Here is a 144,179-nt window from a genome sequence, read left to right on the forward strand (position 1 = left end):
TCTCACTTTCTATGATTTGAACCTCTCTTGGGAGTCCAGTTTTAGATTGTGATGCTTCAATTCAGGTTTACTGTATCCCTAGGACCTTCTTATTGACGATGAAACACAGAGTTTGCATCCGAATTTAATACAAAAGGCACAATGCCGACTTAAGTACAAGAGGACTGACACTCTCTCTATCTATGATTTGAACTTCTCCCGTGAGTCCAGTTTTAAATTCCGATGCTTCACTTCACGTTTACCATATCCTTTGGACATTCTTATTGACGATGAAACACAGAAATTGCATCGGAATTTAATACAAAAGGCACAATGCCGACTTAAGTAAAAGAGGACTGACACCTTCTCTTTCTTTGATTTGAACCCCTCCTGTGAGTCCAATTTTAGATTCCGATGCTTCACTTCAGGTTTACTGTATACCTTGCACCATCCTATTGACGATGAAATTCAGAAATTGCATCGGAATTTAATACAAAAGGCACAATGCCGACTTAAGTAAAAGAGGACTGACACTCTCACTTTCTATGATTTGAACCTCTCCTGCGAGTCCAGTTTTAGATCCCGATGCTTCACTTCAGGTTTACTGTATCCCTAGGACCTTCTTATTGACGATGAAACACGGTGTTTGCATCCGAATTTATTCCAAAGGCACCATGCCGAATTAAGTACAGGAGGACTGACACTCTCACATTCTGTCATTTGACCTCTCCTGTGAGTCCTGTTTTAGATTCCGATGCTTCACATCAGGTTTACTGTATACCGTGCACCTTCTTATTGACGATGAAACACAGAAAGTGCATCCGAAATTAATACAAAAGGCACCACGCCGACTTAAGTAAAAGAGGACTGTCACTCTCTATGAGATGAACCTCTCCTGTAAGTCCAGTTTTAGATTCCGATGCTTCACATCAGGTTTACTGCATACCTTGCACCATCTTATTGACGATGAAACACAGAAATTGCATCGGAATTTAAAACAAAAGGCACAATGCCGACTTAAGTAAAAGAGGACTGACACTTTCACTTTCTATGATTTGAACCTCTCCTGTGAGTCCAGTTTCAGATTCCGATGCTTCACTTCAGATTTACTGTATCCCTTGGACATTCTTATTGACGCTGAAACACAGAAATAGCATCCGAATTTAATACAAAAGACACCATGCCGGCTTATGTAAAAGAGGAATGACACTCTCTCTTTCTATGATTTGAACCTCTTCTGTGAGTACAGTTTTAGATTCCGATGCTTCACTTCTGGTTTACTGAATACCTTGCCCCTTCTTATTGACGATGAAACACAGAAATTGCATCGGAATTTAATACAAAAGGCACAATGCCGACCTAAGTAAAAGAGGACTGACACTATCAATTCCTATGATTTGAACCTCGTTTGTGAGTCCAGTTTTAGTCTCCGATGCTTCACTTCAGGTTTACTGTATCCCTTGGACGCTCTTATTGACGATGAAATACAGAAATTGCATCTGAATTTAATACAAAAGGCACAATGCCGACTTAAGTACAAGAGGACTGACACTCTCCCTTTCTATGATTTGAACCTCTCCTGTGAGTCCAGTTTTAGATTCCGATGCTTCACTTCAGGTTTACTGTATCCCTTGGACATTCTTATTGACGATGAAACACAGAAATTGCATCGGAATTTAATACAAAAGGCACAATGCCGACTTTAGTAAAAGAGGACTGACACTCTCACTTTCTATGATTTGAACCTCTCCTGTGAGTCCAGTTTTAGATTCCGATGCTTAACTTCACGTTTACTGTATCCCTTGGACGCTCTAATTGACGATGAAACACAGAAATTGCATCCGAATTTAATACAAAAGTCACCATGCCGACTTATGTAAAAGAGGACTGACACTCTCTCTTTCTAAGAGATGAACCTCTCCTGTGAGTCCAATTTTAGATTCCGATGCTTCACATCAGGTTTACTGTATACCTTGCACCATCTTATTGACGATGAAACACAGAAATTGCATCGGAATTTAATACAAAAGGCACAATGCCGACTTAAGTAAAAGAGGACTGACACTTTCACTTTCTATGATTTGAACCTCTCCTGTGAGTCCAGTTTTAGATTCCGATGCTTCACTTCAGATTTACTGTATCCCTTGGACATTCTTATTGACGATGAAACACAGAAATTGCATCCGAATTTAATACAAAAGACACCATGCCGGCTTAAGTAAAAGAGGACTGACACTCTCTCTTTCTATGATTTGAACCTCTTCTGTGAGTACAGTTTTAGATTCCGATGCTTCACTTCAGGTTTACAGTATACCTTGCACCTTCTTATTGACGATGAAACACAGAAATTGCATCCGAATTTAATACAAAAGGCACAATGCCGACCTAAGTAAAAGAGGACTGACACTATCACTTCCTATGATTTGAACCTCGCTTGTGAGTCCAGTTTTAGTTTCCGATGCTTCACTTCAGGTTTACTGTATACCTTGCACCATCTTATTGACGATGAAACACAGAAATTGCATCGGAATTTAATACAAAAGGCACAATGCCGACTTTAGTAAAAGAGGACTGACACTCTCTTTTTCTATGATTTGAACCTCTCCTGTGAGTCCAGTTTTAGATTTCGATGCTTAACTTCACGTTTACTGTATCCCTTGGACTTTCTTATTGACGATGAAGCACAGAAATTGCATCCGAATTTAATACAAAAGTCACCAAGCCGACTTAAGTAAAAGAGGACTGACACTCTCTCTTTCTAAGAGATGAACCTCTCCTGTGAGTCCAGTTTTAGATTCCGATGCTTCACATCAGGTTAACTGTATACCTTGCACCATCTTATTGACGATGAAACACAGAAATTGCATCGGAATTTAATACAAAAGGCACAATGCCGACTTAAGTAAAGGAGGACTGACACTTTCACTTTCTATGAATTGAACCTCTCCTATGAGTCCAGTTTTAGATTCCGATGCGTCACTTTAGGTTTACTGTATCCCTTGACATTCTTGTTGACGATGAAACACAGTAATTGCATCCGAATTTAATATAAAAGACACCATGCCGACTTAAGTAAAAGAGGACTGACACTCTCTCTTTCTTTGATTTGAACCTCTCCTGTGAGTCCAGCTTTAGATTCCAAAGCTTCACTTCAGGTTTACTGTATCCCTTGGACCTTCTTATTGACGATGAAACACAGAAATTGCATCGGAATTTAATACAAAAGTCACAATGCCGACTTAAATAAAAGAGGACTGACACTCTGTGTTTCTTTGATTTGAACCTCTCCTGTGAGTCCAATTTTAAATTCCGATGCTTCACTTCAGGTTTACTGTGTACCATGCACCACCTTATAGACGATGAAACACAGAAATTGCATCGGAATTTAATACAAAAGGCACAATGCCGACTTAAGTATAAGAGGACTGACCTTCACACTTTCTATGATTTGAACCTCTCCGTTGAGTCCAGTTTTAGATTCCGATGCTTCACTTCAGGTTTACTGTATCCCTAGGACCTTCTTATTGACGATGAAACACAGAGTTTGCATCCGATTCTAATACAAAAGGCACAATGACGACTTAAGTACAAGAGGGCTGACACTCTCACTTTCTGTTATTTGACCCCTCCTGTGAGTGCTCTTTTAGGTTCCGATGCTTCACATCAGGTGTACTGTATACCTAGGACCTTCTTATTGACGATGAAACACAGAGTTTGCATCCGAATTTAATACAAAAGGCACAATGCCGACTTAAGTACAAGAGGACTGACGCTCTAACTTTCTATGATTTGAACCTCTCCTGTGAGTCCAGGTTTAGATTCCAATGTTTCTCTTCAGGTTTACTGTATCCCTTAGACCTTCTTATTGATGATGAAACACAGAAATTGCATCGGAATTTAATACAAAAGGCACAATGCCGACTTAAGTAAATTAGGACTGACACTCTCTCTTTCTATGAGATGAACCTCTCCTGTGAGTCCAATTTTAGATTCCGATGCTTCACTTCAGGTTTACTGTATACCTTGCACCATCTTATTGACGATGAAACACAGAAATTGCATCGGAATTTAATACAAAAGGCACAATGCCGAGTTAAGTAAAAGAGGACTGACAATTTCACTTTCCATTATTTGAACCTCTCCTATGAGTCCAGTTTTAGGTTCCGATGCTTCAATTCAGGTTTACTGTAACCCTTGGTCATTCTTATTGACGATGAAACACAGAAATTGCATCCGGATTTAATATAAAAGACACCATGCCGACTTAAGTAAAAGAGGACTGACACTCTCTCTTTCTATGATTTGAACCTCTTCTGTGAGTCCAGTTTTAGATTCCGAAGCTTCACTTCAGGTTTACTGTATACCATCCACCTTCTTATTGACGATGAAACACAGAAATTGCATCGGATTTTAATACAAAATGCACAATGCCGACCTAAGTAAAAGAGGACTGACACTCTCACTTTCTATGATTTGAACCTCTCTTGTGAGTCAGTTTTAGATTGCGATGCTTCAATTCAGGTTTACTGTATCCCTAGGACTTTCTTATTGACGACGAAACACAGAAATTGCATCCGAATTTAATGCAAAAGTCACAATGCCGACTTAAGTAAAAGAGGACTGACACTCTCACTTTCTGTCATTTGACCTCTCCTGTGAGTCCTGTTTTGGATTCCGATGCTTCACATCAGGTTTACCGTTTACCTTGCACCCTCTTATTGACGATGAAACACTGAAATTGCATAGGAATTTAATACAAACCGCACAATGCTGACTTAAGTAAAAGAGGACTGACCCTCTCACTTTGTATGATTTGAACATCTCCTGTGAGTCCACTTTTAGATTCCGATGCTTAACTTCACGTTTACTGTATCTCTTTGACCTTCTTATTGACGATGAAACACAGAAATTGCATCCGAATTTAATACAAAAGGCACCACGCCGACTTAAGTAAAAGAGGACTTACACTCTCTCTTCTATGAGATGAACCTCTCCTGTGAGTCCAGTATTAGATTCCGATGCTTCACTTCAGGTTTACTGTATACCTTGCACCATCTTATTGACGATGAAACACAGAAATTGGATCGGAATTTAATACAAAAGGCAGAATGCCGACTTAAGTAAAAAAGGACTACACTTTCACTTTCTATGATTTGAACCTCTCCTGTGAGTCCAGTTTTAGTTTCCGATGCTTCACTTCAGGTTTACTGTACCCCTTGGACCTTCTTATTGACGATGAAATACAGAAATTGCATCCGAATTTAATACAAAAGGCACAATGCCGACTTAAGTAAAAGAGGACTGACACTCTCACTTTCTATGATTTGACACTCTCCTGTGAGTCCAGTTTTAGATTCCGATGCTTCACTTCAGGTTTACTGTATCCCTTGGACATTCTTATTGACGATGAAACACAGAAATTGCTTCCGAATTTAGTACAATAGACACCATGCCGACTTAAGTAAAAGAGGACTGACACTTTCTCTTTCTATGATTTGAACCTCTTCTGTGAGTCCAGTTTTAGATTCCGATGCTTCACTTCAGGTTTACTGTATACCTTGCACCTTCTTATTGACGATGAAACACAGAAATTGCATCGGAATTTAATACAAAAGGCACAATGCCGACTTAAGTAAAAGAGGACTGACACTATCACTTTCTATGTTTGAACCTCGCTTGTGAGTCCAGTTTTTGTTTCCGATGCTTCACTTCAGGTTTACTGTATCCCTTGGACCTTCTTATTGACGATGAAATACAGAAATTGCATCCGAATTTAATACAAAAGGCACAATGCCGACTTAAGTACAAGAGGACTGACACTCTCTCTTTCTATGATTTGAATCTCTCCTGTGAGTCCAGTTTTAGATTCCGATGCTTCACTTCAGGTTTACTGTATCCCTAGGACCTTCTTATTGACGATGAAACACAGAGTTTGCATCCGAATTTAATACAAAAGGCACAATGCCGACTTAAGTACAAGAGGACTGACAATCTAACTTTCTATGATTTGACCCTCTCCTGTGAGTCCAGGTTTAGATTCCAATGCTTCACTTCAGGTTTACTGTATCCCTTAGACCTTCTTATTGATGATGAAACACAGAAATTGCATCCGAATTTAATACAAAAGGCACAATGCCGACTTATGTGAAAGAGGAATGACACTCTCACTTTCTGTCATTTGACCTCTCCTATGAGTCCAGTTTTAGATTCCGATGCTTCACTTTAGGTTTACTGTATCCCTCGGACATTCTTATTGACGATGAAACACAGATATTGCATCCGAATTTAGTACAAAAGACACCATGCCGACTTAAGTATAAGAGGACTGACACTCTCACTTTCTATGATTTGAACCTCTCTTGTGACTCAGTTTTAGATTGCGATGCTTCACTTCAGGTTTACTGTATCCCTAGGACCTTCTTATTGACGATGAAACACAGAGTTTGCATCCGAATTTAATACAAAAGGCAGAATGCCAACTTAAGTACAAGAGGACTGACACTCTCTGTTTCTTTGATTTGAACCTCTCCTGTGAGTCCAATTTTAGATTCCGATGTTTCACTTCAGGTTTACTGTATACCTTGCACCACCTTATTGACGATGAAACACAGAAATTGCATCGGAATTTAATACAAAAGACACAATGCCGACTTAAATAAAAGAGGACTGACACTCTCACTTTCTATGATTTGAACCTCTCCTGTGAGTCCTGTTTTAGATTTCGATGCTTCACTTCAGGTTTACTGTATCCCTAGGACCTTCATATTGACTATGAAACACAGAGTTTGCATCCGAATTTAATACAAAAGGCTCAATGCCGACTTAAGTACAAGAGGACTGACACTCTAACTTTCTTTGATTTGAACCTCTCCTGGAGTCCAGTTTTAGATTCCGATGCTTCACTTCAGGTTTACTGTATCCCTTGGACCTTCTCATTGACGATGAAACACAGAAATTACATCCGAATTTAATACAAAAGTCACAATGAAGACTTAAGTAAAAGAGGACTGACACTCTCACTTTCTGTCATTTGACCTCTCCTGTGAGTCCTGTTTTAGATTCCGATGCTTCACATCAGGTTTACTCTCTACCTTGCACCCTCTTATTGACGATGAAACACTGAAATTGCATAGGAATTCAATACAAAACGCACATTGCTGACTTAAGTAAAAGAGGACTGACACTCTCACTTTCTATGACTTGAACCTCTCCTGTGAGTCCAGTTTTAGATTCCGATGCTTCACTTCAGGTTTACTGTATCCCTTGGACATTCTTATTGACGATGAAACACAGAAATTGCATCCGAATTTAGTACAAAAGACACCATGCCGACTTAAGTAAAAGAGGACTGACACTCTCTCTTTTTATGATTTGAACCTCTTCTGTGAGTCCAGTTTTAGATTCCGATGCTTCACTTCAGGTTTACTGTATACCTTGCACCTTCTTATTGCCGATGAAGCACAGAAATTGCATCCGAATTTAATACAAAAGGCACAATGCCGACTTATGTAAAAGAGGACTGACACTCTCACTTTCTGTCATTTGACCTCTCCTGTGAGTCCAGTTTTAGATTCCGATGCTTCACATCATGTTTACTGTATACCTTGCACCTTCTTATTGACGATGAAACAAAGATATTGCATCGGAATTTAATACAAAAGGCACAATGCCGACTTGAGTAAAAGAGGACTGACACTCTCACTTTCTATGATTTGACACTCTCCTGTGAGTCCAGTTTTAGATTCCGATGCTTAACTTCACGTTTACTGTATCCCTTGGCCCTTCTTATTGACAACGAAACACAGAAATTGCATCCGAATTTAATACAAAAGGCACAATGCCGACTTAAGTAAAATAGGACTGACACTCTCTCTTTCTATGTGATGAACCTCTCCTGTGAGTCCAGTTTTAGATTCCGATGCTTCACTTCAGGTTTACTGTATACCTTGCACCATCTTATTGACGATGAAACACAGAAATTACATCGGAATATAATACAAAAGGCACAATGCCGCCTTAAGTATAAGAGTACTGACACTTTCACTTTCTATGATTTGAACCTCACCTATGAGTCCAGTTTTAGATTCTGATGCTTCACTTCAGGTTTACTGTAACCCTTGGTCATTCTTATTGCCGATGAAACACAGAAATTGCATCCGAATTTAGTACAAAGACACCATGCCGACTTAAGTAAAAGAGGACTGACACTCTCACATTCTATGATTTGAACCTCTCTTGTGACTCAGTTTTAGATTGCGATGCTTCAATTCAGGTTTACTGTATCCCTAGGACCTTCTTATTGACGATGAAACACAGAGTTTGCATCCGAATTGAATACAAAAGGCAGAATGCCGACTTAAGTACAAGAGGACTGACACTCTCTGTTTCTTTGATTTGAACCTCTCCTGTGAGTCTTATTTTAGATTCCGATGTTTCACTTCAGGTTTACTGTATACCTTGCACAACCTTATTGACGATGAAACACAGAAATTGCATCGGAATTTAATACAAAAGACACAATGCCGACTTAAGTAAAAGAGGACTGACTCTCTCACTTTCTATGATTTGAACCTCTCCTGTGAGTCCAGTTTTAGATTTCGATGCTTCACTTCAGGATTACTGTATCCCTAGGACCTTCATATTGACTATGAAACACAGAGTTTGCATCCGAATTTAATACAAAAGGCACAATGCCGACTTAAGTACAAGAGGACTGACACTCTAACTTTCTATGATTTGAACCTCTCCTGGAGTCCAGTTTTAGATTCCGATGCTGCACTTCAGGTTTACTGTATCCCTTGGACCTTCTCATTGACGATGAAACACAGAAATTACATCCGAATTAAATACAAAAGTCACAATGCCGACTTAAGTAAAAGAGGACTGACACTCTCACTTTCTGTCATTTGACCTCTCCTGTGAGTCCTGTTTTAGATTCCGATGCTTCACATCAGGTGTACTGTTTACCTTGCACCTTCTTATTGACGATGAAACACTGAAATTGCATCGGAATTTAATACAAAACGCACAATGCTGACTTAAGTAAAAGAGGACCAACACTCTCACTTTCTATGATTTGAACCTCTCCTGTGAGTCCAGTTTTAGATTCTGCTGCTTCACTTCAGGTTTACTGTATCCCTTGGACATTCTTATTGACGATGAAACACAGAAATTGCATCCGAATTTAGTACAAAAGACACCTTCCGACTTAAGTAAAAGAGGACTGACACTCTCTCTTTTTATGATTTGAACCTCTTCTGTGAGTCCAGTTTTAGATTCCGATGCTTCACTTCAGGTTTACTGTATACCTTGCACCTTCTTATTGCCGATGAAGCACAGAAATTGCATCCGAATTTAATACAAAAGGCACAATGCCGACTTATGTAAAAGAGGACTGACACTCTCACTTTCTGTCTCCTGTGAGTCCAGTTTTAGATTCCGATGCTTCACATCATGTTTACTGTATACCTTGCACCTTCTTATTGACGATGAAACAAAGATATTGCATCGGAATTTAATACAAAAGGCACAATGCCGACTTGAGTAAAAGAGGACTGACACTCTCACTTTCTATGATTTGACACTCTCCTGTGAGTCCAGTTTTAGATTCCGATGCTTAACTTCACGTTTACTGTATCCCTTGGCCCTTCTTATTGACAACGAAACACAGAAATTGCATCCGAATTTAATACAAAAGGCACAATGCCGACTTAAGTAAAATAGGACTGACACTCTCTCTTTCTATGTGATGAACCTCTCCTGTGAGTCCAGTTTTAGATTCCGATGCTTCACTTCAGGTTTACTGTATACCTTGCACCATCTTATTGACGATGAAACACAGAAATTACATCGGAATATAATACAAAAGGCACAATGCCGCCTTAAGTATAAGAGTACTGACACTTTCACTTTCTATGATTTGAACCTCACCTATGAGTCCAGTTTTAGATTCTGATGCTTCACTTCAGGTTTACTGTAACCCTTGGTCATTCTTATTGCCGATGAAACACAGAAATTGCATCCGAATTTAGTACAAAGACACCATGCCGACTTAAGTAAAAGAGGACTGACACTCTCACATTCTATGATTTGAACCTCTCTTGTGACTCAGTTTTAGATTGCGATGCTTCAATTCAGGTTTACTGTATCCCTAGGACCTTCTTATTGACGATGAAACACAGAGTTTGCATCCGAATTGAATACAAAAGGCAGAATGCCGACTTAAGTACAAGAGGACTGACACTCTCTGTTTCTTTGATTTGAACCTCTCCTGTGAGTCTTATTTTAGATTCCGATGTTTCACTTCAGGTTTACTGTATACCTTGCACAACCTTATTGACGATGAAACACAGAAATTGCATCGGAATTTAATACAAAAGACACAATGCCGACTTAAGTAAAAGAGGACTGACTCTCTCACTTTCTATGATTTGAACCTCTCCTGTGAGTCCAGTTTTAGATTTCGATGCTTCACTTCAGGATTACTGTATCCCTAGGACCTTCATATTGACTATGAAACACAGAGTTTGCATCCGAATTTAATACAAAAGGCACAATGCCGACTTAAGTACAAGAGGACTGACACTCTAACTTTCTATGATTTGAACCTCTCCTGGAGTCCAGTTTTAGATTCCGATGCTGCACTTCAGGTTTACTGTATCCCTTGGACCTTCTCATTGACGATGAAACACAGAAATTACATCCGAATTAAATACAAAAGTCACAATGCCGACTTAAGTAAAAGAGGACTGACACTCTCACTTTCTGTCATTTGACCTCTCCTGTGAGTCCTGTTTTAGATTCCGATGCTTCACATCAGGTGTACTGTTTACCTTGCACCTTCTTATTGACGATGAAACACTGAAATTGCATCGGAATTTAATACAAAACGCACAATGCTGACTTAAGTAAAAGAGGACCAACACTCTCACTTTCTATGATTTGAACCTCTCCTGTGAGTCCAGTTTTAGATTCTGCTGCTTCACTTCAGGTTTACTGTATCCCTTGGACATTCTTATTGACGATGAAACACAGAAATTGCATCCGAATTTAGTACAAAAGACACCATGCCGACTTAAGTAAAAGAGGACTGACACTCTCTCTTTTTATGATTTGAACCTCTTCTGTGAGTCCAGTTTTAGATTCCGATGCTTTACTTCAGGTTTACTGTATACCTTGCACCTTCTTATTGACGATGAAGCACAGAAATTGCATCCGAATTTAATACAAAAGGCACAATGCCGACTTATGTAAAAGAGGACTGACACTCTCACTTTCTGTCATTTGACCTCTCCTGTGAGTCCAGTTTTAGATTCCGATGCTTCACATCATGTTTACTGTATACCTTGCACGTTCTTATTGACGATGAAACAAAGAAATTGCATCGGAATTTAATACAAAACGCACAATGCCGACTTAAGTAAAAGAGGACTGACACTCTCACTTTCTATGATTTGACACTATCCTGTGAGTCCAGTTTTAGATTCCGATGCTTAACTTCACGATTACTGTATCCCTTGGCCCTTCTTATTGACGATGAAACACAGAAATTGCATCCGAATTTAATACAAAAGGCACCATGCCGACTTAAGTAAAATAGGACTTTCTATGAGATGAACCTCTCCTGTGAGTCCAGTTTTAGATTCCGATGCTTCACTTCAGGTTTACTGTATACCTTGCACCATCTTATTGACGATGAAACACAGATATTGTATCGGAATATAATACAAAAGGCACAATGCCGACTTAAGTAAAAGAGGACTGACACTTTCACTTTCAATGATTTGAACCTCACCTATGAGTCCAGTTTTAGATTCCGATGCTTCACTTCAGGTTTACTGTAACCCTTGGTCATTCTTATTGCCGATGAAACACAGAAATTGCATCCGAATTTAGTACAAAAGACACCATGCCGACTTAAGTAAAAGAGGACTGACACTCTCACTTTCTATGATTTGAACCTCTCTTGTGACTCAGTTTTAGATTTCGATGGTTCACTTCAGGTTTACTGTATCCCAAGGACCTTCTTATTGACGATGAAACACAGAGTTTGCATCCAAATTTAATACAAAAGGCAGAATGCCGACTTAAGTACAAGAGGACTGACACTCTCTGTTTCTTTGATTTGAACCTCTCCTGTGAGTCCAATTTTAGATTCCGATGTTTCACTTCAGGTTTACTGTATACCTTGCACCACCTTATTGACGATGAAACACAGAAATTGCATCGGAATTTAATACAAAAGACACAATGCCGACTTAAGTAAAAGAGGACTGACACTCTCACTTTCTATGATTTGAACCTCTCCTGTGAGTCCAGTTTTAGATTTCGATGCTTCACTTCAAGTTTACTGTATCCCTAGGACCTTCATACTGACTATGAAACACAGAGTTTGCATCCGAATTTAATACAAAAGACACAATGCCGACTTAAGTACAAGAGGACTGACACTCTAACTTTCTATGATTTGAACCTCCCCTGGAGTCCAGTTTTAGATTCCGATGCTTCACTTCAGGTTTACTGTATCCCTTGGACCTTCTAATTGACGATGAAACACAGAAATTACATCCGAATTTAATACAAAAGTCACAATGCCGACTTAAGTAAAAGAGGACTGACACTCTCACTTTCAGTCATTTGACCTCTCCTGTGAGTCCTGTTTTAGATTCCGATGCTTCACATCAGGTTTACTGTGTACCTTGCACCCTCTTATTGATGATGATACACTGAAATTGCAAAGGAATTTAATACAAAACGCACAATGCTGACTTAAGTAAAAGAGGACTGACACTCTCATTTTCTATGATTTGAACCTCTCCTGAGAGTCCAGATTTAGATTCCGATGCTTAACTTCACGTTTACTGTATCCCTTGGACCTTCTTATTGACGATGAAACACAGAAATTGCATCCGAATTTAATACAAAAGGCACCACGCCGACTGAAGTAAAAGAGGACTGACACTCTCTCCTTCTATGAGATGAACCTCTCCTGTGAGTCCAGTTTTAGATTCCGATGCTTCACTTCAGTTTTACTGTATACCTTGCACCATCGTATTGACTATGAAACACAGAAATTGCATCGGAATTTAATACAAAACGCACAATGCCGACTTAAGTAAAAGAGGACTGACACTCTCTCTATCTATGATTTGAACATCTCCTGTGCGTCCAGTTTTAGATTCCGATGCTTCACTTCAGGTTTACTGTATCCCTATTACCTTCTTATTGACGATGAAACACAGAGTTTGCATCCAAATATGATACAAAAGGCACAATGCCGACTTAAGTACATGAGGACTGACACTCTAACTTTCTATGATATGAACCTCACCTGTGAATCCAGGTTTAGATTCCAAAGCTTCACTTCAGGTTTACTGTATCCCTTAGACCTTCCTATTGATGATGAAACACAGAAACTACATCCGAATTTAATACAAAAGGCACAATGCCGACTTAAGTAAAAGAGGACTGACACTCTCACTTTCTGTTATTTGACCTCTCCTGTGAGTCCAGTTTTAGATTCCGATGCTTAACATCATGTTTACTGTATACCTTGCACCTTCTTATTGACGATGAAACACTGAAATTGCATCCGAATTTAATACAAAAGACACCATGCCGACTTAAGTAATAGAGGACTGACACTCTCACTTTCTATGATTTGAACCTCTCTTGTGACTCAGTTTTAGATTGCGATGCTTCACTTCAGGTTTACTGTATCCCTAGGACCTTCTTATTGACGATGAGACACAGAGTCTGCATCCGAATTTAATACAAAAGGCAGAATGCCGACTTAAGTACAAGAGGACTGACACTCTCTGTTTCTTTGATTTGAACCTCTCCTGTGAGTCCAATTTTAGATTCCGATGTTTCACTTCAGGTTTACTGTATACCTTGCACCACCTTATTGACGATGAAACACAGAAATTGCATCGGAATTTAATACAAAAGACACAATGCCGACTTAAGTAAAAGAGGACTGACACTCTCACTTTCTATGATTTGAACCTCTCCTGTGAGTCCTCTTTTACATTCCGATGCTTCACATCAGGTGTACTGTTTACCTTGCACCTTCTTATTGACGAAGAAACACTGAAATTGCATCGGAATTTAATACAAAACGCACAATGCTGACTTAAGTAAAAGAGGACCGACACTCTCACTTTCAATGATTTGAACCTCTCCTGTGAGTCCAGTTTTAGATTCTGATGCTTCACTTCAGGTTTTCTGTATCCCTTGGACATTCTTATTGACGATGAAACACAGATATTGCATCCGAATTTAGTACAAAAGACACCATGCCGACTTAAGTAAAATAGGAATGACACTCTCTCTTTCTATGAGATGAACCTCTCCTGTGAGTCCAGTTTTAGATTCTGATGCTTCACTTCATGTTTACTGTATACCTTGCACCATCTTACTGACGATGAAACAGAAATTGCATCGGAATATAATACAAAAGGCACAATGCCGACTTAAGTATAAGAGGACTGACAGTTTCACTTTCTATGATATGAACCTCACCTATGAGTCCAGTTTTAGATTCCGATGCTTCACTTCAGGTTTACTGTAACCCTTGGTCATTCTTATTGACGATGAAACACAGAGTTTGCATCCGAATTTAATACAAAAGGCAGAATGCCGACTTAAGTACAAGAGGACTGACACTCTCTGTTTCTTTGATTTGAACCCCTCCTGTGAGTCCAGTTTTAGATTCTGATGCTTCACTTCAGGTTTACTGTATACCTTGCACCATCGTATTGACTATGAAACACAGAAATTGCATCGGAATTTAATACAAAACGCACAATGCCGACTTAAGTAAAAGAGGACTGACACTCTCTCTATCTACGATTTGAACCTCTCCTGTGCGTCCAGTTTTAGATTCCGATGCTTCACTTCAGGTTTACTGTATCCCTATTACCTTCTTATTGACGATGAAACACAGAGTTTGCATCCAAATATGATACAAAAGGCACAATGCCGACTTAAGTACATGAGGACTGACACACTAACTTTCTATGATTTGAACCTCTCCTGTGAATCCGGGTTTAGATTCCAATGCTTCACTTCAGGTTTACTGTATCCCTTAGACCTTCTTATTGATGATGAAACACAGAAATTACATCCGAATTTAATACAAAAGGCACAATGCCGACTTAAGTAAAAGAGGACTGACACTCTCACTTTCTGTCTTTTGACCTCTCCTATGAGTCCAGTTTTAGATTCCAATGCTTCACATCATGTTTACTGTATACCTTGCACCACCTTATTGACGATGAAACACAGAAATTGCATCGGAATTTCATACAAAAGGCACAATGCCGACTTAAAAAAAGAGGACTGACACTTTCACTTTCTATGATTTGAACCTCACCTATGAGTCCAGTTTTAGATTCCGATGCTTCAATTCAGGTTTACTGTAACCCTTGGTCATTCTTATTGCCGATGAAACACAGAAATTGCATCCGAATTTAGTACAAAAGACACCATGCCGACTTAAGTAAAAGAGGACTGACACTCTCACTTTCTATGATTTGAACCTCTCCTGTGAGTCCAGTTTTAGATTTCGATCCTTCACTTCAAGTTTACTGTATCCCTAGGACCTTCACACTGACTATGAAACACAGAGTTTGCATCCGAATTTAATACAAAAGGCACAATGCCGACTTAAGTACAAGAGGACTGACTTTCTAACTTTCTATGATTTGAACCTCCCCTGGAGTCCAGTTTTAGATTCCGATGCTTCACTTTAGGTTTACTGTATCCCTTGGACCTTCTAATTGACGATGAAACACAGAAATTACATCCGAATTTAATACAAAATTCACAATGCCGACTTAAGTAAAAGAGGACTGACACTCTCTCCTTCTATGAGATGAACCTCTCCTGTGAGTCCAGTTTTAGATTCCGATGCTTCACTTCAGTTTTTCTGTATACCTTGCACCATCGTATTGACTATGAAACACAGAAATTGCATCGGAATTTAATACAAAACGCACAATGCCGACTTAAGTAAAAGAGGACTGACACTCACACTTTCTATGATTTGAACCTCTCCGTTGAGTCCAGTTTTAGATTCCGATGCTTCACTTCAGGTTTACTGTATCCCTAGGACCTTCTTATTGACGATGAAACACAGAGTTTGCATCCGAATTTAATACAAAAGGCACAATGCCGACTTAAGTACAAGAGGACTGACGCTCTAACTTTCTATGATTTGAACCTCTCCTGTGAGTCCAGGTTTAGATTCCAATGTTTCTCTTCAGGTTTACTGTATCCCTTAGACCTTCTTATTGATGATGAAACACAGAAATTGCAACGGAATTTAATACAAAAGGCACAATGCCGACTTAAGTAAAATAGGACTGACACTCTCTCTTTCTATGAGATGAACCTCTCCTGTGAGTCCAATTTTAGATTCCGATGCTTCACTTCAGGTTTACTGTATACCTTGCACCATCTTATTGACGATGAAACACAGAAATTGCATCGGAATTTAATACAAAAGGCACAATGCCGACTTAAGTAAAAGAGGACTGACAATTTCACTTTCTATTATTTGAACCTCTCCTATGAGTCCAGTTTTAGGTTCCGATGCTTCAATTCAGGTTTACTGTAACCCTTGGTCATTCTTATTGACGATGAAACACAGAAATTGCATCCGGATTTAATATAAAAGACACCATGCCGACTTAAGTAAAAGAGGACTGACACTCTCTCTTTCTATGATTTGAACCTCTTCTGTGAGTCCAGTTTTAGATTCCGAAGCTTCACTTCAGGTTTACTGTATACCTTGCACCTTCTTATTGACGATGAAACACAGAAATTGCATCGGATTTTAATACAAAAGCACAATGCCGACCTAAGTAAAAGAGGACTGACACTCTCACTTTCTATGATTTGAACCTCTCTTGTGAGTCAGTTTTAGATTGCGATGCTTCAATTCAGGTTTACAGTATCCCTAGGACTTTCTTATTGACGACGAAACACAGAAATTGCATCCGAATTTAATGCAAAAGTCACAATGCCGACTTAAGTAAAAGAGGACTGACACTCTCACTTTCTGTCATTTGACCTCTCCTGTGAGTCCTGTTTTGGATTCCGATGCTTCACATCAGGTTTACTGTTTACCTTGCACCCTCTTATTGACGATGAAACACTGAAATTGCATAGGAATTTAATACAAACCGCACAATGCTGACTTAAGTAAAAGAAGACTGACCCTCTCACTTTGTATGATTTGATCATCTCCTGTGAGTCCACTTTTAGATTCCGATGCTTAACTTCACGTTTACTGTATCTCTTTGACCTTCTTATTGACGATGAAACACAGAAATTGCATCCGAATTTAATACAAAAGGCACCACGCCGACTTAAGTAAAAGAGGACTTACACTCTCTCTTCTATGAGATGAACCTCTCCTGTGAGTCCAGTATTAGATTCCGATGCTTCACTTCAGGTTTACTGTATACCTTGCACCATCTTATTGACGATGAAACACAGAAATTGCATCCGAATTTAATACAAAAGGCACAATGCCGACTTAATTAAAGAGGACTGACACTCTCACTTTCTATGATTTGAACCTCTCCTGTGAGTCCAGTTTTAGATTCCGATGCTTCACTTCAGGTTTACTGTATACCTTGGACATTCTTATTGACGATGAAACACAGAAATTGCTTCCGAATTTAGTACAATAGACACCATGCCGACTTAAGTAAAAGAGGACTGACACTTTCTCTTTCTATGATTTGAACCTCTTCTGTGAGTCCAGTTTTAGATTCCGATGCTTCACTTCAGGTTTACTGTATACCTTGCACCTTCTTATTGACGACGAAACACAGAAATTGCATCGGAATTTAATACAAAAGGCACAATGCCGACTTAAGTAAAAGAGGACTGACACTATCACTTTCTATGTTTGAACCTCGCTTGAGAGTCCAGTTTTTGTTTCCGATGCTTCACTTCAGGTTTACTGTATCCCTTGGACCTTCTTATTGACGATGAAATACAGAAATTGCATCCGAATTTAATACAAAAGGCACAATGCCGACTTAAGTACAAGAGGACTGACACTCTCTCTTTCTATGATTTGAACCTCTCCTGTGAGTCCAGTTTTAGATTCCGATGGTTCACTTCAGGTTTACTGTATCCCTAGGACCTTCTTATTGACGATGAAACACAGAGTTTGCATCCGAATTTAATACAAAAGGCACAATGCCGACTTAAGTACAAGAGGACTGACAATCTAACTTTCTATGATTTGAACCTCTCCTGTGAGTCCAGGTTTAGATTCCAATGCTTCACTTCAGGTTTACTGTATCCCTTAGACCTTCTTATTGATGATGAAACACTGAAATTGCATCGGAATTTAATACAAAAGGCACAATGCCGACTTATGTGAAAGAGGAATGACACTCTCACTTTCTGTCATTTGACCTCTCCTATGAGTCCAGTTTTAGATTCCGATGCTTCACTTTAGGTTTACTGTATCCCTCGGACATTCTTATTGACGATGAAACACAGATATTGCATCCGAATTTAGTACAAAAGACACCATGCCGACTTAAGTTTAAGAGGACTGACACTCTCACTTTCTATGATTTGAACCTCTCTTGTGACTCAGTTTTAGATTGCGATGCTTCACTTCAGGTTTACTGTATCCCTAGGACCTTCTTATTGACGATGAAACACAGAGCTTGCATCCGAATTTAATACAAAAGGCAGAATGCCAACTTAAGTACAAGAGGACTGACACTCTCTGTTTCTTTGATTTGAACCTCTCCTGTGAGTCCAATTTTAGATTCCGATGTTTCACTTCAGGTTTACTGTATACCTTGCACCACCTTATTGACGATGAAACACAGAAATTGCATCGGAACTTAATACAAAAGACACAATGCCGACTTAAATAAAAGAGGACTGACACTCTCACTTTCTATGATTTGAACCTCTCCTGTGGGTCCAGTTTTAGATTTCGATGCTTCACTTCAGGTTTACTGTATCCCTAGGACCTTCATATTGTCTATGAAACACAGAGTTTGCATCCGAATTTAATACAAAAGGCTCAATGCCGACTTAAGTACAAGAGGACTGACACTCTAACTTTCTTTGATTTGAACCTCTCCTGGAGTCCAGTTTTAGATTCCGATGCTTCACTTCAGGTTTACTGTATCCCTTGGACCTTCTCTTTGACGATGAAACACAGAAATTACATCCGAATTTAATACAAAAGTCACAATGAAGACTTAAGTAAAAGAGGACTGACACTCTCACTTTCTGTCATTTGACCTCTCCTGTGAGTCCTGTTTTAGATTCCGATGCTTCACATCAGGTTTACTCTCTACCTTGCACCCTCTTATTGACGATGAAACACTGAAATTGCATAGGAATTCAATACAAAACGCACAATGCTGACTTAAGTAAAAGAGGACTGACACTCTCACTTTCTATGACTTGAACCTCTCCTGTGAGTCCAGTTTTAGATTCCGATGCTTCACTTCAGGTTTACTGTATCCCTTGGACATTCTTATTGACGATGAAACACAGAAATTGCATCCGAATTTAGTACACAAGACACCATGCCGACTTAAGTAAAAGAGGACTGACACTCTCTCTTTTTATGATTTGAACCTCTTCTGTGAGTCCAGTTTTAGATTCCGATGCTTCACTTCAGGTTTACTGTATACCTTGCACCTTCTTATTGACGATGAAGCACAGAAACTGCATCCGAATTTAATACAAAAGGCACAATGCCGACTTATGTAAAAGAGGACTGACACTCTCACTTTCTGTCATTTGACCTCTCCTGTGAGTCCAGTTTTAGATTCCGATGCTTCACATCATGTTTACTGTATACCTTGCACCTTCTTATTGACGATGAAACAAAGATATTGCATCGGAATTTAATACAAAAGGCACAATGCCGACTTGAGTAAAAGAGGACTGACACTCTCACTTTCTATGATTTGACACTCTCCTGTGAGTCCAGTTTTAGATTCCGATGCTTAACTTCACGTTTACTGTATCCCTTGGCCCTTCTTATTGACAACGAAACACAGAAATTGCATCCGAATTTAATACAAAAGGCACCATGCCGACTTAAGTAAAATAGGACTGACACTCTCTCTTTCTATGAGATGAACCTCTCCTGTGAGTCCAGTTTTAGATTCCGATGCTTCACTTCAGGTTTACTGTATACCTTGCACCATCTTATTGACGATGAAACACAGAAATTGCATCGGAATATAATACAAAAGGCAGAATGCCGACTTAAGTACAAGAGGACTGACACTCTCTGTTTCTTTGATTTGAACCTCTCCTGTGAGTCTAATTTTAGATTCCGATGTTTCACTTCAGGTTTACTGTATACCTTGCACAACCGTATTGACGATGAAACACAGAAATTGCATCGGAATTTAATACAAAAGACACAATGCCGACTTAAGTAAAAGAGGACTGACTCTCTCACTTTCTATGATTTGAACCTCTCCTGTGAGTCCAGTTTTAGATTTCGATGCTTCACTTCAGGTTTACTGTATCCCTAGGACCTTCATATTGACTATGAAACACAGAGTTTGCATCCGAATTTAATACAAAAGGCACAATGCCGACTTAAGTACAAGAGGACTGACACTCTAACTTTCTATGATTTGAACCTCTCCTGGAGTCCAGTTTTAGATTCCGATGCTGCACTTCAGGTTTACTGTATCCCTTGGACCTTCTCATTGACGATGAAACACAGAAATTACATCCGAATTTAATACAAAAGTCACAATGCCGACTTAAGTAAAAGAGGACTGACACTCTCACTTTCTGTCATTTGACCTCTCCTGTGAGTCCTGTTTTAGATTCCGATGCTTCACATCAGGTATACTGTTTACCTTGCACCTTCTTATTGACGATGAAACACTGAAATTGCATCGGAATTTAATACAAAACGCACAATGCTGACTTAAGTAAAAGAGGACCAACACTCTCACTTTCTATGATTTGAACCTCTCCTGTGAGTCCAGTTTTAGATTCTGCTGCTTCACTTCAGGTTTACTGTATCCCTTGGACATTCTTATTGACGATGAAACACAGAAATTGCATCCGAATTTAGTACAAAAGACACCATGCCGACTTAAGTAAAAGAGGACTGACACTCTCTCTTTTTATGATTTGAACCTCTTCTGTGAGTCCAGTTTTAGATTCCGATGGTTCACTTCAGGTTTACTGTATACCTTGCACCTTCTTATTGACGATGAAGCACAGAAATTGCATCCGAATTTAATACAAAAGGCACAATGCCGACTTATGTAAAAGAGGACTGACACTCTCACTTTCTGTCATTTGACCTCTCCTGTGAGTCCAGTTTTAGATTCCGATGCTTCACATCATGTTTACTGTATACCTTGCACGTTCTTATTGACGATGAAACAAAGAAATTGCATCGGAATTTAATACAAAACGCACAATGCCGACTTAAGTAAAAGAGGACTGACACTCTCACTTTCTATGATTTGACACTATCCTGTGAGTCCAGTTTTAGATTCCGATGCTTAACTTCAGGTTTACTGTATACCTTGCACCTTCTTATTGACGATGAAGCACAGAAACTGCATCCGAATTTAATACAAAAGGCACAATGCCGACTTATGTAAAAGAGGACTGACACTCTCACTTTCTGTCATTTGACCTCTCCTGTGAGTCCAGTTTTAGATTCCGATGCTTCACATCATGTTTACTGTATACCTTGCACCTTCTTATTGACGATGAAACAAAGATATTGCATCGGAATTTAATACAAAAGGCACAATGCCGACTTGAGTAAAAGAGGACTGACACTCTCACTTTCTATGATTTGACACTCTCCTGTGAGTCCAGTTTTAGATTCCGATGCTTAACTTCACGTTTACTGTATCCCTTGGCCCTTCTTATTGACAACGAAACACAGAAATTGCATCCGAATTTAATACAAAAGGCACCATGCCGACTTAAGTAAAATAGGACTGACACTCTCTCTTTCTATGAGATGAACCTCTCCTGTGAGTCCAGTTTTAGATTCCGATGCTTCACTTCAGGTTTACTGTATACCTTGCACCATCTTATTGACGATGAAACACAGAAATTGCATCGGAATATAATACAAAAGGCAGAATGCCGACTTAAGTACAAGAGGACTGACACTCTCTGTTTCTTTGATTTGAACCTCTCCTGTGAGTCTAATTTTAGATTCCGATGTTTCACTTCAGGTTTACTGTATACCTTGCACAACCGTATTGACGATGAAACACAGAAATTGCATCGGAATTTAATACAAAAGACACAATGCCGACTTAAGTAAAAGAGGACTGACTCTCTCACTTTCTATGATTTGAACCTCTCCTGTGAGTCCAGTTTTAGATTTCGATGCTTCACTTCAGGTTTACTGTATCCCTAGGACCTTCATATTGACTATGAAACACAGAGTTTGCATCCGAATTTAATACAAAAGGCACAATGCCGACTTAAGTACAAGAGGACTGACACTCTAACTTTCTATGATTTGAACCTCTCCTGGAGTCCAGTTTTAGATTCCGATGCTGCACTTCAGGTTTACTGTATCCCTTGGACCTTCTCATTGACGATGAAACACAGAAATTACATCCGAATTTAATACAAAAGTCACAATGCCGACTTAAGTAAAAGAGGACTGACACTCTCACTTTCTGTCATTTGACCTCTCCTGTGAGTCCTGTTTTAGATTCCGATGCTTCACATCAGGTATACTGTTTACCTTGCACCTTCTTATTGACGATGAAACACTGAAATTGCATCGGAATTTAATACAAAACGCACAATGCTGACTTAAGTAAAAGAGGACCAACACTCTCACTTTCTATGATTTGAACCTCTCCTGTGAGTCCAGTTTTAGATTCTGCTGCTTCACTTCAGGTTTACTGTATCCCTTGGACATTCTTATTGACGATGAAACACAGAAATTGCATCCGAATTTAGTACAAAAGACACCATGCCGACTTAAGTAAAAGAGGACTGACACTCTCTCTTTTTATGATTTGAACCTCTTCTGTGAGTCCAGTTTTAGATTCCGATGGTTCACTTCAGGTTTACTGTATACCTTGCACCTTCTTATTGACGATGAAGCACAGAAATTGCATCCGAATTTAATACAAAAGGCACAATGCCGACTTATGTAAAAGAGGACTGACACTCTCACTTTCTGTCATTTGACCTCTCCTGTGAGTCCAGTTTTAGATTCCGATGCTTCACATCATGTTTACTGTATACCTTGCACGTTCTTATTGACGATGAAACAAAGAAATTGCATCGGAATTTAATACAAAACGCACAATGCCGACTTAAGTAAAAGAGGACTGACACTCTCACTTTCTATGATTTGACACTATCCTGTGAGTCCAGTTTTAGATTCCGATGCTTAACTTCACGTTTACTGTATCCCTTGGCCCTTCTTATTGACGATGAAACACAGAAATTGCATCCGAATTTAATACAAAAGGCACCATGCCGACTTAAGTAAAATAGGACTTTCTATGAGATGAACCTCTCCTGTGAGTCCAGTTTTAGATTCCGATGCTTCACTTCAGGTTTACTGTATACCTTGCACCATCTTATTGACGATGAAACACAGAAATTGCATCGGAATATAATACAAAAGGCACAATGCCGACTTAAGTAAAAGAGGACTGACACTTTCACTTTCAATGATTTGAACCTCACCTATGAGTCCAGTTTTAGATTCCGATGCTTCACTTCAGGTTTACTGTAACCCTTGGTCATTCTTATTGCCGATGAAACACAGAAATTGCATCCGAATTTAGTACAAAGGACACCATGCCGACTTAAGTAAAAGAGGACTGACACTCTCACTTTCTATGATTTGAACCTCTCTTGTGACTCAGTTTTAGATTTCGATGCTTCACTTCAGGTTTACTGTATCCCAAGGACCTTCTTATTGACGATGAAACACAGAGTTTGCATCCAAATTTAATACAAAAGGCAGAATGCCGACTTAAGTACAAGAGGACTGACACTCTCTGTTTCTTTGATTTGAACCTCTCCTGTGAGTCCAATTTTAGATTCCGATGTTTCACTTCAGGTTTACTGTATACCTTGCACCACCTTATTGACGATGAAACACAGAAATTGCATCGGAATTTAATACAAAAGACACAATGCCGACTTAAGTAAAAGAGGACTGACACTCTCACTTTCTATGATTTGAACCTCTCCTGTGAGTCCAGTTTTAGATTTCGATGCTTCACTTCAGGTTTACTGTATCCCTAGGACCTTCATACTGACTATGAAACACAGAGTTTGCATCCGAATTTAACACAAAAGGCACAATGCCGACTTAAGTACAAGAGGACTGACACTCTAACTTTCTATGATTTGAACCTCCCCTGGAGTCCAGTTTTAGATTCCGATGCTTCACTTCAGGTTTACTGTATCCCTTGGTCCTTCTAATTGACGATGAAACACAGAAATTACATCCGAATTTAATACAAAAGTCACAATGCTGACTTAAGTAAAAGAGGACTGACACTCTCACTTTCAGTCATTTGACCTCTCCTGTGAGTCCAGTTTTAGATTCCGATGCTTCACTTCAGGTTTACTGTATCCCTTGGACCTTCTTATTGACGATGAAACACAGAAATTGCATCCGAATTTAATACAAAAGGCACCACGCCGACTGAAGTAAAAGAGGACTGACACTCTCTCCTTCTATGAGATGAACCTCTCCTGTGAGTCCAGTTTTAGATTCCGATGCTTCACTTCAGTTTTACTGTATACCTTGCACCATCGTATTGACTATGAAACACAGAAATTGCATCGGAATTTAATACAAAACGCACAATGCCGACTTAAGTAAAAGAGGACTGACACTCTCTCTATCTATGATTTGAACCTCTCCTGTGCGTCCAGTTTTAGATTCCGATGCTTCACTTCAGGTTTACTGTATCCTTATTACCTTCTTATTGACGATGAAACACAGAGTTTGCATCCAAATATGATACAAAAGGCACAATGTCGACTTAAGTACATGAGGACTGACACTCTAATTTTCTATGATATGAACCTCTCCTGTGAATCCAGGTTTAGATTCCAAAGCTTCACTTCAGGTTTACTGTATCCCTTAGACCTTCCTATTGATGATGAAACACAGAAACTACATCCGAATTTAATACAAAAGGCACAATGCCGACTTAAGTAAAAGAGGACTGACACTCTCACTATCTGTTATTTGACCTCTCCTGTGAGTCCAGTTTTAGATTCCGATGCTTAACATCATGTTTACTGTATACCTTGCACCTTCTTATTGACGATGAAACACTGAAATTGCATCCGAATTTAATACAAAAGGCACCATGCCGACTTAAGTAAAATAGGACTGACACTCTCTCTTTCTATGAGATGAACCTCTCCTGTGAGTCCAGTTTTAGATTCCGATGCTTCACTTCAGGTTTACTGTATACCTTGCACCATCTTATTGACGATGAAACACAGAAATCGCATCGGAATATAGTACAAAAGGCACAATGCCGACTTAAGTAAAAGAGGACTGACACTTTCACTTTCTATGGTTTGAACCTCACCTATGAGTCCAGTTTTAGATTCCGATGCATCACTTCAGGTTTACTGTAACCCTTGGTCATTCTTATTGCCGATGAAACACAGAAATTGCATCCGAATTTAGTACAAAAGACACCATGCCGACTTAAGTAATAGAGGACTGACACTCTCACTTTCTATGATTTGAACCTCTCTTGTGACTCAGTTTTAGATTGCGATGCTTCACTTCAGGTTTACTGTATCCCTAGGACCTTCTTATTGACGATGAAATACAGAAATTGCATCCGAATTTAATACAAAAGGCACAATGCCGACTTAAGTCGAAGAGGACTGACACTCTAACTTTCTATGACTTGAACCTCTCCTGTGAGTCCAATTTGAGATTCCGATGTTTCACTTCAGGTTTACTGTATACCTTGCACCACCTTATTGACGATGAAACACAGAAATTGCATCGGAATTTAATACAAAAGACACCATGCCGACTTAAGTAAAATAGGAATGACACTCTCTCTTTCTATGAGATGAACCTCTCCTGTGAGTCCAGTTTTAGATTCTGATGCTTCACTTCATGTTTACTGTATACCTTGCACCATCTTACTGACGATGAAACAGAAATTGCATCGGAATATAATACAAAAGGCACAATGCCGACTTAAGTATAAGAGGACTGACAGTTTCACTTTCTATGATATGAACCTCACCTATGAGTCCAGTTTTAGATTCCGATGCTTCACTTCAGGTTTACTGTAACCCTTGGTCATTCTTATTGACGATGAAACACAGAGTTTGCATCCGAATTTAATACAAAAGGCAGAATGCCGACTTAAGTACAAGAGGACTGACACTCTCTGTTTCTTTGATTTGAACCCCTCCTGTGAGTCCAGTTTTAGATTCTGATGCTTCACTTCAGGTTTACTGTATACCTTGCACCATCGTATTGACTATGAAACACAGAAATTGCATCGGAATTTAATACAAAACGCACAATGCCGACTTAAGTAAAAGAGGACTGACACTCTCTCTATCTACGATTTGAACCTCTCCTGTGCGTCCAGTTTTAGATTCCGATGCTTCACTTCAGGTTTACTGTATCCCTATTACCTTCTTATTGACGATGAAACACAGAGTTTGCATCCAAATATGATACAAAAGGCACAATGCCGACTTAAGTACATGAGGACTGACACTCTAACTTTCTATGATTTGAACCTCTCCTGTGAATCCAGGTTTAGATTCCAATGCTTCACTTCAGGTTTACTGTATCCCTTAGACCTTCTTATTGATGATGAAACACAGAAATTACATCCGAATTTAATACAAAAGGCACAATGCCGACTTAAGTAAAAGAGGACTGACACTCTCACTTTCTGTCTTTTGACCTCTCCTATGAGTCCAGTTTTATATTCCGATGCTTCACATCATGTTTACTGTATACCTTGCACCACCTTATTGACGATGAAACACAGAAATTGCATCGGAATTTCATACAAAAGGCACAATGCCGACTTAAAAAAAGAGGACTGACACTTTCACTTTCTATGATTTGAACCTCACCTATGAGTCCAGTTTTAGATTCCGATGCTTCAATTCAAGTTTACTGTAACCCTTGGTCATTCTTATGGCCGATGAAACACAGAAATTGCATCCGAATTTAGTACAAAAGACACCATGCCGACTTAAGTAAAAGAGGACTGACACTCTAACTTTCTATGATTTGAACCTCCCCTGGAGTCCAGTTTTAGCTTCCGATGCTTCACTTCAGGTTTACTGTATCCCTTGGACCTTCTAATTGACGATGAAACACAGAAATTACATCCGAATTTAATACAAAATTCACAATGCCGACTTAAGTAAAGGAGGACAGACACTCTCACTTTCAGACATTTGACCTCTCCTGTGAGTCCTGTTTTAGATTCCGATGCTTCACATCAGGTTTACTGTTTACCTTGCACCCTCTTATTGACGATGAAACACTGAAATTGCAAAGGAATTTAATACAAAACGCACAATGCTGACTTAAGTAAAAGAGGACTGACACTCTCATTTTCTATGATTTGAACCTCTCCTGAGAGTCCAGATTTAGATTCCGATGCTTAACTTCACGTTTACTGTATCCCTTGGACCTTCTTATTGACGATGAAACACAGAAATTGCATCCGAATTTAATACAAAAGGCACCACGCCGACTTAAGTAAAAGAGGACTGAAACTCTCTCCTTCTATGAGATGAACCTCTCCTGTGAGTCCAGTTTTAGATTCCGATGCTTCACTTCAGTTTTTCTGTATACCTTGCACCATCGTATTGACTATGAAACACAGAAATTGCATCGGAATTAAATACAAAACGCACAATGCCGACTTAAGTAAAAGAGGACTGACACTCTCTCTATCTATGATTTGAACCTCTCCTGTGCGTCCAGTTTTAGATTCCGATGCTTCACTTCAGGTTTACTGTATCCCTATTACCTTCTTATTGACGATGAAACACAGAGTTTGCATCCAAATATGATACAAAAGGCACAATGCCGACTGAAGTACATGAGGACTGACACTCTAATTTTCTATGATTTGAACCTCTCCTGTAAATCCAGGTTTAGATTCCAATGCTTCACTTCAGGTTTACTGTATCCCTTAGACCTTCCTATTGATGATGAAACACAGAAACTACATCCGAATTTAATACAAAAGGCACAATGCCGAATTAAGTAAAAGAGGACTGACACTCTCACTTTCTGTCATTTGACCTCTCCTGTGAGTCCAGTTTTAGATTCCGATGCTTAACATCATGTTTACTATATACCTTGCACCTTCTTATTGACGATGAAACACAGAAATTGCATCCGAATTTAGTACAAAAGACACCATGCCGACTTAAGTAAAATAGGAATGACACTCTCTCTTTCTATGAGATGAACCTCTCCTGTGAGTCCAGTTTTAGATTCCGATGCTTCACTTCAGGTTTACTGTATACCTTGCACCATCTTATTGACGATGAAACAGAAATTGCATCGGAATATAATACAAAAGGCACAATGCCGACTTAAGTAAAAGAGGACTGACACTTTCACTTTCTATGATTTGAACCTCACTTATGAGTCCAGTTTTAGATTCCGATGCTTCACTTCACGTTTACTGTAACCCTTGGTCATTCTTATTGACGATGAAACACTGAAATTACATCCGAATTTAGTATAAAAGGCAGAATGCCGACTTAAGTACAAGAGGACTGACACGTTCTGTTTCTATGATTTGAACCTCTCCTGTGAGTCCAATTTTAGATTCCGAAGCTTCACTTCAGGTTTACTGTATACCTTGCACCACGTTATTGACGATGAAACACAGAAATTGCATCCGAATTTAATACAAAAGGCACCATGCCGACTTAAGTAAAATAGGACTGACAGTCTCCCTTTCTATGAGATGAACCTCTCCTGTGAGTCCAGTTTTAGATTCCGATGCTTCACTTCAGGTTTACTGTATACCTTGCACCATCTTATTGACGATGAAACACAGAAATTGCATCGGAATATAGTACAAAAGGCACAATGCCGACTTAAGTAAAAGAGGACTGACACTTTCACTTTCTATGATTTGAACGTCACCTATGAGTCCAGTTTTAGATTCCGATGCTTCACTTCACGTTTACTGTAACCCTTGGTCATTCTTATTGCCGATGAAACACAGAAATTGCATCCGAATTTAGTACAAAAGACACCATGCCGACTTAAGTAAAAGAGGATTGACACTCTCACTTTCTATGATTTGAACCTCTCTTGTGACTCAGTTTTAGATTGCGATGCTTCACTTCAGGTTTACTGTATCCCTAGGACCTTCTTATTGACGATGAGACACAGAGTTTGCATCCGAATTTAATACAAAAGGCAGAATGCCGACTTAAGTACAAGAGGACTGACACTCTCTGTTTCTTTGATTTGAACCTCTCCTGTGAGTCCAATTTTAGATTCCGATGTTTCACTTCAGGTTTACTGTATACCTTGCACCACCTAATTGACGATGAAACACAGAAATTGCATCGGAATTTAATACAAAAGACACAATGCCGACTTAAGTAAAAGAGGACTGACACTCTCACTTTCTATGATTTGAACCTCTCCTGTGAGTCCTCTTTTACATTCCGATGCTTCACATCAGGTGTACTGTTTACCTTGCACCTTCTTATTGACGAAGAAACACTGAAATTGCATCGGAATTTAATACAAAACGCACAATGCTGACTTAAGTAAAAGAGGACCGACACTCTCACTTTCAATGATTTGAACCTCTCCTGTGAGTCCAGTTTTAGATTCTGATGCTTCACTTCAGGTTTACTGTATCCCTTGGACATTCTTATTGACGATGAAACCCAGATATTGCATCCGAATTTAGTACAAAAGACACCATGCCGACTAAAGTAAAATAGGAATGACACTCTCTCTTTCTATGAGATGAACCTGTCCTGTGAGTCCAGTTTTAGGTTCCGATGCTTCACTTCATGTTTACTGTATACCTTGCACCATCTTACTGACGATGAAACAGAAATTGCATAGGAATATAATAGAAAAGGCACAATGCCGACTTAAGTATAAGAGGACTGACAGTTTCACTTTCTATGATATGAACCTCCCCTATGAGTCCAGTTTTAGATTCCGATGCTTCACTTCAGGTTTACTGTAACCCTTGGTCATTCTTATTGACGATGAAACACAGAGTTTGCATCCGAATTTAATACAAAAGGCAGAATGCCGACTTCAGTACAAGAGGACTGACACTCTCTGTTTCTTTGATTTCAACCTCTCCTGTGAGTCCAGTTTTAGATTCTGATGCGTCACTTTAGGTTTACTGTATACCTTGCACCATCGTATTGACTATGAAACACAGAAATTGCATCGGAATTTAATACAAAACGCACAATGCCGACGTAAGTAAAAGAGGACTGACACTCTCTCTATCTACGATTTGAACCTCTCCTGTGCGTCCAGTTTTAGATTCCGATGCTTCACTTCAGGTTTACTGTATCCCTATTACCTTCTTATTGACGATGAAACACAGAGTTTGCATCCAAATATGATACAAAAGGCACAATGCCGACTTAAGTATATGAGGACTGACCCTCTAACTTTCTATGATTTGAACATCTCCTGTGAATCCAGGTTTAGATTCCAATGCTTCACTTCAGGTTTACTGTATCCCTTAGACCTTCTTATTGATGATGAAACACAGAAATTACATCCGAATTTAATACAAAAGGCACAATGCCGACTTAAGTAAAAGAGGACTGACACTCTCACTTTCTGTCTTTTGACCTCTCCTATGAGTCCAGTTTTAGATTCCGATGCTTCACATCAGGTGTACTGTTTACCTTGCACCTTCTTATTGACGATGAAACACTGATATTGCATCGGAATTTAATACAAAACGCACAATGCTGACTTAAGTAAAAGAGGACCGACTCTCTCACTTTCTATGATTTGAACCTCTCCTGTGAGTCCAGTTTTAGATTCTGATGCTTCACTTCAGGTTTACTGTATCCCTTGGACATTCTTATTGACGATGAAACACAGAAATTGCATCCGAATTTAGTACAAAAGACACCATGCCGACTTAAGTAAAAGACGACTGACACTCTCTCTTTTTATGATTGGAACCTCTTCTGTGAGTCCAGTTTTAGATTCCGATGCTTCACTTCAGGTTTACTGTATACCTTGCACCTTCTTATTGACGATGAAGCACAGAAATTGCATCCGAATTTAATACAAAAGGCACAATGCCGACTTATGTAAAAGAGGACTGACACTCTCACTTTCTGTCATTTGACTACTCCTGTGAGTCCAGTTTTAGATTCCGATGCTTCACATCATGTTTACTGTATGCCTTGCACCTTCTTATTGACGATGAAACAAAGAAATTGCATCGGACATTAATACAAAGGAACAATGCCGACTTAAGTAAAAGAGGACTGACACTCTTAGTTTCTATGATTTGACACTCTCCTGTGAGTCCAGTTTTAGATTCCGATGCTTAACTTCACGTTTACTGTATCCCTTGGCCCTTCTTATTGACGATGAAACACAGAAATTGCATCCGAATTGAATACAAAAGGCACCATGCCGACTTAAGTAAAATTGGACTGACACTCTCTCTTTCAATGAGATGAACCTCTCCTGTGAGTCCAGTTTTAGATTCCGATGCTTCACTTCAGGTTTACTGTATACCTTGCACCATCTTATTGACGATGAAACACAGAAATTGCATCGGAATATAATACAAAAGGCACAATGCCGACTTAAGTAAAAGAGGACTGACACTTTCACTTTCTATGATTTGAACCTCACCTATGAGTCCAGTTTTAGATTCCGATGCTTCACTTCAGGTTTACTGTAACCCTTGGTCATTCTTATTGACGATGAAACACAGAAATTGCATCCGAATTTAATACAAAAGTCACAATGCCGACTTAAGTAAAAGAGGACTGACACTCTCACTTTCTGTCATTTGACCTCTCCTGTGAGTCCTGTTTTAGATTCCGAAGCTTCACATCAGGTTTACTGTTTACCTTGCACCCTCTTATTGACGATGAAACACTGAAATTGCTTAGGAATTATATACAAAACGCACAATGCTGACTTAAGCAAAAGGGGACTGACACTCTCACTTTCTATGATTTGAACCTCTCCTGTGAGTCCAGTTTTAGATTCCGTTGCTTAACTTCACGTTTACTGTATCACTTGGACCTTCTTATTGACGATGAAACACAGAAATTGCATCCGAATTTAATACAAAAGGCACCACGCCGACTTAAGTAAAAGAGGACTGACACTCTCTCCTTCTATGAGATGAACCTCTCCTGTGAGTCCAGTTTTAGATTCCGATGCTTCACTTCAGGTTTACTGTATACCTTGCACCATCTTATTGACGACGAAACACAGAAATTGCATCGGAATTTAATACTAAAGGCACAATGCCGACTTAAGTAAAAGAGGACAGACACTTTCACTTTCTATGATTTGAACCTCTCCTGTGAGTCCATTTTTAGATTCCGATGCTTCACTTCAGGTTTACTGTATCCCTTGGACCTTCTTATTGACGATGAAATACACAAATTGCATCCGAATTTAAAACAAAAGGCACAATGCCGACTTAAGTCGAAGAGGACTGACACTCTAACTTTCTATGACTTGAACCTCTCCTGTGAGTCCAGTTTTAGATTCCGATGCTTCACTTCAGATTTACTGTATCCCTTGGACCTTCTTATTGACGATGAAACACAGAAATTGCGTCCATATTTTAGACAAAAGACACAATGCTGACTTAAGTAAAAGAGGACTGACACTCTCACTTTCTGTGATTTGTACCTCTCCTGTGAGTCCAGTTTTAGATTCCGATGCTTTAATTCAGGTTTACTGTATAAATTGCACCTTCTTGTTGGCGATGAAACACAGAAATTGCATCGGAATATAATACAAAAGGCACAATGCCGACTTAATTATAAGAGGACAGACACTCTAACTTTCTATCATTTGAACCTCTCCTGTGAGTCCAATTTTAGATTCTGATGCTTCACTTCAGGTTTACTGTATCCATTGGACCTTCTTATTGACGATGAAATACAGAAATTGCATCCGAATTTAATACAAAAGGCACAATGCTGACTTAAGTAAAAGAGGACTGACACTCTCACTTTCTATGATTTGATCCTCTCCTGTGTGTCCAGTTTTAGATTCCGATGCATCACTTCAGGTTTACTGTATCCCTAGGACCTTCTTATTGACGATGAAACACAGAGTTTGCATCCGAATTTAATACAAAAGGCACAATGCCGACTTAAGTACAAGAGGACTGACACTCTAACTGTCTATCATTTGAACCTCTCCTGTGAGTCCAGGTTTAGATTCCAATGCTTCACCTCATGTTTACTGTATCCCTTAGACCTTCTTATTGATGATGAAACACAGAAATTGCATCCGAATTTAATACAAAAGCACAATGCCGAGTTATGTAAAAGAGGACTGACACTCTCACTTTCTGTCATTTGACCCTCCTGTGAGTCCAGTTTTAGATTGCGATGCTTCACATCATGTTTACTGTATACCTTGCACCTTCTTATTGACGATGAAACAAAGAAATTGCATCGGAATTTAATACAAAAGGCACCATGCCGACTTAAGTAAAATAGGACTGACACTCTCTCTTTCTATGAGATGAACCTCTCCTGTGAGTCCAGTTTTAGATTCCGATGCTTCACTTCAGGTTTACTGTATACCTTGCACCATCTTATTGACGATGAAACACAGAAATTGCATCGGAATTTAATACAAAAGGCACAATGCCGACTTAAGTAAAAGAGGACTGACACTTTCACTCTCTATGATTTGAACCTCACCTACGAGTCCAGTTTTAGATTCCGATGCTTCACTTCAGGTTTACTGTAACCCTTGGTCATTCTTATTGACGATGAAACACAGAAATTGCATCCAGATTTAATATAAAAGACACCCTGCCGAATTAAGTAAAAGTGGACTGATATTCTCTCTTTCTATGATTTGAACCTCTTGTGTGAGTCCAGTTTTAGATTCCGAAGCTTCACTTCAGGTTTACTGTATACCTTGCACCTTCTTATTGACGATGAAACACAGAAATTGCATCGGATTTTAATACAAAATGCACAATGCCGACCTAAGTAAAAGAGGACTGACACTCTCACTTTCTATGATTTGAACCTCTCTTGTGAGTCAGTTTTAGATTGCGATGCTTCACTTAAGGTTTACTGTATCCCTATGACCTTCTTTTTGACGATGAAACACAGAGTTTGCATCCGAATTTAATATAAAAGGCAGAATGCCGACTTAAGTACAAGAGGACTGACACTCTCTGTTTCTTTGAATTGAACCTCTCCTGTGAGTCCAATTTTAGATTCCGATGCTTCACTTCAAATTTACTGTATACCTTGCACCACCTTATTGACGATGAAACACAGAAATTGCATCGGAATTTAATACAAATGGCACAATGCCGACTTAAGTAAAAGAGGACTGACACTCTCAATTTCTATGATTTGAACCTCTCCTGTGAGTCCAGTTTAGGATTCGGATGTTTAACTTCAGGTTTACTGTATCCCTAGGACCTTCATATTGACTATGAAACACAGAGTTTGCATCCGAATTTAATACAAAAGGCACAATGCCGACTTAAGTACAAGAGGACTGACACTCTAACTTTCTTTGATTTCAACCTCTCCTTTGAGTCCAGTTTTAGATTCCGATGCTTCACATCATGTTTACTGTATAACTTTCACCATCTTATTGACGATGAAACACAGAAATTGCATCGGAATTTAATACAAAAGGCATAATGGCGACTTAAGTGAAAGAGGTCTGACACTCACATTTTCTGTCATTTGACTTCTCCTGTGAGTCCTCTTTTAGATTCCGATGCTTCACATCAGGTGTACTGGTTACCTTGCACCTTCTTATTGACGATGAAACACTGAAATTGCATCGGAATTTAATACAAAACGCACAATGCTGACTTAAGTAAAAGAGGACCGACACTCTCACTTTCTATGATTTGAACCTCTCCTGTGAGTCCAGTTTTAGATTCTGATGCTTCACTTCAGGTTTACTGTATCCCTTGGACATTCTTATTGACGATGAAACACAGAAATTGCATCCGAATTTAGTACAAAAGACACCATGCCGACTTAAGTAAAAGAGGACTGACACTCTCTCTTTTTATGATTTGAACCTCTTCTGTGGGTCCAGTTTTAGATTCCGATGCTTCACTTCAGGTTTACTGTATACCTTGCACCTTCTTATTGACGATGAAGCACAGAAATTGCATCCGAATTTAATACAAAACGCACAATGCCGACTTATGTAAAACAGGACTGACACTCTCACATTCTGTCATTTGACCTCTCCTGTGAGTCCAGTTTTAGATTCCGATGCTTCACATCATGTTTACTGTATACCTTGCACCTTCTTATTGACGATGAAAGAAAGAAATTGCATCGGAATTTAGTACAAAGGCACAATGCCGACTTAAGTAAAAGAGGACTGACACTCTCACTTTCTATGATTTGACACTCTCCTGTGAGTCCAGTTTTAGTATCCGATGCTTAACTTCACGTTTACTGTATCCCTTGGCCCTTCTTATTGACGATGAAACACAGAAATTGCATCCGAATTTAATACAAAAGGCACCATGCCGACTTAAGTAAAATAGGACTGACACTCTCTCTTTCAATGAGATGAACCTCTCCTGTGAGTCCAGTTTTAGATTCCGATGCTTCACTTCAGGTTTACTGTATACCTTGCACCATCTTATTGACGATGAAACACAGAAATTGCATCGGAATATAATACAAAAGGCACAATGCCGACTTAAGTAAAAGAGGACTGACACTTTCACTTTCTATGATTTGAACCTCACCTATGAGTCCAGTTTTAGATTCCGATGCTTCACTTCAGGTTTACTGTAACCCTTGGTCATTCTTATTGACGATGAAACACAGAAATTGCATCCGAATTTAATATAAAAGGCAGAATGCCGACTTAAGTACAAGAGGACTGACACTCTGTGTTTCTTTGATTTGAACCTCTCCTGTGAGTCCAATTTTAGATTCCGATGCTTCACTTCAGGTTTACTGTATACCTTGCACCACCTTATTGACGATGAAACACAGAAATTGCATCGGAATTTAATACAAACGGCACAATGCCGACTTAAGTAAAAGAGGACTGACACTCTCACTTTCTATGATTTGAACCTCTCCTGTGAGTCCAGTTTTAGATTCCGATGTTTCACTTCAGGTTTACTGCAACCCTAGGACCTTCATATTGACTATGAAACACAGAGTTTGCATCCGAATTTAATACAAAAGGCACAATGCCGACTTAAGTACAAGAGGACTGACACTCTAACTTTCTATGATTTCAACCTCTCCTGTTAGTCCAGTTTTAGATTCCGATGCTTCACTTCAGGTTTACTGTATCCCTTAGACCTTCTCATTGACGATGAAACACAGAAATTGCATCCGAATTTAATACAAAAGTCACAAAGCCGACTTAAGTAAAAGAGGACTGACACTCTCACTTTCTGTCATTTGACCTCTCCTGTGAGTCCTGTTTTAGATTCCGATGCTTCACATCAGGTTTACTGTTTACCTTGCACCCTCTTATTGACGATGAAACACTGAAATTGCTTAGGAATTTAATACAAAACGCACAATGCTGACTTAAGTAAAAGAGGACTGACACTCTCACTTTCTATGATTTGAACCTCTCCTGTGAGTCCAGTTTTAGATTCCGATGCTTCACTTCAGGTTTACTGTATCCCTTGGACCTTCTTATTGATGATGAAATACAGAAATTGCATCCGAATTTAATACAAAAGTGACAATGCCGACTTAAGTCGAAGAGGACTGACACTCTAACTTTCTATGACTTGAACCTCTCCTGTGAGTCCAGTTTTAGGATCCGATGCTTCACTTCAGATTTACTGTATCCCTTGGACCTTCTTATTGACGATGAAACACAGAAATTGCGTCCATATTTTAGACAAAAGACACAATGCTGACTTAAGTAAAAGAGGACTGACACTCTCACTTTCTGTGATTTGTACCTCTCCTGTGAGTCCAGTTTTAGATTCCGATGCTTTACTTCAGGTTTACTGTATAAATTGCACCTTCTTGTTGGCGATGAAACACAGAAATTGCATCGGAATTTAATACAAAAGGCACAATGCCGACTTAATTACAAGAGGACTGACACTCTCACTTTCTATTATTTGAACCTCTCCTGTGAGTCCAATTTTAGATTCCGATGCTTCACTTCAGGTTTACTGTATCCATTGGACCTTCTTATTGACGATGAAATACAGAAATTGCATCCGAATTTAATACAAAAGGCACAATGCTGACTTAAGTAAAGGAGGACTGACACTCTCACTTTCTATGATTTGATCCTCTCCTGAGAGTCCAGTTTTAGATTCCGATGCATCACTTCAGGTTTACTGTATCCCTTGGACATTCTTATTGACGATGAAACACAGAAATTGCATCCGAATTTAGTACAAAAGACACCATGCCGACTTAAGTAAAAGAGGACTGACACTCTCTCCTTTTATGATTTGAACCTCTTCTGTGAGTCCAGTTTTAGATTCCGATGCTTCACTTCAGGTTTACTGTATCCCTAGGTCCTTCTTATTGACGATGAAACACAGAGTTTGCATCCGACTTTAATACAAAAAGCAAAATGCCGACTTAAGTACAAGAGGACTGACACTCTAACTTTCTATGATTTGAACCTCTCCTATGAGTCCAGGTTTAGATTCCAATGCTTCACCTCAGGTTTACTGTATCCCTTAGACCTTCTTATTGATGATGAAACACAGAAATTGCATCCGAATTCAATACAAAAGGCACAATGCCGACTTATGTAAAAGAGGACTGACACTCTCACTTTCTGTCATTTGACCCTCCTGTGAGTCCAGTTTTAGATTGCGATGCTTCACTTCATGTTTACTGTATACCTTGCACCTTCTTATTGACGATGAAACAAAGAAATTGCATCGGAATTTAATACAAAAGGCACAATGCCGACTTAAGTAAAAGAGGACTGACACTCTCACTTTCTATGATTAGATACTCTCCTGTGATTCCAGTTTTAGATTCCGATGCTTAACTTCACGGTTACTGTATCCCTTGGCCCTTCTTATTGACGATGAAACACAGAAATTGCATCCGAATTTAATACAAAAGGCACCATGCCGACTTAAGGAAAATAGGACTGACACTCTCGCTTTCTATGAGATGAACAACTCCTGTGAGTACAGTTTTAGATTCCGATGCTTCACTTCAGGTTTACTGTATACCTTGCACCATCTTATTGACGATGAAACACAGAAATTGCATCGGAATTTAATACAAAAGGCACAATGCCGACTTAAGTAAAAGAGGACTGACACTTTCACTTTCTATGATTTGAACCTCACCTATGAGTCCGGTTTTAGATTCCGATGCTTCACTTCAGGTTTACTGTAACCCTTGGTCATTCTTATTGACGATGAAACACAGAAATTGCATCCGGATTTAATATAAAAGACACCATGCCGACTTAAGTAAAAGAGGACTGACACTCTCTCTTTCTATGATTTGAACCTCTTGTGTGAGTCCAGTCTTAGATTCCGAAGCTTCACTTCAGGTTTACTGTATACCTTGCACCTTCTTATTGACGATGAAACACAGAAATTGCATCGGATTTTAATACAAAATGCACAATGCCGACCTAAGTAAAAGAGGACTGACACTCTCACTTTCTATGATTTGAACCTCTCTTGTGAGTCAGTTTGAGATTGCGATGCTTCACTTCAGGTTTACTGTATCCCTATGACCTTCTTATTGACGATGAAACACAGAGTTTGCATCCGAATTTAATATAGAAGGCAGAATGCCGACTTAAGTACAAGAGGACTGACACTCTCTGTTTCTTTGATTTGAACCTCTCCTGTGAGTCCAATTTTAGATTCCGGTGCTTCACTTCAGGTTTACTGTATACCTTGCACCACCTTATTGACGATGAAACTCAGAAATTGCATCGGAATTTAATACAAACGGCACAATGCCGACTTAAGTAAAAGAGGACTGACACTCTCACTTGCTATGATTTGAACCTCTCCTGTGTGTCCAGTTTAGGATTCCGATGTTTCACTTCAGGTTTACTGTATCCCTAGGACCTTCATATTGTCTATGAAACACAGAGTTTGCATCTGAATTTAATACAAAAGGCACAATGCCGATTTAAGTACAAGAGGACTGACACTCTCACTTTCTGTCATTTGACCTCTCCTGTGAGTCCTGTTTTAGATTCCGATGCTTCACATCAGGTTTACTGTTTACCTTGCACCCTCTTATTGACGATGAAACACTGAAATTATATAGGAATTTAATACAAAACGCACAATGCTGACTTAAGTAAAAGAGGACTGACACTCTCACTTTCTATGATTTGAACCTCTCCTGTGAGTCCAGTTTTAGATTCCGATGCTTAACTTCACGTTTACTGTATCCCTTGGACCTTCTTATTGACGATGAAACACAGAAATTGCATCCGAATTTAATACAAAAGGCACCACGCCGACTTAAGTAAAAGAGGACTGACACTCTCTCCTTCTATGAGATGAACCTCTCCTGTGAGTCCAGTTTTAGATTCGGATGCTTCACTTCAGATTTACTGTATACCTTGCACCTTCTTATACGACGATGAAACACAGAAATTGCATCAGAATTTTATACAAAAGGCACAATTCCGACTTATGTAAAAGACAACTGACACTCTCACTTTCTGTCATTTGACCTCTCCTGTGAGTCCAGTTTTAGATTCCGATGCTTCACATCATGTTTACTGTATACCTTGCACCTTCTTATTGACGATGAAACAAAGAAATTGCATCGGAATTTAATACAAAGGCACAATGCCGACTTAAGTAAAAGAGGACTGACACTCTCACTTTCTATGATTTGACACTCTCCTGTGAGTCCAGTTTTAGATTCCGATGCTTAACTTCACGTTTACTGTATCCCTTGGCCCTTCTTGTTGACGATGAAACACAGAAATTGCATCAGAATTTAATACAAAAGGCACAATGCTGACCTAAGTAAAATAGGACTAACACTATCACTTTCTATGATTTGAACCTTTCTTGTGAGTCCAGGTTTAGTTTCCGATGCTTCACTTCAGGTTTACTGTATCCCTTGGACCTTCTTATTGACGATGAAATACAGAAATTGCATCAAAATGTAATACAAAAGGCACAGTGCCGACTTAAGTCGAAGAGGACTGACACACGAACTTTCTATGACTTGAACCTCTCCTGTGAGTCCAGTTATAGATTCCGATGCTTCACTTCAGATTTACTGTATCCCTTAGACCTTCTTATTGACGATGAAACACAGAAATTGCGTCCATATTCTATACAAAAGACACAATGCTGACTTAAGTAAAAGAGGACTGACACTCTCACTTTCTGTGATTTGAACCTCTCCTGTGAGTCCAGTTTTAGATTCCGATGCTTTACTTCAGGTTTACTGTATAAATTGCACCTTCTTTTTGACGATGAAACACAGAAATTGCATCGGAATTTAATACAAAAGGCACAATGCCGACTTAATTACAAGAGGACTGACACTCTCACTTTCTATTATTTGAACCTCTCCTGTGAGTCCAATATTAGATTCCGATGCTTCACTTCAGGTTTACTGTATCCCTATGACCTTCTTATTGACGATGAAACACAGAGTTTGCATCCGAATTTAATATAAAAGGCAGAATGCCGACTTAAGTACAAGAGGACTGACACTCTCTGTTTCTTTGATTTTAACCTCTCCTGTGAGTCCAATTTTAGATTCCGATGCTTCACTTCAGGTTTACTGTATACCTTGCACCACCTTATTGACGATGAAACACAGAAATTGCATCGGTATTTAATACAAACGGCACAATGCCGACTTAAGTAAAAGAGGACTGACACTCTCACTTTCTATGATTTGAACCTCTCCTGTGAGTCCAGTTTTAGATTCCGATGCTTCACTTCAGGTTTACTGTATCCCTAGGACCTTCATATTGACGATGAAACATAGAAATTACATCCGAATTTAATACAAAAGGCACCACGCCGACTTAAGTAAAAGATGACTGAAACTCTCTCCTTCTATGAGATGAACCTCTTCTGTGAGTCCAGTTTTAGATTCCGATGCATCACTTCAGGATTACTGTATACCTTGCACCATCTTATTGACGATGAAACACAGAAATTGCATCGGAATTTAATACAAAAGGCACAATACCGACTTAAGTAAAAGAGGACTGATACTTTCACTTTCTATGATATGAACCCCTCCTGTGAGTCCAGTTTTAGATTCCGATGCTTCACTTCAGTTTTACTGTATCCCTTGGACATTCTTATTGACGATGAAACACAGAAATTGCATCAGAATTTAATACAATTGCACAATGCCGACCTAAGTAAAAGAGGACTGACACTATCACTTTCTATGATTTGAAACTCTCTCTTGTGAGTCCAGTTTTAGTTTCCGATGCTTCACTTCAGGTTTACTGTATCTCTTGGAACTTCTTATTGACGATGAAATACAGAAATTGCATCCGAATTTAATACAAAAGGCACAATGCCGACTTAAGTCGAAGAGGACTGACACTCTCACTTTCTATGACTTGAACCTCTCCTGTGAGTCCAGTTTTAGATTCTGATGCTTCACTTCAGATTTACTGTATCCCTTGGACCTTCTTATTGTCGATGAAACACAGAAATTGCGTCCATATTTTATACAAAAGGCTCAATGCTGACTTAAGTAAAAGAGGACTGACACTCTCACTTTCTGTGATTTGAACCTCTCCTGTGAGTCCAGTTTTAGATTCCGATGCTTCACTTCAGGGTCACTGTATAAATTGCACCTTCTTGTTGACGATCAAACACAGAAATTGCATCGGAATTTAATACAAAAGGCACAATGCCGACCTAAGTAAAAGAGGACTGACACTATCACTTTCTATTATTTGAACCTCGCTTGTGAGTCCAGTTTTAGTTTCCGATGCTTCACTGCAGGTTTACTGTATCCCTTGGACCTTCATATTGACGATGAAATACAGAAATTGCATCCGTATTTAATACAAAAGGCACAATGCGGACCTAAGTACAAGAGGACTGACACTCTCTCTCTCTATGATTTGAACCTCTCCTGTGAGTCCAGTTTTAGATTCCGATGCTTCACTTCAGGTTTACTGTATCCCTTGGACCATCTCATTGACGATGAAACATAGAAATTGCATCCGAATTTAATACAAAACAGTCACAATGCCGACTTAAGTAAAGGAGGAAGGACTATCTCACTTTCTGTCATTTGACCTCTCCTGTGAATCCTGTTTTATATTCCGATGCTTCACATCAGGTTTACTGTTTACCTTGCACCCTCTTATTGACGATGAAACACTGAAATTGCATAGGAATTTTAATACAAAACGCACAATGCTGACTTAAGTAAAAGAGGACTGACACTCTCACTTTCTATGATTTGAACCTCTCCTGTGAGTCCAGTTTTACATTCCGATGCTTAACTTCACGTTTACTGTATCTCTTGGACTTTCTTATTGACGATGAAACACAGAAATTGCATCCGAATTTAATACAAAAGGCACCTTGCCGACTTAAGTAAGATAGGACTGACACTCTCTCTTTCTATGAGATGAACCTCACCCGTGAGTCCAGTTTTAGATTCCGATGCTTCACTTCAGGTTTACTGTATACCTTGCACCATCTTATTGACGATGAAACACAGAAATTGCATCGGAATTTAATACAAAAGGCACAATGCCGACTCAAGTAAAAGAGGACTGACACTTTCACTTTCTATGATTTGAACCTCTCCTATGAGTCCAGTTTTAGATTCCGATGCTTCACTTCAGGTTTACTGTAACCCTTGGTCATTCTTATTGACGATGAAACACAGAAATTGCATCCGGATTTAATATAAAAGACACCATGCCGACTTAAGCAAAAGAGGACTGACGCTCTCTCTTTCTATGATTTGAACATCTTGTGTGAGTCCAGTTTTAGATCCGAAGCTTCACTTCAGGTTTACTGTATACCTTGCACCTTCTTATTGACGATGAAACACAGAAATTGCATCGGATTTTAATACAAAATGCACAATGCCGACCTAAGTAAAAGAGGACTGACACTCTCACTTTCTATGATTTGAACCTCTCTTGTGAGTCAGTTTTAGATAGCGATGGTTCACTTCAGGTTTACTGTATCCCTATGACCTTCTTATTGACGATGAAACACAGAGTTTGCATCCGAATTTAATATAAAAGGCAGAATGCCGACTTAAGTACAAGAGGACTGACACTCTCTGTTTCTTTGATTTGAACCTCTCCTGTGAGTCCAGTTTTAGATTCCGATGCTTCACTTCAGGTTTACTGTATCCCTAGGACCTTCATATTGACTAAGAAACACAGAGTTTGCATCCGGATTTAATACAAAAGGCACAATGCCGCCTTAAGTACAAGAGGACTGACACTCTAACTTTCTATGATTTCAACCTCTCCTGTGAGCCCAGTTTTAGATTCCGATGCTTCACTTCAGGTTTACTGTATCCCTTGGACCTTCACATTGACGATGAAACACAGAAATTGCATCCGAATTTAATAAAAAAGTCACAATGCCGACTTAAGTAAAAGAGGACTGACACTCTCACTTTCTGTCGTTTGACCTCTCCTGTGAGTCCTGTTTTAGATTCCGATGCTTCACATCAGGTTTACTGTTTACCTTGCACCCTCTTATTGACGATGAAACACTGAAATTGCATAGGAATTTAATACAAAACGCACAATGCTGACTTAAGTAAAAGAGGACTGACACTTTCACTTTCTATGATTTGAACCTCTCCTGTGAGTCCAGTTTTAGATTCCGATGCTTAACTTCACGTTTACTGTATCCCTTGGACCTTCTTATTGACGATGAAACACAGTAATTGCATCCGAATTTAATACAAATGACACCATGCCGACTTCAGTAAAAGAGGACTGACACTCTCTCTTTCTATGATTTGAACCTCTTCTGTGAGTCCAGTTTTAGATTCCGATGCTTCACTTCATGTTTACTGTATACCTTGCACCTTCTTATTGACGATGAAACACAGAAATTCCATCAGAATTTAATACAATTGGCACAATGCCGACCTAAGTAAAAGCGGACTGACACTCTAACTTTCTATGACTTGAACCTTTCCTGTGAGTCCAGTTTTAGATTCCGATGCTTCACTTCAGATTTACTGTTTCCCTTGGACCTTCTTATTGACGATGAAACACAGAAATTGCGTCCATATTTTATACAAAAGACACAATGCTGACTTAAGTAAAAGAGGACTGACACTCTCACTTTCTGTGATTTGAACCCCTCCTGTGAGTCCAGTTTTAGATTCCCATGCTTTACTCAGGTTTACTGTATAAATTGCACCTTCTTGTTGACGATGAAACACAGAAATTGCATCGGAATTTAATACAAAAGGCACAATGCGGACCTAAGTACAAGAGGACTGACACTCTCTCTTTCTATGATTTGAACCTCTCCTGTGAGTCCAGTTTTAGATTCCGATGCTTCACTTCAGGTTTACTGTATCCCTTGGACCTTGATATTGACTATGAAACACAGAGTTTGCATCCGAATTTAATACAAAAGGCACAATGCCGACTTAAGTACAAGAGGACTGACACTCTAACTTTCTATGATTTCAACCTCTCCTGTGAGTCCAGATTTAGATTCCGATGCTTCACTTCAGGTTTACTGTATCCCTTGGACCATCTCATTGACGATGAAACATAGAATTTGCATCCGAATTTAATACAAAACAGTCACAATGCCGACTTAAGTAAAGGAGGAAGGACTATCTCACTTTCTGTCATTTGACCTCTCCTGTGAATCCTGTTTTATATTCCGATGCTTCACATCAGGTTTACTGTTTACCTTGCACCCTCTTATTGACGATGAAACACTGAAATTGCATAGGAATTTTAATACAAAACGCACAATGCTGACTTAAGTAAAAGAGGACTGACACACTCACTTTCTATGATTTGAACCTCTCCTGTGAGTCCAGTTTTACATTCCGATGCTTAACTTCACGTTTACTGTATCTCTTGGACTTTCTTATTGACGATGAAACACAGAAATTGCATCCGAATTTAATACAAAAGGCACCTTGCCGACTTAACTAAGATAGGACTGACACTCTCTCTTTCTATGAGATGAACCTCTCCTGTGAGTCCAGTTATAGATTCCGATGCTTCACTTCAGGTTTACTGTATACCTTGCACCATCTTATTGACGATGAAACACAGAAATTGCATCGGAATTTAATACAAAAGGCACAATGCCGACTCAAGTAAAAGAGGACTGACACTTTCACTTTCTATGATTTGAACCTCTCCTATGAGTCCAGTTTTAGATTCCGATGCTTCACTCCAGGTTTACTGTAACCCTTGGTCATTCTTATTGACGATGAAACACAGAAATTGCATCCGGATTTAATATAAAAGACACCATGCCGACTTAAGTAAAAGAGGACTGACGCTCTCTCTTTCTATGATTTGAACCTCTTGTGTGAGTCCAGTTTTAGATTCCGAAGCTTCACTTCAGGTTTACTGTATACCTTGCACCTTCTTATTGACGATGAAACACAGAAATTGCATCGGATTTTAATACAAAATGCACAATGCCGACCTAAGTAAAAGAGGACTGACACTCTCACTTTCTATGATTTGAACCTCTCTTGTGAGTCAGTTTTAGATTGCGATGGTTCACTTCAGGTTTACTGTATCCCTATGACCTTCTTATTGACGATGAAACACAGAGTTTGCATCCGAATTTAATATAAAAGGCAGAATGCCGACTTAAGTACAAGAGGACTGACACTCTCTGTTTCTTTGATTTGAACCTCTCCTGTGAGTCCAGTTTAAGATTCCGATGCTTCACTTCAGGTTTACTGTATCCCTAGGACCTTCATATTGACTAAGAAACACAGAGTTTGCATCCGAATTTAATACGAAAGGCACAATGCCGACTTAAGTACAAGAGGACTGACACTCTAACTTTCTATGATTTCAACCTCTCCTTTGAGTCCAGTTTTAGATTCCGATGCTTCACTTCAGGTTTACTGTATCCCTTGGACCTTCTCATTGACGATGAAACACAGAAATTGCATCCGAATTTAATACAAAAGTCACAATGCCGACTTAAGTAAAAGAGGACTGACACTCTCACTTTCTGTCGTTTGACCTCTCCTGTGAGTCCTGTTTTAGATTCCGATGCTTCACATCAGGTTTACTGTTAACCTTGCACCCTCTTATTGACGATGAAACACTGAAATTGCATAGGAATTTAATACAAAACGCACAATGCTGACTTAAGTAAAAGAGGACTGACACTCTCACTTTCTATGATTTGAACCTCTCCTGTGAGTCCAGTTTAAGATTCCGATGCTTAACTTCACGTTTACTGTATCCCTTGGACCTTCTTATTGACGATGAAACACAGTAATTGCATCCGAATTTAATACAAATGACACCATGCCAACTGCAGTAAAAGAGGACTGACACTCTCTCTTTCTATGATTTGAACCTCTTCTGTGAGTCCAGTTTTAGATTCCGATGCTTCACTTCATGTTTACTGTATACCTTGCACCTTCTTATTGACGATGAAACACAGAAATTCCATCAGAATTTAATACAAATGGCACAATGCCCACCTAAGTAAAAGAGGACTGACACTATCACTTTCTATGATTTGAACCTCTCTTGTGAGTCCAGTTTTAGTTTCCGATGCTTCACTTCAGGTTTACTGTATCCCTTGGACCTTCTTATTTACGATGAAATACAGAAATTGCATCCGAATTTAATACAAAAGGCACAATGCCGACTTAAGTCGTAGAGGACTGACACTCTAACTTTCTATGACTTGAACCTCTCCTGTGAGTCCAGTTTTAGATTCCGATGCTTCACTTCAGATTTACTGTTTCCCTTGGACCTTCTTATTGACGATGAAACACAGAAATTGCGTCCATATTTTATACAAAAGACACAATGCTGACTTAAGTAAAAGAGGACTGACACTCTCACTTTCTGTGATTTGAACCTCTCCTGTGAGTCCAGTTTTAGATTCCCATGCTTTACTCAGGTTTACTGTATAAATTGCACCTTCTTGTTGACGATGAAACACAGAAATTGCATCGGAATTTAATACAAAAGGCACAATGCCGACCTAATTAAAAGAGGACTGACACTATCACTTTCTATTATTTGAACCTCGCTTGTGAGTCCAGTTTTAGTTTCCGATGCTTCACTGCAGGTTTACTGTATCCCTTGGACCATAATATTGACGATGAAATACAGAAATTGCATCCGAATTTAATACAAAAAGCACAATGCGGACTTAAGTACAAGAGGACTGACACTCTCTCTTTCTATGATTTGAACCTCTCCTGTGAGTCCAGTATTAGATTCCGATGCTTCACTTCAGGTTTACTGTATCCCTAGGACCTTCTTATTGACGATGAAACACAGAGTTTACAACCGAATTTAATACAAAAGGCACAATGCCGACTTAAGTACAAGAGGACTGACACTCTAACTTTCAATTATTTGAACCTCTCCTGTGAGTTCAGGTTTAGATTCCAATGCTTCACTTCAGGTTTACTGTATTCCTTAGACCTTCTTATTGATGATGAAACACAGAAATTGCATCCGAATTTAATACGAAAGGCACAATGCCGACTTATGTAAAAGAGGACTGACACTCTCACTCTCTATGATTTGACACTCTCCTGTGAGTCCTGTTTTAGATTCCGATGCTTAACTTCGTGTTTACTGTATCCCTAGGCCCTTCTTATTGACGATGAAACACAGAAATTGCATCCGAATTTAATACAAAAGGCACCATGCCGACTTAAGTAAAATAGGACTGACACTCTCTCTTTCTATGAGATGATCCTCTCCTGTGAGTCCAGTTTTAGATTCCGATGCTTCACTTCAGATTTACTGTATACCTTGCACAACCTTATTGACGATGAAACACAGAAATTGCATCGGAATTTAATACAAACGGCACAATGCCGACTTAAGTAAAAGAGGACTGACACTCTCACTGTCTATGATTTGAACCTCTCCTGTGAGTCCAGTTTTAGATTCCGATGCTTCACTTCAGGTTTACTGTATCCCTAGGACCTTCATATTGACTATGAAACACAGAGTTTGCATCAAAATTTAATACAAAAGGCACAATGCCGACTTAAGTACAAGAGGACTGACACTCTAACTTTCTATGATTTGAACCTCTCCTGTGAGTCCAGTTTTAGATTCCGATGCTTCACTTCAGGTTTACTGTATCCCTTGGACCTTCTCATTGACGATGAAACTCAGAAATTGCATCCGAATTTAATACAAAAGTCACAATGCCGACTTAAGTACAAGAGGACTGACACTCTCACTTTCTATGATTTGACACTCTCCTGTGAGTCCAGTTTTGGATACCGATGTTTAACTTCACGAAAACTGTATCACTTGGCCCTTCTTATTGACGATGAAACACAGAAATTGCATCCGAATTTAATACAAAAGGCACCATGCTGACTTAAGTAAAATAGGACTCACCCTCTCTCTTTCTATGAGATGATCCTCTCCTGTGAGTCCAGTTTTAGATTCCGATGCTTCACTTCAGGTTTACTGTATACCTTGCACCATCTTATCGACAATGAAACACAGAAATTGCATCGGAATTTAATACAAAAGGCACAATGCCGACTTAAGTAAAAGAGGACTGACACTTTCACTTTCTATGATTTGAACCTCTCCTATGAGTCCAGTTTTAGATTCGGATACTTCACTTCAGGTTTAGTGTAACCCTTGGTCATCCTTATTGACGATGAAACACAGAAATTGCATCTGCATTTAATATAAAAGACACCATGCGACTTAAGTAAAAGAGGACTGACACTCTCTCTTTCTATGATTTGAACCTCTTGTGTGAGTCCAGTTTTAGATTCCGAAGCTTCACTTCAGGTTTACTGTATACCTTGCACCTTCTTATTGACGATGAAACACAGAAATTGCATCGGATTTTAATACAAAATGCACAATGCCGACCTAAGTAAAAGAGGACTGACACTCTCACTTTCTATGATTTGAACCTCTCTTGTGAGTCAGTTTAAGATTGCGATGCTTCACTTCAGGTTCACTGTATCCCTATGACCTTCTTATTGACGATGAAACACAGAGTTTGCATCCGAATTTAATATAAAAGGCAGAATGCCGACTTAAGTACAAGAGGACTGACACTTTCTGTTTCTTTGATTTGAACCTCTCCTGTGAGTCCAATTTTAGATTCCGATGCTTCACTTCAGGTTTACTGTATACCTTGCACAACCTTATTGACGATGAAACACAGAAATTGCATCGGAATTTAATACAAACGGCACAATGCCGACTTAAGTAAAAGAGGACTGACACTCTCACTTTCTATGATTTGAACCTCTCCTGCGAGTCCAGTTTTAGATTCCGATGCTTCACTTGAGGTTTACTGTATCCCTAGGACCTTCATATTGACTATGAAACACAGAGTTTGCATCCGAATTTAATACAAAAGGCACAATGTCGACTTAAGTACAAGAGGGCTGACACTCTAACTTTCTATGATTTGAACCTCTCCTGTGAGTCCAGTTTTAGATTCCGATGCTTCACTTCAGGTTTACTGTATCCCTTGGACCTTCTCATTGACGATGAAACACAGAAATTGCATCCGAATTTAATAGAAAAGGCACAATGCCGACTTAAGTAAAAGAGGAATGACACTCTCACATTCTGTCATTTGACCTCTCCTGTGAGTCCTCTTTTAGATTTCGATGCTTCACATCAGGTTTACTGTTACCTTGCACCCTCTTATTGACGATGAAACACTGAAATTGCATAGGAATTTTAATACAAAACGCACAATGCTGACTTAAGTAAAAGAGGACTGACACTCTCACTTTCTATGATTTGAACCTCTCCTGTGAGTCCAGTTTTACATCCCGATGCTTAACTTCACGTTTACTGTATCTCTTGGACTTTCTTATTGACGATGAAACACAGAAATTGCATCCGAATTTAATACAAAAGGCACCTTGCCGACTTAAGTAAGATAGGACTGACACTCTCTCCTTCTATGAGATGAACCTCTCCTGTGAGTCCAGTTTTAGATTCCGATGCTTCACTTCAGGTTTACTGTATACCTTGCACCATCTTATTGACGATGAAACACAGAAATTGCATCGGAATTTAATACAAAAGGCACAATTCCGACTCAAGTAAAAGAGGACTGACACTTTCACTTTCTATGATTTGAACCTCTCCTATGAGTCCAGTTTTAGATTCCGATGCTTCACTTCAGGTTTACTGTAACCCTTGGTCATTCTTATTGACGATGAAACACAGAAATTGCATCCGGATTTAATATAAAAGACACCATGCCGACTTAAGTAAAAGAGGACTGACGCTCTCTCTTTCTATGATTTGAACCTCTTGTGTGAGTCCAGTTTTAGATTCCGAAGCTTCACTTCAGGTTTACTGTATACCTTGCACCTTCTTATTGACGATGAAACACAGAAATTGCATCGGATTTTAATACAAAATGCACAATGCCGACCTAAGTAAAAGAGGACTGACACTCTCACTTTCTGTGATTTGAACCTCTCTTGTGAGTCAGTTTTAGATTGCGATGGTTCACTTCAGGTTTACTGTATCCCTATGACCTTCTTATTGACGATGAAACACAGAGTTTGCATCCGAATTTAATATAAAAGGCAGAATGCCGACTTAAGTACAAGAGGACTGACACTCTCTGTTTCTTTGATTTGAACCTCTCCTGTGAGTCCAGTTTTAGATTCCGATGCTTCACTTCAGGTTTACTGTATCCCTAGGACCTTCATATTGACTAAGAAACACAGAGTTTGCATCCGAATTTAATACAAAAGGCACAATGCCGACTTAAGTACAAGAGGACTGACACTCTAACTTTCTATGATTTCAACCTCTCCTGTGAGTCCAGTTTTAGATTCCGATGCTTCACTTCAGGTTTACTGTATCCCTTGGACCTTCTCATTGAAGATGAAACACAGAAATTGCATCCGAATTTAATACAAAAGTCACAATGCTGACTTAAGTAAAAGAGGACTGACACTCTCACTTTCTGTCGTTTGACCTCTCCTGTGAGTCCTGTTTTAGATTCCGATGCTTCACATCAGGTTTACTGTTTACCTTGCACCCTCTTATTGACGATGAAACACTGAAATTGCATAGGAATTTAATACAAAACGCACAATGCTGACTTAAGTAAAAGAGGACTGACACTCTCACTTTCTATGATTTGAACCTCTCCTGTGAGTCCAGTTTTAGATTCCGATGCTTAACTTCACGTTTACTGTATCCCTTGGACCTTCTTATTGACGATGAAACACAGTAATTGCATCCGAATTTAATACAAATGACACCATGCCGACTTCAGTAAAAGAGGACTGACACTCTCTCTTTCTATGATTTGAACCTCTTCTGTGAGTCCAGTTTTAGATTCCGATGCTTCACTTCATGTTTACTGTATACCTTGCACCTTCTTATTGACGATGAAACACAGAAATTCCATCAGAATTTAATACAAATGGCACAATGCCGACCTAAGTAAAAGAGGACTGACACTATCACTTTCTATGATTTGAACCTCTCTTGTGAGTCCAGTTTTAGTTTCTGATGCTTCACTTCAGGTTTACTGTATCCCTTGGACCTTCTTATTTACGATGAAATACAGAAATTGCATCCGAAATTAATACAAAAGGCACAATGCCGACTTAAGTCGTAGAGGACTGACACTCTAACTTTCTATGACTTGAACCTCTCCTGTGAGTCCAGTTTTAGATTCCGATGCTTCACTTCAGATTTACTGTTTCCCTTGGACCTTCTTATTGACGATGAAACACAGAAATTGCGTCCATATTTTATACAAAAGACACAATGCTGACTTAAGTAAAAGAGGACTGACACTCTCACTTTCTGTGATTTGAACCTCTCCTGTGAGTCCAGTTTTAGATTCCCATGCTTTACTCAGGTTTACTGTATAAATTGCACCTTCTTGTTGACGATGAAACACAGAAATTGCATCGGAATTTAATACAAAAGGCACAATGCCGACCTAAGTAAAAGAGGACTGACACTATCACTTTCTATTATTTGAACCTCGCTTGTGAGTCCAGTTTTAGTTTCTGATGCTTCACTGCAGGTTTACTGTATCCCTTGGACCATCATATTGACGATGAAATACAGAAATTGCATCCGAATTTAATACAAAAGGCACAATGCGGACTTAAGTACAAGAGGACTGACACTCTCTCTTTCTATGATTTGAACCTCTCCTGTGAGTCCAGTATTAGATTCCGATGCTTCACTTCAGGTTTACTGTATCCCTAGGACCTTCTTATTGACGATGAAACACAGAGTTTACAACCGAATTTAATACAAAAGGCACAATGCCGACTTAAGTACAGGAGGACTGACACTCTAACTTTCAATTATTTGAACCTCTCCTGTGAGTTCAGGTTTAGATTCCAATGCTTCACTTCAGGTTTACTGTATCCCTTAGACCTTCTTATTGATGATGAAACACAGAAATTGCATCCGAATTTAATACAAAAGGCACAATGCCGACTTATGTAAAAGAGGACTGACACTCTCACTCTCTATGATTTGACACTCTCCTGTGAGTCCTGTTTTAGATTCCGATGCTTAACTTCGTGTTTACTGTATCCCTAGGCCCTTCTTATTGACGATGAAACACAGAAATTGCATCCGAATTTAATACAAAAGGCACCATGCCGACTTAAGTAAAATAGGACTGACACTCTCTCTTTCTATGAGATGATCCTCTCCTGTGAGTCCAGTTTTAGATTCCGATGCTTCACTTCAGGTTTACTGTATACCTTGCACAACCTTATTGACGATGAAACACAGAAATTGCATCGGAATTTAATACAAACGGCACAATGCCGACTTAAGTAAAAGAGGACTGACACTCTCACTTTCTACGATTTGAACCTCTCCTGTGAGTCCAGTTTTAGATTCCGATGCTTCACTTCAGGTTTACTGTATCCCTAGGACCTTCATATTGACTATGAAACACAGAGTTTGCATCCGAATTTAATACAAAAGGCACAATGCCGACTTAAGTACAAGAGGACTGACACTCTAACTTTCTATGATTTGAACCCCTCATGTGAGTCCAGTTTTAGATTCCGATGCTTCACTTCAGGTTTATTGTATCCCTTGGACCTTCTCATTGACGATGAAACACAGAAATTGCATCCGAATTTAATACAAAAGTCACAATGCCGACTTAAGTACAAGAGGACTGACACTCTCACTTTCTATGATTTGACACTCTCCTGTGAGTCCAGTTTTGGATACCGATGCTTAACTTCACGTTTACTGTATCACTTAGCCCTTCTTATTGACGATGAAACACAGAAATTGCATCCGAATTTAATACAAAAGGCACCATGCTGACTTAAGTAAAATAGGACTCACACTCTCTCTTTCTATGAGATGATCCTCTCCTGTGAGTCCAGTTTTAGATTCCGATGCTTCACTTCAGGTTTACTGTATACCTTGCACCATCTTATTGACAATGAAACACAGAAATTGCATCGGAATTTAATACAAAAGGCACAATGCCGACTTAAGTAAAAGAGGACTGACACTTTCACTTTCTATGATTTGAACCTCTCCTATGAGTCCAGTTTTAGATTCGGATACTTCACTTCAGGTTTAGTGTAACCCTTGGTCATTCTTATTGACGATGAAACACAGAAATTGCATCTGCATTTAATATAAAAGACACCATGCCGACTTAAGTAAAAGAGGACTGACACTCTCTCTTTCTATGATTTGAACCACTTGTGTGAGTCCAGTTTTAGATTCCGAAGCTTCACTTCAGGTTTACTGTATACCTTGCACCTTCTTATTGACGATGAAACACAGAAATTGCATCGGATTTTAACACAAAATGCACAATGCCGACCTAAGTAAAAGAGGACTGACACTCTCACTTTCTATGATTTGAACCTCTCTTGTGAGTCAGTTTAAGATTGCGATGCTTCACTTCAGGTTCACTGTATCCCTATGACCTTCTTATTGACGATGAAACACAGAGTTTGCATCCGAATTTAATATAAAAGGCAGAATGCCGACTTAAGTACAAGAGGACTGACACTTTCTGTTTCTTTGATTTGAACCTCTCCTGTGAGTCCAATTTTAGATTCCGATGCTTCACTTCAGGTTTACTGTATACCTTGCACAACCTTATTGACGATGAAACACAGAAATTGCATCGGAATTTAATACAAACGGCACAATGCCGACTTAAGTAAAAGAGGACTGACACTCTCACTTTCTATGATTTGAACCTCTCCTGCGAGTCCAGTTTTAGATTCCGATGCTTCACTTGAGGTTTACTGTATCCCTAGGACCTTCATATTGACTATGAAACACAGAGTTTGCATCCGAATTTAATACAAAAGGCACAATGTCGACTTAAGTACAAGAGGGCTGACACTCTAACTTTCTATGAGTTGAACCTCTCCTGTGAGTCCAGTTTTAGATTCCGATGCTTCACTTCAGGTTTACTGTATCCCTTGGACCTTCTCATTGACGATGAAACACAGAAATTGCATCCGAATTTAATAGAAAAGTCACAATGCCGACTTAAGTAAAAATGGAATGACACTCTCACTTTCTGTCATTTGACCTCTCCTGTGAGTCCTGTTTTAGATTTCGATGCTTCACATCAGGTTTACTGTTACCTTGCACCCTCTTATTGACGATGAAACACTGAAATTGCATAGGAATTTAATACAAAACGCACAATGCTGACTTAAGTAAAAGAGGACTGACACTCTCACTTTCTATGATTTGAACCTCTCCTGTGAGTCCAGTTTTAGATTCCGATGCTTAACTTCACGTTTACGGTAATCCTTGGACCTTCTTATTGACGATGAAACACAGAAATTGCATCCGAATTTAATACAAAAGGCACCACGCCGACTTAAGTAAAAGAGGGCTGACACTCTCTCCTTCTATGAGATGAACCTCTCCTGTGAGTCCAGTTTTAGATTCCGATGCTTCACTTCAGGTTTACTGTATACCTAGCACCATCTTATTGACGATGAAACACAGAAATTGCATCGGAATTTAATACAAAAGGCACAATGCCGACTTAAGTAAAAGAGGACTGACACTTTCACATTCTATGATTTGAATCACTCCTGTGAGTCCAGTTTTAGATTCTGATGCTTCACTTCAGGTTTACTGTATCCCTTGGACATTCTTATTGACGATGCAACACAGAAATTGCATCCGAATTTAATACAAATGACACCATGCCGACGTCAGTAAAAGAGGACAGACACTCTCTCGTTCTATGATTTGAACCTCTTCTGTGAGTCCAGTTTTAGATTCTGATGCTTCACTTCAGGTTTACTGTATACCTTGCACCTTCTTATTGACGATGAAACATAGAAATTGCATCAGAATTTAATACAAAAGGCACAATTCCGACCTAAGTAAAAGAGGACTGACACTATCACTTTCTATGATTTGAACCTCTCTTGTGAGTCCAGTTTTAGTTTCCGATGCTTCACTTCAGGTTTACTGTATCCCTTGGACCTTCTTATTGACGATGAAATACAGAAATTGCATCCGAATTTAATACAAAAGGCACAATGCCGACTTAACTCGAAGAGGACTGACACTCTAACTTTCTATGACTTGAACCTCTCCTGTGAGTCCAGATTTAGATTCCGATGCTTCACTTCAGATTTACTGTATCCCTTGGACCTTCTTATTGACGATGAAACACAGAAATTGCGTCCATATTTTATACAAAAGACACAATGCTGACTTAAGTAAAAGAGGACTGACACTCTCACTTTCTGTGATTTGAACCTCTCCTGTGATTCCAGTTTTAGATTCCGATGCTTTACTTTAGGTTCACTGTATAAATTACACCTTCTTGTTGACGATGAAACACAGAAATTGCATCGGAATTTAATACAAAAGGCACAATGCCCACTTAATTACAAGAGGACTGACACTCACACTTTCTATTATTTGAACCTCTCCTGTGAGTCCAATTTTAGATTCCGATGCTTCACTTCAGGTTTACTGTATCCATTGGACCTTCTTATTGACGATGAATACAGAAATTGCATCCCAATTTAATACAAAAGGCAGAATGCTGACTTAAGTACAAGAGGACTGACACTCTCTCTTTCTATGATTTGAACCTCTCCTGTGAGTCCAGTTTCAGATTCCGATGCTGCACTTCAGGTTTACTGTATCCCTTGGTCCTTCTAATTGACAATGAAACACAGAAATTGCATCGCAATTTAATACAAAAGGCACAATGCCGACTTAAGTAAAAGAGGACTGACACTCTCACTTTCTATGATTTGATCCTCTCCTGTGAGTCCAGTTTTAGATTCCGATGCTTCACTTCAGGTTTACTGTATTCCTTGGACCTTCTTATTGACGATAAAACACAGAAATTGCATCCGAATTTAATACAAAAGGCACGATGCCGACTTAAGTAAAAGAGGACTGACACTCTCACTTTCTATGATTTGAACTTCTCCTGTGAGTCCAGTTTTATATTCCGATGCGTCACTTCATGTTTACCGTATACCTTGCACCTTCTTATTGACGATGAAACACAGAAATTGCATCGGAATTTAATACAAAAGGCACAATGCCGACTTTAGTAAAAGAGGACTGACACTCTCACTTTCTATGATTTGAACCTCTCCTGTGAGTCCAAATTTGGATTCCGATTCTTCACTTCAGGTTTACTGTATACCTTGCACCATCTTATGGACGATGAAACACAGAAATTGCATCGGAATTTAATACAAAAGGCACAATGCCGACTTAAGTTAAAGAGGACTGACACTTTCACTTTCTATGATTTGAACCTCGCTTGTGAGTCCAGTTTTCGTTTCCGATGCTTCACTTCAGGTTTACTGTATCCCTTGGACCTTCTTATTGACGATGAAATACAGAAATTGCATCCGAATTTCATACAAAAGGCACAATGCCGACTTAAGTACAAGAGGACTGACACTCTCTCTTTCTATGATTTGAACCTCTCCTGTGAGTCCAGTCTTAGATTCCGATGCTTCACTTCAGGTTTACTGTATCCCTTGGACATTCTTATTGACGATGAAACACAGAAGCTGCATCGGAATTTAATACAAAAGGCACAATGCCGACTTAAGTAAAAGAGTAGTGACACTCTCTCTTTCTATGATTTGAACCTCTCCTGTGACTCCAATTTTAGATTCCGATGCTTCACTTCAGGTTTACTGTATACCTTGAAACATCTTATTGGCGATGAAACACAGAAATTGCATCGGAATTTAATACAAAAGGCACAATGCCGACTTAAGTAAAAGAGAACTGACACTCTCACTATCTATGATTTGAACCTCTCCTGTGAGTCCAGTTTTAGATTCCGATGCATCACTTCAGGTTTACTGTATCCATTGGACCTTCTTATTGACGATGAATACAGAAATTGCATCCCAATTTAATACAAAAGGCAGAATGCTGACTTAAGTACAAGAGGACTGACACTCTCTCTTTCTATGATTTGAACCTCTCCTGTGAGTCCAGTTTCAGATTCCGATGCTGCACTTCAGGTTTACTGTATCCCTTGGTCCTTCTTATTGACAATGAAACACAGAAATTGCATCGCAATTTAATACAAAAGGCACAATGCCGACTTAAGTAAAAGAGGACTGACACTCTCACTTTCTATGATTTGATCCTCTCCTGTGAGTCCAGTTTTAGATTCCGATGCTTCACTTCAGGTTTACTGTATTCCTTGGACCTTCTTATTGACGATAAAACACAGAAATTGCATCCGAATTTAATACAAATGGCACGATGCCGACTTAAGTAAAAGAGGACTTACACTCTCACTTTCTATGATTTGAACTTCTCCTGTGAGTCCAGTTTTATATTCCGATGCGTCACTTCATGTTTACCGTATACCTTGCACCTTCTTATTGACGATGAAACACAGAAATTGCATCGGAATTTAATACAAAAGGCACAATGCCAACTTAAGTAAAAGAGGACTGACACTCTCACTTTCTATGATTTGAACCTCTCCTGTGAGTCCAAATTTGGATTCCGATTCTTCACTTCAGGTTTACTGTGTACCTTGCACCATCTTATGGACGATGAAACACAGAAATTGCATCGGAATTTAATACAAAAGGCACAATGCCGACTTAAGTTAAAGAGGACTGACACTTTCACTTTCTATGATTTGAACCTCGCTTGTGAGTCCAGTTTTCGTTTCCGATGCTTCACTTCAGGTTTACTGTATCCCTTGGACCTTCTTATTGACGATGAAATACAGAAATTGCATCCGAATTTCATACAAAAGGCACAATGCCGACTTAAGTACAAGAGGACTGACACTCTCTCTTTCTATGATTTGAACCTCTCCTGTGAGTCCAGTCTTAGATTCCGATGCTTCACTTCAGGTTTACTGTATCCCTTGGACATTCTTATTGACGATGAAACACAGAAGCTGCATCGGAATTTAATACAAAAGGCACAATGCCGACTTAAGTAAAAGAGTACTGACACTCTCTCTTTCTATGATTTGAACCTCTCCTGTGACTCCAATTTTAGATTCCGATGCTTCACTTCAGGTTTACTGTATACCTTGAAACATCTTATTGGCGATGAAACACAGAAATTGCATCGGAATTTAATACAAAAGGCACAATGCCGACTTAAGTAAAAGAGAACTGACACTCTCACTATCTATGATTTGAACCTCTCCTGTGAGTCCAGTTTTAGATTCCGATGCATCACTTCAGGTTTACTGTATCCCTTGGACCTTCTTATTGACGATGACATACAGAAATTGCATCCGAATTTAATACAAAAGGCACAATGCCGACTTAAATCGAAGAGGACTGACACTCTAACTTTCTATGACTTGAACCTCTCCTGTGAGTCCAGATTTAGATTCCGATGCTTCACTTCAGATTTACTGTATCCCTTGGACCCTCTTATTGACGATGAAACACAGAAATTGCGTCCATATTTTATACAAAAGACACAATGCTGACTTCAGTAAAAGAGGACTGAGACTCTCACTTTCAGTGATTTGAACCTCTCCTGTGAGTCCAGTTTTAGATTCCGATGCTTTACTTTAGGTTTACTGTATAAATTACACCTTCTTGTTGACGATGAAACACAGATATTGCATCGAAATTTAATACAAAAGGAACAATGCCGACATAATTACAAGAGGACTGACACTCTCACTTTCTATTATTTGAACCTCTCCTGTGAGTCCAATTTTAGATTCCGATGCATCACTTCAGGTATACTGTATCCATGGGACCTTCTTATTGACGATGAAATACAGAAATTGCATCCGAATTTAATACAAAAGGCAGAATGCTGACTTAAGTACAAGAGGACTGACACTCTCTCTTTCTATGATTTGAACCTCTCCTGTGAGTCCAGTTTCAGATTCCGATGCTGCACTTCAGGTTTACTGTATCCCTTGGTCCTTCTTATTGACAATGAAACACAGAAATTGCATCGCAATTTAATACAAAAGGCACAATGCCGACTTAAGTAAAAGAGGACTGACATTCTCACTTTCTATGATTTGATCCTCTCCTGTGAGTCCAGTTTTAGATTCCGATGCTTCACTTCAGGTTTACCGTATACCTTGCACCTTCTTATTGACGATGAAACACAGAAATTGCATCGGAATTTAATACAAAAGGCACAATGCCGACTTAAGTAAAAGAGGACTGACACTTTCACTTTCTATGATTTGAACCTCTCCTGTGAGTCCAAATTTGGATTCCGATGCTTCACTTCAGGTTTACTGTATACCTTGCACCATCTTACTGACGATGAAACACAGAAATTGCATCGGAATTTAATACAAAAGGCACAATTCCGACTTAAGTTAAAGAGTACTGACACTCTCTCTTTCTATGATTTGAACCTCTCCTGTGACTCCAATTTTAGATTCCGATGCTTCACTTCAGGTTTACTGTATACCTTGAAACATCTTATTGGCGATGAAACACAGAAATTGCATCGGAATTTAATACAAAAGGCACAATGCCGACTTAAGTAAAAGAGAACTGACACTCTCACTATCTATGATTTGAACCTCTCCTGTGAGTCCAGTTTTAGATTCCGATGCATCACTTCAGGTTTACTGTATCCCTAGGACCTTCTAATTGACGATGAAACACAGAGTTTGCATCCGAATTTAATACGAAAGGCACAATGCCGACTTAATTACAAGAGGACTGACACTCTAACTTTCTATGATTTAAACCTCTCCTGTAAGTCCAGTTTTAGATTCCAATGCTTCACTACAGGTTTACTGTATCCCTTGGACCTTCTTATTGACGATGAAACACAGAAATTGCATCCGAATTTAATACAAAAGGCACAATGCCGACTTAAGTAAACGAGGTCTGACACTCTCACTTCCTGTCATTTGACCTCTCCTGTGAGTCCAGTTTTAGATTCCGATGCTTCACATCATTTTTACTGTATACCTTGCACCTTCTTAATGACGATGAAACACAGAAATTGCATCGGAATTTAATACGAAAGCCACAATGCCAACTTACGTAAAGGAGGACTGACACTCTCACTTTCTATGATTTGAACCTCTCCTGTGAGTCCAGTTTTAGATTCCGAAGCTTAACTTCACGTTTACTGTATCCTTTGGACCTTCTTATTGACGATGAAACACAGAAATTGTATCCGAATTTAATACAAAAGGCACCATGCCGACTTAAGTAAAAGAGGACTGACACTCTCTCTTTCTTTGAGATGAACCTCTCCTGTGAGTTCTGTTTTAGATTCCGATGCTTCACTTTAGGTTTACTGTATACCTTGCACCTTCTTAATGACGATAAAACACATAAAATGCATCAGAATTTAATACAAAAGGCACAATGCCGACCTAAGTAAAAGAGGACTGACACTATCACTTTCTATGATTTGAACGTCTCTTGTGAGTCCAGTTTTAGTTTCCGATGCTTCACTTCAGATTTACTGTATCCCTTGGACCTTCTTATTGACGATGAAATACAGAAATTGCATCCGAATTTAATACAAAAGGCACAATGCCGACTTAAGTACAAGAGGACTGACACTCTCTCTTTCTATGATTTGAACCTCTCCTGTGAGTCCAGTTTTAGATTCCGATGCTTCACTTCAGGTTTACTGTATCCCTAGGACCTTCTTATTGACGATTAAACACAGAGTTTGCATCCGAAATTAATACAAAATGCACAATGCCGACTTAAGTAGAAGAGGACTGACACTCTAACTTTCTATCATTTGAACCTCTCCTGTGACTCCAGTTTTAGATTCCGATGCTTCACTTCAGGTTTACTGTATCCCTTGGATTTTGTTATTGACGATGGAACACAGAAATTGCGTCCATATTTTATACAAATGACGCAATGCCGACTTAAGTACAAGAGGACTGACACTCTATCTTTCTATGATTTGAACCTCTCCTGTGAGTCCAGTTTTAGATTCCGATGCTTCACTTCAGGTTTACTGAATCCCTTGGACCTTCTTATTGACGATGAAATACAGAAATTGCATCCGAATTTAATACAAAAGGCACAATGCCGACTTAAGTACAAGAGGACTGACACTCTCTCTTTCTATGATTTGAACCTCTCCTGTGAGTCCAGTTTTAGATTCCGATGCTTCACTTCAGGTTTACTTTATCCCTTGGACAGTCTTATTGACGATGAAACACAGAAGCTGCATCGGTATTTAATACAAAAGGCACATTGCCGACTTAAGTAAAAGGGTACTGACACTCTCCCTTTCTATGATTTGAACCTCTCCTGTGAGTCCAGCTTTAGATTCCGATGATTCACTTCAGGTTTACTGTATCCCTTGGACATTCTTATTGACGATGAAACACAGAAGCTGCATCGGAATTTAATACAAAAGGCACAATGCCGACTTAAGTAAAAGAGTACTGACACTCTCTCTTTCTATGATTTGAACCTCTCCTGTGACTCCAATTTTAGATTCCGATGCTTCACTTCAGGTTTACTGTATACCTTGAACCATCTTATTGACGATGAAACACAGAAATTGCATCGGAATTTAATACAAAAGGCACAATGCCGACTTAAGTAAAAGAGAACTGACACTCTCACTATCTATGATTTGAACCTCTCCTGTGAGTCCAGTTTTAGATTCCGATGCTTCACATCATGTTTAATGTATACCTTGCACCTTCTTAATGACGATGAAACACAGAAATTGCATCGGAATTTAATACAAAAGGCACAATGCCAACTTAAGTAAAAGACGACTGACACTCTCTCTTTCTATGATTTGAACCTCTCCTGTGAGTCCAGTTTTAGATTCCGATGCTTAACTTCACGTTTACTGTATCCCTTGGACCTTCCTATTGACGATGAATCACAGAAATTGCATCCGAATTTAATACAAAAGGCACCATGCCGACTTATGTAAAAGAGGACTGACACTCTCTCTTTCTATGAGATGAACCTCTCCTGTGAGTTCAGTTTTAGATTCCGATGCTACACTTTAGGTTTACTGTATACCTTGCACCATCTTATTGACGACGAAACACAAAAATTGCATCGGAATTTAATACAAAAGGCACAATGCAGACTTAAGTAAAAGAGGACTGACACTTTCACTTTCTATGATTTGAACCTCTCCTGTGAGTCCAGTTTTAGATTCCGATGCTTCACTTCAGGTTTACTGTATCCCTTCGACATTCTTATTGACGATGATACACAGAAATTTCATCCGAAATTAATACAAATGACACGATGCCGACTTAAGTGAAAGAGGACTGACACTCTCTCTTTCTATGATTTGGACCTCTTCTGTGAGTCCAACATTAGATTCCGATGCTTCACTTCAGGTTTACTGTATACCTTGCACCTTCTTATTGACGATGAAACACAGAAATAGCATCAGAATTTAATACAAAAGGCACAATGCCGACCTAAGTAAAAGAGGACTGACACTATCACTTTCTATGATTTGAACGTCTCTTGTGAGTCCAGTTTTAGTTTCCGATGCTTCACTTCAGGTTTACTGTATCCCTTGGACCTTCTTATTGACGATGAAATACAGAAAATGCATCCGAATTTAATACAAAAGGCACAATGCCGACTTAAGTACTAGAGGACTGACACTCTCTCTTTCTATGATTTGACACTCTCCTGTGAGCCCAGTTTTAAATTCCGATGCTTCACTTCAGGTTTACTGTATCCCTTGGACCATCTTATTGACGATGAAACAAAAAAATTGCATCGGAATTTAATACAATAAGCACAATGCCTACTTAAGTAAAAGAGGACTGACACTCTCTCTTTCTATGATTTGAACCTCTCCTGTGAGTTCAGTTTTAGATTCCGATGTTTCACTTCCGGTTTACTGTATACCTTGCACCATCTTATTGACGATGAAACACAGAAATTGCATCGGAGTTTAATACAAAAGGCACAATGCCAACTTAAGTAAAACAGGACTGACAATCTAACTTTCTATGATTTGAACCTCTTCTGTGAGTCCAGTTTTAAATTCCGATGCTTCACTTCAGGTTTACTGTATCCCTACGACCTTCTTATTGACGATTAAACACAGAGTTTGCATCCGAATTTAATACAAAAGGCAAGATGCCGACTTAAGTAGAAGAGGACTGACACTCTAACTTTCTATGATTCGAACCTCTCCTTCGAGTCTAGTTTTAGATTCCGATGCTTCACTTCAGGGTTACTGTATCCCTTGGACTTTCTTATTGACCATGAAACACAGAAATTGCGTCCATATTTTATACAAATGACACAATGCCGACTTAAGTAAAAGAGGACTGACACTCTCACTTTCTGTGACTTGAACGTCTCCTGTGAGTCCAGTTTTAGATTCCAATGCTTCACTTCAGGTTTACTGTATAAATTGCACCTTCTTATTGACGATGAAACACAGAAATTGCAACGGAATTTAATACAAAAGGCACAATGCCGACTTAATTACAAGAGGACTGACACTATCAGATTCTATGATTTGAACGTCTCTTGTGAGTCCAGTTTTAGTTTCCGATGCTTCACTTCAGGTTTACTGTATCCCTTGGACCTTCTTATTGACGATGAAATACAGAAATTGCATCCGAATTTAATACAAAAGGCACAATGCCGACATAAGTACAAGAGGACTGACACTCTCTCTTTCTATGATTTGAACCTCTCCTGTGAGTCCAGTTTTAGATTCCGATTCTTCACTTCAGGTTTACTGTATCCCTTGGACCTTCTTATTGACGATTATACACAGAGTTTGCATCCGAATTTAATACAAAAGGCACAATGCCGACTTAAGTAAAAGAGTACTGACACTCTCTGTTTCTATGATTTGAACCTCTCCTGTGAGTCCTATTTTAGATTCCGATGCTTCACTTCAGGTTTACTGTATCCCTAGGACCTTCTTATTGACGATTAAACACAGAGTTTGCATCCGAATTTAATACAAAAAGCACAATGCCGACTTAAGTACTAGAGGACTGACACTCTCTCTTTCTATGATTTGACTCTCTCCTGTGACTCCAATTTTAGATTCCGATGCTTCACTTCAGGTTTACTGTATACCTTGAACCATCTTATTGACGATGATACACAGAAATTGCATCGGAATTTAATACAAAAGGCACAATGCCAACTTAAGTAAAAGAGGACTGACACTCTCACTTTCTATGATTTGAACCTCTCCTGTGAGTCCAGTTTTAGATTCCGATGCTTAACTTCACGTTTACTGTATCCCTTGGACCTTCTTATTGACGATGAAACACAGAAATTGCATCCGAATTTAATACAAAAGGCACCATGCCGACTTAAGTAAAAGAGGACTGACACTCTCTCTTTCTATGAGATGAACCTCTCCTGTGAGTTCAGTTTTAGATTCCGATGCTACACTTTAGGTTTACTGTATACCTTGCACCATCTTATTGACGATGAAACACATAAATTGCATCGGAATTTAATACAAAAGGCACAATGCCGACTTAAGTAAAAGAGGACTGACACTTTCACTTTCTATGATTTGAACCTCTCCTGTGAGTCCAGTTTTAGATTCCGATGCTTCACTTCAGGTTTACTGTATCCCTTGGACATTCCTATTGACGATGATAAACAGAAATATTATCCGAATTTAATACAAATGACACGATGCCGACTTAAGTGAGAGAGGACTGACACTCTCTCTTTCTATGATTTGAACCTCTTCTGTGGGTCCAACATTACATTCCGTTGCTTCACTTCAGGTTTACTGTATACCTTGCACCTTCTTATTGACGATGAAACACAGAAATTGCATCAGAATTTAATACAAAAGGCACAATGCCGACCGAAGTAAAAGAGGACTGACACTATCACTTTCTATGATTTGAACGTCTCTTGTGAGTCCAGTTTTAGTTTCTGATGCTTCACTTAAGGTTTACTGTATCCCTTGGACCTTCTTATTGACGATGAAATACAGAAATTGCATCCGAATTTAATACAAAAGGCACAATGCCGACTTAAGTACTAGAGGACTGACACTCTCTCTTTCTATGATTTGACACTCTCCTGTGAGTACAGTTTTAGATTCCGATGCTTCACTTCAGGTTTACTGTATCCCTTGGACCATCTTATTGACGATGAAACAAAAAAATTTCATCGGAATTTAATACAATAAGCACAATGCCGACTTAAGTAAAAGAGGACTGACACTCTCTTTTTCTATAATTTGAACCTCTCCTGTGAGTTCAGTTTTAGATTCCGATGCTTCACTTCCGGTTTACTGTATACCTTGCACCATCTTATTGACGATGAAACACAGAAATGGCATCGGAATTTAATACAAAAGGCACAATGCCGACTTAAGTAAAAGAGGACTGACACTATCACTTTCTATGATTTGAACCTCTCCTGTGAGTCCAGTTTTAGATTCCGATGCTTCACTTCAGGTTTACTGTATCCCTTGCACTTTCTTATTGACGATGTAACACAGAAATTGCGTCCATATTTTATACAAATGACGCAATGCCGACTTAAGTAAAAGAGGACTGACACTCTCACTTCCTGTGACTTGAACCTCTCCTGTGAGTCCAGTTTTAGATTCCAATGCTTCACTTCAGGTTTACTGTATAAATTGCACCTTCTTATTGACGATGAAACACAGAAATTGCATCGGAATTTAATACAAAAGGCACAATGCCGACTTAATTACAAGAGGACTGACACTATCACTTTCTATGATTTGAGCGTCTCTTGTGAGTCCAGTTTTAGTTTCCGAAGCTTCACTTCAGGTTTACTGTATCCCTTGGACCTTCTTATTGACGATGAAATACAGAAATTGCATCCGAATTTAATACAAAAGGCACAATGCCGACTTAAGTACAAGAGGACTGACACTCTCTCTTTCTATGATTTGAACCTCTCCTGTGAGTCCAGTTTTAGATTCCGATGCTTCACTTCAGGTTTACTGTATCCCTTGGACATTCATATTGACGATGAAACACAGAAGCTGCATCGGAATTTAATACAAAAGGCACAATGCCGACTTAAGTAAAAGAGTACTGACACTCTCTCTTTCAATGATTTGAACCTCTCCTGTGAGTCCAGTTTTAGATTCCGATGCTTCACTTCAGGTTTACTGTATCCCTTGGACATTCTTATTGACGATGAAACACAGAAGCTGCATCGGAATTTAATACAAAAGGCACAATGCCGACTTAAGTAAAAGAGTACTGACACTCTCTCTTTCTATGATTTGAACCTCTCCTGTGACTCCAATTTTAGATTCATATGCTTCACTTCAGGTTTACTGTATACCTTGAACCATCTTATTGACGATGAAACACAGAAATTGCATCTGAATTTAATACAAAAGCCACAATGCCGATTTAAGTAAAAGTGAACTGACACTCTCACTATCTATGATTTGAACCTCTCCTGTGAGTCCAGTTTTAGATTCCGATGCATCACTTCAGGTTTACTGTATCCCTAGGACCTTCGTATTGACGATGAAACACAGAGTTTGCATCCGAAATTAATACAAAAGGCACAATGCCGACTTAAGTACAAGAGGACTGACACTCTAACTTTCTATGATTTGAACGTGTCTTGTGAGTCCAGTTTTAGTTTCCGATGCTTCACTTCAGGTTTACTGTATCCCTTGGACCTTCTTATTGACGATGAAATACAGAAATTGCATCCGAATTTAATACAAAAGGCACAATGCTGACTTAAGTACTAGAGGACTGACACTCTCTCTTTCTATGATTTGACACTCTCCTGTGAGTCCAGTTTTAGATTCCGATGCTTCACTTCAGGTTTACTGTATCCCTTGGACCATCTTATTGACGATGAAACAAAAAAATTGCATCGGAATTTAATACAATAAGCACAATGCCGACTTAAGTAAAAGAGGACTGACACTCTCTCTTTCTATGATTTGAACCTCTCGTGTGAGTTCAGTTTTAGATTCCGACGCTTCACTTCCGGTTTACTGTATACCTTGCACCATCTTATTGACGATGAAACACAGAAATTGCATCGGAATTTAATACAAAAGGCACAATGCCGACTTAAGTAAAAGAGGACTGACAATCTAACTTTCTATGATTTGAACCTCTTCTGTGAGTCCAGTTTTAAATTCCGATGCTTCACTTCAGGTTTACTGTATCCCTAGGACCTTCTTATTGACGATTAAACACAGAGTTTGCATCCGAATTTAATACAAAAGGCACAATGCAGACTTAAGTAGAAGAAGACTGACACTCTAACTTTCTATGATTTGAAACTCTCCTGTGAGCCCAATTTTAGATTCCGATGCTTCACTTCAGGTTTACTGTATCCCTTGGACTTTCTTATTGACGATGAAACACAGAAATTGCGATCATATTTTATACAAATGACACAATGCCGACTTAAGTAAAAGAGGACTGACACTCTCACTTTCTGTGACTTGAACCTCTCCTGTGAGTCCAGTTTTAGATTCCAATGCTTCACTTCAGGTTTACTGTATAAATTGCACCTTCTTATTGACGATGAAACACAGAAATTTCATCGGAATTTAATACAAAATGCACAATGCCGACTTAATTACAAGAGGAATGACACTATCACTTTCTATGATTTGAACGTCTCTTGTGAGTCCAGTTTTAGTTTCCGATGCTTCACTTCAGGTTTACTGTATCCCTTGGACCTTCTTATTGACGATGAAATACAGAAATTGCATCCGAATTTAATACAAAAGGCACAATGCCGACATAAGTACAAGAGGACTGACACTCTCTCTTTCTATGATTTGAACCTCTCCTGTGAGTCCAGTTTTAGATTCCGATGCTTCACTTCAGGTTAACTGTATCCCTTGGACCTTCTTATTGACGATGAAACACAGAGTTTGCATCCGAATTTAATACAAAAGGCACAATGCCGACTTTAGTAAAAGGGTACTGACACTCTCTCTTTCTATGATTTGAAACTCTCCTGTGAGCCCAATTTTAGATTCCGATGCTTCACTTCAGGTTTACCGTATACCTTGAACAAACTTATTGACGATGAAACACAGAAATTGCATCGGAATTTAATACAAAATGCACAATGCCGACTGAAGTAAAAGAGAACTGACACTCTCACTATCTATGATTTGAACCTCTCCTGTGAGTCCAGTTTTAGATTCCGATGCTTCACTTCAGGTTTACTGTATCCCTAGGACCTTCTTATTGACGATTAAACACAGAGTTTGCATCCGAATTTAATACAAAAGGCACAGTGCCGACTTAAGTAGAAGAGGACTGACACTCTCACTATCTGTGACTTGAACCTCTCCTGTGAGTCCAGTTTTAGATTCCAATGCTTCACTTCAGGTTTACTGTATAAATTGCACCTTCTTATTGACGATGAAACACAGAAATTGCATCGGAATTTAATACAAAAGGCACAATGCCGACTTAATTACAAGAGGACTGACACTATCACTTTCTATGATTTGAACGTCTCTTGTGAGTCCAGTTTTAGTTTCCGATGCTTCACTTCAGGTTTACTGTATCCCTTGGACCTTGTTATTGACGATGAAATACAGAAATTGCATCCGAATTTAACACAAAAGGCACAATGCCGACTTAAGTACAAGAGGACTGACACTCTCTCTTTCTATGATTTGAACCTCTCCTGTGACTCCAGTTTTAGATTCCGATGCTTCACTTCAGGTTTACTGTATCCCTTGGACAGTCTTATTGACGATGAAACACAGAAGCTGCATCGGAATTTAATACAAAAGGCACAATGCCGACTTAAGTAAAAGAGTACTGACACTCTCCCTTTCTATGATTTGAACCTCTCCTGTGAGTCCAGTTTTAGATTCCGATGCTTCACTTCAGGTTTACTGTATCCCTTGGACATTCTTATTGACGATGAAACACAGAAGCTGCATCGGAATTTAATAAAAAAGGCACAATGCCGACTTAAGTAAAAGAGTACTGACACTCTCTCTTTCTATGATTTGAACCTCTCCTGTGACTCCAATTTTAGATTCCGATGCCTCACTTCAGGTTTACTGTGTACCTTGAACCATCTTATTGACGATGAAACACAGAAATTGCATCGGAATTTAATACAAAACGCACAATGCCGACTTAAGTAAAAGAGAACTGACACTCTCACTATCTATGATTTGAACCTCTCCTGTGAGTCCAGTTTTAGATTCCGATGCTTCACATCATGTTTAATGTATACCTTGCACCTTCTTAATGACGATGAAACACAGAAATTGCATCGGAATTTAATACAAAAGGCACAATGCCAACTTAAGTAAAAGAGGACTGACACTCTCTCTTTCTATGATTTGCACCTCTCCTGTGAGTCCAGTTTTAGATTCCGTTGCTTAACTTCACGTTAACTGTATCCCTTGGACCTTCTTATTGACGATGAAACAAAGAAATTGCATCCGAATTTAATACAAAAGGCACAATGCAGACTTAAGTAAAAGAGGACAGACACTTTCACTTTCTATGATTTGAACCTCTCCTGTGAGTCCAACATTAGATTCCGATGCTTCACTTCAGGTTTACCGTATACCTTGAACAAACTTATTGACGATGAAACACAGAAATTGCATCGGAATTTAATACAAAATGCACAATGCCGACTTAAGTAAAAGAGAACTGACACTCTCACTATCTATGATTTGAACCTCTCCTGTGAGTCCAGTTTTAGATTCCGATGCTTCACTTCAGGTTTACTGTATCCCTAGGACCTTCTTATTGACGATTAAACACAGAGTTTGCATCCGAATTTAATACAAAAGGCACAGTGCCGACTTAAGTAGAAGAGGACTGACACTCTCACTTTCTGTGACTTGAACCTCTCCTGTGAGTCCAGTTTTAGATTCCAATGCTTCACTTCAGGTTTACTGTATAAATTGCACCTTCTTATTGACGATGAAACACAGAAATTGCATCGGAATTTAATACAAAAGGCACAATGCCGACTTAATTACAAGAGGACTGACACTATCACTTTCTATGATTTGAACGTCTCTTGTGAGTCCAGTTTTAGTTTCCGATGCTTCACTTCAGGTTTACTGTATCCCTTGGACCTTCTTATTGACGATGAAATACAGAAATTGCATCCGAATTTAATACAAAAGGCACAATGCCGACTTAAGTACAAGAGGACTGACACTCTCTCTTTCTATGATTTGAACCTCTCCTGTGACTCCAGTTTTAGATTCCGATGCTTCACTTCAGGTTTACTGTATCCCTTGGACAGTCTTATTGACGATGAAACACAGAAGCTGCATCGGAATTTAATACAAAAGGCACAATGCCGACTTAAGTAAAAGAGTACTGACACTCTCCCTTTCTATGATTTGAACCTCTCCTGTGAGTCCAGTTTTAGATTCCGATGCTTCACTTCAGGTTTACTGTATCCCTTGGACATTCTTATTGACGATGAAACACAGAAGCTGCATCGGAATTAAATACAAAAGGCACAATGCCGACTTAAGTAAAAGAGTACTGACACTCTCTCTTTCTATGATTTGAACCTCTCCTGTGACTCCAATTTTAGATTCCGATGCCTCACTTCAGGTTTACTGTATACCTTGAACCATCTTATTGACGATGAAACACAGAAATTGCATCGGAATTTAATACAAAAGGCACAATGCCGACTTAAGTAAAAGAGGACTGACACTCTCTCTTTCTATGAGATGAACCTCTCCTGTGAGTTCAGTTTTAGATTCCGATGCTACACATTAGGTTTACTGTATACCTTGCACCATCTTATTGACGACGAAACACAGAAATTGCATCGGAATTTAATACAAAAGGCACAATGCAGACTTAAGTAAAAGAGGACAGACACTTTCACTTTCTATGATTTGAACCTCTCCTGTGAGTCCAGTTTTAGATTCCGATGCTTCACTTCAAGTTTACTGTATCCCTTCGACATTCTTATTGACGATGATACACAGAAATTTCATCCGAATTCAATACAAATGACACGATGCCGACTTAAGTGAAAGAGGACTGACACTCTCTCTTGCTATGATTTGGACCTCTTCTGTGAGTCCAACATTAGATTCCGATGCTTCACTTCAGGTTTACTGTATCCCTTGGACAGTCTTATTGACGATGAAACACAGAAGCTGCATCGGTATTTAATACAAAAGGCACATTGCCGACTTAAGTAAAAGAGTACTGACACTCTCCCTTTCTATGATTTGAACCTCTCCTGTGAGTCCAGCTTTAGATTCCGATGCTTCACTTCAGGTTTACTGTATCCCTTGGACATTCTTATTGACGATGAAACACAGAAGCTGCATCGGAATTTAATACAAAAGGCACAATGCCGACTTAAGTAAAAGAGTACTGACATTCTCTCTTTCTATGATTTGAACCTCTCCTGTGACTCCAATTTTAGATTCCGATGCTTCACTTCAGGTTTACTGTATACCTTGAACCATCTTATTGACGATGAAACACAGAAATTGCATCGGAATTTAATACAAAAGGCACAATGCCGACTTAAGTAAAAGAGAACTGACACTCTCACTATCTATGATTTGAACCTCTCCTGTGAGTCCAGTTTTAGATTCCGATGCTTCACATCATGTTTAATGTATACCTTGCACCTTCTTAATGACGATGAAACACAGAAATTGCATCGGAATTTAATACAAAAGGCACAATGCCAACTTAAGTAAAAGACGACTGACACTCTCTCTTTCTATGATTTGAACCTCTCCTGTGAGTCCAGTTTTAGATTCCGATGCTTAACTTCACGTTTACTGTATCCCTTGGACCTTCCTATTGACGATGAATCACAGAAATTGCATCCGAATTTAATACAAAAGGCACCATGCCGACTTATGTAAAAGAGGACTGACACTCTCTCTTTCTATGAGATGAACCTCTCCTGTGAGTTCAGTTTTAGATTCCGATGCTACACTTTAGGTTTACTGTATACCTTGCACCATCTTATTGACGACGAAACACAAAAATTGCATCGGAATTTAATACAAAAGGCACAATGCAGACTTAAGTAAAAGAGGACTGACACTTTCACTTTCTATGATTTGAACCTCTCCTGTGAGTCCAGTTTTAGATTCCGATGCTTCACTTCAGGTTTACTGTATCCCTTGGACATTCTTATTGACGATGAAACACAGAAGCTGCATCGGAATTTAATACAAAAGGCACAATGCCGACTTAAGTAAAAGAGTACTGACACTCTCTCTTTCTATGATTTGAACCTCTCCTGTGACTCCAATTTTAGATTCCGATGCCTCACTTCAGGTTTACTGTATACCTTGAACCATCTTATTGACGATGAAACACAGAAATTGCATCGGAATTTAATACAAAAGGCACAATGCCGACTTAAGTAAAAGAGAACTGACACTCTCACTATCTATGATTTGAACCTCTCCTGTGAGTCCAGTTTTAGATTCCGATGCTTCACATCATGTTTAATGAATACCTTGCACCTTCTTAATGACGATGAAACACAGAAATTGCATCGGAATTTAATACAAAAGGCACAATGCCAACTTAAGTAAAAGAGGACTGACACTCTCTCTTTCTATGATTTGAACCTCTCCTGTGAGTCCAGTTCTAGATTCCGTTGCTTAACTTCACGTTAACTGTATCCCTTGGACCTTCTTATTGACGATGAAACACAGAAATTGCATCCGAATTTAATACAAAAGGCACAATGCAGACTTAAGTAAAAGAGGACAGACACTTTCACTTTCTATGATTTGAACCTCTCCTGTGAGTCCAACATTAGATTCCGATGCTTCACTTCAGGTTTACCGTATACCTTGAACAAACTTATTGACGATGAAACACAGAAATTGCATCGGAATTTAATACAAAATGCACAATGCCGACTTAAGTAAAAGAGAACTGACACTCTCACTATCTATGATTTGAACCTCTCCTGTGAGTCCAGTTTTAGATTCCGATGCTTCACTTCAGGTTTACTGTATCCCTAGGACCTTCTTATTGACGATTAAACACAGAGTTTGCATCCGAATTTAATACAAAAGGCACAGTGCCGACTTAAGTAGAAGAGGACTGACACTCTCACTTTCTGTGACTTGAACCTCTCCTGTGAGTCCAGTTTTAGATTCCAATGCTTCACTTCAGGTTTACTGTATAAATTGCACCTTCTTATTGACGATGAAACACAGAAATTGCATCGGAATTTAATACAAAAGGCACAATGCCGACTTAATTACAAGAGGACTGACACTATCACTTTCTATGATTTGAACGTCTCTTGTGAGTCCAGTTTTAGTTTCCGATGCTTCACTTCAGGTTTACTGTATCCCTTGGACCTTCTTATTGACGATGAAATACAGAAATTGCATCCGAATTTAATACAAAAGGCACAATGCCGACTTAAGTACAAGAGGACTGACACTCTCTCTTTCTATGATTTGAACCTCTCCTGTGACTCCAGTTTTAGATTCCGATGCTTCACTTCAGGTTTACTGTATCCCTTGGACAGTCTTATTGACGATGAAACACAGAAGCTGCATCGGAATTTAATACAAAAGGCACAATGCCGACTTAAGTAAAAGAGTACTGACACTCTCCCTTTCTATGATTTGAACCTCTCCTGTGAGTCCAGTTTTAGATTCCGATGCTTCACATCAGGTTTACTGTATCCCTTGGACATTCTTATTGACGATGAAACACAGAAGCTGCATCGGAATTTAATACAAAAGGCACAATGCCGACTTAAGTAAAAAAGTACTGACACTCTCTCTTTCTATGATTTGAACCTCTCCTGTGACTCCAATTTTAGATTCCGATGCCTCACTTCAGGTTTACTGTATACCTTGAACCATCTTATTGACGATGAAACACAGAAATTGCATCGGAATTTAATACAAAAGGCACAATGCCGACTTAAGTAAAAGAGGACTGACACTCTCTCTTTCTATGAGATGAACCTCTCCTGTGAGTTCAGTTTTAGATTCCGATGCTACACATTAGGTTTACTGTATACCTTGCACCATCTTATTGACGACGAAACACAGAAATTGCATCGGAATTTAATACAAAAGGCACAATGCAGACTTAAGTAAAAGAGGACAGACACTTTCACTTTCTATGATTTGAACCTCTCCTGTGAGTCCAGTTTTAGATTCCGATGCTTCACTTCAAGTTTACTGTATCCCTTCGACATTCTTATTGACGATGATACACAGAAATTTCATCCGAATTTAATACAAATGACACGATGCCGACATAAGTAGAAGAGGACTGACACTCTAACTTTCTATGATTTGAACCTCTTCTGTGAGTCCAGTTTTAAATTCCGATGCTTCACTTCAGGTTTACTGTATCCCTAGGACCTTCTTATTGACGATTAAACACAGAGTTTGCATCCGAATTTAATACAAAAGGCACAATGCCGACATAAGTAGAAGAGGACTGACACTCTAACTTTCTATGATTTGAACTTCTCCTGTGAGTCTAGTTTTAGATTCCGATGCTTCACTTCAGGTTTACTGTATCCCTTGGACTTTCTTATTGACGATGAAACACAGAAATTGCGTCCATATTTTATACAAATGACACAATGCCGACTTTAGTAAAAGAGGACTGACACTCTCACTTTCTGTGACTTGAACCTCTCCTGTGGGTCCAGTTTTAGCTTCCAATGCTTCACTTCAGGTTTACTGTATAAATTGCACCTTCTTATTGACGATGAAACACAGAAATTGCATCGGAATTTAATACAAAAGGCACAATGCCGACTTAATTACAAGAGGACTGACACTATCACTTTCTATGTTTTGAACGTCTCTTGTGAGTCCAGTTTTAGTTTCCGATGCTTCACTTCAGGTTTACTGTATCCCTTGGACCTTCTTATTGACGATGAAATACAGAAATTGCATCCGAATTTAATACAAAAGGCACAATGCCGACATAAGTACAAGAGGACTGACACTCTCTCTTTCTATGATTTGAACCTCTCCTGTGAGTCCAGTTTTAGATTCCGATGCTTCACTTCAGGTTTACTGTATACCTTGCACCTTCTTAATGACGATGAAACACAGAAATTGCATCGGAATTTAATACAAAAGGCACAATGCCAACTTAAGTAAAAGAGGACTGACACTCTCACTTTCTATGATTTGAACTTCTCCTGTGAGTCCTGTTTTAGATTCCGATGCTTAACTTCACGTTTACTGTATCCCTTGGACCTTCTTATTGACGATGAAACACAGAAATTGCATCCGAATTTAATACAAAAGGCACCATGCCGACTTAAGTAAAAGAGGACTGACACTCTCTCTTTCTATGAGATGAACCTCTCCTGTGAGTTCAGATTTAGATTCCGATGCTACACTTTAGGTTTACTGTATACCTTGCACCATCTTATTGACGATGAAACACAGAAATTGCATCGGAATTTAATACAAAAGGCACAATGCCGACTTAAGTAAAAGAGAACTGACACTCTCACTTCCTGTGACTTGAACCTCTCCTGTGAGTCCAGTTTTAGATTCCAATGCTTCACTTCAGGTTTACTGTATAAATTGCACCATCTTATTGACGATGAAACACAGAGATTGCATCGGAATTTAATACAAAAGGCACAATGCCGACTTAATTACAAGAGGACTGACACTATCACTTTCTATGATTTGAACGTCTCTTGTGAGTCCAGTTTTAGATTCCGATGCTTCACTTCAGGTTTACTGTATCCCTTGGACATTCATAATGAGGATGAAACACAGAAGCTGCATCGGAATTTAATACAAAAGGCACAATGCCGACTTAAGTAAAAGAGTACTGACACTCTCTCTTTCTATGATTTGAACCTCTCCTGTTAGTCCAGTTTTAGATTCCGATGCTTCACTTCAGGTTTACTGTATCCCTTGGACATTCTTATTGACGATGAAACACAGAAGCTGCATCGGAATTTAATACAAAAGGCACAATGCCGACTTAAGTAAAAGAGTACTGACACTCTCTCTTTCTATGATTTGAACCTCTCCTGTGACTCCAATTTTAGATTCCGATGCTTCACTTCAGGTTTACTGTATACCTTGAACCATCTTATTGACGATGAAACACAGAAATTGCATCTGAATTTAATACAAAAGGCACAATGCCGATTTAAGTAAAAGAGAACTGACACTCTCACTATCTATGATTTGAACCTCTCCTGTGAGTCCAGTTTTAGATTCCGATGCATCACTTCAGGTTTACTGTATCCCTAGGACTTTCTTATTGACGATGAAACACAGAGTTTGCATCCGAATTTAATACAAAAGGCACAATGCCGACTTAAGTACAAGAGGACTGACACTCTAACTTTCTATGATTTGAACGTCTCTTGTGAGTCCAGTTTTAGTTTCCGATGCTTCACTTCAGGTTTACTGTATCCCTTGGACCTTCTTATTGACGATGAAATACAGAAATTGCATCCGAATTGAATACAAAAGGCACAATGCTGACTTAAGTACTAGAGGACTGACACTCTCTCTTTCTATGATTTGACACTCTCCTCTGAGTCCAGTTTTGGATTCCGATGCTTCACTTCAGGTTTACTGTATACCTTGCATCTTCTTATTGACGATGAAACACAGAAATTGCATCGGAATTAAATTCAAAAGGCACAATGCCGACTTAAGTAAAAGAGGACTGACAATCTAACTTTCTATGATTTGAACCTCTTCTGTGAGTCCAGTTTTAAATTCCGATGCTTCACTTCAGGTTTACTGTATCCCTAGGACCTTCTTATTGACGATTAAACACAGAGTTTGCATCCGAATTTAATACAAAAGGCACAATGCAGACTTAAGTAGAAGAGGACTGACACTCTAACTTTCTATGATTTGAACCTCTCCTGTGAGTCTAGTTTTAGATTCCGATGCTTCACTTCAGGTTTACTGTATCCCTTGGACTTTCTAATTGACGATGAAACACAGAAATTGCGTCCATATTTTATACAAATGACACAATGCCGACTTAAGTAAAAGAGGACTGACACTCTCACTTTCTGTGACTTGAACCTCTCCTGTGAGTCCAGTTTTAGATTCCAATGCTTCACTTCAGGTTTACTGTATAAATTGCACCTTCTTATTGACGATGGAACACAGAAATTGCATCGGAATTTAATACAAAAGGCACAATGCCGACTTAAGTAAAAGAGGACTGACACTCTCTCTTTCTATGAGATGAACCTCTCCTGTGAGTTCAGTTTTAGATTCCGATGCTACACATTAGGTTTACTGTATACCTTGCACCATCTTATTGACGACGAAACACAGAAATTGCATCGGAATTTAATACAAAAGGCACAATGCAGACTTAAGTAAAAGAGGACAGACACTTTCACTTTCTATGATTTGAACCTCTCCTGTGAGTCCAGTTTTAGATTCCGATGCTTCACTTCAAGTTTACTGTATCCCTTCGACATTCTTATTGACGATGATACACAGAAATTTCATCCGAATGTAATACAAATGACACGATGCCGACATAAGTAGAAGAGGACTGACACTCTAACTTTCTATGATTTGAACTTCTCCTGTGAGTCTAGTTTTAGATTCCGATGCTTCACTTCAGGTTTACTGTATCCCTTGGACTTTCTTATTGACGATGAAACACAGAAATTGCGTCCATATTTTATACAAATGACACAATGCCGACTTTAGTAAAAGAGGACTGACACTCTCACTTTCTGTGACTTGAACCTCTCCTGTGGGTCCAGTTTTAGATTCCAATGCTTCACTTCAGGTTTACTGTATAAATTGCACCTTCTTATTGACGATGAAACACGGAAATTGCATCGGAATTTAATACAAAAGGCACAATGCCGACTTAATTACAAGAGGACTGACACTATCACTTTCTATGATTTGAACGTCTCTTGTGAGTCCAGTTTTAGTTTCCGATGCTTCACTTCAGGTTTACTGTATCCCTTGGACCTTCTTATTGACGATGAAATACAGAAATTGCATCCGAATTTAATACAAAAGGCACAATGCCGACATAAGTACAAGAGGACTGACACTCTCTCTTTCTATGATTTGAACCTCTCCTGTGAGTCCAGTTTTAGATTCCGATGCTTCACTTCAGGTTTACTGTATACCTTGCACCTTCTTAATGACGATGAAACACAGAAATTGCATCGGAATTTAATACAAAAGGCACAATGCCAACTTAAGTAAAAGAGGACTGACACTCTCACTTTCTATGATTTGAACTTCTCCTGTGAGTCCTGTTTTAGATTCCGATGCTTAACTTCACGTTTACTGTATCCCTTGGACCTTCTTATTGACGATGAAACACAGAAATTGCATCCGAATTTAATACAAAAGGCACCATGCCGACTTAAGTAAAAGAGGACTGACACTCTCTCTTTCTATGAGATGAACCTCTCCTGTGAGTTCAGATTTAGATTCCGATGCTACACTTTAGGTTTACTGTATACCTTGCACCATCTTATTGACGATGAAACACAGAAATTGCATCGGAATTTAATACAAAAGGCACAATGCCGACTTAAGTAAAAGAGAACTGACACTCTCACTTCCTGTGACTTGAACCTCTCCTGTGAGTCCAGTTTTAGATTCCAATGCTTCACTTCAGGTTTACTGTATAAATTGCACCATCTTATTGACGATGAAACACAGAGATTGCATCGGAATTTAATACAAAAGGCACAATGCCGACTTAATTACAAGAGGACTGACACTATCACTTTCTATGATTTGAACGTCTCTTGTGAGTCCAGTTTTAGATTCCGATGCTTCACTTCAGGTTTACTGTATCCCTTGGACATTCATAATGAGGATGAAACACAGAAGCTGCATCGGAATTTAATACAAAAGGCACAATGCCGACTTAAGTAAAAGAGTACTGACACTCTCTCTTTCTATGATTTGAACCTCTCCTGTTAGTCCAGTTTTAGATTCCGATGCTTCACTTCAGGTTTACTGTATCCCTTGGACATTCTTATTGACGATGAAACACAGAAGCTGCATCGGAATCTAATACAAAAGGCACAATGCCGACTTAAGTAAAAGAGTACTGACACTCTCTCTTTCTATGATTTGAACCTCTCCTGTGACTCCAATTTTAGATTCCGATGCTTCACTTCAGGTTTACTGTATACCTTGAACCATCTTATTGACGATGAAACACAGAAATTGCATCTGAATTTAATACAAGAGGCACAATGCCGATTTAAGTAAAAGAGAACTGACACTCTCACTATCTATGATTTGAACCTCTCCTGTGAGTCCAGTTTTAGATTCCGATGCATCACTTCAGGTTTACTGTATCCCTAGGACTTTCTTATTGACGATGAAACACAGAGTTTGCATCCGAATTTAATACAAAAGGCACAATGCCGACTTAAGTACAAGAGGACTGACACTCTAACTTTCTATGATTTGAACGTCTCTTGTGAGTCCAGTTTTAGTTTCCGATGCTTCACTTCAGGTTTACTGTATCCCTTGGACCTTCTTATTGACGATGAAATACAGAAATTGCATCCGAATTGAATACAAAAGGCACAATGCTGACTTAAGTACTAGAGGACTGACACTCTCTCTTTCTATGATTTGACACTCTCCTCTGAGTCCAGTTTTGGATTCCGATGCTTCACTTCAGGTTTACTGTATACCTTGCATCTTCTTATTGACGATGAAACACAGAAATTGCATCGGAATTAAATTCAAAAGGCACAATGCCGACTTAAGTAAAAGAGGACTGACAATCTAACTTTCTATGATTTGAACCTCTTCTGTGAGTCCAGTTTTAAATTCCGATGCTTCACTTCAGGTTTACTGTATCCCTAGGACCTTCTTATTGACGATTAAACACAGAGTTTGCATCCGAATTTAATACAAAAGGCACAATGCAGACTTAAGTAGAAGAGGACTGACACTCTAACTTTCTATGATTTGAACCTCTCCTGTGAGTCTAGTTTTAGATTCCGATGCTTCACTTCAGGTTTACTGTATCCCTTGGACTTTCTAATTGACGATGAAACACAGAAATTGCGTCCATATTTTATACAAATGACACAATGCCGACTTAAGTAAAAGAGGACTGACACTCTCACTTTCTGTGACTTGAACCTCTCCTGTGACTCCAATTTTAGATTCCGATGCTTCACTTCAGGTTTACTGTATACCTTGAACCATCTTATTGACGATGAAACACAGAAATTGCATCTGAATTTAATACAAGAGGCACAATGCCGATTTAAGTAAAAGAGAACTGACACTCTCACTATCTATGATTTGAACCTCTCCTGTGAGTCCAGTTTTAGATTCCGATGCATCACTTCAGGTTTACTGTATCCCTAGGACTTTCTTATTGACGATGAAACACAGAGTTTGCATCCGAATTTAATACAAAAGGCACAATGCCGACTTAAGTACAAGAGGACTGACACTCTAACTTTCTATGATTTGAACGTCTCTTGTGAGTCCAGTTTTAGTTTCCGATGCTTCACTTCAGGTTTACTGTATCCCTTGGACCTTCTTATTGACGATGAAATACAGAAATTGCATCCGAATTGAATACAAAAGGCACAATGCTGACTTAAGTACTAGAGGACTGACACTCTCTCTTTCTATGATTTGACACTCTCCTCTGAGTCCAGTTTTGGATTCCGATGCTTCACTTCAGGTTTACTGTATACCTTGCATCTTCTTATTGACGATGAAACACAGAAATTGCATCGGAATTAAATTCAAAAGGCACAATGCCGACTTAAGTAAAAGAGGACTGACAATCTAACTTTCTATGATTTGAACCTCTTCTGTGAGTCCAGTTTTAAATTCCGATGCTTCACTTCAGGTTTACTGTATCCCTAGGACCTTCTTATTGACGATTAAACACAGAGTTTGCATCCGAATTTAATACAAAAGGCACAATGCAGACTTAAGTAGAAGAGGACTGACACTCTAACTTTCTATGATTTGAACCTCTCCTGTGAGTCTAGTTTTAGATTCCGATGCTTCACTTCAGGTTTACTGTATCCCTTGGACTTTCTAATTGACGATGAAACACAGAAATTGCGTCCATATTTTATACAAATGACACAATGCCGACTTAAGTAAAAGAGGACTGACACTCTCACTTTCTGTGACTTGAACCTCTCCTGTGAGTCCAGTTTTAGATTCCGATGCTTCACTTCAGGTTTACTGTATCCCAAGGACCTTCTTATTGACGATGAAACACAGAGTTTGCATCCGAATTTAATACAAAAGGCACAATGCCGACTTAAGTAGAAGAGGACTGACACTCTAACTTTCTATGATTTGAACCTCTCCTGTGAGTCCAGTATTAGATTCCGATGCTTCACTTCAGGTTTACTGTATCCCTTGGACCATCTTATTGACAATGAAACAAAGAAATTGCATCGGAATTTAATACAATAAGCACAATGCCGACTTAACTAAAAGAGGACTGACACTCTCTCTTTCTATGATTTGAACCTCTAGTGTGAGTTCAGTTTTAGATTCCGATGCTTCACTTCCGGTTTACTGTATACCTTGCACCATCTTATTGACGATGAAACACAGAAATTGCATCGGAATTTAATACAAAATGCACAATGCCGACTTAAGTAAAAGAGGACTGACACTCTAACTTTCTATCATTTGAAAATCTTCTGTGAGTCCAGTTTTAGATTCCGATGCTTCACTTCAGGTTTACTGCATCCCTAGGACCTTCTAATTGATGATTAAACACAGAGTTTGCATCCGAATTTAATACAAAAGGCACAATGCCGACTTAAGTAGAAGAAAACTGACACTCTAACTTTCTATGATTTGAACCTCTCCTGTGAGTCCAGTTTTAGATTCCGATGCTTCACGTCAGGTTTACTGTATCCGTTGGACTTTCTTATTGACAATGAAACACAGAAATTGCTTTCATATTTTATACAAATGACACAATGCCGACTTAAGTAAAAGAGGACTGACACTCTCACTTTCTGTGACTTGAAGCTCTCCTGTGAGTCCAGTTTTAGATTCCAATGCTTCACTTCAGGTTTACTGTATAAATTGCACCTTCTTATTGACGATGAAACACAGAAATTGTGTCGGAATTTAATACAAAAGGCACAATGCCGACTTAAATAAAAGAGTACTGACACTCTCTCTTTCTATGATTTGAACCTCTCCTGTGAGTCCAGTTTTAGATTCCGATGCTTCCCTTCAGGTTTACTTTATCCCTTGGACATTCTTATTGACGATGAAACACAGAAGCTGCATCGGAATTTAATACAAAAGGCACAATGCCGACTTAAGTAAAAGAGTACTGACACTCTCTCTTTCTATGATTTGAACCTCTCCTGTGACTCCAATTTTACATTCCGATGCTTCACTTCAGGTTTACTGTATACCTTGAACCATCTTATTGACGATGAAACACAGAAATTGCATCGGAATTTAATACAAAAGGCACAATGCCGACTTAAGTAAAAGAGAACTGACACTCTCACTATCTATGATTTGAACCTCTCCTGTGAGTCCAGTTTTAGATTCCGATGCATCACTTCAGGTTTACTGTATCCCTAGGACCTTCTTATTGACGATGAAACACAGATTTAGCATCCGAATTTAATACAAAAGGCACAATGCCGACTTAAGTACAAGAGGACTGACACTCTAACTTTCTATGATTTGAACCTCTCCTGTGAGTCCAGTTTTAGATTCCAATGCTTCCCTTGGACCTTCTTATTGACGATGAAACACAGAAATTGCATCCGAATTTAATACAAAAGGCACAATGCCGACTTAAGTAAAGGAGGACTGACACTCTCACTTTCTGCCATTTGACCTCTCCTCTGAGACCAGTTTTACATTCCGATGCTTCACATCATGTTTACTGTATACCTTGCACCTTCTTAATGACGATGAAACACAGAAATTGCATCGGAATTTAATACAAATGGCACAATGCCAACTTAAGTAAAAGAGGACTGACACTCTCACTTTCTATGATTTGAACCACTCCTGTGAGTCCAGTTTTAGATTTCGATGCTTAACTTCACGTGTACTGTATCCCTTGGACCTTCTTATTGACGATGAAACACAGAAATTGCATCCGAATTTAATACAAAAGGCACCATGCCGACTTAAGTAAAAGAGGACTGACACTCTCTCTTTCTATGAGATGAACCTCTCCTGTGAGTTCAGTGTTAGATTCCGATGCTTCACTTTAGGTTTACTGTATACCTTGCACCATCTTATTGACGATGAAACAAAGAAATTGCATCGGAATTTAATAAAAAAGGCACAATGCCGACTTAAGTAAAAGAGGACTGACACTTTCACTTTCTATGATTTGAACCTCTCCTGTGAGTCCAGTTTCAGATTCAGTTGCTTCACTTCTGGTGTACTGTATCCCTTGGACATTCTTATTGGCGATGATACACAGAAATTTCATCCGAATTTAATACAAATGACACGATGCCGACTTAAGTGAAACAGGACTGACACTCTCTCTTTCTATGATTTGAACCTCTCCTGTGAGTCCAGTTTTAGATTCTGATGCTTCACTTCAGGTTTACTGTATCCCTTGGACATTCTTATTGACGATGAAACACAGAAATTGCATCCGAATTTAGTACAAAAGACACCATGCCGACTTAAGTAAAAGAGGACTGACACTCTCTCTTTTTATGATTTGAACCTTTTCTGTGAGTCCAGTTTTAGATTCCGATGCTTCACTTCAGGTTTACTGTATACCTTGCACCTTCTTATTGACGATGAAGCACAGAAATTGCATCCGAATTTAATACAAAAGGCACAATGCCGACTTATGTAAAAGAGGACTGACACTCTCACTTTCTGTCATTTGACCTCTCCTGTGAGTCCAGTTTTAGATTCCGATGCTTCACATCATGTTTACTGTATACCTTGCACCTTCTTATTGACGATGAAACAAAGAAATTGCATCGGAATTTAATACAAAAGGCACAATGCCGACTTAAGTAAAAGAGGACTGACACTCTCACTTTCTATGATTTGACACTATCCTGTGAGTCCAGTTTTACATTCCGATGCTTAACTTCACGTTTACTGTATCCCTTGGCCCTTATTATTGACGATGAAACACAGAAATTGCATCCGAATTTAATACAAAAGGCACCATACCGACTTAAGTAAAATAGGACTGACACTCTCACTTTCTATGAGATGAACCTCTCCTGTGAGTCCAGTTTTAGATTCCGATGCTTCACTTCAGGTTTACTGTATACCTTGCACCATCTTATTGACGATGAAACAGAAATTGCCTCGGAATATAATACAAAAGGCACAATGCCGACTTAAGTAAAAGAGGACTGACACTTTCACTTTCTATGATTTGAACCTCACCTATGAGTCCAGTTTTAGATTCCGATGCTTCACTTCAGGTTTACTGTAACCTTTGGTCATTCTTATTGACGATGAAACACAGAAATTGCATCCGAATTTATTATAAAAGGCAGAATGCCGACTTAAGTACAAGAGGACTGACACTCTCTGTTTCTTTGATTTGAACCTCTCCTGTGAGTCCAAATTTAGATTCCGATGCTTCACTTCAGGTTTACTGTATACCTTGCACCACCTTATTGACTATGAAACACAGAAATTGCATCCGAATTTAATACAAAAGGCACCATGCCGACTTAAGTAAAATAGGACTGACACTCTCTCTTTCTATGAGATGAACCTCTCCTGTGAGTCCAGTTTTAGATTCCGATGCTTCACTTCAGGTTTACTGTATACCTTGCACCATCTTATTGACGATGAAACACAGAAATTGCATCGGAATATAATACAAAAGGCACAATGCCGACTTAAGTAAAAGAGGACTGACACTTTCACTTTCTATGATTTGAACCTCACCTATGAGTCCAGTTTTAGATTCCAATGCTTCACTTCAGGTTTATTGTAACCCTTGGTCATTCTTATTGCCGATGAAACACAGAAATTGCATCCGAATCTAGTACAAAAGACACCATGCCGACTTAAGTAAAAGAGGACTGACACTCTCACTTTCTATGATTTGAACCTCTCTTGTGACTCAGTTTTAGATTGCGATGCTTCACTTCAGGTTTACTGTATCCCAAGGACCTTCTTATTGACGATGAAACACAGAGTTTGCATCCGAATTTAATACAAAAGGCAGAATGCCGACTTAAGTACAAGAGGACTGACACTCTCTGTTTCTTTGATTTGAACCTCTCCTGTGAGTCCAATTTAAATTCCGATGCTTCACTTGAGGTTTACTGTATACCTTGCACCACCTTATTGACGATGAAACACAGAAATTGCATCGGAATTTAATACAAAAGACACAATGCCGACTTAAGTAAAAGAGGATTGACACTCTCACTTTCTATGATTTGAACCTCTCCTGTGAGTCCAGTTTTAGATTTCGATGCTTCACTTCAGGTTTACTGTATCCCTAGGACCTTCATACTGACTATGAAACACAGAGTTTGTATCCGAATTTAATACAAAAGGCACAATGCCGACTTAAGTACAAGAGGACTGACACTCTAACTTTCTATGATTTGAACCTCCCCTGGAGTCCAGTTTTAGATTCCGATGCTTCACATCAGGTTTACTGTATCCCTTGGACCTTCTAATTGACGATGAAACTCAGAAATTACATCCGAATTTAATACAAAAGTCACAATGCCGACTTAAGTAAAAGAGGACTGACACTCTCACTTTCTGTCATTTGACCTCTCCTGTGAGTCCTGTTTTAGATTCTGATGCTTCACATCAGGATTACTGTTTACCTTGCACCCTCTTATTGACGATGAAACACTGAAATTGCAAAGGAATTTAATACAAAACGCACAATGCTGACTTAAGTAAAAGAGGACTGACACTCTCATTTTCTATGATTTGAACCTCTCCTGAGAGTCCAGATTTAGATTCCGATGCTTAACTTCACGTTTACTGTATCCCTTGGACCTTCTTATTGACGATGAAACACAGAAATTGCATCCGAATTTAATACAAAAAGCACCACGCCGACTTAAGTAAAAGAGGACTGACACTCTCTCCTTCTATGAGATGAACCTCTCCTGTCAGTCCAGTTTTAGATTCCGATGCTTCACTTATGTTTTACTGTATATCTTGCACCATCGTATTGACTATGAAACACAGAAATTGCAACGGAATTTAATACAAAACGCACAATGCCGTCTTAAGTAAAAGAGGAATGACACTCTCTCTATCTATGATTTGAACCTCTCCTGTGCGTCCAGTTTTAGATTCCGATGCTTCACTTCAGGTTTACTGTATCCCTATTACCTTCTTATTGACGATGAAACACAGAGTTTGCATCCAAATATGATACAAAAGGCACAATGCCGACTTAAGTACATTAGGACTGACACTCTAACTTTCTATGATTTGAACCTCTCCTGTGAATCCGGGTTTAGATTCCAATGCTTCACTTCAGGTTTACTGTATCCCTTAGACCTTCCTATTGATGATGAAACACAGAAACTACATCCGAAATTAATACAAAAGGCACAATGCCGACTTAAGTAAAAGAGGACTGACACTCTCACTTTCTGTCATTTGACCTCTTCTGTGAGTCCAGTTTTAGATTCCGATGCTTAACATCATGTTTACTGTATACCTTGCACCTTCATATTGACGATGAAACACAGAAATAGCATCCGAATTTAGTACAAAAGCCACCATGCCGACTTAAGTAAAATAGGAATGACACTCTCTCTTTCTATGAGATGAACCTCTCCTGTGAGTCCAGTTTTAGATTTCGATGCTTCACTTCAGGTTTACTGTATACCTTGCACCATCTTATTGACGATGAAACACAGAAATTGCATCGGAATATAATACAAAAGGCACAATGCCGACTTAAGTAAAAGAGGACTGACACTTTCACTTTCTATGATTTGAACCTCACCTATGAGTCCAGTTTTAGATTCCGATGCTTCACTTCAGGTTTATTGTAACCCTTGGTCATTCTTATTGCCGATGAAACACAGAAATTGCATCCGAATCTAGTACAAAAGACACCATGCCGACTTAAGTAAAAGAGGACTGACACTCTCACTTTCTATGATTTGAACCTCTCTTGTGACTCAGTTTTAGATTGCGATGCTTCACTTCAGGTTTACTGTATCCCAAGGACCTTCTTATTGACGATGAAACACAGAGTTTGCATCCGAATTTAATACAAAAGGCAGAATGCCGACTTAAGTACAAGAGGACTGACACTCTCTGTTTCTTTGATTTGAACCTCTCCTGTGAGTCCAATTTAAATTCCGATGCTTCACTTGAGGTTTACTGTATACCTTGCACCACCTTATTGACGATGAAACACAGAAATTGCATCGGAATTTAATACAAAAGACACAATGCCGACTTAAGTAAAAGAGGATTGACACTCTCACTTTCTATGATTTGAACCTCTCCTGTGAGTCCAGTTTTAGATTTCGATGCTTCACTTCAGGTTTACTGTATCCCTAGGACCTTCATACTGACTATGAAACACAGAGTTTGTATCCGAATTTAATACAAAAGGCACAATGCCGACTTAAGTACAAGAGGACTGACACTCTAACTTTCTATGATTTGAACCTCCCCTGGAGTCCAGTTTTAGATTCCGATGCTTCACATCAGGTTTACTGTATCCCTTGGACCTTCTAATTGACGATGAAACACAGAAATTACATCCGAATTTAATACAAAAGTCACCATGCAGACTTAAGTAAAAGAGGACTGACACTCTCACTTTCTGTCATTTGACCTCTCCTGTGAGTCCTGTTTTAGATTCTGATGCTTCACATCAGGATTACTGTTTACCTTGCACCCTCTTATTGACGATGAAACACTGAAATTGCAAAGGAATTTAATACAAAACGCACAATGCTGACTTAAGTAAAAGAGGACTGACACTCTCATTTTCTATGATTTGAACCTCTCCTGAGAGTCCAGATTTAGATTCCGATGCTTAACTTCACGTTTACTGTATCCCTTGGACCTTCTTATTGACGATGAAACACAGAAATTGCATCCGAATTTAATACAAAAAGCACCACGCCGACTTAAGTAAAAGAGGACTGACACTCTCTCCTTCTATGAGATGAACCTCTCCTGTCAGTCCAGTTTTAGATTCCGATGCTTCACTTCAGTTTTACTGTATATCTTGCACCATCGTATTGACTATGAAACACAGAAATTGCAACGGAATTTAATACAAAACGCACAATGCCGACTTAAGTAAAAGAGGAATGACACTCTCTCTATCTATGATTTGAACCTCTCCTGTGCGTCCAGTTTTAGATTCCGATGCTTCACTTCAGGTTTACTGTATCCCTATTACCTTCTTATTGACGATGAAACACAGAGTTTGCATCCAAATATGATACAAAAGGCACAATGCCGACTTAAGTACATTAGGACTGACACTCTAACTTTCTATGATTTGAACCTCTCCTGTGAATCCGGGTTTAGATTCCAATGCTTCACTTCAGGTTTACTGTATCCCTTAGACCTTCCTATTGATGATGAAACACAGAAACTACATCCGAAATTAATACAAAAGGCACAATGCCGACTTAAGTAAAAGAGGACTGACACTCTCACTTTCTGTCATTTGACCTCTCCTGTGAGTCCAGTTTTAGATTCCGATGCTTAACATCATGTTTACTGTATACCTTGCACCTTCATATTGACGATGAAACACAGAAATAGCATCCGAATTTAGTACAAAAGACACCATGCCGACTTAAGTAAAATAGGAATGACACTCTCTCTTTCTATGAGATGAACCTCTCCTGTGAGTCCAGTTTTAGATTTCGATGCTTCACTTCAGGTTTACTGTATCCCTAGGACCTTCATACTGACTATGAAACACAGAGTTTGTATCCGAATTTAATATAAAAGGCAGAATGCCAACTTAAGTACAAGAGGACTGACACTCTCTGTTTCTATGATTTGAACCTCTCCTGTGAGTCCAATTTTAGATTCCGAAGCTTCACTTCAGGTTTACTGTATACCTTGCACCACCTTATTGACGATGAAACACAGAAATTGCATCCGAATTTAATACAAAAGGCACCATGCCGACTTAAGTAAAATAGGACTGACACTCTCTCTTTCTATGAGATGAACCTCTCCTGTGAGTCCAGTTTTAGATTCCCATGCTTCACTTCAGGTTTACTTTATACCTTGCACCATCTTATTGACGATGAAACACAGAAATTGCATCGGAATATAGTACAAAAGGCACAATGCCTACTTAAGTAAAAGAGGACTGACACTTTCACTTTCTATGATTTGAACCTCACCTATGAGTCCAGTTTTAGATTCCGATGCTTCACTTTTGGTTTACTGTAACCCTTGGTCATTCTTATTGCCGATGAAACACAGAAATTGCATCCGAATTTAGTACAAAAGACACCATGCCGACTAAAGTAAAAGAGGACTGACACTCTCACTTTCTATGATTTGAACCTCTCTTGTGACTCAGTTTTAGATTGCGATGCTTCACTTCAGGTTTACTGTATCCCTAGGACCTTCTTTTTGACGATGAGACACGGAGGTTGCATCCGAATTTAATACAAAAGGCAGAATGCCGACTTAAGTACAAGAGGACTGACACTCTCTGTTTCTTTGATTTGAACCTCTCCTGTGAGTCCAATTTTAGATTCCGATGTTTCACTTCAGGTTTACTGTATACCTTGCACCACCTTATTGACGATGAAACACAGAAATTGCATCGGAATTTAATACAAAAGACACAATGCCGACTTAAGTAAAAGAGGACTGACACTCTCACTTTCTATGATTTGAACCTCTCCTGTGAGTCCTCTTTTAGATTCCGATGCTTCACATCAGGTGTACTGTTTACCTTGCACCTTCTTATTGACGATGAAACACTTAAATTGCATCGGAATTTAATACAAAACGCACAATGCTGACTTAAGTTATAGAGGACCGACACTCTCACTTTCAATGATTTGAACCTCTCCTGTGAGTCCAGTTTTAGATTCTGATGCTTCACTTCAGGTTTACTGTATCCCTTGGACATTCTTATTGACGATGAAACACAGATATTGCATCCGAATTTAGTACAAAAGACACCATGCCGACTTAAGTAAAATAGGAATGACACTCTCTCTTTCTATGAGATGAACCTCTCCTGTGAGTCCAGTTTTAGATTCCGATGCTTCACTTCATGTTTACTGTATACCTTGCACCATCTTATTGACGATGAAACAGTAATTGCATCGGAATATAATACAAAAGGCACAATGCCGACTTAAGTATAAGAGGACTGACACTTTCACTTTCTATGATTTGAACCTCACCTATGGGTCCAGTTTTAGATTCCGATGCTTCACTTCAGGTTTACTGTAACCCTTGGTCATTCTTATTGACGATGAAACACAGAGTTTGCATCCGAATTTAATACAAAAGGCAGAATGCCGACTTAAGTACAAGAGGACTGACACTCTCTGTTTCTTTGATTTGAACCTCTCCTGTGAGTCCAGTTTTAGATTCTGATGCTTCACTTCAGGTTTACTGTATACCTTGCACCATCGTATTGACTATGAAACACAGAAATTGCATCGGAATTTAATACAAAATGCACAATGCCGACTTAAGTAAAAGAGGACTGACACTCTCTCTATCTATGATTTGAACCTCTCCTGTGCGTCCAGTTTTAGATTCCGATGCTTCACTTCAGGTTTACTGTATCCCTATTACCTTCTTATTGACGATGAAACACAGAGTTTGCATCCAAATATGATACAAAAGGCACAATGCCGACTTAAGTAAATGAGGACTGACACTCTAACTTTCTATGATTTGAACCTCTCCTGTAAATCCAGGTTTAGATTCCAATGCTTCACTTCAGGTTTACTGTATCCCTTAGACCTTCTTATTGATGATGAAACTCAGAAATTACATCCGAATTTAATACAAAAGGCACAATGCCGACTTAAGTAAAAGAGGACTGACACTCTCACTTTCTGTCATTTGACCTCTCCTGTGAGTCCAGTTTTAGATTCCGATGCTTCACATCATGTTTACTGTATACCTTGCACCTTCTTATTGACGATGAAACACAGAAATTGCATCGGAATTTAATGCAAAAGGCGTAATGCCGACTTAAGTGAAAGAGGTCTGACACTCTCACTTTCTGTCATTTGACCTCTCCTGTGAGTCCTCTTTTAGATTCCGATGCTTCACATCAGGTGTACTGTTTACCTTGCACCTTCTTATTGACGATGAAACACTGATATTGCATCGGAATTTAATACAAAACGCACAATGCTGACTTAAGTAAAAGAGGACCGACACTCTCACTTTCTATGATTTGAACCTCTCCTGTGAGTCCAGTTTTAGATTCTGATGCTTCACTTCAGGTTTACTGTATCCCTTGGACATTCTTATTGACGATGAAACACAGAAATTGCATCCGAATTTAGTACAAAAGACACTATGCCGACTTAAGTAAAAGAGGACTGACACTCTCTCTTTTTGTGATTGGAACCTCTTCTGTGAGTCCAGTTTTAGTTTCCGATGCTTCACTTCAGGTTTACTGTATACCTTGCACCTTCTTATTGACGATGAAGCACAGAAATTGCATCCGAATTTAATACAAAAGGCACAATGCCGACTTATGTAAAAGAGGACTGACACTCTCACTTTCTGTCATTTGACTACTCCTGTGAGTCCAGTTTTAGATTCCGATGCTTCACATCATGTTTACTGTATGCCTTGCACCTTCTTATTGACGATGAAACAAAGAAATTGCATCGGACTTTAATACAAAGGCACAATGCCGACTTAAGTAAAAGGGGACTGACACTCTCACTTTCTATGATTTGACACTCTCCTGTGAGTCCAGTTTTAGATTCCGATGCTTAACTTCACGTTTACTGTATCCCTTGGCCCTTCTTAATGACGATGAAACACAGAAATTGCATCCGAATTGAATACAAAAGGCACCATGCCGGCTTAAGTAAAATAGGACTGACACTCTCTCTTTCAATGAGATGAACCCCTCCTGTGAGTCCAGTTTTAGATTCCGATGCTTCACTTCAGGTTTACTGTATACCTTGCACCATCTTATTGACGATGAAACACAGAAATTGCATCGGAATATAATACAAAAGGCACAATGCCGACTTAAGTAAAAGAGGACTGACACTTTCACTTTCTATGAATTGAACCTCACCTATGAGTCCAGTTTTAGATTCCGATGCTTCACTTCAGGTTTACTGTAACCCTTGGTCATTCTTATTGACGATGAAACACAGAAATTGCATCCGAATTTAATATAAAAGGCAGAATGCCGACTTAAGTACAAGAGAACTGATACTCTCTGTTTCTTTGATTTGAACCTCTCCTGTGAGTCCAATTTTAGATTCCGATGCTTCACTTCAGGTTTACTGTATACCTTGCACCACCTTATTGACGATGAAACACAGAAATTGCATCGGAATTTAATACAAACGGCACAATGCCGACTTAAGTAAAAGAGGACTGACACTCTCACTTTCTATGATTTGAACCTCTCCTGTGAGTCCAGTTGTAGATTCCGATGTTTCACTTCAGGTTTACTGCATCCCTAGGAACTTCATATTGACTATGAAACACAGAGTTTGCATCCGAATTTAATACAAAAGGCACAATGCCGACTTAAGTACAAGAGGACTGACACTCTAACTTTCTATGATTTCAACCTCTCCTGTGAGTCCAGTTTTAGATTCCGATGCTTCACTTCAGGTTTACTGTATCCCTTAACCTTCTCATTGACGATGAAACACAGAAATTGCATCCGAATTTAATACAAAAGTCACAATGCCGACTTAAGTAAAAGAGGACTGACACTCTCACTTTCTGTCATTTCACCTCTCCTGTGAGTCCTGTTTTAGATTCCGATGCTTCACATCAGGTTTACTGTTTACCTTGCAACCTCTTATTGACGATGAAACACTGAAATTGCTTAGGAATTTAATACAAAACGCACAATGCTGACTTAAGTAAAAGAGGACTGTCACTCTCACTTTCTATGATTTGATCCTCTCCTGTGAGTCCAGTTTTAGATTCCGATGCTTAACTTCACGTTAACTGTATCACTTGGACCTTCTTATTGACGATGAAACACAGAAATTGCATCCGAATTTAATACAAAAGGCACCACGCCGACTTAAGTAAAAGAGGACTGACACTCTCTCCTTCTATGAGATGAACCTCTCCTGTGAGTCCAGTTTTAGATTCCGATGCTTCACTTCAGGTTTACTGTATACCTTGCACCATCTTATTGACGACGAAACACAGAAATTGCATCGGAATTTAATACTAAAGGCACAATGCCGACTTAAGTAAAAGAGGACAGACACTTTCACTTTCTATGATTTGAACCTCTCTTGTGAGTACAGTTTTAGATTCCGATGCTTCACTTCAGGTTTACTGTATCCCTTGGACCTTCTTATTGACGATGAAATACAGAAATTGCATCCGAATTTAATACAAAAGGCACAATGCCGACTTAAGTCGAAGAGGACTGACACTCTAACATTCTATGACTTGAACCCCTCCTGTGAGTCTAGTTTTAGATTCCGATGCTTCACTTCAGTTTTACTGTATCCCTTGGACCTTCTTATTGACGATGAAACACAGAAATTGCGTCCATATTTTATACAAAAGACACTATGCTGACTTAAGTAAAAGAGGACTGACACTCTCACTTTCTGTGATTTGTACCTCTCCTGTGAGTCCAGTTTTAGATTCCGATGCTTTACTTCAGGTTTACTGTATAAATTGCACCTTCTTGTTGGCGATGAAACACAGAAATTGCATCGGAATTTAATACAAAAGGCACAATGCCGACTTAATTACAAGAGGACTGACACTCTCACTTTCTATTATTTGAACCTCTCCTGTGAGTCCAATTTTAGATTCCGATGCTTGACTTCAGGTTTACTGTATCCATTGGACCTTCTTATTGACGATGAAAAACAGAAATTGCATCCGAATTTAATACAAAAGGCACAATGCTGACTTAAGTAAAAGAGGACTGACACTCTCACTTTCTATGATTTGATCCTCTCCTGTGTGTCCAGTTTTAGATTCCGATGCATCACTTCAGGTTTACTGTATCCCTTGGACATTCTTATTGACGATGAAACACAGAAATTGCATCCGAATTTAGTACAAAAGACACCATGCCGACTTAAGTAAAAGAGAACTGACACTCTCTCTTTTTATGATTTGAACCTCTTCTGTGAGTCCAGTTTTAGATTCCGATGCTTCACTTCAGGTTTACTGTATCCCTAGGACCTTCTTATTGATGATGAAACACAGAAATTGCATCCGAATTTAATACAAAAGCACAATGCCGACTTATGTAAAAGAGGACTGACACTCTCACTTTCTGTCATTTGACCCTCCTGTGAGTCCAGTTTTAGATTGCGATGCTTCACATCATGTTTACTGTATACCTTGCACCTTCTTATTGACGATGAAACAAAGAAAATGCATCGGAATTTAATACAAAAGGCACAATGCCGACTTAAGTAAAAGAGGACTGACACTCTCACTTTCTATGATTTGACACTCTCCTGTGAGTCTAGTTTTAGATTCCGATGCTTAACTTCATGTTTATTGTATCCCTTGGCCCTTCTTATTGACGATGAAACACAGAAATTGCATCCGAATTTAATACAAAAGGCACCATGCCGACTTAAGTAAAATAGGACTGACACTCTCTCTTTCTATGAGATGAACCTCTCCTGTGAGTCCAGTTTTAGATTGCGGTGCTTCACTTCAGGTGTACTGTTTACCTTGCACCTTCTTATTGACGATGAAACACTGAAATTGCATCGGAATTTAATACAAAACGCACAATGCTGACTTAAGTAAAAGAGGACCGACACTCTCACTTTCTATGATTTGAACCTCTCCTGTGAGTCCAGTTTTAGATTCTGATGCTTCACTTCAGGTTTACTGTATCCCTTGGATTTTCTTATTGACGATGAAACACAGAAATTGCATCCGAATTTAGTACAAAAGACACCATGCCGACTTAAGTAAAAGAGGACTGACACTCTCTCTTTTTATGATTTGAACCTCTTCTGTGAGTCCATTTTTAGATTCCGATGCTTCACTTCAGGTTTACTGTATACCTTGCACCTTCTTATTGACGATGAAGCACAGAAATTGCATCCGAATTTAATACAAAAGGCACAATGCCGACTTATGTAAAATAGGACTGACACTCTCACTTTCTGTCATTGGACCTCTCCTGTGAGTCCAGTTTTAGATTCCGATGCTTCACATCATGTTTACTGTATACCTTGCACCTTCTTATTGACGATGAAACAAAGAAATTGCATTGGAATTTAATACAAAGGCACAATGCCGACTTAAGTAAAAGAGGACTGACACTCTCACTTTCTGTCATTTGACCTCTCCTGTGAGTCCTGTTTTAGATTCCGATGCTTCACATCAGGTTTACTGTTTACCTTGCACCCTCTTATTGACGATGAAACACTGAAATTGCTTAGGAATTTAATACAAAACGCACAATGCTGACTTAAGTAAAAGAGGACTGACACTCTCACTTTCTATGATTTGAACCTCTCCTGTGAGTCCAGTTTTAGATTCCGGTGCTTAACTTCACGTTTACTGTATCACTTGGACCTTCCTATTGACGATGAAACACAGAAATTGCATCCGAATTTAATACAAAAGGCACCACGCCGACTTAAGTAAAAGAGGACTGACACTCTCTCCTTCTATGAGATGAACCTCTCCTGTGAGTCCAGTTTTAAATTCCGATGCTTCACTTCAGGTTTACTGTATACCTTGCACCATCTTATTGGCGACGAAACACAGAAATTGCATCGGAATTTAATACTAAAGGCACAATGCCGACTTAAGTAAAAGAGGACAGACATTTTCACTTTCTATGATTTGAACCTCTCCTGTGAGTCCAGTTTTAGATTCCGATGCTTCACTTCAGGTTTACTGTATCCCTTGGACCTTCTTATAGACGATGAAATACAGAAATTGCATCCGAATTTAATACAAAAGGCACAATGCCGACTTAAGTCGAAGAGGACTGACACTCTAACTTTCTATGACTTGAACCTCTCCTGTGGGGGACCAGTTTTAGATTCCGATGCTTCACTTCAGATTTACTGTATCCCTTGGACCTTCTTATTGACGATGAAACACAGAAATTGCGTCCATATTTTAGACAAAAGACACAATCCTGACTTAAGTAACAGAGGACTGACACTATCACTTTCTGTGATTTGTACCCCTCCTGTGAGTCCAGTTTTAGATTCCGATGCTTTACTTCAGGTTTACTGTATAAATTGCACCTTCTTGTTGGCGATGAAACACAGAAATTGCATCGGAATTTAATACAAAAGGCACAATGCCGACTTAATTACAAAAAGACTGACACTCTCACTTTCTATGATTTGAACCTCTCCTGTGAGTCCAGTTTTAGATTCTGATGCTTCACTTCAGGTTTACTGTATCCCTTGGATTTTCTTATTGACGATGAAACACAGAAATTGCATCCGAATTTAGTACAAAAGACACCATGCCGACTTAAGTAAAAGAGGACTGACACTCTCTCTTTTTATGATTTTTACCTCTTCTGTGAGTCCAGTTTTAGATTCCGATGCTTCACTTCAGGTTTACTGTATCCCTAGGACCTTCTTATTGACGACGAAACACAGAGTTTGCATCCCAATTTAATACAAAAAGCACAATGCCGACTTAAGTACAAGAGGACTGACACTCTAACTTTCTATGATTTGAACCTCTCCTATGAGTCCAGGTTTAGATTCCAATGCTTCACCTCTGGTTTACTGTATCCCTTAGACCTTCTTATTGATGATGAAACACAGAAATTGCATCCGAATTCAATACAAAAGGCACAATGCCGACTTATGTAAAAGAGGACTGACACTCTCACTTTCTGTCATTTGACCCTCCTGTGAGTCCAGTTTTAGATTGCGATGCTTCACTTCATGTTTACTGTATACCTTGCACCTTCTTATTGACGATGAAACAAAGAAATTGCATCGGAATTTAATACAAAAGGCACAATGCCGACTTAAGTAAAAGAGGACTGACACTCTCACTTTCTATGATTTGACACTCTCCTGTGATTCCAGTTTTAGATTCCGATGCTTAACTTCACGTTTACTGTATCCCTTGGCCCTTCTTATTGACGATGAAACACAGAAATTGCATCCGAATTTAATACAAAAGGCACCATGCCGACTTAAGTAAAATAGGACTGACACTCTCGCTTTCTATGAGATGAACAACTCCTGTGAGTCCAGTTTCAGATTCCGATGCTTCACTTCAGGTTTACTGTATACCTTGCACCATCTTATTGACGATGAAACACAGAGATTGCATCGGAATTAAATACAAAAGGCACAATGCCGACTTAAGTAAAAAAGGACTGACACTTTCACTTTCTATGATTTGAACCTTTACTATGAGTCCAGTTTTAGATTCCGTTGCTTCACTTCAGGTTTACTGTAACCCTTGGTCATTCTTATTGACGATGAAACACAGAAATTGCATCCGGATTTAATATAAAAGACACCATGCCGACTAAGAAAAAGAGGACTGACACTCTCTCTTTCTATGATTTGAACCTCTTGTGTGAGTCCAGTTTTAGATTCCGAAGCTTCACTTCAGGTTTACTGTATATCTTGCACCTTCTTATTGACGATGAAACACAGAAATTGCATCGGATTTTAATACAAAATGCACAATGCCGACCTAAGTAAAAGAGGACTGACACTCTCACTTTCTATGATTTGAACCTCTCTTGTGAGTCAGTTTTAGATTGCGATGCTTCACTTCAGGTTTACTGTATCCCTATGACCTTCTTATTGACGATGAAACACAGAGTTTGCATCCGAATTTAATATAAAAGTCAGAATGCCGACTTAAGTACAAGAGGACTGACACTCTCTGTTTCTTTGATTTGAACCTCTCCTGTCAGTCCAATTTTAGATTCCGGTGCTTCACTTCAGGTTTACTGTTTACCTTGCACCACCTTATTGACGATGAAACACAGAAATTGCATCGGAATTTAATACAAACGGCACAATGCCGACTTAAGTAAAAGAGGACTGACACTCTCACTTTCTATGATTTGAACCTCTCCTGTGAGTCCAGTTTAGGATTCCGATGTTTCACTTCAGGTTTACTGTATCCCTAGGACCTTCATATTGACTATGAAACACAGAGTTTGCATCTGAATTTAATACAAAAGGCACAATGCCGACTTAAGTACAAGAGGACTGACACTCTAACTTTCTTTGATTTCAACCTCTCCTTTGAGTCCAGTTTTAGATTCCGATGCTTCACTTAAGGTTTACTGTATCCCTTGGACCTTCTCATTGTCGATGAAACACAGAAATTGCATCCGAATATAATACAAAAGTCACAATGCCGACTTAAGTAAAAGAGGACTGGCACTCTCACTTCCTGTCATTTGACCTCTCCTGTGAGTCCTGTTTTAGATTCCGATGCTTCACATCAGGTTTACTGTTTACCTTGCACCCTCTTATTGACGATAAAACACTGAAATTATATAGGAATTTAATACAAAACGCACAATGCTGACTTAAGTAAAAGAGGACTGACACTCGCATTTTCTATGATTTGAACCTCTCCCGTGAGTCCAGTTTTAGATTCCGATGCTTCACTTCAGATTTACTGTATCCCTTGGACCTTCTTATTGACGATGAAACACAGGAATTGCGTCCATATTTTATACAAAAGACACAATGCTGACTTAAGTAAAAGAGGACTGACACTCTCACTTTCTGTGATTTGAACCTCTCCTGTGAGTCCAGTTTTAGATTCCGATGCTTTACTTCAGGTTTACTGTATAAATTGCACCTTCTTTTTGACGATGAAACACAGAAATTGCATCGGAATTTAATACAAAAGGCACAATGCCGACTTAATTACAAGAGGACTGACACTCTCACTTTCTATTATTTGAACCTCTCCTGTGAGTCCAATTTTAGATTCCGATGTTTCACTTCAGGTTTACTGTATCCATTGGACCTTCTTAGTGACGATGAAATACAGAAATTGCATCCGAATTAAATACAAAAGGCACAATGCGGGCTTAAGTACAAGAGGACTGACACACTCTCTTTCTATGATTTGAACATCTCCTGTGAGTCCAGTTTTAGATTCCGATGCTTCACTTCAGGTTTACTGTATCCCTAGGACCTTCTTATTGACGATGAAACACAGAGTTTGCATCCGAATTTAATACAAAAGGCACAATGCCGACTTAAGTACAAGAGAACTGACACTCTAACTTCTATGATTTGAACCTCTCCTGTGAGTCCAGGTTTAGATTCCAATGCTTCACTTCAGGTTCACTGTATCCCTTAGACCCTCTTATTGATCATGAAACACAGAAATTGCATCCGAATTTAATACAAAAGGCACAATGCCGACTTATGTAAAAGACAATTGACACTCTCACTTTCTGTCATTTGACCCCTCCTGTGAGTCCAGTTATAGATTCCGATGCTTCACATCGTGTTTACTGTATACCTTGCACCTTCTTATTGACGATGAAGCAAAGAAATTGCATCGGAATTTAATACAAAGGCACAATGCCGACTTAAGTTAAAGAGGACTGACACTCTCACTTTCTATGATTTGACACTCTCCTGTGAGTCCAGTTTTAGATTCCGATGCTTAACTTCACGTTTACTGTATCCCTTGGCAATTCTTATTGACGATGAAACACAGAAATTGCATCAGAATTTAATACAAAAGGCACAATGCCGACCTAAGTAAAAGAGGACTAACACTATCACTTTCTATGATTTGAACCTCTCTTGTGAGTCCAGTTTTAGTTTCCGATGCTTCACTTCAGGTTTACTGTATCCCTTGGACCTTCTTATTGACGATGAAATACAGAAATTGCATCAAAATGTAATACAAAAGGCACAATGCCGACTTAAGTACAAGAGGACTGACACTCTAACTTTCTATGATTTCAACCACTCCTCTGAGTCCAGTTTTAGATTCCGATGCTTCACTTCTGGTTTACTGTATCCCTAGGACCTTCTCATTGACGATGAAACACAGAAATTGCATCCGAATTTAATACAAAAGTCACAATGCCGACTTAAGTAAAAGAGGACTGACACTCTCACTTTCTGTCATTTGACCTCTCCTGTGAGTCCTGTTTTAGATTCCGATGCTTCACATCAGGTTTACTGTTTACCTTGCACCCTCTTATTGACGATGAAACACTGAAATTGCATAGGAATTTAGTACAAAACGCACAATGCTGATATAAGTAAAAGAGGACTGACACTCTCACTTTCTATGATTTGATCCTCTCCTGTGAGTCCAGTTTTAGATGCCGATGCTTAACTTCACGTTTACTGTATCCCTTGGACCTTCTTATTGACGATGAAACACAGAAATTACATCCGAATTTAATACAAAAGGCACCACGCCGACTTAAGTAAAAGAGGACTGACACTCTCTCCTTCTATGAGATGAACCTCTCCTGTGAGTCCAGTTTTAGATTCCGATGCTTCACTTCAGGATTACTGTATACCTTGCACCATCTTATTGACGATGAAACACAGAAATTGCATCGGAATTTAATACAAAAGGCACAATACCGACTTAAGTAAAAGAGGACTGATACTTTCACTTTCTATGATTTGAACCTCTCCTGTGAGTCCAGTTTTAGATTCCGATGCTTCACTTCAGGTTTACTGTATCCCTTGGACATTCTTATTGACGATGAAACACAGAAATTGCATCCGAATTTAATACAAATGACACCATGCCGAATTCAGTAAAAGTGGACTGACACTCTCCCTTTCTATGATTTGAACCTATTCTGTGAGTCCAATTTTAGATTCCAATAGTTCCCTTCAGGTTTACTGTATACCTTGCACCTCGTTATTGACGATGAAACACAGAAATAGCATCAGAATTTAATACAAATGCACAATGCCGACCTAAGTAAAAGAGGACTGACACTATCACTTTCTATGATTTGAACCTCTCTTGTGAGTCCAGTTTTAGTTTCCGATGCTTCACTTCAGGTTTACTGTATCCCTTGGAACTTCTTATTGACGATGAAATACAGAAATTGCATCCGAATTTAATACAAAAGGCACAATGCCGACTTAAGTCGAAGAGGACTGACACTCTCACTTTCTATGACATGAACCTCTCCTGTGAGTCCAGTTTTAGATTCTGATGCTTCACTTCAGATTTACTGTATCCCTTGGACATTCTTATTGACGATGAAACACAGAAATTGCGTCCATATTTTTTACTGAAGGCACAATGCTGACTTAAGTAAAAGAGGACTGACACTCTCACTTTCTGTGATTTGAACCTCTCCTAAGAGTCCAGTTTTAGATTCCGATGCTTCACTTCAGGTTTACTGTATAAATTGCACCTTCTTGTTGACGATCAATTACAGAAATTGCATCGGAATTTAATACAAAAGGCACAATGCCGACCTAAGTGAAAGAGGACTGACACTATCACTTTCTATTATTTGAACCTCGCTTGTGAGTCCAGTTTTAGTTTCCGATGCTTCACTGCAGGTTTACTGTATCCCTTGGGCCTTCATATTGACGATGAAGTACAGAAATTGTATCCGTATTTAATACAAAAGGCACAATGCGGACCTAAGTACAAGACGACTGACACTCTCTCTTTCTATGATTTGAACCTCTCCTGTGAGTCCAGTTTTAGATTCCGATGCTTCACTTCAGGTTTACTGTATCCCTAGGACCTTCTTATTGACGATGAAACACAGAGTTTGCATCCGAATTTAATACAAAAGGCACAATGCCGACTTAAGTACAAGAGGACTGACACTCTAACTTTCTATGATTTGATCCTCTCCTGTGAGTCCAGGTTTAGATTCCAATGCTTCACTTCAGGTTTACTGTATCCCTTAGACCTTCTTATTGATGATGAAACACAGAAATTGCATCCGAATTTAATACAAAAGGCACAATGCCGACTTATGTAAAAGAGGACTGACATTCTTACTTTCTGTCATTTGACCTCTCCTGTGAGTCCAGTTTTAGATTCCGATGCTTCTCATCATGTTTACTGTAGACCTTGCACCTTCTTAATGACGATGAAACAAAGAAATTGCATCGGAATTAATTACAAAAGGCACAATGCCGACTTAAGTAAAAGAGGACTGACACTCTCACTTTCTATGATTTTACACTCTCCTGTGAGTCCAGTTTTAGATTCCGATGCTTAACTTCACGTTTACTGTATCCATTGACCCTTCATATTGACGATTAAACACAGAAATTGCATCTGAATTTAATACAAAAGGCACCATGCCGACTTAAGTAAAACAGGACAGACACTCTCTCTTTCTATGAGATGATCCTCTCCTGTGAGTCCAGTTTTAGATTCCGATGCTTCACTTCAGGTTTACTGTATACCTTGCACCATCTTATTGACGATGAAACACAGAAATTGCATCGGAATTTAATACAAAAGGCACAATGCCGACTTAAGTAAAAGAGGACTGACACTTTCACTTTCTATGATTTGAACCTCTCCTATGAGTCCAGTTTTAGATTCCGATGATTCTCTTCAGGTTTACTGTAACCCTTGGTCATTCTTATTGTTGATGAAACACAGAAATTGCATCCGGATTTAATATAAAAGACACCATGCGAGTTAAGTAAAAGAGGACTGACACTCTCTCTTTCTATGATTTGAACCTCTTGTGTGAGTCCAGTTTTAGATTCCGAAGCTTCACTTCAGGTTTACTGTATACCTTGCACCTTCTTATTGACGATGAAACACAGAAATTATATCGGATTTTAATACAAAATGCACAATGCCGACCTTAGTAAAAGAGGACTGACACTCTCACTTTCTATGATTTGAACCTCTCTTGTGAGTCAGTTTTAGATTGCGATGCTTCACTTCAGGTTTACTGTATCCCTATGACCTTCTTATTGAAGATGAAACACAGAGATTGCATCCGAATTTAATATAAAAGGCAGAATGCCGACTTAAGTACAAGAGGACTGACACTCTCTGTTTCTTTGATTTGAACCTCTCCTGTGAGTCCAATTTTAGATTCCGATGCTTCACTTCAGGTCTACTGTATACCTTGCACCACCTTGTTGACGATGAAACACAGAAATTGCATCGGAATTTAATACAAACGGCACAATGCCGACTTAAGTAAAAGAGGACTGACACTCTGACTTTCTATGACTTGAACCTCTCCTGTGAGTCCAGTTTTAGATTCCGATGCTTAACTTCACGTTTACTGTATCTCTTGGACCTTCTTATTGACGATGAAACACAGAAATTGCATCCGAATTTAATACAAAAGGCACCAGGCCAACTTAAGTAAAAGAGGACTGACACTCTCTCCTTCTATGAGATGAACCTCTCCTGTGGGTCCAGTTTTAGATTCCGATGCTTCACTTCAGGTTTACTGTATACCTAGCACCATCTTATTGACGATGAAACACAGAAATTGCATCGGAATTTAATACAAAAGGCACAATGCCGACTTAAGTAAAAGAGGACTGACACTTTCACTTTCTATGATTTGAACCTCTCCTGTGAGTCCAGTTTTAGATTCCGATGCTTCACTTCAGGTTTACTGTATCCCTTGGACATTCTTATTGACGATGAAACACAGAAATTGCATCCGAATTTAATACAAATGACACCATGCCGACTTCAGTAAAAGAGGACTGACACTCTCTCTTTCTATGATTTGAACCTCTTCTGTGAGTCCAGTTTTAGATTCCGATGCTTCAATTCAGGTTTACTGTATACCTTGCACCTTCTTATTGACGATGAAACACAGAAATTGCATCAGAATTTAATACAAAAGGCACAATGCCGACCTAAGTAAAAGAGGACTGACACTATCACTTTCTATGATTTAAACCTCTCTTGTGAGTCCAGTTTTAGTTTCCGATGCTTCACTTCAGGTTTACTGTATCCCTTGGACCTTCTTATTGACGATGAAATACAGAAATTGCATCCGAATTTAATACAAAAGGCACAATGCCGACTTAAGTCGAAGAGGACTGACACTCTAACTTTCTATGACTTGAACCTCTCCTGTGAGTCCAGTTTTAGATTCCGATGCTTCACTTCAGATTTACTGTATCCCTTGGACCTTCTTATTGACGATGAAACACAGAAATTGCGTCCATAATTTATACAAAGGACACAATGCTGACTTAAGTAAAAGAGGACTGACACTCTCACTTTCTGTGATTAGAACCTCTCCTGTGAGTCCAGTTTTAGATTCCGATGCTTTACTTCAGGTTTACTGTATAAATTGCACCTTCTTTTTGACGATGAAACACAGAAATTGCATCGGAATTTAATACAAAAGGCACAATGCCGACTTAATTACAAGAGGACTGACAATCTCACTTTCTATTATTTGAACCTCTCCTGTGAGTCCAATTTTAGATTCCGATGTTTCACTTCAGGTTTACTGTATCCATTGGACCTTCTTAGTGACGATGAAATACAGAAATTGCATCCGAATTTAATACAAAAGGCACAATGCGAACTTAAGTACAAGAGAACTGACACTCTAACTTTCTATGATTTGAACCTCTCCTGTGAGTCCAGGTTTAGATTCCAATGCTTCACTTCAGGTTTACTGTATCCCTTAGACCTTCTTATTGATCATGAAACACAGAAATTGCATCCGAATTTAATACAAAAGGCACAATGCCGACTTATGTAAAAGACAACTGACACTCTCACTTTCTGTCATTTGACCTCTCCTGTGAGTCCAGTTATAGATTCCGATGCTTCACATCATTTTTACTGTATACCTTGCACCTTCTTACTGATGATGAAACAAAGAAATTGCATCGGAATTTAATACAAAGGCACAATGCCGACTTAAGTAAAAGAGGACTGACACTCTCACATTCTATGATTTGACACTCTCCTGTGAGTCCAGTTTTAGATTCCGATGCTTAACTTCAGGTTTACTGTATACCTAGCACCATCTTATTGACGATGAAACACAGAAATTGCATCGGAATTTAATACAAAAGGCACCACGCCAACTTAAGTAAAAGAGGACTGACACTCTCTCCTTCTATGAGATGAAAGTCTCCTGTGGGTCCAGTTTTAGATTCCGATGCTTCACTTCAGGTTTACTGTATACCTAGCACCATCTTATTGACGATGAAACACAGAAATTGCATCGGAATTTAATACAAAAGGCACAATGCCGACTTAAGTAAAAGAGGACTGACACTTTCACTTTCTATGATTTGAACCTCTCCTGTGAGTCCAGTTTTAGATTCCGATGCTTCACTTCAGGTTTACTGTATCCCTTGGACATTCTTATTGACGATGAAACACAGAAATTGCATCCGAATTTAATACAAATGACACCATGCCGACTTCAGTAAAAGAGGACTGACACTCTCTCTTTCTATGATTTGAACCTCTTCTGTGAGTCCAGTTTTAGATTCCGATGCTTCAATTCAGGTTTACTGTATACCTTGCACCTTCTTATTGACGATGAAACACAGAAATTGCATCAGAATTTAATACAAAAGGCACAATGCCGACCTAAGTAAAAGAGGACTGACACTATCACTTTCTATGATTTAAACCTCTCTTGTGAGTCCAGTTTTAGTTTCCGATGCTTCACTTCAGGTTTACTGTATCCCTTGGACCTTCTTATTGACGATGAAATACAGAAATTGCATCCGAATTTAATACAAAAGGCACAATGCCGACTTAAGTCGAAGAGGACTGACACTCTAACTTTCTATGACTTGAACCTCTCCTGTGAGTCCAGTTATAGATTCCGATGCTTCACTTCAGATTTACTGTATCCCTTGGACCTTCTTATTGACGATGAAACACAGAAATTGCGTCCATATTTTATACAAAGGACACAATGCTGACTTAAGTAAAAGAGGACTGACAATCTCACTTTCTGTGATTAGAACCTCTCCTGTGAGTCCAGTTTTAGATTCCGATGCTTTACTTCAGGTTTACTGTATAAATTGCACCTTCTTTTTGACGATGAAACACAGAAATTGCATCGGAATTTAATACAAAAGGCACAATGCCGACTTAATTACAAGAGGACTGACAATCTCACTTTCTATTATTTGAACCTCTCCTGTGAGTCCAATTTTAGATTCCGATGTTTCACTTCAGGTTTACTGTATCCATTGGACCTTCTTAGTGACGATGAAATACAGAAATTGCATCCGAATTTAATACAAAAGGCACAATGCGAACTTAAGTACAAGAGAACTGACACTCTAACTTTCTATGATTTGAACCTCTCCTGTGAGTCCAGGTTTAGATTCCAATGCTTCACTTCAGGTTTACTGTATCCCTTAGACCTTCTTATTGATCATGAAACACAGAAATTGCATCCGAATTTAATACAAAAGGCACAATGCCGACTTATGTAAAAGACAACTGACACTCTCACTTTCTGTCATTTGACCTCTCCTGTGAGTCCAGTTATAGATTCCGATGCTTCACATCATTTTTACTGTATACCTTGCACCTTCTTACTGATGATGAAACAAAGAAATTGCATCGGAATTTAATACAAAGGCACAATGCCGACTTAAGTAAAAGAGGACTGACACTCTCACATTCTATGATTTGACACTCTCCTGTGAGTCCAGTTTTAGATTCCGATGCTTAACTTCACGTTTACTGTATCCCTTGGCCCTTCTTATTGACGATGAAACACAGAAATTGCATCAGAATTTAATACAAAAGGCACAATGCCGACCTAAGTAAAAGAGGACTAACACTATCACTTTCTATGATTTGAACCTCTCTTGTGAGTCCAGTTTTAGATTCCGATGCTTCACTTCAGGTTTACTGTATACCTTGCACCTTCTTATTGACGATGAAACACAGAAATTGCATCAGAATTTAATACAAATGGCACAATGCCGACCTAAGTAAAAGAGGACTGACACTATCACTTTCTATGATTTAAACCTCTCTTGTGAGTCCAGTTTTAGTTTCCGATGCTTCACTTCAGGTTTACTGTATCCCTTGGACCTTCTTATTGACGATGAAATACAGAAATTGCATCCGAATTTAATACAAAAGGCACAATGCCGACTTAAGTCGAAGAGGACTGACACTCTAACTTTCTATGACTTGAACCTCTCCTGTGAGTCCAGTTATAGATTCCGATGCTTCACTTCAGATTTACTGTATCCCTTGGACCTTCTTATTGACGATGAAACACAGAAATTGCGTCCATATTTTATACAAAGGACACAATGCTGACTTAAGTAAAAGAGGACTGACACTCTCACTTTCTATGATTTGAACCTCTCTTGTGAGTCAGTTTTAGATTGCGATGCTTCACTTCAGGTTTACTGTATCCCTATGACCTTCTTATTGAAGAAGAAACACAGAGATTGCATCCGAATTTAATATAAAAGGCAGAATGCCGACATAAGTACAAGAGGACTGACACTCTCTGTTTCTTTGATTTGAACCTCTCCTGTGAGTCCAATTTTAGATTCCGATGCTTCACTTCAGGTCTACTGTATACCTTGCACCACCTTGTTGACGATGAAACACAGAAATTGCATCGGAATTTAATACAAATGACACCATGCCGACTTCAGTAAAAGAGGACTGACACTCTCTCTTTCTATGATTTGAACCTCTTCTGTGAGTCCTGTTTTAGATTCCGATGCTTCACTTCAGGTTTACTGTATACCTTGCACCTTCTTATTGACGATGAAACACAGAAATTGCATCAGAATTTAATACAAAAGGCACAATGCCGACCTAAGTAAAAGAGGACTGACACTATCACTTTCTATGATTTAAACCTCTCATGTGAGTCCAGTTTTAGTTTCCGATGCTTCACTTCAGGTTTACTGTATCCCTTGGACCTTCTTATTGACGATGAAATACAGAAATTGCATCCGAATTTAATACAAAAGGCACAATGCCGACTTAAGTCGAAGAGGACTGACACTCTAACTTTCTATGACTTGAACCTCTCCTGTGAGTCCAGTTATAGATTCCGATGCTTCACTTCAGATTTACTGTATCCCTTGGACCTTCTTATTGACGATGAAACACAGAAATTGCGTCCATATTTTATACAAAGGACACAATGCTGACTTAAGTAAAAGAGGACTGACACTCTCACTTTCTGTGATTAGAACCTCTCCTGTGATTCCAGTTTTAGATTCCGATGCTTTACTTCAGGTTTACTGTATAAATTGCACCTTCTTTTTGACGATGAAACACAGAAATTGCATCGGAATTTAATACAAAAGGCACAATGCCGACTTAATTACAAGAGGACTGACAATCTCACTTTCTATTATTTGAACCTCTCCTGTGAGTCCAATTTTAGATTCCGATGTTTCACTTCAGGTTTACTGTATCCATTGGACCTTCTTAGTGACGATGAAATACAGAAATTGCATCCGAATTTAATACAAAAGGCACAATGCGAACTTAAGTACAAGAGAACTGACACTCTAACTTTCTATGATTTGAACCTCTCCTGTGAGTCCAGGTTTAGATTCCAATGCTTCACTTCAGGTTCACTGTATCCCTTAGACCTTCTTATTGATCATGAAACACAGAAATTGCATCCGAATTTAATACAAAAGGCACAATGCCGACTTATGTAAAAGACAACTGACACTCTCACTTTCTGTCATTTGACCTCTCCTGTGAGTCCAGTTATAGATTCCGATGCTTCACATCATTTTTACTGTATACCTTGCACCTTCTTACTGATGATGAAACAAAGAAATTGCATCGGAATTTAATACAAAGGCACAATGCCGACTTAAGTAAAAGAGGACTGACACTCTCACATTCTATGATTTGACACTCTCCTGTGAGTCCAGTTTTAGATTCCGATGCTTAACTTCACGTTTACTGTATCCCTTGGCCCTTCTTATTGACGATGAAACACAGAAATTGCATCAGAATTTAATACAAAAGGCACAATGCCGACCTAAGTAAAAGAGGACTAACACTATCACTTTCTATGATTTGAACCTCTCTTGTGAGTCCAGTTTTAGTTTCCGATGCTTCACTTCAGGTTTACTGTATCCCTTAGACCTTCTTATTGACGATGAAATACAGAAATTGCATCAAAATGTAATACAAAAGGCACAGTGCCGACTTAAGTCGAAGAGGACTGACACTCTAACTTTCTATGACTTGAACCTCTCCTGTGAGTCCAGTTATAGATTCCGATGCTTCACTTCAGATTTACTGTATCCATTGGACCTTCTTATTGACGATGAAACACAGAAATTGCGTCCATATTTTATACAAAAGACACAATGCTGACTTAAGTAAAAGAGGACTGACACTCTCACTTTCTATGATTTGAACCTCTCTTGTGAGTCTGTTTTAGATTGCGATGCTTTACTTCAGGTTTACTGTATCCCTATTACCTTCTTATTGACGATGAAACACAGAGTTTGCATCCGAATTTAATATAAAAGGCAGAATGCCGACTTAAGTACAAGAGGACTGACACTCTCTGTTTCTTTGATTTGAACCTCTCCTGTGGGTCCAATTTTAGATTCCGATGCTTCACTTCAGGTTTACTGTATACCTTGCACCACCTTATTGACGATGAAACACAGAAATTGCATCGGAATTTAATACAAACGGCACAATGCCGACTTAAGTAAAAGAGGACTGACACTCTCACTTTCTATGATTTGAACCTCTCCTGTGAGTCCAGTTTTAGATTCCGATGCTTCACTTCAGGTTTACTGTATCCCTAGGACCTTCATATTGACTATGAAACACAGAGTTTGCATCCGAATTTAATACAAAAGGCACAATGCCGACTTAAGTACAAGAGGACTGACACTCTAACTTTCTATGATTTCAACCACTCCTCTGAGTCCAGTTTTAGATTCCGATGCTTCACTTCAGGTTTACTGTATCCCTTGGACCTTCTCATTGACGATGAAACACAGAAATTGCATCCGAATTTAATACAAAAGTCACAATGCCGACTTAAGTAAAAGAGGACTGACACTCTCACTTTCTGTCATTTGACCTCTCCTGTGAGTCCTGTTTTAGATTCCGATGCTTCACATCAGGTTTACTGTTTACCTTGCATCCTCTTATTGACGATGAAACACTGAAATTGCATAGGAATTTAGTACAAAACGCACAATGCTGATATAAGTAAAAGAGGACTGACACTCTCACTTTCTATGATTTGATCCTCTCCTGTGAGTCCAGTTTTTGATTCCGATGCTTCACTTCAGGTTTACTGTATCCCTAGGACCTTCATATTGACTATGAAACACGGAGTTTGCATCCGAATTTAATACAAAAGGCACAATGCCGACTTAAGTACAAGAGGACTGACACTCTAACTTTCTATATTTTCAACCACTCCTCTGAGTCCAGTTTTAGATTCCGATGCTTAACTTCACCTTTACTGTATCCCTTGGACCTTCTTATTGACGATGAAACACAGAAATTACATCCGAATTTAATACAAAAGGCACCAAGCCGACTTAAGTAAAAGAGGACTGACACTCTCTCCTTCTATGAGATGAACCTCTCCTGTGAGTCCAGTTTTAGATTCCGATGCTTCACTTCAGGATTACTGTATACCTTGCACCATCTTATTGACGATGAAACACAGAAATTGCATCGGAATTTAATACAACAGGCACAATACCGACTTAAGTAAAAGAGGACTGATACTTTCACTTTCTATGATTTGAACCTCTCCTGTGAGTCCACTTTTAGATTCCGATGCTTCACTTCAGGTTTACTGTATCCCTTGGAACTTCTTATTGACGATGAAATACAGAAATTGCATCCGAATTTAATACAAAAGGCACAATGCCGACTTAAGTCGAAGAGGACTGCCACTCTCACTTTCTATGACTTGAACCTCTCCTGTGAGTCCAGTTTTAGATTCTGATGCTACACTTCAGATTTACTGTATCCCTTGGACCTTCTTATTGACGATGAAACACAGAAATTGCGTCCATATTTTATACATAAGGCACAATGCTGACATAAGTAAAAGAGGACTGACACTCTCACTTTCTGTGATTTGAACCTCTCCTGTGAGTCCAGTTTTAGATTCCGATGCTTCACTTCAGGTTTACTGTATAAATTGCACCTTCTTGTTGACGATCAAACACAGAAATTGCATCGGAATTTAATAAAAAAGGCACAATGCCGACCTAAGTAAAAGAGGACTGACACTATCACTTTCTATTATTTGAACCTCGCTTGTGAGTCCAGTTTTAGTTTCCGATGCTTCACTGCAGGTTTACTGTATCCCTTGGACCTTCATATTGACGATGAAATACAGAAATTGCATCCGTATTTAATACAAAAGGCACAATGCCGACTTAAGTAAAAGAGGACTGACACTCTCTCCTTCTATGAGATGAACCTCTCCTGTGAGTCCAGTTTTAGATTCCGATGCTTCACTTCAGGTTTACTGTATCCCTAGGACCTTCTTATTGACGATGAAACACAGAGTTTGCATCCGAATTTAATACAAAAGGCACAATGCCGACTTAAGTACAAGAGGACTGACACTCTAACTTTCTATGATTTGAACCTCTCCTGTGAGTCCAGGTTTAGATTACAATGATTCTCTTCAGGTTTACTGTATCCCTTAGACCTTCTTATTGATGATGAAACACAGAAATTGCATCCGATTTTAATACAAAAGGCACAATGCCGACTTATGTAAAAGAGGACTGACATTCTCACTTTCTGTCATTTGACCTCTCCTGTGAGTCCAGTTTTAGATTCCGATGCTTCACATCATGTTTACTGTAGACCTTGCACCTTCTTATTGACGATGAAACAAAGAAATTGCATCGGAATTTAATACAAAAGGCACAATGCCGACTTAAGTAAAAGAGGACTGACACTCTCACTTTCTATGATTTGACACTCTCCTGTGAGTCCAGTTTTAGATTCCGATGCTTAACTTCACGTTTAATGTATCCCTTAGCCCTCCTTATTGACGATGAAACACAGAAATTGCATCCGAATTTAATACAAAAGGCACCATGCCGACTTAAGTAAAACAGGACTGACACTCTCTCTTTCTATGAGATGATCCTCTCCTGTGAGTCCAGTTTTAGATTCCGATGCTTCACTTCAGGTTTACTGTATACCTTGCACCATCTTATTGACGATGAAACACAGAAATTGCATCGGAATTTAATACAAAAGGCACAATGCCGACTTAAGTAAAAGAGGACTGACACTTTCACTTTCTATGATTTGAACCTCTCCTATGAGTCCAGTTTTAGATTCCGATGCTTCACTTCAGGTTTATTGTAACCCTTGGTCATTCTTATTGACGATGAAACACAGAAATTGCATCCGGATTTAATATAAAATACACCATGCGAGTTAAGTAAAAGAGGACTGACACTCTCTTTTTCTATGATTTGAACCTCTTGTGTGAGTCCAGTTTTAGATTCCGAAGCTTCACTTCAGGTTTACTGTATACCTTGCACCTTCTTATAGACGATGAATCACAGAAATTATATCGGATTTTAATACAAAATGCACAATGCCGACCTAAGTAAAAGAGGACTGACACTCTCACTTTCTATGATTTTAACCTCTCTTGTGAGTCAGTTTTAGATTGCGATGCTTCACTTCAGGTTTACTGTATCCCTATGACCTTCTTATTGACGATGAAACACAGAGATTGCATCCGAATTTAATATAAAAGGCAGAATGCCGACTTAAGCACAAGAGGACTGACACTCTCTGTTTCTTTGATTTGAACCTCTCCTGTGAGTCCAGTTTTAGATTCCGATGCTTCACTTCAGGTTTACTGTATACCTAGCACCATCTTATTGACGATGAAATACAGAAATTGCATCGGAATTTAATACAAAAGGCACAATGCCGACTTAAGTAAAAGATGACTGACACTTTCACTTTCTATGATTTGAACCTCTCCTGTGAGTCCAGTTTTAGATTCCGATGCTTCACTTCAGGTTTACTGTATCCCTTGGACATTCTTATTGACGATGAAACACAGAAATTGCATCCGAATTTAATACAAATGACACCATGCTGACTTCAGTAAAAGAGGACTGACACTCTCTCTTTCTATGATGTGAACCTCTTCTCTGAGTCCAGTTTTAGATTCCGATGCTTCACTTCAGGTTTACTGTATACCTTGCACCTTCTTATTGACGATGAAACACAGAAATTGCATCAGAATTTAATACAAAAGGCACAATGCCGACCTAAGTAAAAGAGGACTGACACTATCACTTTCTATGATTTAAACCTCTCTTGTGAGTCCAGTTTTAGTTTCCGATGCTTCACTTCAGGTTTACTGTATCCCTTGGACCTTCTTATTGACGATGAAATACAGAAATTGCATCCGAATTTAATACAAAAGGCACAATGCCGACTTAAGTCGAAGAGGACTGACACTCTAACTTTCTATGACTTGAACATCTCCTGTGAGTCCAGTTTTAGATTCCGATGCTTCACTTCAGATTTACTGTATCCCTTGGACCTTCTTATTGACGATGAAACACAGAAATTGCGTCCATATTTTATACAAAAGACACAATGCTGACTTAAGTAAAAGAGGACTGACACTCTCACTTTCTGTGATTTGAACCTCTCCTGTGAGTCCCGATTTAGATTCCGATGCTTTACTTCAGGTTTACTGTATAAATTGCACCTTCTTGTTGACGATGAAACAAAGAAATTGCATCGGAATTTAATAAAAAAGGCACAATGCCGACTTAATTACAAGAGGCCTGACACTCTCACTTTTTATTATTTGAACCTCTCCTGTGAGTCCAATTTTAGATTCCGATGCTTCACTTCAGGTTTACTGTATCCATTGGACCTTCTTATTGACGATGAAATACAGAAATTGCATCCGAATTTAATACAAAAGGCAGAATGCTGTGTTAAGTAAAAGAGGACTGACAGTCTCTCTTTCTATGATTTGAACCTCTCCTGTGAGTCCAGTTTCAGATTCCGATGCTGCACTTCAGATTTACTGTATCCCTTGGACCTTCTTATTGACGATGAAACACAGAAATTGCATCGCAATTTAATACAAAAGGCACAAAGCCGATTTAAGTAAAAGAGGACTGACACTCTCACTTTCTATGATTTGAACCTCTCCTGTGAGTCCAGTTTTAGATTCCGATGTTTCACTTCAGGTTTACTGTATTCGTTGGACGTCCTTATTGACGATAAAACACAGAAATTGCATCCGAATTTAATACAAAAGGCACGATGCCGACTTAAGTAAAAGAGGACTGACACACTCAATTTCTATGATTTGAACTTCTCCTGTGAGTCCAGTTTTATATTCCGATGCGTCACTTCATGTTTACCGTATACCTTGCACCTTCTTATTGACGATGAAACACAGAAATTGCATCAGAATTTAATACAAAAGGCACATGCCGACATAAGTACAAGAGGACTGACACTCTCACTTTATGTCATTTGACCTCTCCTGTGAGTCCTGTTTTAGATTCCGATGCTTCACATCAGGTTTACTGTATACCTTGCACCTTCTTATTGACGATGAAACAAAGAAATTGCATCGGAATTTAATACAAAACTCACAATGCCGACGTAAGTAAAAGAGGACTGACACTCTCACTTTCTATGATTTGACACTCTCCTGTGAGTCCAGTTTTGGATTCCGATGCTTAACTTCACGTTTAATGTATCCCTTGGCCCTTCTTATTGACGATGAAACACAGAAATTGCATCCGAATTTAATACAAAAGGCACCTTGCCGACTTAAGTAAGATAGGACTGACACTCTCTCTTTCAATGAGATGAACCTCTCCTGTGAGTCCAGTTTTAGATTCCGATGCTTCACTTCAGGTTTACTGTATACCTTGCACCATCTTATTGACGATGAAACACAGAAATTGCATCCGGATTTAATATAAAAGACACCATTCCGACTTAAGTAAAAGAGGACTGACGCTCTCTCTTTCTATGATTTGAACCTCTTGTGTGAGTCCAGTTTTAGATTCCGAAGCTTCACTTCAGGTTTACTGTATACCTTGCACCTTCTTATTGACGATGAAACACAGAAATTGCGTCGGATTTTAATACAAAATGCACAATGCCGACCTAAGTAAACGAGGACTGACACTCTCACTTTCTATGATTTGAACCTCTCTTGTGAGTCAGTTTTAGATTGCGATGCTTCACTTCAGGTTAACTGTATCCCTATGACCTTCTTATTGACGATGAAACACAGAGTTTGTATCCGAATTTAATATAAAAGGCAGAATGCCGACTTAAGTACAAGAGGACTGACACTCTCTGTTTCTTTGATTTGAACCTCTCCTGTGAGTCCAGTTTTAGATTCCGATGCTTCACTTCAGGTTTACTGTATACCTAGGACCTTCATATTGACTAAGAAACACAGAGTTTGCATCCGAATTTAATACAAAAGGCACAATGCCGACTTAAGTACAAGAGGACTGACACTCTAACTTTCTATGATTTCAACCTCTCCTGTGAGTCCAGTTTTAGATTCCGATGCTTCACTTCAGGTTTACTGTATCCCTTGGACCTTCTCATTGACGATGAAACACAGAACTTGCATCCGAATTTAATACAAAAGTCACAATGCCGACTTAAGTAAAAGAGGACTGACACTCTCACTTTCTGTCGTTTGACCTCTCCTGTGAGTCCTGTTTTAGATTCCGATGCTTCACATCAGGATTACTGTTTACATTGCACCCTCTTATTGACGATGAAACACTGAAATTGCATAGGAATTTAATACAAAACGCACAATGCTGACTTAAGTAAAAGAGGACTGACACTCTCACTTTCTATGATTTGAACCTCTCCTGTGAGTCCAGTTTTAGATTCCGATGCTTAACTTCACGTTTACTGTATCCTTGGACCTTCTTATTGACGATGAAACACAGTAATTGCATCCGAATTTAATACAAAAGGCACCACGCCGACTTAAGTAAAAGAGGACTGACACTCTCTCCTTCTATGTGATGAACCTCTCCTGTGAGTCCAGTTTAGATTCCGATGCTTAACTTCAGGTTTACTGTATACCTTGCACCTTCTTATTGACGATTAAACACAGAAATTCCATCAGAATTTAATACAAATGGCACAATGCCGACCTAAGTAAAAGGGGACTGACACTATCACTTTCTATGATTTGAACCTCTCTTGTGAGTCCAGTTTTAGTTTCCGATGCTTCACTTCAGGTTTACTGTATCCCTTGGACCTTCTTATTTAAGATGAAATACAGATATTGCATCCGAATTTAATACAAAAGGCACAATGCCGACTTAAGTCGAAGAGGACTGACACTCTAACTTTATATGACTTGAACCTCTCCTGTGAGTCCAGTTTTAGATTATGATGCTTCACTTCAGATTTACTGTTTCCCTTGGACCTTCTTATTGACGATGAAACACAGAAATTGCGTCCATATTTTATACAAAAGACACAATGCTGACTTAAGTAAAAGAGGACTGACACTCTCACTTTCTGTGATTTGAACCTCTCCTGTGAGTCCAGTTTTAGATTCCGATGCTTTACTTCAGGTTTACTGTATAAATTGCACCTTCTTGTTGACGATGAAACTCAGAAATTGCATCGGAATTTAATACAAAAGGCACAATGCCGACCTAAGTAAACGAGGACTGACACTCTCACTTTCTATGATTTGAACCTCTCTTGTGGGTCAGTTTTAGATTGCGATGCTTCACTTCAGGTTAACTGTATCCCTATGACCTTCTTATTGACGATGAAACACAGAGTTTGTATCCGAATTTAATATAAAAGGCAGAATGCCGACTTAAGTACAAGAGGACTGACACTCTCTGTTTCTTTGATTTGAACCTCTCCTGTGAGTCCAGTTTTAGATTCCGATGCTTCACTTCAGGTTTACTGTATACCTAGGACCTTCATATTGACTAAGAAACACAGAGTTTGCATCCGAATTTAATACAAAAGGCACAATGCCGACTTAAGTACAAGAGGACTGACACTCTAACTTTCTATGATTTCAACCTCTCCTGTGAGTCCAGTTTTAGATTCCGATGCTTCACTTCAGGTTTACTGTATCCCTTGGACCTTCTCATTGACGATGAAACACAGAACTTGCATCCGAATTTAATACAAAAGTCACAATGCCGACTTAAGTAAAAGAGGACTGACACTCTCGCTTTCTGTCGTTTGACCTCTCCTGTGAGTCCTGTTTTAGATTCCGATGCTTCACATCAGGATTACTGTTTACATTGCACCCTCTTATTGACGATGAAACACTGAAATTGCATAGGAATTTAATACAAAACGCACAATACTGACTTAAGTAAAAGAGGACTGACACTCTCACTTTCTATGATTTGAACCTCTCCTGTGAGTCCAGTTTTAGATTCCGATGCTTAACTTCACGTTTACTGTATCCTTGGACCTTCTTATTGACGATGAAACACAGTAATTGCATCCGAATTTAATACAAAAGGCACCACGCCGACTTAAGTAAAAGAGGACTGACACTCTCTCCTTCTATGTGATGAACCTCTCCTGTGAGTCCAGTTTAGATTCCGATGCTTAACTTCAGGTTTACTGTATACCTTGCACCTTCTTATTGACGATTAAACACAGAAATTCCATCAGAATTTAATACAAATGGCACAATGCCGACCTAAGTAAAAGGGGACTGACACTATCACTTTCTATGATTTGAACCTCTCTTGTGAGTCCAGTTTTAGTTTCCGATGCTTCACTTCAGGTTTACTGTATCCCTTGGACCTTCTTATTTACGATGAAATACAGATATTGCATCCGAATTTAATACAAAAGGCACAATGCCGACTTAAGTCGAAGAGGACTGACACTCTAACTTTATATGACTTGAACCTCTCCTGTGAGTCCAGTTTTAGATTATGATGCTTCACTTCAGATTTACTGTTTCCCTTGGACCTTCTTATTGACGATGAAACACAGAAATTGCGTCCATATTTTATACAAAAGACACAATGCTGACTTAAGTAAAAGAGGACTGACACTCTCACTTTCTGTGATTTGAACCTCTCCTGTGAGTCCAGTCTTAGATTCCGATGCTTTACTTCAGGTTTACTGTATAAATTGCACCTTCTTGTTGACGATGAAACTCAGAAATTGCATCGGAATTTAATACAAAAGGCACAATGCCGTCCTAAGTAAAAGAGGACTGACACTATCACTTTCTATTATTTGAACCTCGCTTGTGAGTCCAGTTTTAGTTTCTGATGCTTCACTGCAGGTTTACTGTATCCCTTGGACCATCATATTGACGATGAAATACAGAAATTGCATCCGAATTTAATACATAAGGCACAATGCGGACTTAAGTACAAGAGGACTGACACTCTCTCTTTCTATGATTTGAACCTCTCCTGTGAGTCCAGTTTTAGATTCCGATGCTTCACTTCAGGTTTACTGTATCCCTAGGACCTTCTTATTGACGATGAAACACAGAGTTTACAACCGAATTTAATACAAAAGGCACAATGCCGACTTAAGTACAAGAGGACTGACACTCTAACTTTCTATGATTTGAACCTCTCCTGTGAGTCCAGTTTTAGATTCCGATGCTTCACTTCAGGTTTACTGTATACCTAGCACCATCTTATTGACGATGAAACACAGAAATTGCATCGGAATTTATTACAAAAGGCACAATGCCGAGTTAAGTAAAAGAGGACTGACACTTTCACATTCTATGATTTGAACCTCTCCTGTGAGTCCAGTTTTAGATTCTGATGCTTCACTTCAGGTTTACTGTATCCCTTGGACATTCTTATTGACGATGAAACACAGAAAATGCATCCGAATTTAATACAAATGACACCATGCCGACTTCAGTAAAAGAGGACTGACACTCTCTCTTTCTATGATTTGAACCTCTTCTGTGAGTCCAGTTTTAGATTCTGATGCTTCACTTCAGGTTTACTGTATACCTTGCACCTTCTTATTGACGATGAAACATAGAAATTGCATCAGAATTTAATACAAAAGGCACAATTCCGACCTAAGTAAAAGAGGACTGACACTATCACTTTCTATGATTTGAACCTCTCTTGTGAGTCCAGTTTTAGTTTCCGATGCTTCACTTCAGGTTTACTGTATCCCTTGGACCTTCTTATTGACGATGAAATACAGAAATTGCATCCGAATTTAATACAAAAGGCACAATGCCGACTTAAATCGAAGAGGACTGACACTCTAACTTTCTATGACTTGACCTCTCCTGTGAGTCCTGATTTAGATTCCGATGCTTCACTTCAGATTTACTGTATCCCTTGGACCTTCTTATTGACGATGAAACACAGAAATTGCGTCCATATTTTATACAAAAGACACAATGCTGACTTAAGTAAAAGAGGACTGACACTCTCACTTTCTGTGATTTGAACCTCTCCTGTGATTCCAGTTTTAGATTCTGATGCTTTACTTTAGGTTTACTGTATAAATTACACCTTCTTGTTGACGATGAAACACAGAAATTGCATCGGAATTTAATACAAAAGGCACAATGCCGACTTAATTACAAGAGGACTGACACTCTCACTTTCTATTATTTGAACCTCTCCTGTGAGTCCAATTTTAGATTCCGATGCTTCACTTCAGGTTTACTGTATCCATTGGACCTTCTTATTGACGATGAATACAGAAATTGCATCCCAATTTAATACAAAAGGCAGAATGCTGACTTAAGTACAAGAGGACTGACACTCTCTCTTTCTATGATTTGAACCTCTCCTGTGAGTCCAGTTTCAGATTCCGATGCTGCACATCAGGTTTACTGTATCCCTTGGTCCTTCTTATTGACAATGAAACACAGAAATTGCATCGCAATTTAAAACAAAAGGCACAATGCCGACTTAAGTAAAAGAGGACTGACACTCTCACTTTCCATGATTTGATCCTCTCCTGTGAGTCCAGTTTTAGATTCCGATGCTTCACTTCAGGTTTACTGTATTCCTTGGACCTTCTTATTGACGATGAAACACAGAAATTGCATCCGAATTTAATCCAAACTCACGATGCCGACTTAAGTAAAAGAGGACTGACACTCTCACTTTCTATGATTTGAACTTCTCCAGTGAGTCCAGTTTTATATTCCGATGCGTCACTTCATGTTTACCGTATACCTTGCACCTTCTTATTGACGATGAAACACAGAAATTGCATCGGAATTTAATACAAAACGCACAATGCCGACTTAAGTAAAAGAGGACTGACACTTTCACTTTCTATGATTTGAACCTCACCTGTGAGTCCTAATTTGGATTCCGATTCTTCACTTCAGGTTTACTGTATACCTTGCACCATCTTATTGACGATGAAACACAGAAATTGCATCGGAATTTAATACAAAAGGCACAATGCCGCCTTAAGTTAAAGCGGACTGACACTTTCACTTTCTATGATTTGAACCTCGCTTGTGAGTCCAGTTTTCGTTTCCGATGCTTCAATTCAGGTTTACTGTATCCCTTGGACCTTCTTATTGACGATGAAATACAGAAATTGCATCCGAATATCATACCAAAGGCACAATGCCGACTTAAGTACAAGAGGACTGACACTCTCTCTTTCTATGATTTGAACCTCACCTGTGAGTCCAGTCTTAGATTCCGATGCTTCACTTCAGGTTTACTGTATCCCTTGGACATTCTTATTGACGATGAAACACAGAAGCTGCATCGGAATTTAATACAAAAGGCACAATGCCGACTTAAGTAAAAGAGTACTGACACTCTCTCTTTCTATGATTTGAACCTCTCCTGTGACTCCAATTTTAGATTCCGATGCTTCACTTCAGGTTTACTGTATACCTTGAAACATCTTATTGGCGATGAAACACAGAAATTGCATCGGAATTTAATACAAAAGGCACAATGCCGACTTAAGTAAAAGAAAACTGACACTCTCACTATCTATGATATGAACCTCTCCTGTGAGTCCAGTTTTAGATTCCGATGCATCACTTCAGGTTTACTGTATCCCTAGGACCTTCTTATTGACGATGAAACACAGAGTTTGCATCCGAATTTAATACAAAAGGCACAATGTCGACTTAAGTACAAGAGGACTGACTCTCTAACTTTCTATGATTTGAACCTCTCCTGTGAGTCCAGTTTTAGATTCCGATGCTTCACTTCAGGTTTACTGTATCCCTTGGACATTCTTATTGACGATGAAACACAGAAATTGCATCCGAATTTAATACAAATGACACCATGCCGACTTCAGTAAAAGAGGACTGACACTCTCTCTTTCTATGATTTGAACCTCTTTTGTGAGTCCAGTTTTAGATTCCGATGTTTCACTTCAGGTTTACTGTATACCTTGCACCTTCTTATTGGCGATGAAACACAGAAATTGCATCAGAATTTAATACAAAAGTCACAATTCCGACCTAAGTAAAAGAGGACTGACACTATCACTTTCTATGATTTGAACCTCTCTTGTGAGTCCAGTTTTAGTTTCCGATGCTTCACTTCAGGTTTACTGTATCCCTTGGACCTTCTTATTGACGATGAAATACAGAAATTGCATCCGAATTTAATACAAAAGGCACAAGCCGACTTAAATCGAAGAGGACTGACACTCTAACTTTCTATGACTTGAACCTCTCCTGTGAGTCCAGATTTAGATTCCGATGCTTCACTTCAGATTTACTGTATCCCTTGGACCTTCTTATTGACGATGAAACACAGAAATTGCGTCCATATTTTATACAAAAGACACAATGCTGACTTAAGTAAAAGAGAACTGAGACTCTCACTTTCTGTGATTTGAAGCTCTCCTGTGAGTCCAGTTTTAGATTCCGATGCTTTACTTTAGGTTTACTGTATAAATTACACCTTCTTGTTGACGATGAAACACAGAAATTGCATCGGAATTTAATACAAAAGGCACAATGCCGACTTAATTACAAGAGGACTGACACTCTCACTTTCTATTATTTGAACCTCGCCTGTGAGTCCAATTTTAGATTCCGATGCTTCACTTCAGGTATACTGTATCCATTGGAACTTCTTATTGACGATGAAATACAGAAATTTCATCCGAATTTAATACAAAAGGCAGAATGCTGACTTAAGTACAAGAGGACTGACACTCTCTCTTTCTATGATTTGAACCTCTTCTGTGAGTCCAGTTTCAGATTCCGATGCTGCACTTCAGGTTTACTGTATCCCTTGGTCCTTCTTATTGACAATGAAACACAGAAATTGCATCGCAATTTAATACAAAAGGCACAATGCCGACTTAAGTAAAAGAGGACTGACACTCTCACTTTCTATGATTTGATCCTCTCCTGTGAGTCCAGTTTGAGATTCCGATGCTTCACTTCAGGTTTACCGTATACCTTGCACCTTCTTATTGACGATGAAACACAGAAATTGCATCGGAATTTAATACAAAAGGCACAATGCCGACTTAAGTAAAAGAGGACTGACACTTTCACTTTCTATGATTTGAACCTCTCCTGTGAGTCCAAATTTGGAATCCGATGCTTCACTTCAGGTTTTCTGTATACCTTGCACCATCTTATTGACGATGAAACACAGAAATTGCATCGGAATTTAATACAAAAGGCACAATGCCGACTTAAGTTAAAGAGGACTGACACTTTCACTTTCTATGATTTGAACCTCGCTTGTGAGTCCAGTTTTCGTTTCCGATGCTTCACTTCAGGTTTACTGTATCCCTTGGACCTTCTTATTGACGATGAAATACAGAAATTGCATCCGAATTTCATACAAAAGGCACAATGCCGACTTAAATACAAGAGGACTGACTCTCTTTCTATGATTTGAACCTCTCCTTTGAATCCAGTCTTAAATTCCGATGCTTCACTTCAGGTTTACTGTATCCCTTGGACATTCTTATTGACGATGAAACACAGAAGCTGCATCGGAATTTAATACAAAAGGCACAATGCCGACTTAAGTAAAAGAGTACTGACACTCTCTCTTTCTATGATTTGAACCTCTCCTGTGACTCCAATTTTAGATTCCGATGCTTCACTTCAGGTTTACTGTATACCTTGAAACATCTTATTGGCGATGAAACACAGAAATTGCATCGGAATTTAATACAAAAGGCACAATGCCGACTTAAGTAAAAGAGAACTGACACTCTCACTATCTATGATTTGAACCTCTCCTGTGAGTCCAGTTTTAGATTCCGATGCATCACTTCAGGTTTACTGTATCCCTAGGACCTTCTTATTGACGATGAAACACAGAGTTTGCATCCGAATTTAATACAAAAGGCACAATGTCGACTTAAGTACAAGAGGACTGACACTCTAACTTTCTATGATTTGAACCTCTCCTGTGAGTCCAGTTTTAGATTCCGATGCTTCACTTCAGGTTTACTGTATCCCTTGGACATTCTTATTGACGATGAAACACAGAAATTGCATCCGAATTTAATACAAATGACACCATGCCGACTTCAGTAAAAGAGGACTGACACTCTCTCTTTCTATGATTTGAACCTCTTTTGTGAGTCCAGTTTTAGATTCCGATGCTTCACTTCAGGTTTACTGTATACCTTGCACCTTCTTATTGACGATGAAACACAGAAATTGCATCAGAATTTAATACAAAAGTCACAATTCCGACCTAAGTAAAAGAGGACTGACACTATCACTTTCTATGATTTGAACCTCTCTTGTGAGTCCAGTTTTAGTTTCCGATGCTTCACTTCAGGTTTACTGTATCCCTTGGACCTTCTTATTGACGATGAAATACAGAAATTGCATCCGAATTTAATACAAAAGGCACAAGCCGACTTAAATCGAAGAGGACTGACACTCTAACTTTCTATGACTTGAACCTCTCCTGTGAGTCCAGATTTAGATTCCGATGCTTCACTTCAGATTTACTGTATCCCTTGGACCTTCTTATTGACGATGAAACACAGAAATTGCGTCCATATTTTATACAAAAGACACAATGCTGACTTAAGTAAAAGAGGACTGAGACTCTCACTTTCTGTGATTTGAAGCTCTCCTGTGAGTCCAGTTTTAGATTCCGATGCTTTACTTTAGGTTTACTGTATAAATTACACCTTCTTGTTGACGATGAAACACAGAAATTGCATCGGAATTTAATACAAAAGGCACAATGCCGACTTAATTACAAGAGGACTGACACTCTCACTTTCTATTATTTGAACCTCGCCTGTGAGTCCAATTTTAGATTCCGATGCTTCACTTCAGGTATACTGTATCCATTGGAACTTCTTATTGACGATGAAATACAGAAATTTCATCCGAATTTAATACAAAAGGCAGAATGCTGACTTAAGTACAAGAGGACTGACACTCTCTCTTTCTATGATTTGAACCTCTTCTGTGAGTCCAGTTTCAGATTCCGATGCTGCACTTCAGGTTTACTGTATCCCTTGGTCCTTCTTATTGACAATGAAACACAGAAATTGCATCGCAATTTAATACAAAAGGCACAATGCCGACTTAAGTAAAAGAGGACTGACACTCTCACTTTCTATGATTTGATCCTCTCCTGTGAGTCCAGTTTGAGATTCCGATGCTTCACTTCAGGTTTACCGTATACCTTGCACCTTCTTATTGACGATGAAACACAGAAATTGCATCGGAATTTAATACAAAAGGCACAATGCCGACTTAAGTAAAAGAGGACTGACACTTTCACTTTCTATGATTTGAACCTCTCCTGTGAGTCCAAATTTGGATTCCGATGCTTCACTTCAGGTTTACTGTATACCTTGCACCATCTTATTGACGATGAAACACAGAAATTGCTCGGAATTTAATACAAAAGGCACAATGCCGACTTAAGTTAAAGAGGACTGACACTTTCACTTTCTATGATTTGAACCTCGCTTGTGAGTCCAGTTTTCGTTTCCGATGCTTCACTTCAGGTTTACTGTATCCCTTGGACCTTCTTATTGACGATGAAATACAGAAATTGCATCCGAATTTCATACAAAAGGCACAATGCCGACTTAAATACAAGAGGACTGACACTCTCTCTTTCTATGATTTGAACCTCTCCTTTGAATCCAGTCTTAAATTCCGATGCTTCACTTCAGGTTTACTGTATCCCTTGGACATTCTTATTGACGATGAAACACAGAAGCTGCATCGGAATTTAATACAAAAGGCACAATGCAGACTTAAGTAAAAGAGTACTGACACTCTCTCTTTCTATGATTTGAACCTCTCCTGTGACTCCAATTTTAGATTCCGATGCTTCACTTCAGGTTTACTGTATACCTTGAAACATCTTATTGGCGATGAAACACAGAAATTGCATCGGAATTCAATACAAAAGGCACAATGCCGACTTAAGTAAAAGAGAACTGACACTCTCACTATCTATGATTTGAACCTCTCCTGTGAGTCCAGTTTTAGATTCCGATGCATCACTTCAGGTTTACTGTATCCCTAGGACCTTCTTATTGACGATGAAACACAGAGTTTGCATCCGAATTTAATACGAAAGGCACAATGCCGACTTAAGTACAAGAGGACTGACACTCTATCTTTCTATGATTTGAACCTCTCCTGTGAGTCCAGTTTTAGATTCCAATGCTTCACTACAGGTTTACTGTATCCCTTGGACCTTCTTATTGACGATGAAACACAGAAATTGCATCCGAATTTAATACAAATGGCACAATGCCGACTTAAGTAAAAGAGGTCTGACACTCTCACTTTCTGTCATTTGACCTCTCCTGTGGGTCCAGTTTTAGATTCCGATGCTTCACATCATTTTTACTGTATACCTTGCACCTTCTTAATGACGATGAAACACAGAAATTGCATCGGAATTTAATACGAAAGGCACAATGCCAACTTACGTAAAAGAGGACTGACACTCTCACTTTCTATGATTTGAACCTCTCCTGTGAGTCCAGTTTTAGATTCCGATGCTTAACTTCACGTTTACTGTAACCCTTGGACCTTCTTATTGACGATGAAACACAGAAATTGCATCCGAATTTAATACAAAAGACACAATGCTGACTTAAGTAAAAGAGGACTGACACTCTCACTTTCTGTGATTTGAACCTCTCCTGTGATTCCAGTTTTAGATTCCGATGCTTTACTTTAGGTTTACTGTATAAATTACACCTTCTTGTTGACGATGAAACACAGAAATTGCATCGGAATTTAATACAAAAGGCACAATGCCGACTTAATTACACGAGGACTGACACTCTCACTTTCTATTATTTGAACCTCTCCTGTGAGTCCAATTTTAGATTCCGATGCTTCACTTCAGGTTTACTGTATCCATTGGACCTTCTTATTGACGATGAATACAGAAATTGCATCCCAATTTAATACAAAAGGCAGAATGCTGACTTAAGTACAAGAGGACTGACACTCTCTCTTTCTATGATTTGAACCTCTCCTGTGAGTCCAGTTTCAGATTCCGATGCTGCACTTCAGGTTTACTGTATCCCTTGGTCCTTCTTATTGACAATGAAACACAGAAATTGCATCGCAAATTAAAACAAAAGGCACAATGCCGACTTAAGTAAAAGAGGACTGACACTCTCACTTTCCATGATTTGATCCTCTCCTGTGAGTCCAGTTTTAGATTCCGATGCTTCACTTCAGGTTTACTGTATTCCTTGGACCTTCTTATTGACGATGAAACACAGAAATTGCATCCGAATTTAATCCAAACTCACGATGCCGACTTAAGTAAAAGAGGACTGACACTCTCACTTTCTATGATTTGAACTTCTCCAGTGAGTCCAGTTTTATATTCCGATGCGTCACTTCATGTTTACCGTATACCTTGCACCTTCTTATTGACGATGAAACACAGAAATTGCATCGGAATTTAATACAAAAGGCACCATGCCGACTTAAGTAAAAGAGGACTGACACTCTCTCTTTCTATGAGATGAACCTCTCCTGTGAGTTCAGTTTTAGATTCCGATGCTTCACTTTAGGTTTACTGTATACCTTGCACCTTCTTATTGACGATGAAACACAGAAATTGCATCAGAATTTAATACAAAAGGCACAATGCCGACCTAAGTAAAAGAGGACTGACACTATCACTTTCTGTGATTTGAACGTCTCTTGTGAGTCCAGTTTTAGTTTCCGATGCTTCACTTCAGATTTACTGTATCCCTTGGACCTTCTTATTGACGATGAAATACAGAAATTGCATCCGAATTTAATACAAAAGGCACAATGCCGACTTAAGTACAAGAGGACTGACACTCTCTCGTTCTATGATTTGACACTCTCCTGTGAGTCCAGTTTTAGATTCCGATGCTTCACTTCAGGTTTACTGTATCCCTTGGACCATCTTATTGACGATGAAACAAAGAAATTGCATCGGAATTTAATACAATAAGCACAATGCCGACTTAAGTAAAAGAGGACTGACACTCTCTCTTTCTATGATTTGAACCTCTCCTATGAGTTCAGTTTTCGATTCCGATGCTTCACTTCCGGTTTACTGTATACCTTGCACCATCTTATTGACGATGAAACACAGAAATGGCATCGGAATTTAATACAAAAGGCACAATGCCGACTTAAGTAAAAGAGAACTGACACTCTAACTTTCTATGATTTGAACCTCTTCTGTGAGTCCAGTTTTAGATTCCGATGCTTCACTTCAGGTTTACTGTATCCCTAGGACCTTCTTATTGACGATTAAACACAGAGTTTGCATCCAAAATTAATACAAAATGCACAATGCCGACTTAAGTAGAAGAGGACTGACACTCTAACTTTCTATGATTTGAACCTCTCCTGTGACTCCAGTTTTAGATTCCGATGCTTCCCTTCAGGTTTACTGTATCCCTTGGACTTTCTTATTGACGATGGAACACAGAAATTGCGTCCATATTTTATACAAATGACGCAATGCCGACTTAAGTAAAAGAGAACTGACACTCTCTCTTTGTATGATTTGAACCTCTCCTGTGAGTCCAGTTTTAGATTCCGATGCTTCACTTTAGGTTTACTGTATCCCTTGGACAGTCTTATTGACGATGAAACACAGAAGCTGCATCGGAATTTAATACAAAAGGCACAATGCCGACTTAAGTAAAAGAGTACTGACACTCTCCCTGTCTATGATTTGAACCTCTCCTGTGAGTCCAGTTTTAGATTCCGATGCTTCACTTCAGGTTTAATGTATCCCTTGGACATTCTTATTGACGATGAAACACAGAAGCTGCATCGGAATTTAATACAAAAGGCACAATGCCGACTTAAGTAAAAGAGTACTGACTCTCTCTCTTTCTATGATTTGAACCTCTCCTGTGACTCCAATTTTAGATTCCGATGCTTCACTTCAGGTTTACTGTATACCTTGAACCATCTTATTGACGATGAAACACAGAAATTGCATCGGAATTTAATACAAAAGGCACAATGCCGACTTAAGTAAAAGAGATCTGACAATCTCACTATCTATGATTTGAACCTCTCCTGTGAGTCCAGTTTTAGATTCCGATGCTTCACATCATGTTTAATGTATACCTTGCACCTTCTTAATGACGATGAAACACAGAAATTGCATCGGAATTTAATACAAAAGGCACAATGCCAACTTAAGTAAAAGAGGACTGACACTCTCTCTTTCTATGATTTGAATCTCTCCTGTGAGTCCAGTTTTAGATTCCGATGCTTAACTTCACGTTTACTGTATCCCTTGGACCTTCTTATTGACGAGGAAACACAGAAATTGCATCCGAATTTAATACAAAAGGCACCATGCCGACTTAAGTAAAAGAGGACTGACACTCTCTCTTTCTATGAGATGAACCTCTCCTGTGAGTTCAGTTTTAGATTCCGATGCTACACTTTAGGTTTACTGTATACCTTGCACCATCTTATTGACGACGAAACACAGAAATTGCATCGGAATTTTATACAAAAGGCACAATGCAGACTTAAGTAAAAGAGGACTGACACTTTCACTTTCTATGATTTGAATCTCTCCTGTGAGTCCAGTTTTAGATTCCGATGTTTCACTTCAGGTTTACTGTATCCCTCCGACATTCTTATTGACGATGATACACAGAAATTTCATCCGAATTTAATAGAAATGACATGATGCCGACTTAAGTGAAAGAGGACTGACACTCTCAATTTCTATGATTTGGACCTCTTCTGTGAGTCCAACATTAGATTCCGATTCTTCACTTCAGGTTTACTGTATACCTTGCACCTTCTTATTGACGATGAAACACAGAAATAGCATCAGAATTTAATACAAAAGGCACAATGCCGACCTAAGTAAAAGAGGACTGACACTATCACTTTCTATGATTTGAACGTCTCTTGTGAGTCCAGTTTTAGTTTCCGATGCTTCACTTCAGGTTTACTGTATCCCTTGGACCTTCTTATTGACGATGAAATACAGAAATTGCATCCGAATTTAATACAAAAGGCACAATGCCGACTTAAGTAAAAGAGGACTGACACTCTCTCTTTCTATGATTTGAACCTCTCCTGTGAGTTCAGTTTTAGATTCCGATGCTTCACTTCCGGTTTACGGTATACCTTGCACCATCTTATTGACGATGAAACACAGAAGTTGCAACGGAATTTAATACAAAAGGCACAATGCTGACTTAAGTAAAAGAGGACTGACAATCTAACTTTCTATGATTTGAACCTCTTCTGTGAGTCCAGTTTTAAATTCCGATGCTTCACTTCAGGTTTACTGTATCCCTAGGACCTTCTTATTGACGATTAAACACAGAGTTTGCATCCGAATTTAATACAAAAGGCACAATGCCGACTTAAGTAGAAGAGGACTGAAACTCTAACTTTCTATGATTTGAACCTCTCCAGTGAGTCTAGTTTTAGATTCCGATGCTTCACTTCATGTTTACTGTATCCCTTGGACTTTCTTATTACGATGAAACACAGAAATTGCGTCCATATTTTATACAAATGACACAATGCCGACTTAAGTAAAAGAGGACTGACACTCTCACTTTCTGTGACTTGAACGTCTCCTGTGAGTCCAGTTTTAGATTCCAATGGTTCACTTCAGGTTTACTGTATAAATTGCACCTTCTTATTGACGATGAAACACAGAAATTGCATCGGAATTTAATACAAAAGTCACAATTCCGACCTAAGTAAAAGAGGATTGACACTATCACTTTCTATGATTTGAACCTCTCTTGTGAGTCCAGTTTTAGTTTCCGATGCTTCACTTCAGGTTTACTGTATCCCTTGGACCTTCTTATTGACGATGAAATACAGAAATTGCATCCGAATTTAATACAAAAGGCACAAGCCGACTTAAATCGAAGAGGACTGACACTCTAACTTTCTATGACTTGAACCTCTCCTGTGAGTCCAGATTTAGATTCCGATGCTTCACTTCAGATTTACTGTATCCCTTGGACCTTCTTATTGACGATGAAACACAGAAATTGCGTCCATATTTTATACAAAAGACACAATGCTGACTTAAGTAAAAGAGGACTGAGACTCTCACTTTCTGTGATTTGAAGCTCTCCTGTGAGTCCAGTTTTAAATTCCGATGCTTTACTTTAGGTTTACTGTATAAATTACACCTTCTTGTTGACGATGAAACACAGAAATTGCATCGGAATTTAATACAAAAGGCACAATGCCGACATAATTACAAGAGGACTGACACTCTCACTTTCTATTATTTGAACCTCGCCTGTGAGTCCAATTTTAGATTCCGATGCTTCACTTCAGGTATACTGTATCCATTGGAACTTCTTATTGACGATGAAATACAGAGTTTGCATCCGAATTTAATACAAAAGGCAGAATGCTGACTTAAGTACAAGAGGACTGACACTCTCTCTTTCTATGATTTGAACCTCTCCTGTGAGTCCAGTTTCAGATTCCGATGCTGCACTTCAGGTTTACTGTATCCCTTGGTCCTTCTTATTGACAATGAAACACAGAAATTGCATCGCAATTTAATACAAAAGGCACAATGCTGACTTAAGTAAAAGAGGACTGACACTCTCACTTTCTATGATTTGATCCTCTCCTGTGAGTCCAGTTTGAGATTCCGATGCTTCACTTCAGGTTTACCGTATACCTTGCACCTTCTTATTGACGATGAAACACAGAAATTGCATCGGAATTTAATACAAAAGGCACAATGCCGACTTAAGTAAAAGAGGACTGACACTTTCACTTTCTATGATTTGAACCTCTCCTGTGAGTCCAAATTTGGATTCCGATGCTTCACTTCAGGTTTACTGTATACTTTGCACCATCTTATTGACGATGAAACACAGAAATTGCATCGGAATTTAATACAAAAGGCACAATGCCGACTTAAGTTAAAGAGGACTGACACTTTCACTTTCTATGATTTGAACCTCGCTTGTGAGTCCAGTTTTCGTTTCCGATGCTTCACTTCAGGTTTACTGTATCCCTTGGACCTTCTTATTGACGATGAAATACAGAAATTGCATCCGAATTTCATACAAAAGGCACAATGCCGACTTAAATACAAGAGGACTCACACTCTCTCTTTCTATGATTTGAACCTCTCCTTTGAATCCAGTCTTAAATTCCGATGCTTCACTTCAGGTTTACTGTATCCCTTGGACATTCTTATTGACGATGAAACACAGAAGCTGCATCGGAATTTAATACAAAAGGCACAATGCAGACTTAAGTAAAAGAGTACTGACACTCTCTCTTTCTATGATTTGAACCTCTCCTGTGACTCCAATTTTAGATTCCGATGCTTCACTTCAGGTTTACTGTATACCTTGCACCATCTTATTGACGATGAAACACAGAAATTGCATCGGAATTTAATACAAAAGTCACAATTCCGACTTAAGTAAAAGAGGACTGACACTATCACTTTCTATGATTTGAACCTCTCTTGTGAGTCCAGTTTTAGTTTCCGATGCTTCACTTCAGGTTTACTGTATCCCTTGGACCTTCTTATTGACGATGAAATACAGAAATTGCATCCGAATTTAATACAAAAGGCACAAGCCGACTTAAATCGAAGAGGACTGACACTCTAACTTTCTATGACTTGAACCTCTCCTGTGAGTCCAGATTTAGATTCCGATGCTTCACTTCAGATTTACTGTATCCCTTGGACCTTCTTATTGACGATGAAACACAGAAATTGCGTCCATATTTTATACAAAAGACACAATGCTGACTTAAGTAAAAGAGGACTGAGACTCTCACTTTCTGTGATTTGAAGCTCTCCTGTGAGTCCAGTTTTAGATTCCGATGCTTTACTTTAGGTTTACTGTATAAATTACACCTTCTTGTTGACGATGAAACACAGAAATTGCATCGGAATTTAATACAAAAGGCACAATGCCGACTTAATTACAAGAGGACTGACACTCTCACTTTCTATTATTTGAACCTCGCCTGTGAGTCCAATTTTAGATTCCGATGCTTCACTTCAGGTATACTGTATCCATTGGAACTTCTTATTGACGATGAAATACAGAAATTGCATCCGAATTTAATACAAAAGGCAGAATGCTGACTTAAGTACAAGAGGACTGACACTATCTCTTTCTATGATTTGAACCTCTCCTGTGAGTCCAGTTTCAGATTCCGATGCTGCACTTCAGGTTTACTGTATCCCTTGGTCCTTCTTATTGACAATGAAACACAGAAATTGCATCGCAATTTAATACAAAAGGCACAATGCTGACTTAAGTAAAAGAGGACTGACACTCTCACTTTCTATGATTTGATCCTTTCCTGTGAGTCCAGTTTGAGATTCCGATGCTTCACTTCAGGTTTACCGTATACCTTGCACCTTCTTATTGACGATGAAACACAGAAATTGCATCGGAATTTAATACAAAAGGCACAATGCCGACTTAAGTAAAAGAGGACTGACACTTTCACTTTCTATGATTTGAACCTCTCCTGTGAGTCCAAATTTGGTTTCCGATGCTTCACTTCAGGTTTACTGTATACCTTGCACCATCTTATTGACGATGAAACACAGAAATTGCATCGGAATTTAATACAAAAGGCACAATGCCGACTTAAGTTAAAGAGGACTGACACTTTCACTTTCTATGATTTGAACCTCGCTTGTGAGTCCAGTTTTCGTTTCCGATGCTTCACTTCAGGTTTACTGTATCCCTTGGACCTTCTTATTAACGATGAAATACAGAAATTGCATCCGAATTTCATACAAAAGGCACAATGCCGACTTAAATACAAGAGGACTGACACTCTCTCTTGCTATGATTTGAACCTCTCCTTTGAATCCAGTCTTAAATTCCGATGCTTCACTTCAGGTTTACTGTATCCCTTGGACATTCTTATTGACGATGAAACACAGAAGCTGCATCGGAATTTAATACAAAAGGCACAATGCAGACTTAAGTAAAAGAGTACTGACACTCTCTCTTTCTATGATTTTAACCTCTCCTGTGACTCCAATTTTAGATTCCGATGCTTCACTTCAGGTTTACTGTATACCTTGAAACATCTTATTGGCGATGAAACACAGAAATTGCATCGGAATTTAATACAAAAGGCACAATGCCGACTTAAGTAAAAGAGAACTGACACTCTCACTATCTATGATTTGAACCTCTCCTGTGAGTCCAGTTTTAGATTCCGATGCATCACTTCAGGTTTACTGTATCCCTAGGACCTTCTTATTGACGATGAAACACAGAGTTTGCATCCGAATTTAATACGAAAGGCACAATGCCGACTTAAGTACAAGAGGACTGACACTCTATCTTTCTATGATTTGAACCGCTCCTGTGAGTCCAGTTTTAGATTCCAATGCTTCACTACAGGTTTACTGTATCCCTTGGACCTTCTTATTGACGATGAAACACAGAAATTGCGTCCGAATTTAATACAAAAGGCACAATGCCGACTTAAGTAAAAGAGGTCTGACACTCTCACTTTCTGTCATTTGACCTCTCCTGTGAGTCCAGTTTTAGATTCCGATGCTTCACATCATTTTTACTGTGTACCTTGCACCTTCTTAATGACGATGAAACACAGAAATTGCATCGGAATTTAATACGAAAGGCACAATGCCAACTTACGTAAAAGAGGACTGACACTCTCACTTTCTATGATTTGAACCTCTCCTGTGAGTCCAGTTTTAGATTCCGATGCTTAACTTCACGTTTACTGTATCCCTTGGACCTTCTTATTGACGATGAAACACAGAAATTGCATCCGAATTTAATACAAAAGGCACCATGCCGACTTAAGTAAAAGAGGACTGACACTCTCTCTTTCTATGAGATGAACCTCTCCTGTGAGTTCAGTTTTAGATTCCGATGCTTCACTTTAGGTTTACTGTATACCTTGCACCTTCTTATTGACGATGAAACACAGAAATTGCATCAGAATTTAATACAAAAGGCACAATGCCGACCTAAGTAAAAGAGGATTGACACTATCACTTTCTGTGATTTGAACGTCTCTTGTGAGTCCAGTTTTAGTTTCCGATGCTTCACTTCAGATTTACTGTATCCCTTGGACCTTCTTATTGACGATGAAATACAAAAATTGCATCCGAATTTAATACAAAAGGCACAATGCCGACTTAACTACAAGAGGACTGACACTCTCTCTTTCTATGATTTGACACTCTCCTGTGAGTCCAGTTTTAGATTCCGATGCTTCACTTCAGGTTTACTGTATACCTTGGACCATCTTATTGACGATGAAACAAAGAAATTGCATCGGAATTTAATACAATAAGCACAATGCCGACTTAAGTAAAAGAGGACTGACACTCTCTCTTTCTATGATTTGAACCTCTCCTATGAGTTCAGTTTTCGATTCCGATGCTTCACTTCCGGTTTACTGTATACCTTGCACCATCTTATTGACGATGAAACACAGAAATGGCATCGGAATTTAATACAAAAGGCACAATGCCGACTTAAGTAAAAGAGAACTGACACTCTAACTTTCTATGATTTGAACCTCTTCTGTGAGTCCAGTTTTAGATTCCGATGCTTCACTTCAGGTTTACTGTATCCCTAGGACCTTCTTATTGACGATTAAACACAGAGTTTGCATCCAAAATTAATACAAAATGCACAATGCCGACTTAAGTAGAAGAGGACTGACACTCTAACTTTCTATGATTTGAACCTCTCCTGTGACTCCAGTTTTAGATTCCGATGCTTCACTTCAGGTTTACTGTATCCCTTGGACTTTCTTATTGACGATGGAACACAGAAATTGCGTCCATATTTTATACAAATGACGCAATGCCGACTTAAGTAAAAGAGAACTGACACTCTCTCTTTCTATGATTTGAACCTCTCCTGTGAGTCCAGTTTTAGATTCCGATGCTTCACTTTAGGTTTACTGTATCCCTTGGACAGTCTTATTGACGATGAAACACAGAAGCTGCATCGGAATTTAATACAAAAGGCACAATGCCGACTTAAGTAAAAGAGTACTGACACTCTCCCTGTCTATGATTTGAACCTCTCCTGTGAGTCCAGTTTTAGATTCCGATGCTTCACTTCAGGTTTAATGTATCCCTTGGACATTCTTATTGACGATGAAACACAGAAGCTGCATCGGAATTTAATACAAAAGGCACAATGCCGACTTAAGTAAAAGAGTACTGACACTCTCTCTTTCTATGATTTGAACCTCTCCTGTGACTCCAATTTTAGATTCCGATGCTTCACTTCAGGTTTACTGTATACCTTGAACCATCTTATTGACGATGAAACACAGAAATTGCATCGGAATTTAATACAAAAGGCACAATGCCGACTTAAGTAAAAGAGAACTGACACTCTCACTATCTATGATTTGAACGTCTCTTGTGAGTCCAGTTTTAGTTTCCGAAGCTTCACTTCAGGTTTACTGTATCCCTTGGACCTTCTTATTGACGATGAAATACAGAAATTGCATCCGAATTTAATACAAAAGGCACAATGCCGACTTCAGTACTAGAGGACTGACACTCTCTCTCTTTCTATGATTTGACACTCTCCTGTGAGCCCAGTTTTAAATTCCGATGCTTCACTTCAGGTTTACTGTATCCCTTGGACCATCTTATTGACGATGAAACAAAAAAATTGCATCGGAATTTAATACAATAAGCACAATGCCGACTTAAGTAAAAGAGGACTGACACTCTCTCTTTCTATGATTTGAACCTCTCCTGTGAGTTCAGTTTTAGATTCCGATGCTTCACTTCCGGTTTACGGTATACCTTGCACCATCTTATTGACGATGAAACACAGAAGTTGCATCGGAATTTAATACAAAAGGCACAATGCTGACTTAAGTAAAAGAGGACTGACAATCTAACTTTCTATGATTTGAACCTCTTCTGTGAGTCCAGTTTTAAATTCCGATGCTTTACTTCAGGTTTACTGTATCCCTAGGACCTTCTTATTGACGATTAAACACAGAGTTTGCATCCGAATTTAATACAAAAGGCACAATGCCGACTTAAGTAGAAGAGGACTGAAACTCTAACTTTCTATGATTTGAACCTCTCCTGTGAGTCTAGTTTTAGATTCCGATGCTTCACTTCATGTTCACTGTATCCCTTGGACTTTCTTATTGACGATGAAACACAGAAATTGCGTCCATATTTTATACAAATGACACAATGCCGACTTAAGTACAAGAGGACTGACACTCTCACTTTCTGTGACTTGAACGTCTCCTGTGAGTCCAGTTTTAGATTCCAATGGTTCACTTCAGGTTTACTGTATAAATTGGACCTTCTTATTGACGATGAAACACAGAAATTGCATCGGAATTTAATACAAAAGGCGCAATGCCGACTTAATTACAAGAGGACTGACACTATCACTTTCTATGATTTGAACGTCTCTTGTGAGTCCAGTTTTAGTTTCTGATGCTTCACTTCAGGTTTACTGTATCCCTTGGACCTTCTTATTGACGATGAAATACAGAAATTGCATCCGAATTTAATACAAAAGGCACAATGCCGACATAAGTACAAGAGGACTGACACTCTCTCTTTCTATGATTTGAACCTCTCCTGTGAGTCCAGTTTTAGATTCCGATGCTTCACTTCAGGTTTACTGTATCCCTTGGACTTTCTTATTGACGATGGAACACAGAAATTGCGTCCATATTTTATACAAATGACGCAATGCCGACTTAAGTAAAAGAGAACTGACACTCTCCCTTTCTATGATTTGAACCTCTCCTGTGAGTCCAGTTTTAGATTCCGATGCTTCACTTTAGGTTTAGTGTATCCCTTGGACAGTCTTATTGACGATGAAACACAGAAGCTGCATCGGAATTTAATACAAAAGGCACAATGCCGACTTAAGTAAAAGAGTACTGACACTCTCCCTGTCTATGATTTGAACCTCTCCTGTGAGTCCAGTTTTAGATTCCGATGCTTCACTTCAGGTTTAATGTATCCCTTGGACATTCTTATTGACGATGAAACACAGAAGCTGCATCGGAATTTAATACAAAAGGCACAATGCCGACTTAAGTAAAAGAGTACTGACACTCTCTCTTTCTATGATTTGAACCTCTCCTGTGACTCCAATTTTAGATTCCGATGCTTCACTTCAGGTTTACTGTATACCTTGAACCATCTTATTGACGATGAAACACAGAAATTGCATCGGAATTTAATACAAAAGGCACAATGCCGACTTAAGTAAAAGAGTACTGACACTCTCAATTTCTATGATTTGGACCTCTTCTGTGAGTCCAACATTAGATTCCGATGCTTCACTTCAGGTTTACTGTATACCTTGCACCTTCTTATTGACGATGAAACACAGAAATAACATTAGAATTTAATACAAAAGGCACAATGCCGACCTAAGTAAAAGAGGACTGACACTATCACTTTCTATGATTTGAACGTCTCTTGTGAGTCCAGTTTTAGTTTCCGATGCTTCACTTCAGGTTTACTGTATCCCTTGGACCATCTTATTGACGATGAAATACAGAAATTGCATCCGAATTTAATACAAAAGGCACAATGCCGACTTCAGTACTAGAGGACTGACACTCTCTCTTTCTATGATTTGACACTCTCCTGTGAGCCCAGTTTTAAATTCCGATGCTTCACTTCAGGTTTACTATATCCCTTGGACCATCTTATTGACGATGAAAGAAAAAAATTGCATCGGAATTTAATACAATAAGCACAATGGCGACTTAAGTAAAAGAGGACTGACACTCTCTCTTTCTATGATTTGAACCTCTCCTGTGAGTTCAGTTTTAGATTCCGATGCTTCACTTCCGGTTTACGGTATACCTTGCACCATCTTATTGACGATGAAACACAGAAGTTGCATCGGAATTTAATACAAAAGGCACAATGCTGACTTAAGTAAAAGAGGACTGACAATCTAACTTTCTATGATTTGAACCTCTTCTGTGAGTCCAGTTTTAAATTCCGATGCTTCACTTCAGGTTTACTGTATCCCTAGGACCTTCTTATTGACGATTAAACACAGAGTTTGCATCCGAATTTAATACAAAAGGCACAATGCCGACTTAAGTAGAAGAGGACTGAAACTCTAACTTTCTATGATTTGAACCTCTCCTGTGAGTCTAGTTTTAGATTCCGATGCTTCACTTCATGTTTACTGTATCCCTTGGACTTTCTTATTGACGATGAAACACAGAAATTGCGTCCATATTTTATACAAATGACACAATGCCGACTTAAGTAAAAGAGGACTGACACTCTCACTTTCTGTGACTTGAACGTCTCCTGTGAGTCCAGTTTTAGATTCCAATGGTTCACTTCAGGTTTACTGTATAAATTGGACCTTCTTATTGACGATGAAACACAGAAATTGCATCGGAATTTAATACAAAAGGCACAATGCCGACTTAATTACAAGAGGACTGACACTATCACTTTCTATGATTTGAACGTCTCTTGTGAGTCCAGTTTTAGTTTCTGATGCTTCACTTCAGGTTTACTGTATCCCTAGGACCTTCTTATTGACGATGAAATACAGAAATTGCATCCGAATTTAATACAAAAGGCACAATGCCGACATAAGTACAAGAGGACTGACACTCTCTCTTTCTATGATTTGAACCTCTCCTGTGAGTCCAGTTTTAGATTCCGATGCTTCACTTCAGGTTTACTGTATCCCTTGGACCTTCTTATTGACGATTAAACACAGAGTTTGCATCCGAATTTAATACAAAAGGCACAATGCCGACTTAAGTAAAAGAGTACTGACACTCTCTGTTTCTATGATTTGAACCTCTCCTGTGAGTCCAATTTTAGATTCCGATGCTTCACTTCCGGTTTACTGTATCCCAAGGACCTTCTTATTGACGATTAAACACAGAGTTTGCATCCGAATTTAATACAAAAAGCACAATGCCGACTTAAGTACTAGAGGACTGACACTCTCTCTTTCTATAATTTGACTCTCTCCTGTGACTCCAATTTTAGATTCCGATGCTTCACTTCAGGTTTACTGTATACCTTGAACCATCTTATTGACGATGAAACACAGAAATTGCATCGGAATTTAATACAAAAGGCACTATGCCGACTTAAGTAAAAGAGAACTGACACTCTCACTATCTGTGATTTGAACCTCTCCTGTGAGTCCAGTTTTAGATTCCGATGCATCACTTCAAGTTTACTGTATCCCTAGGACCTTCTTATTGACGATGAAACACAGAGTTTGCATCCGAATTTAATACAAAAGGCACAATGCCGACTTAAGTACAAAAGGACTGACACTCTAACTTCCTATGACTTTAACCTCTCCTGTGAGTCCAGTTTTAGATTCCAATGCTTCACTTCAGGTTTACTGTATCCCTAGGACATTCTTATTGACGATGATACACAGAAATTTCATCCGAATTTAATACAAATGACACGATGCCGACTTAAGTGAGAGAGGACTGACACTCTCTCTTTCTATGATTTGAACCTCTTCTGTGAGTCCAACATTAGATTCCGTTGCTTCACTTCAGGTTTACTGTATACCTTGCACCTTCCTATTGACGATGAAACACAGAAATTGCATCAGAATTTAATACAAAAGGCACAATGCCGACCTAAGTAAAAGAGGACTGACACTATCGCTTTCTATGATTTGAACGTCTCTTGTGAGTCCAGTTTTAGTTTCTGATGCTTCACTTCAGGTTTACTGTATCCCTTGGACCATCTTATTGACGATGAAATACAGAAATTGCATCCGAATTTAATACAAAAGGCACAATGCCGACTTCAGTACTAGAGGACTGACACTCTCTCTTTCTATGATTTGACACTCTCCTGTGAGTACAGTTTTTGATTCCGATGCTTCACTTCAGGTTTACTGTATCCCTTGGACCATCTTATTGACGATGAAACAAAAAAATTGCATCGGAATTTAATACAATACGCACAATGCCGACTTAAGTAAAAGAGGACTGACACTCTCTCTTTCTATGATTTGAACCTCTCCTGTGAGTTCAGTTTTAGATTCCCCTGCTTCACTTCCGGTTTACTGTATACCTTGCACCATCTTATTGACGATGAAACACAGAAATGGCATCGGAATTTAATACAAAAGGCACAATGCCGACTTAAGTAAAAGAGGACTGACACTCTAACTTTCTATGATTTGAACCTCTTCTGTGAGTCCAGTTTTAGATTCCGATGCTTCACTTCAGGTTTACTGTATCCCTAGGACCTTCTTATTGACGATTAAACACAGAGTTTGCATCCGAAATTAATACAAAATGCAGAATGCCGACTTAAGTAGAAGTTGACTGACACTCTAACTTTCTATGATTTGAACCTCTCCTGTGAGTCCAGTTTCAGATTCCGATGCTTCACTTCAGGTTTACTGTATCCCTTGGACTTTCTTATTGACGATGGAACACAGAAATTGCGTCCATATTTTATACAAATGACGCAATGCCGACTTAAGTAAATGAGGACTGACACTCTCACTTCCTGTGACTTGAACCTCTCCTGTGAGTCCAGTTTTAGATTCCAATGCTTCACTTCAGGTTTACTGTATAAATTGCACCTTCTTATTGACGATGAAACACAGAAATTGCATCGGAATTTAATACAAAAGGCACAATGCCGACTTAAATACAAGAGGACTGACACTATCACTTTCTACGATTTGAACGTCTCTTGTGAGTCCAGTTTTAGTTTCCGTTGCTTCACTTCAGGTTTACTGTATCCCTTGGACCTTCTTAATGACGATGAAATACAGAAATTGCATCCGAATTTAATACAAAAGGCACAAAGCTGACTTAAGTACTAGAGGACTGACACTCTCTCTTTCTATGATTTGACACTCTCCTGTGAGTCCAGTTTTAGATTCCGATGCTTCACTTCAGGTTTACTGTATCCCTTGGACCATCTTATTGACGATGAAACAAAAAAATTGCATCGGAATTTAATACAATAAGCACAATGCCGACTTAAGTAAAAGAGTACTGACACTCTCTCTTTCTATGATTTGAACCTCTCCTGTGAGTTCAGTTTTAGATTCCGATGCTTCACTTCCGGTTTACTGTATACCTTGCACCATCTTATTGACGATGAAACACAGAAATTGCATCGGAATTTAATACAAAAGGCACAATGCCGACTTAAGTAAAAGAGGACTGACAATCTAACTTTCTATGATTTGAACCTCTTCTGTGAGTCCAGTTTTAGATTCCGATGCTTCACTTCAGGTTTACTGTATCCCTAGGACCTTCTTATTGACGATTAAACACAGAGTTTGCATCCGAAATTAATACAAAATGCAGAATGCCGACTTAAGTAGAAGTTGACTGACACTCTAACTTTCTATGATCTGAACCTCTCCTGTGAGTCCAGTTTCAGATTCCGATGCTTCACTTCAGGTTTACTGTATCCCTTGGACTTTCTTATTGACGATGGAACACAGAAATTGCGTCCATATTTTATACAAATGACGCAATGCCGACTTAAGTAAATGAGGACTGACACTCTCACTTCCTGTGACTTGAACCTCTCCTGTGAGTCCAGTTTTAGATTCCAATGCTTCACTTCAGGTTTACTGTATAAATTGCACCTTCTTATTGACGATGAAACACAGAAATTTCATCGGAGTTTATTACAAAAGGCACAATGCCGACTTTAGTAAAAGAGTACTGACACTCTAACTTTCTATGATTTGAACCTCTCCTGTGAGTCCAGTTTCAGATTCCGATGCTTCACTTCAGGTTTACTGTATCCCTAGGACCTTCTTATTGACGATTAAACACAGAGTTTGCTTCCGAATTTAATACAAAAGGCACAATGCCGACTTAAGTAGAAGTGGACTGACACTCTCACTTTCTGTGACTTGAACCTCTCCTGTGAGTCCAGTTTTAGATTCCAATGCTTCACTTCAGGTTTACTGTATAAATTGCACCTTCTTATTGACGATGAAACACAGAAATTGCATCGGAATTTAATACAAAAGGCACAATGCCGACTTAATTACAAGAGGACTGACACTATCACTTTCTATGATGTGAACGTCTCTTGTGAGTCCAGTTTTAGTTTCCGATGCTTCACTTCAGGTTTACTGTATCCCTTGGACCTTCTTATTGACGATGAAATACAGAAATTGCATCCGAATTTAATACAAAAGGCACAATGCCGACTTAAGTACAAGAGGACTGACACTCTCTCTTTCTATGATTTGAACCTCTCCTGTGAGTCCAGTTTTAGATTCCGATGCTTCACATCATGTTTAATGTATACCTTGCACCTTCTTAATGACGATGAAACACAGAAATTGCATCGGAATTTAATACAAATGGCACAATGCCAACTTAAGTAAAAGAGGACTGACACTCTCTCTTTCTATGAGATGAACCTCTCCTGTGAGTTCAGTTTTAGATTCCGATGCTACACTTTAGGTTTACTGTATACCTTGCACCATCTTATTGACGACGAAACACAGAAATTGCATCGGAATTTAATACAAAAGGCACAATGCATACTTAAGTAAAAGAGGACTGACACTTTCACTTTCTATGATTTGAACCTCTCCTGTGAGTTCAGTTTTAGATTCCGATGCTTCACTTCAGGTTTACTGTATCCCTTCGACATTCTTATTGACGATGATACACAGAAATTTCATCCGAATTTAATACAAATCACACGATGCCGACTTAAGTGAAAGAGGACTGACACTCTCTCTTTCTATGATTTGGACCTCTTCTGTGAGTCCAACATTAGATTCCGATGCTTCACTTCAGGTTTACTGTATACCTTGCACCTTCTTA

Source organism: Schistocerca serialis, chromosome 10 (assembly GCF_023864345.2).
Source record: "Schistocerca serialis cubense isolate TAMUIC-IGC-003099 chromosome 10, iqSchSeri2.2, whole genome shotgun sequence".
NCBI classification, from domain to species: domain Eukaryota; kingdom Metazoa; phylum Arthropoda; class Insecta; order Orthoptera; family Acrididae; genus Schistocerca; species Schistocerca serialis.